General features: G+C 41.7%; 8 protein-coding genes and 1 long non-coding RNA gene across 18 annotated transcripts in view; 6 read left to right on the top strand and 3 right to left on the bottom strand.

Moving 5' to 3' along the window:
- The window catches only part of zgc:100829 (uncharacterized protein LOC445149 homolog), a 21,468-nt gene extending 2,001 nt beyond the window's left edge, over positions 1-19,467 (top strand). For 2 of the 3 annotated variants that reach the window (XM_058087669.1, XM_058087670.1), the window contains exons 3-8: positions 6,628-6,772; positions 6,872-6,971; positions 7,914-7,952; positions 8,054-8,098; positions 9,955-10,249; positions 18,611-19,467. In XM_058087669.1, coding sequence (XP_057943652.1) covers positions 6,628-6,772; positions 6,872-6,971; positions 7,914-7,952; positions 8,054-8,098; positions 9,955-10,249; positions 18,611-18,831 — 845 coding nt within the window. In that variant the 3' untranslated portion in view covers positions 18,832-19,467. The remainder of the gene's footprint in view (positions 1-6,627; positions 6,773-6,871; positions 6,972-7,913; positions 7,953-8,053; positions 8,099-9,954; positions 10,250-18,610) is intronic. The other variant, XM_058087671.1, reaches the window with a different exon arrangement.
- A 2,239-nt stretch (positions 19,468-21,706) lies between these two features.
- On the top strand, positions 21,707-29,857 carry LOC131138420 (uncharacterized). 2 transcript variants are annotated; one of them, XR_009132085.1, is made up of 4 exons: positions 21,707-21,945; positions 22,114-22,225; positions 23,270-23,337; positions 28,429-29,857. It is a non-coding gene; the product is annotated as an uncharacterized LOC131138420 (long non-coding RNA). The 2 variants fall into 2 exon arrangements; XR_009132084.1 differs by having other exon boundaries at positions 27,957-29,857.
- A 21,439-nt stretch (positions 29,858-51,296) lies between these two features.
- Positions 51,297-73,005, bottom strand: cxxc5a (CXXC finger protein 5a). 3 transcript variants are annotated; one of them, XM_058086524.1, is made up of 3 exons: positions 72,782-73,005; positions 62,443-63,446; positions 51,297-53,105 (listed from the first exon to the last, which is right to left on the bottom strand). In XM_058086524.1, the coding sequence occupies exons 2-3, from the start codon at positions 63,235-63,237 to the stop codon at positions 53,061-53,063; spliced, it is 840 nt and encodes a 279-aa protein (XP_057942507.1). In that variant the 5' UTR covers positions 63,238-63,446; positions 72,782-73,005; the 3' UTR covers positions 51,297-53,060. The 3 variants fall into 3 exon arrangements, with proteins under 3 accessions (XP_057942507.1, XP_057942506.1, XP_057942508.1); XM_058086523.1 differs by lacking the exon at positions 72,782-73,005 and adding an exon at positions 72,152-72,478; XM_058086525.1 differs by lacking the exon at positions 72,782-73,005 and adding an exon at positions 72,152-72,478 and having other exon boundaries at positions 51,299-53,102.
- Positions 56,312-109,959, top strand: ppp3ca (protein phosphatase 3, catalytic subunit, alpha isozyme). The gene is made up of 15 exons (XM_058086522.1): positions 56,312-56,384; positions 80,862-81,208; positions 85,451-85,651; positions 90,872-90,996; positions 91,086-91,197; positions 91,343-91,488; positions 91,555-91,694; positions 98,726-98,803; positions 100,167-100,261; positions 101,014-101,139; positions 101,258-101,335; positions 101,489-101,573; positions 103,011-103,108; positions 103,760-103,810; positions 105,697-109,959. Exons 2-15 carry the CDS (start codon positions 81,154-81,156, stop codon positions 105,873-105,875), a joined length of 1,569 nt encoding a protein of 522 aa, XP_057942505.1. The 5' UTR covers positions 56,312-56,384; positions 80,862-81,153; the 3' UTR covers positions 105,876-109,959.
- Positions 109,960-111,020: 1,061 nt separating this feature from the next.
- dnajc18 (DnaJ (Hsp40) homolog, subfamily C, member 18) lies at positions 111,021-117,125 on the top strand. Of its 2 annotated transcripts, none has more exons than XM_058087383.1 (8): positions 111,021-111,504; positions 111,989-112,157; positions 112,261-112,406; positions 112,548-112,754; positions 112,819-112,931; positions 113,620-113,729; positions 113,804-113,976; positions 115,399-117,125. In XM_058087383.1, the coding sequence occupies exons 1-8, from the start codon at positions 111,378-111,380 to the stop codon at positions 115,524-115,526; spliced, it is 1,173 nt and encodes a 390-aa protein (XP_057943366.1). In that variant the 5' UTR covers positions 111,021-111,377; the 3' UTR covers positions 115,527-117,125. The 2 variants fall into 2 exon arrangements, with proteins under 2 accessions (XP_057943366.1, XP_057943368.1); XM_058087385.1 differs by lacking the exon at positions 115,399-117,125 and adding an exon at positions 114,190-115,376.
- LOC131138459 (bromodomain-containing protein 8-like) lies at positions 116,276-126,744 on the bottom strand. 2 transcript variants are annotated; one of them, XM_058087381.1, is made up of 21 exons: positions 126,260-126,744; positions 126,118-126,168; positions 125,684-125,780; positions 124,138-124,207; positions 123,990-124,039; positions 123,775-123,897; positions 121,972-122,052; positions 121,833-121,897; positions 121,613-121,755; positions 121,306-121,488; positions 120,520-120,610; positions 120,267-120,401; positions 119,968-120,128; positions 119,429-119,861; positions 119,201-119,244; positions 118,847-119,136; positions 118,617-118,709; positions 118,318-118,386; positions 117,796-118,078; positions 117,496-117,540; positions 116,276-117,335 (listed from the first exon to the last, which is right to left on the bottom strand). In XM_058087381.1, the coding sequence occupies exons 2-21, from the start codon at positions 126,134-126,136 to the stop codon at positions 117,276-117,278; spliced, it is 2,535 nt and encodes an 844-aa protein (XP_057943364.1). In that variant the 5' UTR covers positions 126,137-126,168; positions 126,260-126,744; the 3' UTR covers positions 116,276-117,275. The 2 variants fall into 2 exon arrangements, with proteins under 2 accessions (XP_057943364.1, XP_057943365.1); XM_058087382.1 differs by having other exon boundaries at positions 126,118-126,165.
- Positions 117,277-129,998, top strand: gng8 (guanine nucleotide binding protein (G protein), gamma 8). Of its 3 annotated transcripts, XM_058087386.1 has the most exons (6): positions 117,277-121,533; positions 121,605-121,680; positions 122,001-122,058; positions 127,465-127,535; positions 129,141-129,242; positions 129,660-129,998. In XM_058087386.1, exons 5-6 carry the CDS (start codon positions 129,159-129,161, stop codon positions 129,786-129,788), a joined length of 213 nt encoding a protein of 70 aa, XP_057943369.1. In that variant the 5' UTR covers positions 117,277-121,533; positions 121,605-121,680; positions 122,001-122,058; positions 127,465-127,535; positions 129,141-129,158; the 3' UTR covers positions 129,789-129,998. The 3 variants fall into 3 exon arrangements, with proteins under 3 accessions (XP_057943369.1, XP_057943371.1, XP_057943370.1); XM_058087388.1 differs by lacking the exons at positions 117,277-121,533; positions 121,605-121,680; positions 122,001-122,058 and adding an exon at positions 125,761-126,220; XM_058087387.1 differs by lacking the exons at positions 117,277-121,533; positions 121,605-121,680; positions 122,001-122,058; positions 127,465-127,535 and adding an exon at positions 128,471-128,554.
- Positions 129,999-131,342: 1,344 nt separating this feature from the next.
- tmem45b (transmembrane protein 45B) lies at positions 131,343-135,221 on the top strand. The gene is made up of 6 exons (XM_058086210.1): positions 131,343-131,469; positions 131,856-132,067; positions 132,143-132,355; positions 133,010-133,194; positions 133,290-133,432; positions 134,321-135,221. Exons 2-6 carry the CDS (start codon positions 131,878-131,880, stop codon positions 134,430-134,432), a joined length of 843 nt encoding a protein of 280 aa, XP_057942193.1. The 5' UTR covers positions 131,343-131,469; positions 131,856-131,877; the 3' UTR covers positions 134,433-135,221.
- nfrkb (nuclear factor related to kappaB binding protein) lies at positions 134,180-142,790 on the bottom strand. The gene is made up of 26 exons (XM_058086209.1): positions 142,670-142,790; positions 142,232-142,369; positions 141,963-142,161; positions 141,757-141,884; positions 141,513-141,684; positions 141,314-141,418; positions 141,165-141,238; positions 141,013-141,094; positions 140,519-140,708; positions 140,344-140,455; positions 140,139-140,265; positions 139,935-140,012; positions 139,787-139,863; positions 139,656-139,702; positions 139,528-139,588; positions 139,262-139,436; positions 139,074-139,180; positions 138,875-138,998; positions 138,120-138,199; positions 137,848-138,044; positions 137,504-137,765; positions 137,226-137,405; positions 135,902-136,636; positions 135,246-135,352; positions 135,017-135,152; positions 134,180-134,922 (listed from the first exon to the last, which is right to left on the bottom strand). Exons 2-26 carry the CDS (start codon positions 142,355-142,357, stop codon positions 134,782-134,784), a joined length of 3,822 nt encoding a protein of 1,273 aa, XP_057942192.1. The 5' UTR covers positions 142,358-142,369; positions 142,670-142,790; the 3' UTR covers positions 134,180-134,781.
- Positions 142,791-143,418: the final 628 nt, after the last annotated feature.

Below are 143,418 nucleotides of genomic sequence, written 5' to 3'. Positions count from 1 at the left end.
GTTTTTGAGGAGGCATTTTTGTCATTGAAATATATTATCTACTCTTATGAGCGCATATTGTTTTGAGAATCCAAACTTAAGTAAACCTATTAACTCACTACGTTTCTCATCACTGGTCAAAGTGCCAGATAAGTCACTTTTCATGGACCTGCTGATGGGGATGTTATAGAACCTTTCCTTTAAGAAACATCAAGTGGTTACACATGTTGGGAAAGGAGTCAGATGAATGGAACTTATTTAATCTTACCCCTGCTCTATGTCTATTACGGATAATTCATTCATACCATAACTGGAAAAAAGGAAAACAACCTAGGTAAGAAACTGTTTTTAAAGTGAAATACAGTATAAACATATGTAAACCCACTAAAACCTACCCTGGACAGGGTTAAAGCAGAACCAATTCTTCCTGAAAACATCCGTGTGAGGTTTACAATCCACATAGTTCTCATGACAATGTTTACATAGTTGTTTTGAATCACCACTAATAGAAATCAGCCTATGAGCAATGGACATGCTTGCATCAGCCATGACAGGTTTAATGCATGGAGCTCATGGTCGCCGTCATCTCATGCAGCTGTTTGCCAACACAGACACAGCGTTTATCCCTCAGTCCATTTGGATGGTTTAAAGTTTCCTAAAAGACAGCCTTAGTTGAGCTTGATACACTCCAGCTGCTCTTTATTAAATGAGATAGGGCCGTCTCATTTGAGACATGGCCACGTTGGAAAGGATGAGGATCGTGACTGAAAATGACATGAAATAGTGTAGTAGTGTAGATGTACCACTTTTTGGTAGCCTTCTTTTCAACGCGTTGCTTTAGCATCAGAAATTACTTATGCATGTTTTCATTTTTTTGAACGCATGACGTAACTCCGCAGCCATAAAGCTCATAATGACATCAAAGCATCACATTGATACATTTCACTAAAATCAGCATCATTCATAATTTAATGGCTAATTAATTAAGTAAGCAAGAAAAAATAACCTTTTATTATCAATCATTTAGTACTTTATTATCCGAGGTTGTAAAAGTAAGGGTTTTTTTTGTGAGTCTTGGCTCGTCATCAAAATAAAATGAGGACGGTGTGCTCTGAAGTATTTTGAAGGACAGATGTGTCCGCCAATGTACATACCTTATAAAAACAAGCTGAAATCATCATGAAGTTGACTTTCAGGGTTGTCCCTAGACAGTGGAGGCACATTACGAGTGTAGGGTCAGCATCAAACATGGCACCTCTGTGAATATTATCTGACGGGTTTACCTCAAAGTGGTCAACATTTGGATATAGATTAAGCAATAACTATTGGTCATAATCTAGGTTATTATTCTAAATTGTTAGTTTACCTCAAGTTTTTTGTGAGTTGTTTTTTGTTGTAGTCAAGATGTATTTGTCCAGTTGATTGTCATCTTTGACAACAGGTATATTGGCTTCTGCTGGTCATTGATTTAACATGATGTCGATTTTGCAGATAGCACTTGACGTGCTGTGCTTTCTTGGTGTCATTCATTCATTCATTCATTTTCTACCACTTATCCTCACGAGGGTCACGGGGGTGCTGGAGCCTATCCCAGCTGTCTTTGGGCAAGAGAGGCGGGGTACACCTTGGACTGGTGGCCAGCCAATCACAGGGCACATGTAGACAAACAACCATTCACACTCACATTCATATCTATGAACAGTTTGGAGTCACAAATTAACCTAGTATGTTTTTGGAATGTGGGAGGAAGCCAGAGTACCCGGAAAGAACCATGCATGCACAGGGAGAAAGTGCAAACTCCACACAGAGATGGCCTAGGGTGGAATTGAACTTGGGTCTGCTTTTTGTCATTCGCCGCTCAATTGATTCTCTCCCTCAGATAAGACCTAAAGTAATGTAATGTGAAGCCCCATCACAATCACTTTGTTCATGCGTGTAGACTGTTCCAACTCATCATTCGTGATATCATGCAATCCTTGTCATCAGTTAGCATCTTTCAGGCCTCTACACTCTTCTCACCTAACCACAGCTTCACTTCATTAATGTGTTAAGTACTTACTTATTGTGCTGTTTTCTTTTATTACATTGCACCATGTTATGGAACCTGTCATCCTTGTCATTCATTGTTGTTGTTACTTTTTGGAGACCGGTTCTATTCCATGTCCTCATTATTTGCCCTTTTTACCTGCGATGGTGGTCAGCAATTATGATGTTTGAACAATAGCTGGAGTTAGTTGGTTCCGCCAGACAGTAATCAAGTCAGTAGTGTCAACAAGCAAATGTGTAATTATGGTCAAGATCTGTAGGTGGGAAAATCCCCCAAAAAGTTATACATGGTGTTGTTTTTATCACACACTCAATTCTAATGTAACATTCACAAGCACATTCCAGGCTTTCCTCACAGTATTCATGTTGTTTTTCTTGTCGCATATCTGATAATAATAATGACAAGGTGGGGAGGGGGGTATCCTGCAATCATAGTGAATGACGTCACCTGGAATTTTCTTTTCTCGACGCAACAGTCGCGGTGGAAAAGGCAGAAACCGACGAGGCTCCATGACTTGCTCTCAAACTGGTTTGACACACTGCAGAATCTCACCCGTCTGCTTTTTCTAAAATGTGTGGTGGTGTGACACTTGTACGCAAAGTGGAGCTTTGCACTCACAATGCATGTGGTTCAAATGCTCAAGTGGTGCATGAACTGTGACTGATACAGCAATGTGAGCTGTCTCTTTGGGGCCAATAACAAAGCGCTTCCTATCAGCTGTGAGAATAAAGAGGAGAGTTCATTTTTGTCTCTCTGTAATGGCTAATGTTGCTCTCAGCAGGCTGGATGAAAACTCCAGGCTATCATCAGATGAGGTTGTGCAAAATGTGGATGGTTCATTTTTCTGCCTAAAACAGGAAGTGAGTCAAACCTTGAAACAATTAGTAAGCGGCTAAACAGGAAGTAGCCAGGAAATGTATGTGTATGAACACGAAGAGTTAGATTTGATATGTGTGGCCTTGTGGGGGAGATGAGCGTGTTTTCTTTGCACAGAAAGAAACTGTCTGGTGTAGCCTTTCGCCCATTCTGGTCATGGGACTTGAGTACTGTCTAGGTTACTTGATGCAGGCCATGTTTGTGTCGTGCCCGCATGATCCACAAGTAGTGATGTTTTAAATGAAAAGCAGAATATTTCTCTGCTTTAGACTTACTGTCTGTTAAGTTATCAGCTACTTCCTGGTTCATAGAGGATGGTATGACGGCCAGACAGTGGCGCTCTGCTCGTGACTCAGACAGTACCTTTATCAGTATCTCCTGTCCAAAATGAAACAAACAATTTAAAGTATAGTTCTGCTATGAACAGCTCTTTGGATGTTGATAAACTGTTACAAACGATACTTGATGGTCACTTTCGTGCTCTCTGATTCGTGTTCACACTTGGATTTTTGTCAGTGGACTAAATAACACTCAATTCAGCATATGCATAAAGTTGAGAACCTCTGCACGATAATGCACTGCCGTCATGGTGATAGTGCTGTTTCCTTGGCAACTTGAGGACAGAGCCATACACAGCAGCTCTTACAGGATTCTTGGAAGATGTTCATTTTGACACTACAGTGTTCCCTCATTACCGTGGAGGATAGGTTCCCAGAATATCCCACGGTAACTGAAGTAGCCAACTATATTTTTGTACAATTATTATATATGTTAAAGGATGTAAAACCCAGTACCATACACTTAATACACTTTTCAGACAGGCATTCATTTTTATCATTTAACAATAACATTGTTTTTCTCTTGTTTAAACACTCTCAAAGTTCAAATTTTGTTTGATTTTCAATTATCAGCCAAACTGAATTCAAGAAAGGAAGTGACTCACACATTCACTGGTCTCATCATGGCTTCTCCTGCCACAGTTAATCTGTAGCGTTTTTGTATCTTTGTTAAAACATATTTCTCGTCCATCATTCATTAACTTTTGCCTTCATTCAACATGTACGATTGCTAACAGCTAGCGATCTTGCAACAGGAAAGGAAGTCATTTACAAACAAAATTGATTAACAATGGTCTACAGCCAATCAGAACTCAAAACACAATGGGAGAGTTCTCCCTCAGCCAATCAGGACTGTTGTGGCTCTATATTTAGATGGCTGAGATTAACCGGACACAGCTGGATACTTCTTCGACCCTCACTTGACTTTACAACACCCTCTACTGGTAACTTTAGATCACTCTAATACACCACAAGGACGCAACACACAATGCAGGTTCATACACTGTTAGAAGAAAACGTGCAAAATTGCGAAAGAGCAAATTGGTGAAAGGTGAACTGTGATATAGCAAGGGAACACTTTCACTTTCTTTGCCAGGATGGAAATTATTTGATACTAGTATTGTGAAAACTAAGTACCACATGTTTTGGTGTTGGGTGTGTGATCCAATGCTGGCAGTCGTCCATCCACATTTTGTTAATACACCTTTAATTAATAGCGAGATCCTTGATATTGGTTTTCTTATTGATATCTGATATTGGCCTGCATTCCATTTGTGATACTGATATCAAACAACACGTATATTGGCAGCAGCTTTTTCCTCAAACTAATGTTGAGTCACATGTTGTGTAATGAATGAGTGCATTATGCTTCTTTCACTGCGATGCCACTAGATGCATTTCACAAGTAAACACTGTGCAAAAAAGGAAAATACTGCAATATAAGTTAGGTTAATGAAAAAGTGCCATATTTATAATCTGTATAAAAACAAAGTAGTGCAAAGTATGAAACAATACAATCGGTGAAATTGTCAATTGGGTTTATTGGCAATTTATTGACAAGGCATGAGCGCAGCATGAACGAAGCATGTTGATTAGGCAACTTTATTAGTCAAACACATCATTGGAAAACTGTGGTGTCAAACCGGAGATTTACTGTACTGGAAAGACAAGACATTTTCCTTCCCCGTTTGCAGAAAGTTTCCCATGTTGGTAAATTGTTGTTTCAGTCATCAGCTATTAACCACTCGGCCAGTAAAAGTCAAACTTCCTGCATCGCTTCTTGTCAAAGGCATCATGTTTATAGCTGTATTGTGTGTGTCTTGTTTATCAAGCTTTGTGTTTTCATAGTACTCCTGGTATGCCTGACTGGAATGTGATCCACAGGCCAGGCTGGCCAAACCAGTTCACCATGATGTACTTCATTTATTTTGAAGCAAACCAACACTTAACCTTGTCAACCTGCGTCAGCTGCTTGTGTCACAAGTTCATGTCACTCACGCTATTAATGACGCCGACTTCAGCAGCGGGCTATGCAGATGCTTTTAAGCAACAGGAAGTGCAGCTATTTCTCTGTTAAGCCTTTTGTTTGTTTCATTTGGATTTTTCCTGGAAGTCACCATTTAGAGGATGTCGTAATGAAAGTTCCAAATCAGATAATACAGTAGTCAGTAGTAGAAGTATGTATTTCCCCCCCTCGTCAAGTCTTCTTGACTAGGTTCAAACAGGAGTTTTTTGTGTATTTTGAACATGAACATGAAGTTACATTGAGGAACATTACATTTTCACCCGCACCATTCAACATGTCTGAAAGGAGCAGGGAGAAGTAGAGTTTATCAATTATTTTTTCTGTCTTAGCAATTCTGACAACATGTACATTTTCCCATCAGAAATAATTTAAATGAAAAAAAGTGGTTATCACGCAGGCCTCGCAGCTAGGAGACCAGAGTTTGATTCCACCCTCTGGTATCTCTGTGTGAAGTTTGCATGTTCTCCCCGTGCATGCGTGGGTTTTCTCCGGGTACTCCGGTTTCCTCCCACATTCCAAAAACATGCTGGGTTAATTGGTGACTCCAAATTGTCCATAGGTATGAATGTGAGTGTGAATGGTTGTTTGTCTATATGTGCCCTGTGATTGGCTGGCGACCAATCCAGGGTGTAACCCCGTCTCTCGCCCAAAGACAGCTGGGATAGGCTCCAGCCCACCCTGCGAAACTTGTGAGGAGAAGCTGTAGAGAATCAGTGTTGTTCTGCTGCAGTTAACATTTAGCCTCTACATGCTAGCTCTGCCGATACTGTAGACATCAGCTACGCATTAAAGACTCCACATGAGTTCCATTTCGGTCTTTACTTATGAAAGTGAACACACAAAAATAAAACATGTCAATCATAACTTCAGAAAAATTATTTCTCTGTGACATTCAACATAAACCAAATGCTTGCTCGATGGTGAATTACATTGCAAATCCCATATATGTGCTACAGATTAGCATTAGCGATTTAAACACCTCCAAATATGCCAAATAATTAGGCACAAATAAACATACATTCGTAAAACTATTTCTGCGTGATTGAAAATAATTGACTTCCTGCGACGCATTTAGAAGCGAGCAATATAAATGACATCCCATTAAATTATCACTGTTGCTGTAATGTAAAGTAACAGTAATGAGGCACCACATACAATACTGTAGTCTTCCCTGCCTGAATGTGTGTTTTACGCTCCATGTCCTAGAATTACAACATAACATACAAATGTAGCATTAACAAAAACAATATTACCTAGTTCATGTTTTGGTTTAGCTACATGTGCAGTAGAGTTTTACAAGGACAATAATTACAAACATGTTCTGTGTAATTGTTTCTCACACGTGGTGTCTTTCCTGGCAGCCAACAGCAAGAATGTGAGCTGGCTGCTTGGCCGTGACGGAGACGTGGCTGTCATTGTGATCGGGGAAGTGGACGAACTGACTTCCAAATTCATCTGCTCAGGATTGGGAGAAAAGAAAGCGCCCAGTGGACACAACAACACAGTGTAATATATCATCATACATCATTTCACAGGCATTTACGGCATGCAAGGTTTTAGCAACTGTCTTGAGTTTGTTTGTTTTTCTTTATTTTTGTGCTGCAGAAATCAAACCATTTTGAAGAGCAAAATAAATGCAGAAGTCACGACTGAGAGAGAAAATGTGCCTTGTCAGACGCAACCTGAAATATCTCTGAATGTAAAGGTAGGCAAATAATCCAGTCTAGAGAGTTATCACACTATCGCAATACTTTTTTCCCTGGAAAAAAAACAGTTCTTACTCTTGAACTTAACCACATATCCTCATGTTCTCAATATAACATTCTCATTCCTAATATAACAATTTCTCTCTGACCTAATGTGCAAAAGTGTATATTTAGGCTTAACCAGGCTAAACCACTCAACCACAAGTACAAGTCACCCATACGTACAGTATGTAGTTCAAATAAGCACGTGGCCCTGTGATATTTTAAGGCACGTCATTTGTGGAGTTGCTGATTTTGGACTTGGAGGTGCCTCCTTTTTCACCATAACCAGGAAAAAAAGGGAGTTGTCATGACAACCTGTGAACACAAGCGGGCATGTGTTGATTCTGGCTCTCTACTACGACTACGACTACCAGTAACATTAGTCTGATTGTTAATAACAACAATAAGAAGACCTATTTCTTTATTATTATTTTAATTTTACTGTAATTCATCAATGAATGAATGTTTATTTTATTCTTTGTAAAATAATTGTGATGTTTAATTAGTAGTATTTGAACAGTACAGTACTAGTACAATGCAATAACAAATAATAGCACTCTGAACCAGTACTACAACAGTAATAACAAATAAGAAATTGCTATTACTATTGTACTACTACAACTGTAATGATCTACTACTACTTTTTTTAATCATAAATCACAATAATACATATATTTGTATTTATTTTTAGCACAATATAAACTACCGCTAATGCTGCTACTCAAAATAAATACAGTTAGGACTGTCAAAGGATTACTTTTGCATGATTAATTGCCATTAGAAATTATGCCTGAAGTATGCCTATTGTTACTGTCTTTAATGAACAGAAAGATAAATGACACTATAGGATAAGATATATTTGTATGTTTTAACTATTGTATTGTTTTGTCTCTTCCCAGCAGGCAAAATGTGAGGAGAGCACTTTACTCCCCCTACCGGTGAGTTGGCGTATGTACGTGATGTCATTGCCAGCCCAGTGCCTGGATTGCGTCACGGCTGCTCGCTAACTCTTCGTGTAATGTCTTTGTTGCACCCACAGGTGTCAGTGAGTGAGCACTCATCAGCATCCTCAGCTGCTCAGAAGGTACTTGAAGGCACCCTTTTTGATAAAATATGCACAATTTAAAGCTTTTTAGATGCACTTGTTATGTTTTATTTCTCATATATATTGGAAATACATTTTATTTGTCTCATATGCAGGAGATACATTTATAAAGGCTTTTTAGTGGGGAATTTTCAGGTCATTCCTACTTGCTAATGAGTAACAGGAAGCGGGTTTTCCCCTCACTCCCGCCACCTCTTTGCATATCATCGTTCTCACAACATTTGTTTGCATTTGTAGAGCCTCCATAGCTGCAAACGCAACCCCATTAAAGTCTGGGCTGGTTGTCTCTCACACGCCCTCATTTTTCTGTCTTACGTGCACGAATATGCGTGCAGGTGACAAACAGAGAGCCAAGAGAAACTGAACCGCAAGACTCAGGGTGGAATATGTAGGCCGCCCTCGAACAGATGGTTGATAAACTTGATCAGGGAATTAGAGGGACGTGTCATTCGCAGATGGATGGGATTGCGGGAACGTCTCCAGAGGTTTTGGGCAAGTCCAGCTCTTTGCTGTTCTCAGGCTTTTTGCCACAGAAGCAAACTCCCTCATTTGTTCCTTCCTACTGCAGCACATTTCCCAGCAACCCATGCTGCTATGAACACAAAAGACCCAAGATATTCTACTAATACAAGGGAAACTCTTAAGATCAAGCACTATCCATCCAAATTGTTCAAATTTCAAAACATTTCTCCCTAGAATCAATTTTAAATTAAATTTTTAATTGTCATATGAGTGAAAATATATTTCCCGCTCATCTGTCTTTAACTTGGCTTCATTTTATAGTAGAAGCCCTAATGTTGTGTCTACCAACCCTTTGTATTAAGTTGTGGTCTCCTATAGAGCAGCTACACACAATAACCCGCACAGAAAACCTTTTAGATTTTCCAGAATCTGCACCTATTCCAGCTGTATTTCCTTTGATTTGTGCTTCCTGCCAAAACAGTCTGTTTTAATTTGGTCACACGCCCAAAGTGCTATGAACCACACAAGGAAGCCCACCCCTTTGTGACATCACAAAGGGGCAGTTTTACCACGCCTTTTCAAACCGAGCGTTTTGAGCAATCACAAACTACTTTCAGGGCTCACTTCCAAATGCACAAACCTCATTATTTGAAAATTTGGCATAATTTAACATGAGAATACAACATTCTAACTACCTAAGTTAATGACTATGATGCACCGTATGAAACAAAATTACATTAAAACTACTCACTCTGATGATGGAGATGTTGTGATGAAGTGGAAAGTGAGACCTGCTTAAGGTGTGGCTTTTATTTTGTTGTGGCACACAACCACAATCAATTACAGTGTCTGGGAGGTTACGTTTATTATTCTAAGCCTAAAACTATCATTGCACAGCTGCCCATTTGTGGTTCTATATGGTTGTCATCTTTCAAAACAGCACAAAGGTTTCAATGAATTTTCTAATTGTGCAACATTTACAGCATAATGTTGAAATTTGCAGCTTCTATTGGAGAATGGGTTAGTTCCTGCAAAATAGTGGCTTGGCGCTGCCGTTGCAATGGCTTCTACAGCCTGCTCCGACCTGATTAAGAGAGACGAGGAAGCAAAACTGGGAGCCCATTGCTGATTAAGCTGGCACAAGATCAGCAAGGAAGATTAGCGAGCCAGCTTGATTTCCAAGTCTCCTTATAATTTTCTTCCCACACGTAATTAAATTCTTAATCAGTGGTCATTGGTCTGTTTGTGTGCTCACCGTGTGGCATCATTAGAGAAGGGCGATACGATGATGAGTCATGACAGTGGCCGTGTATGTAAATTAGCTGTCACCACTGATTGTCATCTTGTTTATTCACCCCCACACCCCTCTGCAGCAGGAGGAGGAGTCATCCAGCGAGATCGAGGAGAAGCCCGTCTCCCAGCCCTCCATCAACCCCAAGCTCCCCAGGAGAACCAACGCTGTCATTGTGAGGCCAGCCTCTGCAACCGTGGCGCCAGGCCCCATCAACGCAAGACAAGGGGGCGCAAATCTGAAGCAGGTCATCATGGCGCCAACTCTTCCCCTCCCCAGCGGCGTGGTCAAAGCAGACTGTGGGACAACGTCAGCTTCCAAAGGGGCCTTGCAGTCCCAAGGCCCTGCCAAGATGAAGGAGCCCCAGCAAGCCAAAGGTGAGTTGGCATTGCATCATGGGAAAGGGCACGAGGGTCACATCACATGGTGCTTTAGATATTACGTCATTTTCCATGGCTTGTCATGAAGAAAAACCAGTATTACACTTCATGAATGAAATTTGGATTTTACTGCAACCACTTCCACACAATTGTATTTTGTTAGATTAATTCCATATTTAATACTTATATATTAATATAGTAAGTTATATTCATATTTAACATGTAAATTAATATAATTTTTTTTATTACAAAAGTGACATTTAAATTAATATTTTTTGTTAACCAGCTTACAAGAAAATATTAATCAAAGTTAGTGTTAAATGTATTCAATTGTTTATATTTTATATATGTTTACATACATACATTTTAAATTAACAAGGTAATATGAAATTAATTAAATATGAACTGTTTTTGAGGAAAATTCTTTGTATTTAATTAAAGTATTTTTGTTGTTATTACATTTATTTGCTGATTGGTTCAGAGAGATCTGCCTTTTTGTGAGGAACTGTATGTGGCGGCCATTTTGGCTCAGGTTTATTAGCAATTATCGTCCCTTGTCCTATAAAGGCTGCATTGTCCGTCAGTACCATAAAATGAAATGTGTGGCATCCTGCTAATGATAGCAGATATGAGTTCTTTCTTCAAATTAGGATAGTCAAGACACATTTTCCAACATGTCTGCCTCAGCATAGTTTCATTCCATTCCTAATTAGACATCACATCGTGGCAAAAGACAAAACAGAAAACACAAAAGTGCATGAAAAGTGTGAACGTGTATACATGACATTACTCGCTTCGTTTCCACTGAAGCAACAATACGGCTCTGGCTTGAAAAAGTTTGGTTGTGCTGCAGCCGGAGAAGGATTTATTTCCTATTTTCCAGCTAATGTGCTGGCCAAACAGTACCTCAGTACCTCAGTCCACTGGAATCTTTATGGAGTGGCAAAATAAGAATGAGGCCAGCCTGGAGGGCGGAAAAACATGAATGCTACTGTGATTTGTGACATGTTTGGCTCTTTTGGTCATGGCTGCATATATTTTATTTACCACTGTGTGTGTGAGAATGCCCAAAAAATGCGAACTTTAAAGTTTGGTATTATGAAAAATATCTCAAGTTGGAACATCTGTGTAAATGGTTGATTGTCTTGATGTACCCCGCCTCTCGGGCAAAGTCAGTTGGGATAGGTGGCCCTAATGAGGACAAGCGATATAGAAAATGGATGATGTCATTGACCTCTTTACAAAAAAAACACAGGCTTCGCTACACATCTTCAAACAAAGCCTGAAACAATTTTCAAACTGTGGCATTTTATGCCATTTTTGGGTGCTTCTGGGGCCCCTGTTGAGTGTGTGTGAGGTTTCCACTGTGTTTTTGACCAGAAAAGTGCATTAGAAGCAAGTTGAAACAAAAAAAACTTTTCAACAAAAAAAATAATAAAACACAGGCTTCGCTACACATCTTCAAACAAAGCCTGGAGCTCTGCCAACTCTCCACCAGTCGGCTACAGACGTGGAAGTTGTAAGTTTGATCATTTTCTTCAGCAAACAGGCCATTGAAGTCCAACTGCAATATTAGCACAATAGCTCACATAGCTACGGTGCTGCTGCTAATATTTGTATCCTCCTGTCCCATTCCACAATGTGACATTGTTCTATGTGATATATGGCATCTATTATAATAGATGGGACACAGCTTTACAGTGATGTTGTATGTTTGAAATTAGCACCATCCAGTGGAAAACAGTGATACTGTAGGGGGGGGGGTGGTTCTCTCCAGTTGGAGAGAATGCCTCACTTTCCGTTAGATCCCTCTGCTGGAAGAATGCTTTTCCTGCAGCACATTCATGGAAAGTTTGATCAACAACAGAAGCACATTTGAACTGCAATCTAATTGATTACAGTTGTTTTTCCTCTAAAATACCTCATAAAAACAAAATTAGTGTTTGTCATGATGAGCTGAGCGTAAAAGCCTGCATCTTTCCTAGCACTTTAAAGGACATTTGGACAGGAAAAGAAATCAATCTTCAACGATTTCTCTCTCACACACTCTTGTCTGTGTGTGTGATTCACAGCGGCTTGGCTTTGCACGTCCGTCCAATATCAGGCACCTATAAAAACAATTCCTTGGAATATTTGTGATATTGACTCCACTGTGTCTGGCGGAACAGACGGCGCCATTGCCAATATTCTGTCAAGTACAGAGCGGATGTGAAGCACAGGAAAGATGAGCTTATAAGAGATGTGTCCGTGCCCACATTAGGGGAGCTCAATGAATAACAAGAGAGGAGCAGAACAGCTGCAGGACACATAGAGACGGATAAATGTGTCTCCAGTCCGGACAGGGAATACTGAGCGAGTGTCTGTCCTTGACAATGGCAGGAAGCTCGTTCCAAAGGGGAAGAGGTGGCCGACAAACGCTCGTGCCTCAGCTGTTTGCTTTTGCATGTGGGTCATGACAACCATTCCTGTTTCCCCTGAACAGGAAGTGTGACCTGTGACATGGGTCACTACTGCAACAGATGCACTTCAATGGTCCGTGACTAGCTAATAATACTTTTACAGAACCAGAGGGACGGAATAAACTCACAACATTGTGTTTTTAGCTACTATATAAGAACGTTTAGTGTTGAACGTGACAACAGTAAATTTTAGGTTCATCCTGAAATGTATCTGGAATATAATATATGCCGCTTATCACTAGAGTCGCATGGGTATGCTGGAGCCTATCCCAGCTGACATCGGGTGAGAGGCGGGGTACACCCTGGACTGGTCGCCAGCCAATCACAGGGCACATATAGACAAACAACCATTCACACTCACATTCATACCTATGGACAATTTGGAGTCGCCAATTAACCTAGCATGTTTTTGGAGTGTGGGAGGAAACCGGAGTCCCCGGAGAAAACCCACACATGCACAGGGAGAACATGCAGAGATGCCCAAGCGGAGAATCGACCCCGGTTCTTCCCGATCTCCTGACTGTGTGGCCTACATGCTAACCAGTGTACAGCTTGCAGAGCAATATAGAATGTCAGTACTCTGTACTAAAATAACTCCCACCCAGCCATGTTTAAATGGCTGGTTACACAAATGAGCATTTAGTGAGCAACATTGTTATCTAGCACTACCTTAATCCTCTCTGGCATGTAATTCACCAGAACTGCGCAGGTTGTTCCTAGAATCCGCTTCCATAATCACAACGCTTGTGTGGGTTAGACATCTTGTGCTCCTTCACCTTCCTTCCACTTGAGGATGCCCCACAAATGCTCGATTGGGTTCAGGTCCGGAGTAGACGGCCACTCCATCACCTTCAGCTTCCTCAGCACTGCACTTGTCATCTTGGAGGTGTAGTTTCCACAGGAAGGAGGATCATGCTGTGCACCCGTATTCCCATCAATGAACCGCAGCACCTCAGTGCCGGCAGCACTCTGTAGACAAGACACAATTATTTTGGTGTTGCATGCTATTTAGAAAATAATGGCTGTGTGTTTGTTTTCAGTGGATATTATAAATCCATACTGCTATACAAGTTGTGCAGTGACGACTCTAAGCTATATCCAAGTTTTATTTCTACTGTCTTATATACTGTAAGTGCCACGTCCAGCATCTGGATACCTTGGGGAGAAAACACGTTTCTATGTAAATTCTTGTATATCCAGGATATGTTAATTCCCAGCAGTCATCTTGACAGTTTTGGTTGCAAAGTGTAAAACGTGACATGATCCATATTTTAGTTTCTACAGCGTTAAGACTTTTCATATGGATGCAAACAGCAGATGTTCGGGAACAAATGGTTCAATTAAATGAGCGTGAAACCGAAGCGCGACATAATTCCAGGAACATCATCTGACAAAGGGCACATGCCAAAGCATACTTGTCTGCTTTTTCATCCTGTTCTGTGACCTTAAGTAACATTGAGAGCAAACATCTCCACCCAAGATTACTGGTACGTATTCAGCACTGTATAAAATGTCAACAGCGCAGCTTATTAGCGTGTGAACTGAAGCCTGCTTGGAGTCGTCTCTCAAATAAAAATGGGTGAAATTAGTCAAATACAGTGAAATGTCAGAGCCAGACACATCTGAAGTTGAACAATTTGGGTGAATTCAACCCAAAAAAGTTGGTGGACATGGCATCTTCTTGCATGGCTGGAGCATAGTAATATACCATGCTCGCTCTAATTTTGTTTGTTAATCAATCATTCAGTGTCGTGGTTGAATTTGGGCTATTATTAGTTGAAATAGATGCAAATGTTATATTCATTCATTTTGTACCGTTTATCCTCATGAGGGTCGTAGGGGGTGCTGGAGCCTATCCCAGCTGTCTTGAGGCGAGAGGCGGGGTACACCCTGGACTGGTCGCCAGCCAATCACAGGGCACATATAGACAAACAACCATTCACACTCACATTCATACCTATGGACAATTTGGAGTCGCCAATTAACCTAGCATGTTTTTGGAATGTGGGAGGAAACCCACGCATGCACGGGGAGAACATGCAAACTCCACACAGAGATGGCCGAGGGTGGAATCTTATAGCTTTGTGGCCTGCGCGCTAACCACTTGCACACCGTGCACCCACAAAATGAAGTAAAATACAAAAATAAGGCATTCAAATGTGCATTCAAAGATGTTGTAGTATTCCACACCAGTCACTAGGTGTCAGTAATTTTACTGTAATGTTTGGGGAGACATAAAATATCAGACTTACAGGCACAATAATCCCTAATAAAAATTCCCAATATAATCACAGGCTACTGTTGCATCCATAACCCATGGCAAGCTACCCCCACCCCCCATATTATAGATTATAGCTACTATATTAGATAATATGAATGTAACAGTGACAATAGAGGTGTCTAGGGGGCTCTAATAATATTGTATTCAGAAGGTTTTTATTATCTCAAATATTGTATATTTTAAAAAATGAATCCTACTTTGCATAAATTCACTTATCACAGTTGGGTCTGGAACCAATTAACCGTGATAAACAAAGCATTACCGTACCTGTTTTGGCCTTGTTTTGCTATTTTGTGAAAGGAGGAATGTGTGATGATAACCATAGAACCAGAAATTGAACTTGAACAATGTAGGAAAGCCGTACATGCGTCTTGTTAGCCCGTCTGCTCAGTACAATATGACTAAAGCGACAACCACAATAAAAAAGAATGAAATGCACACTGCAAAATGACTTGTGCTTGATGTGAAGAGACAGTAGCAGTAATCAATAAAGGTGATTACTACCATAGACTTTTAATGCTCGTATAACAATGTTCAATGTTGGACAGCATGGAAATTCCACTATATTTGTGTGGTGATCATACATTTTTTAAACTTGTGGAACATCTGTATGCATCTTGAGTAGTGTGTGTGTGTGTGTGTGTGTGTTTATAAACCTTTATCAGCGGGGTCGGCTTTCCTTCCATCTCTCCTCACCTTCAGAGGGAAAGGACGCACATTCCTGCGCCGCTTCCCGACTCTAGCCCTGGGCGACGCTCAGCCCCGTGCTGATAAGTGACAGGGGCCCCAGTTGCAAGCACGCACGCACACACACACACACCAACGCACACATACACACACCCTGCCCTTCTGTCCACAGACGTGCTGCTGCTCGGGAATTCTGCCCTCTGCCCCACTTCTGCCTCCCCCCAACTCCCTCCTTCTGTCCTCTCACTCTCTCTCTCTTGACGTGGGGTCTTTAAAGAGATAGATTGGTCTTTAATTTCAGCGCCAGTCTGGTCAGTGGCACTAAGAACCACTACCCAAGAACCACCACCCACCCCACACTACCATCCCTTGTCTCCCATGCATATTTTGAAACTGGAGGAGAATAATCAATATGGAATGATTTAACGCATTTATTGTGGTCCACTTTAATGCTTGTGTATTTGCCTTGCATGGTGACCGCCTTAAAGGCGTTTTTATTAGCTTTTTCTATCATTAGTTAACTAGCGTACTACGTTGTGCATACAGGATGTGTGTTTTTAATTATTTTGTCACCTTAGTTGAGGCCAAAAACACACACACACACACACACACACTGCTTCTGTCGCTCCCTCTCTCTCTCGGTCTTTATTAAGCATTCCACTCAGACCTGCACCAAGGCTCTGAGCACAGAAAACACACTCTGACCGCCACTCTGTGTGTGTGCGTGCGTGCATATCCGCGTGAGCGTCCGCCTTGGTGCGTGCCTGAATGTGTGTCAGCCTCAATCGCTGGAGCCTGCCCAAGGTTTCCGTGGTGACCGCACAACACAACGAGACAATCAGAGGCAGGCCCACGCAGCGCGGCGAGAGGACATTAACACAGGAACTGGGAGGGGGTCAAAGGTCAGAGGAAGGCAGGGGCGAGACGGATGGACACGTACGGGCGAGAAGGGGGGGGGGGGAGGGAAAAGCAGTGTAAACAACAATAAACAGGAAGGTTTTTGCCTGGCGTGGTTTTGGCTATGTGTGACGGCGAGATGTTAGTCAGATCGGTCACACACATAACCGAATCAGTGAGCGGGAGGGCCGTGTGAGAGTGCGTGTTGTTGTTGTGTAGCGTGAGAATGTGTCTCTTTAAATCCCCAACGATGGAGACGCATGCTTGTCGCTCTATTTTGTGTGCTCGCCACACACACACACACACACACACACACACACACACACACACACGCTCACATATCTGCATCCCCCGGGGATGACGCTAAAAATATGTGGCTCCTCAAGCCTTCTGGTGTCTGAGCAGCGTCTGTCTGCTCTCCATTGCCTCTCGCTTCCTCCCTCCCCGCTTTTCCTCCTCCATTCCTCCCTCAATTACACCCTCTCCCAAACACACTACCTCAGCGAGCACACACACATACACAAACTATGGCCAGCTGTGTCTTTGCTGCACTTCCATGGAGGATGACCTCTGCTTAGCCATAGTGCAATACTAAAAAAAAAACACAAGCGTGAGGAAAGATACATGGGAATTTTATGATAAGAGTTGCTGTAAGAATTATTGTTATAAGAACAGCCTGTGTGCATATTCACAAAAATATTTGATAGAGTAGTGTTAACCGACTTTTAATGTTCTATGCTGTTGCAGTTGTGTCAGTAAAAGTTGTTTTGTTTTGTGTAAATTACATTTGTGGCGCCCCCTATGGGTTGTGCTCTAAATGTTTTGGAAGACACGCTAGCATACATGTAATACAAATATCCTCAAAGGTTTATAGACAAATGGTCAATAAATGGACAATTACTTGTCCCAACCGCCTGTAAAAAAACAAATGTTTTGCTTGATGGCGGCCATTGGTATACAGAAAGATTGGTTTTTCAACCAATCTTTCTGTATACCAAATTTCAGGGTGATTTGACTTATGCACTGTAACTTTACGGTGTTATTTTGTAGAGCATTGAGTGGTGTGAGAATACAGTAGGAGTGTATGTTTTGACAATGTTTCCCCCTTTTTTGTACAGCAGTTCAGCGATAGAAATGTTAGCTTGAAATAGCAACTCCATGCAGTCTGACTGTATTACTTATCAGACTTTACCAAAACAAATGCTAACTAAATACTTTGTCCCTTAAGAAATCATGTAAATCCCATTAATCCATTACAGAGAGCCAAAAATGTTTTTAAAAACAGGTTTTTATGGTTTTACGATTCAAAGTGTAGATAAATACATACAAGTGATGAATGAAACTGATACATTTAAGGTTACTTTAACCTTCATTGAAGACGTGAGTCTTGAAGTGACTGTTCCCAAGGGCACAATGTGGCAGCGAGACAGCACACAGACACCACCTTCCTTTTTTGTCATGAGTCAGTTTTTGAATTCAATAGCGTTTCTCACTTCAGTAACCCAAAATGGAGCCCAAAAAAATTTGCAGGTGCCAGCGTTTTGATAAAGGAACATGAGAAACCCTATTGAATTCAAGAACTAACTCATGGGAAAACAGGGAGGTGGCATCCGTGTGGTGTCTCGCTGCCACATCATGTCTTTGGGAACAGTCATGACTTGAATGAAGGTAAAAGTAACCTTAAATGTTTAGATGCACTTAGAATGAATTTATGTATACCAACCAAGGAAAAATATCAGTGTAAATGTTGTGTGTTAACCGAATAACGCGGAAACTGGGCCGTGCGCTAAACGAGGTTCCACTGGATGTATACAAATGATTTCAGGCTCAGTAGCATTACCACCAATGAGTTGTCACGACTGGCCCACTATTCATTTTTGACATAGGGCTTGCAATTACAGGGATGCTATTTTTATTAAAAGCCAGATTGGCATCCAAATGACAGCATTCATAGTGCTATGCTATAGGTTTTTGTCGACGCCATGACATCACCAAGGGTCTTCATAAACAAAATATTGTCTTGTTTTTCTGCAGACGCTACGTCCAATATGCCCGGCAGGGCGACCTCACTGAAGGTGGTATCATCAGGGAGCACGCCATCCAACGCAGGGCGGGGCAGAGTAGCCCAACTGATGAAAACCTTCAGCATCGATAACCCTCCGACACCCACGCACACACCCTCACGTGGCGTCAAACCCCCTCTTCCCACTAAGCCTAGCCACTTGTGCGTAGCTAGCACTCCTTCTGTCAGGTAATCCAGCTGCTGAATATAAAGATTCTCAAAAGAAGCCACACTGGACAGTGGGCAGTGGACAGTTGGACGGACACCAGTGAAGATTGATATGTTGCTGTCACTCCAAAAGCACAACAATGGAAATGCTTGAATGTGTTATCTCTTAATTGACACCATGCAACAGTACTGTAAACATTCTCACTGGGAACAGAAATTTGGATTTGCCAACCAATGCCAATCGCATATTTACTTCCTGTTGATGGTATTATTTATATTGGCTCATGTGTGTCTTCTTATCATATCTGAGATGGAGCATGGGGTCAGGTGGAATAAGGTACGGAAGGACCCTTTGTTTAATGGTGTGTCACATGACCTTGCCTCAGTGCAACCTGTTGAGGACCAATGATGTTGCCAAATATTCCCACCTCTGTCTGTCCCAGTGGATCAAACCCTGGCAGGTTTGATGGTCATTGCCAAATAAACAGACATGCTCAGTGTTATGTCCCAGTTCCAGACTTGTACATGTTTTTTTTTGTTTTTTTTTTACTTATTTACAATATGTAATGGACCATTTTACAGCTTGTACAACAATACAGTACATTGGATGTCAAGATTGTGTGTTTGGATCAGAGGCAATAAAAAGATGTATTTATCTCCATTGGTCACAATTCAGTATAAATACATAACAATGTTGATGTAATATCAGCCTAATATGAATGTTGCATGGCACACCAACTAGTAATAATGGTATTACGGTAACTGTCATGGCAACCTCGGATCACGTGGTGGTGGTATATGATGTTAGTGGTCCAGCCAGGACACATCTGATGTTGCTGTAGTATTGCTCTAATGTTCACTATTCTGGAAGGTGTTCTTAATGAGGCCCCTTTAGCATGTAGTATTTATTGATGAACAATAGCTTCTATTACAGTGGGTTCTAAGGTACAGGACTGCACTGGAACACAGTTGTTCTTTATAGCAACTTTTTATAGACTATAAACCTAAGTTTATAGCTTGATCACAGACCAAATTGTGTGTCTTGTATTTGTCCATTCAACAATATGGACTTTTTCTGTAAATGTGAAAAGGTGACCTCAATGATGTCATGTGCTAATGTCACACCTTAGCTGTTCACGACAGCTAGGGACATATTGACTTGGATATTGCTGTTTTTTAAATCATGTTTTCAATATTAGTGAATATCATCTGAAAATTAGCATCATAATCATCCTGCGTTTCCAATTGGTTTCAGTGTCGCCTGGCTTCTGTTGTGTGTGAGTGCCAGGAAGAAAAGCTCACTTGAGAAGTCATTTGGAACCACTTGCATTGCATTTGCTGACACGGTGACAAAGCAATTGATTCATTCATCATTAAGATTGTGTGGATCGTTAAGTATTGTAATTGAGGAAACATGTGCACTACTTGACTGCAACCAACAGAGGCACTGTTGGTTCACTCTCAACTAGTTTGCTGTCCAGAAAAAGCTGTGGGAAGCAGACCTCCAATATTCTTAACAAAGGATGTAAACAGGAGTTCAGAACATTGTTCATCTCTCCCATAGTCCATTCCCTAGTCCACAGTAAACCCAGTACACATTATGCTCTTCTACAGCAGCTCAGCAGCATTGGAAAACTGCTCAAGTAACGGAGACACTGCGTCTGTCGCCAAACAATGGCGGTGGCTGTTCTCTGACGTGCAGAGAGACGCCATGGACTTACTTCCAGGAGATATCTGTGGCCGGTCCCTTGGCTGCCCTCCCTTCACATCCCTCCATCCCTTCTTCCCCACACACTAGCCCTCTTCATCCTGCACCGAGCCAGGCCGCTGCTGTCGTCAGGGCCCTCCGGAGGGAGATTAAAAAAAAAAAAGGACTGTTGTTGTCTCCTTGCAGGGGAGACCAACGTCTGTGTCTCCATTTTTCTTTTTCACACTCACAGATGGGGAGTGAAGGGAAGAAAAGAAGTGAGGGATGGAAGAGGGGATAAATAAAAAGCGAGCATGGCGGAGAAGTAGAAGCCTCACTGCGTGCCGTGGCGTTCCAGCACACCGTCAATAACCCCCCTCCACACCCCGCCTCCCCGCTCCTTCCCTTCCACCCCACCCCTGGGGGCAAGGGCCATGTGATACGGAGAGCATGCGGGCACAGCTTCACCCTGAGGCGGAACGAACGGGGGCCCTGCTGTGTTTCTCCTGCATGATTAATCTGGCTGAGGGGCAGGAGGACTGCCACAGCCCCTGCTGCATTAACTCCATGCTCACCAGGGCCGCATCAACACACATTCGCAGTGCACCCACGCTTTCACACGGGCTACATACATACTAATGCAAGGTGCTCCCGATGAGCCGCCACATTAACTGTATTTGTCTTTTGCCAAGGGCGGCGTCTCACATTTAGGCAGCATCGTGACTCTAATCCTCTGGAATGTCTCCCGAGTGCACCCCGACGTGAGGGTCAGTCCTTTCATGTGACCTCCGTCTTCCTTGTTATGGATGTGTGCGAGTGCCAGGCTGTCTTGTCGTTCATACACGGCAACGGACCGTCCAGGAAATGAGGCCGGCTTGGTCCTCAGCTTGGAATGTGACTGCCAAATGTTCAAATCATTGTGACAGATACTCTAGCTTGGACAGCAATGCTGACACATTATTTCACAAAAAGGCAGGCGTGCAGCTCATATATACTTTGGATATAAGTCCACTGAGATTCGCACCCACCTCCAGAGCAGACTATGACCTGAATGTAGCGCCTTACGCCACTTGGCCATCCTGACAATGCAATAGATATAAAACTGTACTGTCCTGAAAGCAACAAACCTAGTTGTCACTTACTGTGTCTTATTGTAAACCTTTATTGTAAACCATCCAATGCCTGTTGCTAAGCCACACCCCCCAAACACAGACTGGCCCTTCAAAGAGCAGCACTGAACAGGCCCTATCCATGCTTATAGGTTTCCTGGTTCCTAGTTTGTCATATAGTTCTGCTATTTTGAAAAATATATATGCCTGGGGAACCAGTGCAAGTGAAACATGTTATCCAGAGATGTAAAGCCAAAATGACAAAGCGGTCTTTCCAGATGAAGCTACTAGCAAGGTCTGGGGAATACTGGAAAACTCAACAAGCTCCTTTGTCAGCTCCAAAGTAAGTTATTTACTTAAAATCTATGAAATAATGCTGTTGTTGTTCAACTTGTGGCGCTAACCAGTAGAAAACTATGTTAGCTAGTCTTGGCTAGATAAATACAACATATAGTATAGGCTATTTGCTAGTTAGCTCATGCTAACAAACTAACCACTGCACTGTATGTAGCTTCACGGGCCTCGTGTAAAACCAAAATGATAAAGCAGTTTGTCCAGATGAAGCTACTAGCAAGGTCTGGGGAATACTGGAAAACTCAACAAGCTCCTTTGTCAACTCCAAAGTAAGTTATTTCCTTATCATCCATGAAATAATGCTGTTGTTGTTCAACTTGTGGCGCTAACCAGTGTAAAACTATTTTAGCTAGTCTTGGCTTGGTAGCTACAACATACAGTATAGGCTATTTGCTAGTTAGCTCATGCTAACAAACTAACCACTGCACTGTATGTAGCTTCACAGGCCTGATGTAAAACCAAAATGACAAAGCAGTCTGTCCAGATGAAGCTACTAGCTTCATCATCTGTCAGCTCCAAAAACTAAAACTATGTTAGCTAGTATTTGCTAGCGAGCTACAACATACAGTATAGCCTATTTGCTAGTTAGCTCATGCTAACAAGTTGATATAATATAATATGATATAGCTTCCCGCCCAGAGATCATGCCAATCCAGTTGCCATATCACGTTCGTTGCAAACTTTTTTAGGTAATGTGCCTCAAAGCTGGTTGCAACTCGACCAGGTACTGGATTGGATCGGTAAGCCTGCAAACAATATTGGATTGGAAGCCAAAAAAAGGGGATCGGGACATCCCTAATTACAGTTAGCTTTATTGCAAATGTTGCAAATGTTGATCTGAAATCAGCGGAGAACATCAATGCCAAGTTAGCAATGCCAAGCAGAAGAGAATAGACATTTTTGTGGGTGTCTCAATTACTCACAGTGTTTCCCCATTTGCTGGTAACCCCCGCAAAAGCAGGGATCGACTGTATACCTAATGAAGTGTCTGGTGGGTTTACATAAATGTGGATGCCATGTTAGAGATGTGTTCTTGGGTGATGAACAGCTGGAAAAGCAGGAAGTGATGCAAGGAGCAGCGCATCAATGGGAGGAGGCGTGCATCAAAAGGCAGGCGGAGGGTTAACATCCTGTGCTGGGCTCCACATTAACTGGAAAGGAATGAAGTGTCAAGCATGTTTGCGTCGCAGCGAGACGGTCAAAGCCCCACACCCTCTCCCCTGCATGCCTCCCCTTCCCATCAAGCTCCCACAGCCATGACCAAATGATTTCCTCCGCCTCCACCGTGAAATAACTCTTGTTTTTGTTTTTAGGCCTCTGTTACAATGTTTGCTGTGAGTGAAAACTTGTTAAAGAGGATGAACGCGGAGTCGCCATGCAGGTATGCTATTAGCACATGTGTTATTGTTTTGAAAGGGTGAATGGAAGCCATCAATGGATAAGGAGGAAGTGGTAGAATGAAGAGATACAGACAGAGAGAAGAGAGAGAAAATAAACCCCACCAGCGTGCAGGCCACGCAGCCCTGCCAAACTGCTTGGAAAAAAAGCCCCTCTGTTTTATTTATAGTGCGCTGTATCCATGGCAACCAGAGAGGTCAGGCAAGCTGGGCCCGCGCTTCACCCTGCTCTGGGGATTAGGATTTCACAGAGGTTCTCAGATGTGAGGAAGGTGGGCTAAAGCAGCTTGCCGCTCGCCAACGCAGCCCTGCCTTTTGGTGAAGTCTGGGCCCTGAGGGGGGGCGGAGGAGCGGGGCGGTGGGGGTGGGAGGGTGCAGCAGAGAGTCATGGGAATACTGTGGGAACAGGCGTTTGCGGGCGAGGGAAGCGGACGAGGAACAAACACGCGTGCAAGCAGTTGCGTTGCATGCAGAGGCGATGGCGGTGACGTACTTCTCTCACACACAAAGGCTTGTTAAAGACGTGCTATTGAGGGGGGACTTTTAACAAAAGGTCATGCGAGTTCATGGCCAATTATCCCACCAAATGAGTAAAAGTCGAACTTTCCTATTTATATTTTCACCATTCATTTCTAAGAATTGACTTTTTTCCCGGCCCCCCTCCCTCCTCTCACTTTGGTGAAATTTGCACACGTTCGTAAAGGCTCCTTCCAAAAACAGCTAAGCCAGCTGGAATGTAGCTGAGGTAGAGCGCGGGAGCCGGAGAGAGATGAGGGGGAGAAAAAAAAGCTGATTTCCCTCCAGGAAATGCATGGTGTGACTACAGCAGAGACCACCGAATTCCTCCTGGGGCAGAGGACGTGCGTTGCTAGGCGATGGGCCGGTGTTGCCATGCGTGGTGGATGTGGTTGCCTGCCATGCTCTGATGTGCACGAGGGACAATTCAATACTCTTCCAGGAAGCGAAAGAAACCAAAGAACCATGGGAGAGAGAGAAAAAAAGTTGTCCATCATCATCATCGTCATCATGTGGGACCAGTAATGACTTCCCCTGTCTCCAGGGGGCACCCTCAGCACCTGAGTCACAGGACATGCAGAGCCCCCTCTTACTCGACACACACACACACACACACAGAAGTGTGACCAATCAAACATGTGAGGTTGCCAGGAATAGACTACAAAGACACATGACCGTCGAGGCTGCCTGGGAGGTGCTGGGCAAGTGTGCTTCATCACGGGAGGGAGGAGGCCGCCTTGGAAGGAGGCGAGAGGGAAGAGGAGACACGTTCAAGTCACTATAAATTGTCTTGATGGGCTCGGCTGCTAAGGAGGGAAGCATACACAAGCCTCATCCGTCCCTTTCACACAATCACAGCATCAACACAGAGTCATCTGTGCACATACACAAATAAAAGTGTTGTTCTCGCCTATAGACATTCAGACTTAGAGTGAGAAATAACACTTTTACAGCCATTGTTTCATTCTATAATAGAACCAGTCAGGTGAGTTAAGGCCTTGGCGTGGAATCATTTCCCACTGGAACGACCCTCCATTTAGATTAATTACTCCCATTTTTATTGTTAAGCTTCAAGCTTTCGGTCGCACGGATCCCAAGCGTTAAAACAAAATAACATTTATTTTATTTTATTTCAATTTAATTTCATGCTTTGAGACTTTTTCCTGTGGCTCCGAAAAACATGAAACAAAATTCAATGTGTTATTTATTTACTAATATTATGGAAATTGAAATCAACTTAGATAAATTACTATCATTTTTGTTGTTCACTTTCATCTAAATGAATTGCAACCAATTCAACAAAATACAGTTATTATAGTCAGTAATTCATAAATGTATGTATTTATTTCATTCATTCATTCATTTTCTACCGCTTTTTCCTCACGAGGGTCGCGGGGGTGCTGGAGCCTATTCCAGCTGTCTTCGGGCGAGAGGCGGGGTACACCCTTGACTGGTCCCCAGCCAATCACAGGGCACATATAGACAAACAACCATTCACACTCACATTCATACCTATGGACAATTTGGAGACGCCAATTAACCTAGCATGTTTTTGGAATGTGGGAAGAAACCGGAGTACCCGGGGAAAACCCACGCATGCACAAGGAGCACACAAACATGCAAACTCCACACAGAGATGGCCAAGGGTGAATCGAACTCGGGTCTCCGAGGCCTGTGGCCTGTGGCCTGTACGCTAACTACATTATTTTCAGTCCAATTAAAAATAGATCTGATGTATTATGGTTTTAAGCCATTCTTCCATTATTTTTTATTTTATACATTTGTGAGTTTTGTGAGTCTAATTCCAAATCAGTAGGACGTTGTTGTCATTTTTTACAACACATTTTTTTACAACTTGATTCTCAAAATATGTGATTATTTTAGGACTCCATCCTACAGGCATTGCCCATTTTTCTTATAAATATACGACTTTTTTCTCATAAATTCTCTAATGATTTTATTCTTGTAAATTTATGACTTTATTCTCAAAATCTGAGATTTTTCTTTTCAATGTGGCCCGAATACTCGGTCGTAATCCTATCATTAACTCATTATTTATTTCATTTTTCATACATATTTAAATTGCAACAATGTTATTTCAAATACATTAATTACTAAATAAATGTTTTTTATTTAATTAATGAAGCGTTTGTTTTTCCTTTTACAAAGCACAATTAGGATGTGTGGTTAGCGCACAGGTCACCCAGCTAGGAGACCCGAGTTCGATTCCACCCTCAGCCATCTCTGTGTGGAGTTTGCATGTTCTCCTTGTGCATGCGTGGGTTTTCTCCGGGTACTCCGGTTTCTTCCCACATTCCAAAAAGTTTCATGCATGCTAGGTTAATTGGTGACTCCAAATTGTCCATAGGTATGAATGTGAGTGTGAATGGTTGTTTGTCTATATGTGCCCTGTGATTGGCTGGCGACCAGTCCAGGTTGTACCCCACCTCTCAAATATCAATTTCTCATACACATTTGAATCATTTACATTTAATTACATTTAATACATTTTATCTCATGTTATTTTCTTACATTTTTGTTTCAAACATGTAGCCTTTTTTAATCATAAAGTGATTAGTTTGTTCTCTACATTTTCTATGACAACCAAATGATCATTCAGTGGACTCCACATTAAAGTGGGTAGACATTTCTATCTGGAATTTGATATATCTGGTACAACGCGGGAATGATGAATATTTAAACAAATGTTTAGAGTTGGGGAATTATCAAAGATGACTACTATTTTAACCTACATTAGGAACCCAATTACTCCACTGCCTTTTATACTGACAGATACTGTACACCCAGCGGACACTTCATTGGGGGCATAAATTAATGTGGTCCAATTTGAGGTTTCTTTACTATATGAATGGGACAGAATATTAGAAACAGTTCTCAGTATGTATAGAAAATTATGATGTATTAGGCATGCTATGCTGTGTTTACTAATTGCAATCTTGGCACACATCGTGGTAATGTGGTCATTAAATGTTTTTTGGAGGACTACCCGTGTTTAAAAACGCTCGGATAGACCCACGGATTGTGGTGAAAAAGGCTATTAGCAACTCTAGACGTCATTAAGCTTATCATTTGCATGCATGCAGGTAAGACGCTCCCTGTATGCACACTCTATAATGCTACACAGTAAATGCAAAATAAACACAGAGCTAACATGGTGAAATTTTCTACAAAAGAGTCCTGCAGAGAGGGGAGGAGGCCAGGTGTATCCTTGCATGCCCGTATCAGGAAGTCTGGCCCCCTGTGAAGTCACAGAAAGTCATTGTTCGAAAAAAAGTATGAAACCAAGCGTTCAGAGCCATCCCAAACTTCTTTCAGGGCTATGTGCTCACCGTCGTCTGTGCTGCATCAACTGTAACACAACAGCTGACTCGACGATATTACTATCAATTAATGCCAGTATTAATACCAGTGATTGCTAAAAAAGGTTGGTGGTTTGAACAGTGAGCTCCAGGTGCAACAAGGTGACACACCCAATTACTGAATGATCTTTTCAATTATTTGCATTCTGTTCTTTATCTAATAATGTAAAATTCTTTTGAAGTGACTTAAAATGGATTCAAGTGTGAACAGAAAGTATGATTCTTTCAAACCCTGACTTATCATTGCACTTTTTTTTCCTGACAAAGATTCACTGAGTGAAATATTTATAGGGTAGAATAGGAATAGATATGCCGTATAACAAATGATTGCTGCGATGGAGACTTTAGGTGGCAAACTAATCAGCTGCATTAGTTTGTGCTGAATGAAGCACTTTTAATCTGCAGCCATGGACTGGCGAGATCACGTGACGTCATAGAGCGTGAACACTGAATACAGGGTAAAAGTGACCTTGTCATATGTTTGCACCCCAACGGAAGGGTAGCGAAAAGAGACTGGGTATGAATCCGATATGGGAAACAATGCATACCATAATGAACAGAAAATGCTTGTTGGAAACGGCTTGTAAGAGGACCTGTGGTTGCCTGTCTGTTTGCTGTCCATGCTTCTCCCTGGTGTTGTCCAGACATGTTGTTGATGTCTCTTTCTGTTTCTGCACTCATTTCGTCTTTTTCCTTTCCCACCTCAGGGGGGGGTGACTGGGGACTTCTCTGTGTTTTCGGCCGCGGCGGCCAGCTCTGTAAGGGGCTCAACTCGGTTCTGCTCTGGTTCTGATGCTGGCCGGCCAGCAGGCCCCCGCAGCTCAAGCCCAACTCCAGGACAGGCAGTAGTGGAACGAACAAAGGAGTTCATTCTCTAAGGGGGAGGGATGAAGGAGGCGTTTGGAGATGAGGAAAATGAGCGAGGGAGGGGCGGGTGTTGGCGAACCCAACGCACGGGGTCTTATCCTCGCGGCTCAAACACATGCCACCAGCTGCTTCCCCCCTTCCTGCGCTTTCATTAAAAAGCTTCACTGTTCTTCGCTGGGTAATCCTCATGCTTTGCAGATTGTGTGCGATGCAAACACTTTTACCATCTCTAGCCTGTCTATATTTTTGTCATACTGACCACTCCTGTGTGTGTGTGTGTGTGTGTCTACCTGCACCATTTGGAACTGTCAGTGTTTCCAGCTCAGAGCCAAGCTTTGCCAGAGGGAGCGCCTGCAATGTAGGGCGCCCAACCCAAGTATGCTGGACGCAGGCTGAATATCAACGCCACACGGCAGACACTCCTCCCTGCAGCCCACCTGCTGACTTGCGTGATCCAAACGCAAGGAGGAGGAGGAGGAGGGGGTGGATGCAAGGGTGTAGGGAGGGGATTACTGCAGGAAATTGCCAGGTAGTTTCCAGACCCCTTTCCCTGTGTTGCGCCCAATTAATCAGGACCACATCTGTGCTGAATGCACCTCTACATAAAGAGGAGGTGGGGGTGTTTGTCAGCATCTATACACATGTTTTACGTGTTTGTGCGCTTGCGAGTAGATTGTTGTCAAATGTGTTGGTATGACGTAACTGGTACCACGTTAGCATACATTTACTTAAACCACGGACTACCGGGCACTAATTTCTTGTTTTGAGCCAGGGCAGGTTGCGTGTCGGTCAATAATGAAATCATGGCCCAAAATGGCCAAAATATGAACATTGTTGTCTCTTAGCTCTGTATTCTCCTGTGCAGCAGGTCCTCGGTTTACAAGGTGCCGTATTTACGACACACTCTCATAAATTACTTCAAAACTTACTTTTGATCGAAGTGTTTTGGTTCATAAATACAAGACTCAATGAGAATTAGTCAAATGTGCATAGCGGAAAAATACCTAGCTTCACTTAGGAGGTTTTTTTCTTGCCTCTTTTAATTCCCACAAGCCTGTCTCTCCCTCCCTTGCAACACCCTTTCCACTGTGGAAGGCAGGGTTGCTAACACATTTTGAGCCTGCGAGTCCCAAAATTTACATATACTATAAAGCTAGAAAATACATATATTTACTATATATATTTTTTTTTTACAAAAGACCACGTCCGCAGTCAACAAGTGAACAGATAACTTTTGTTATAGATGTAATCATCTTACCTCCAAGTTAGTTTATCCGAATCAGAATAATAAAGTTGAAAGTTGCATCATAGCTCTTGCTACACTGGGGAGGTAGCAAGAGCGAATCAGTAAGGGAGCTTATTGTCAGCTGACTGATGTCATATGACAACGACAAAGTGATGTTTATGCAATCCACCCTAGGTGATCTACCGGTAGCTTGCAATCGATGTAATGAGCAACCCTGTTGAAAGTAACATTGTGAGTGACTTATAGTGGGCGGTAAAAGTCCAGACTAAGACAAAAAATCGACATACAGCAGGAATGGAGCTTGTTCATAAACCGAAGAACTCCTGTATGATACTCCACAGTCTCTACTTTGCCACAGTTCCCCGTTTTCTTGCTGCCCAAGGTCTCATCTCAAATAAAATACTCCTTACCACAACACGCAGACGCTCATCGTTGAATATTGCTGTTGTTTGTTAGCATGTGTGCAGTGTGTTGCTTCGCAGTTTCACCCCAAACTGGCCCTCGGACTTGAGTCCAGAACCACCACAAACACCCCGTTCTAACCCCCCACTATACCCCGTAATCTATCATGAGCACACACTCCTCCCCTACTTTGTTGGGCCTGGCGAGGACAAGATCATTTTTCAGCACCTGTGTCGCTCAGAGCCTTTATGTTTTGTTCCCGAAGCTCCAGGCACACCTGGACGCCAAACAGCCCGCTCTTTGCCTGGGCTCATTCACAGGAATAACTAATGAAATTGTGTAACGTGAAACCGGCAAGTGCGGAAGTCGAAAGAATCTACCCCATTATTCATATTTTTTATCCATCAAATTTATAAACCAGTGCTCGCTAACGGAAACAATATCAATGTAGGAAATAGCATCAATTCAGCAAGGCAATATTTGATACGGCTCTTGTATTGGCTCTTATTAGATTGTGTCAGTGTACTTAATGTTGTGGCCAGCGCTTGTATAATAAAAATTCACAGATCTTTCACTTGTTTGGAATCGCTGTGGTGTGGTAAGGATAAAACTTATGACCTTCACACCATCGAATCTAAGTCAATCATTGCTCCAGTGTCGCGGTGCGTGTTAATGTGAGGGTGTGTGTGTCGCTCAAGATCCAGTTTGGAGGCCTGGCGTAGTGTGGTGCAGTGCAGAGTTGGAGAGGAGAGACAGCTGCCCTGACAGATGCTGGGAGGCAGGACCCCACTGGGGAGCAGAGGGAGGGAGCTGGCAGCGTCTCACCCCAGCGGAAACACCACAGGCTGCAGAGGAAGTGGGCAGGGGGACAAACCGGGGGCTCAGTGTGTGTGTGTGTGTGTGTGTGCATGTGTTGGTGGGGGGTGGTAGTGTGTACGTGTTGGATACACTTTCATAGGACATTGGCTGATGGTCACATATGCATTTATTTACATGTAATGGACATACAATTTTAGTACAAGATGACAATCATGCTGTGATGCTCATTATGTATAATCTGTTTATCTGTTAATAAGCAGGCTGCGTCATTGTTCATGGAGGGTCACGTGACATGACCATTTAAAACAAAAAAAACTTCTGGTATACGTTTGTTTCTTTTGTCGATTTCTCTGCTAGCTTGCTACTACCTGGTTCATGGAGACTGACGTAAGACAAGAGGACCATACAATTTGTGGTTCTGGGAATGGAGGAGTGGTGCCATTGTAACGGTTACAAATAGAACTCAATTTGTTTGTTTTGTTAGTGAGCAGGCTACTTCCTGGTTCATGGACACCGATGTGAGGAAACACTTCATCCTTGAGTAAAACACAAAAAGAGAAAATAATTAGTGAAAAGTGGGGGGAAAAAAGGATAGCATTTGTGTTTGTTCACTTGTTTACAAGCATGCTTCTATCCTGGTCCAAGGCTGATGTGGTAACAAAGCAGGACTGAAACTAGATTTTCACCAACATTTAACATTCTAGTTGCTTGATGTGTTACGCTTGTGTTGCCCAAGTGTGCTCTCTTATTTTAAAATATGGATAACTATTTATAGCCAAAATAAAGTAGTTTCCTGGTGAAAACGGGGTTGTTGACAGGTATGTTTAACGGGTTAATTTGCGGAAATCAACGGTGTAGTTTTTGCTTAATCCTGCAAAGAGACAAACAAACGACATCCTAATAAAATGAGTCACGATGGAATAATTGAACAGGGAATTTCTGTGTCCGTGACAAGGGATGTTGATGGGTTTGGCATTGGGATGTCATTCTAACTGTGTTGTTAGGCAGTTGTGATCATCAGGCTGATTCAATCTCTCACTTTACAGGGAAACAGATCAAGCGTAGCCTCTGTGCTGCAATTAGCTTCGCATGCTAATGATCGGGAAAGGTCCATCGGCAGAGACATCCAGGTTTGTCTTAAAGGCACACTCGCACACTTTCATCGATGATACGTATCTTTTCCAGTGAAGTGTTTGAGTTATCTGCAAAAGCTCAAGAAAAAAAAACGTCTAACAATTTCCTTTGACACTGGTGTTTTGGTGGCCGAGCTCTACGGGGGAGGCTGCCGCATCCCCGCATCCATTTAGCTGGGACACATAAAAGCAATTGAATCTCTCAAGTGATGCAAAGTGCCTCAGTAACTGGCTCGCACCCAACGCTGCAAGTTTCCTCATGCGTAAAGGTCAAGACGGCTTATGGCCGCCACCATCGGCAAAGTGCAGCTGGGCTGTGTGAGCAGGTAATGGCGGAAGACGACCCACTGGGGGGGAGGCTTGGTGAGCAATACAACGATTGGTTGAGTGTTGAAAAATAGAGGCGTGTCACACTCTTTGACACGTGGCGTTATGAAAAAGTCAATGAAATATTAATATGAGCTGGACAAATATGCGCATGCCACATGTGTAAAAATCAATAACAAAATCCTACCATTGATAACAAGTGACGATGCAATAAGCAGGTTGCCAGTAGGTAGTTAGCTTAATTTTGACTTCAGTGTTTTGGCAGAGTATGGGTGGGACTTCATGGGATGCACATGATGCAAATGAAACGTTTTCAGAGCGAGTAATTGTTTGTATGTTTTCATCTTTTATCGAGTATTTTTTTGTAAAAATCTCGTGAATAATCCCTGACTTTTATGTCGGAAAATGAGTTTGCCATGTAGAGGCCTCGTGTGTTTGGATGTTGGGCTTGTGAAGATGTGTTGCCGAGACTTTTTGCAGGAGTGGACAGACTGCGGCAAAAGTAACATAGTGACACACAAATGCGCACACGCACACACATACATCTCTGCACTCCTGGGGGAGGATCCATTCCGGCCCAAACACGCACCATCGCCCGAGGGGCAGAGTGACCGCTCAAGCAGCGCCTCACACACATACACAACGCACCACACACACATTGCCAATTGATTAGAGAATACCAAATGGACTGAACGCCTCATGATTAGTAGTAAAGCCTTGCTGCTTTCCAAACAAAGAGCAGGAAACATTTTAAACTCAAACAGCCTTATTCAAAGTCATGTCGGTATAGCATAGCATAGCTGCTGTTAGAAGCATCATACTGTATGTACAGGCGTCGTCCCCCATCCTGCTGTTCATATCTCTGTCTTTAGTGCCCTTCTATCTGACATCGCCAAGGTGCGGGCCTTCTAGCGCCTGACACCTTCCCAACCCTTGGACATGCTCCACTTCATGTTACGAGCAATCACATGCCACCTCATCACATTATATGTGCGTGTGTGTTTTGCAGAGGAGTGTAAGTGTGAAGAATGAAGAAGAGCGCACAAGCAAGGAGGGAGAGTTTACGCATTTAGCCAGAGTTTGTTAATAATTTATGTGTCACAGGTTTGCAAAATTGCCTCACGCTCCCCTCTTCCTCTCTCCCTCTGGCTTTCCTCTCCATCTCTCCCCCTCCACCGCCACCACCACCACCGCCGCCGTCATCATCACCTCCCCCTTAGTGTGGGCTACCTCGCTGTCTCAATCTTTCCCCAAACGCAGCACTCAGTCTGCTGTTGTGTGCTTTTAGGGAAGATGAAATGCTACAATGCACACAGCACCACTACCCTTGCCTCTATGCCCACATGCCTCCATCATCATGACCACCAGCGTTGGCAGGCCCGGTGACAGCACGTTGCAATAACAGCAGGAGAACGTCACGCTTGTGGCGAAATTTGACACTGCCATCGTGAAAGCGCTATAAAAAAAAAGGAGCTTAGAAATGAGGAGATGCTAAAAAACTACCCCACCCGCCCCCTCCGCCATTACGAGCGACACTGTGGTCTCCGCCTGGCTCCATCTCGACGCCGCAGTGCCCGTCACGATGCCAGACGTGGAGCGCTTCAGGGTGCTGGACTGCGCAGGCGGCAGGTGACACGGATTTCAATAAAAGGGATTATAGATGCAGCGACGGCAGAGAGAAAACACAACACATTGGGGGCAAAAAGACGACAGGAAAACATGCCTCAATAACACAACTGCAACAAACTAGTACTTCACCATGAAATACATAATTGAAAAGGCCTGTGTGTGTCCGTATATTCGGCCGCGGTGTGCTTCTAGGGCCTAAACACTATCAGAAGCACTGACCTACATTTACATCCTAAATTCTCATATTTGTTCCCACCAGTCTATTATCTAAATTATGTAGATTGCCTCTTAGCTTTACTGATTCATGTATCTTTATGTTAGATTTTTTTTTTTGGCCAATCAGAATTCAGCTTGGGATGTGGCGTAGTGGACACAAGTGCAAGGAATCGCAAAGTTCCACTTTGTGAAATCAAAAAGCATACAAGGAGCAATCACTAGATTACAGCTGACTCACCATAAATGACAGATGATGACCAGATGAAGACAAGACACAAAACAGGGAACTAAACACACAGACTAATTACACAACAAAACACGCCTAGACACGAGAGGGAGGAGAGAGCTGACTGGAGGCGACACACGTATCAGGGAAAGACATAGGAGCAAATTATGGTATAAATAAGCACGTAGGACCAAAACACGGAAAAAAACCCACAACAGAATGTGACGCATGTGTTGCCGTGCCCAGTGACCCAAGGTGGGATCATGCCAGTAACGTTGGAAGCTGTCAGGATAATCAAGGTTACATTTTCTTTCCCCGTGTCTTGACGGACAGCCAACTGGAATCGAATCCTCCGCGATTTACAACATCTCAGAAGGAAATAGACTGTTTAATTCTGCATGCACAGATTCCTTTGACTTCTCTGCAATGATTTAAGGCAACTTTGTTTGGAACCGTACATGGGTCATCTCCAAAATATTGTGTAAATATGCCCCCAAGTAGCTTTGAATGGTATGGGGATGATCATGAGAGAAATTTGATTGAACGTTGCATTGGAAACTGCGGGGAAGACGGATATAGGCTTATGAAACCAGTGTAAACATGGCAATTTAGTGAATCTCTAGTGGCACTGCCATTGTTGTGTGACAAATAGCTTACCGTATCGTGGTAGTTTCCGTCACATGCAATAGTAGACCTTCACTATTTACTCATTATCTGAACTGGGCTTCAAAACACGTTGAGGCCAAGACACAACAGGATAAAAGATATGTGTGTTAAGTGTGTTTGTTGTATCTGTCTGCTGGCAGGTGCTGGACAGACGGCCATATTGTGACCTGCTCAAGACTACAGCGTTATAGTAGGACCAGAAAACAAGCATGTGTTGGATCCACAGAGAGATCCAGAACAAACCTCTTGGTTTCTCATTCATTCAGGTAGGACAGACTGGCTCAAATTTGACAAATTGGGGCTGAAAAATGGTCTTTTGTCTCCAAATATAACATTGGGTTTGTTGACACAGACACAGACTCCGAGTGTACGGTAGTGTGGACATTTGTTATAACTCAGTTGTCTATACTAACATTTGTGACAAAATGGACCCACCTGAAACGAGGCCACTCTGCATGTCAAGATTCATCCTATCCCCCAAAGTGTCGGTCAATGATAAATTATGTTGTGATACATGAGTGCTACTTCCTGCGAGGGGTGCTGAGAAGAGACTATAGGACAATAAAAGTGGTTGATGGTGTTGGCAGGAGCAACAAGGGAGAACCCTTGAATCTTTTCCTGTGTGAGTCAGTCAGTGTTGGCAGGCGGTTTCTGCAGCCTTGTTGAGCCGATTCTTGGCTCACTTGGGGGGATTACTTTTTATGTCCTCTCCTAAATGCATGCTTGATGATATCCATGAGCTTGTGTGGCTTTGTTCCATTCTATGACACCACAGTGATGAAATATAGTCTTTTTGTACCGTAATTTGTATTATTACATCCTTTTTTTAAGTTATGGCAAACAGTCTAGATTGTAGTCAAAAGTTGATTGTAACTCCCTCTTTCTGACTTTGACTCCCCATTCTAATAATCCTGCGGTGACCTAACCATTTTAACTGCCCAGCAGTGACCTTTTCCAAGGGTCATTCCAAGTGCCACGGATGGCTTCATGGCTATCCATCCCACTTCTGACACCATTTATCACATAACTATGAGGAATAATAGTACCTTCAACCTGGATTCATCTGGTTTTATTGGGTTGGAAAAACCTGTACGGTGGCCAAAAAGTGTCATCAACCACAGTGACAACACACTCCGGAGTTAGCTCCATGACCCTCAAAGATGCCCCATTCTACTAAATCTAGGGCTTTATTCATCCACTGGCTTGGTAGCCTCTCCCAAAGCCTTTTCCAGTTGGGCACCTTACAGATCTCAATTGTGTAGTACCCGCAGCCCAGACTTAACCCGGTCTAAGGCCCAAATTGTGTCCACACTACCTCCCTCGTTCTGAAGTGAGGTCATGTCCCACATATGAGCACCATTCTAGTCATCCGAGTACGTCATCAATCAGGTTTTACAACACAGGGGTCACCTCTCCCAACGGCCCTTCCGACTAGGCACACCACTGATCCCACTTCTAACACTATTTGTCATGAAACTCTGAGGAGGTGGAAAAACCTGTACAGTGACCACGGCACCAGTGAGCTCAGTTCTTTGTCATGGTAGCAACGCAGTCATCGTGACGCCATGCACCATTTTCACCTCCAGTGTCATGTTCCAAAGAGGTGCCTCCCAGTTCTGACAATAATTGATCCCAAATTCGGAACACTATGATTCTTAAAGCCAGATTTGAAACAGATACGTATATTTTTGTGATTTGGTTGTATAGTAGTTTTCACAAGTTCTTACATGTTTGTTTTGTGTGACATTGTAGCTACAGTGTATATAGTCATTGTAGCATTGCTAAAACAACACATTTGCTGCTTCTGTAGGTCATTCAATTTGGGAGGTGCTGGAGATGAGGGCAATGACCAAAGAAGTTAGATTTAGCCACACTGCGAGAGGAAAGCACAGCGTTGAGTGCAAGCTGAATGCAGCATCGCCTGGAGGTAAGTGTAGGTGTGTGTGTGTGCGCATGTGTGTGTGTGTGTTGGGGGGGTGTGACTGTGCCGAGCTTTACAATCCATTACGAGCGACCACAGGCAGCCAATGGACGGACGCTGAGGACGCAGCAAGCATCCATGTGTGTCGTCAGGCTGCTTCATGAAACGTGGCTATGGCTTTGCGGATCATCAACGTGTACACTTGCCTCAACATGCCGCGGATTTATCACATTTTCCATAAAACGCACTCAATGAGCCTTTGTTTTTACTTTTTTTTTTTTTTTTGCTTAACTACACCCACACTCCGAACTAAATGAGGGTGAAACTATGCTAACATTGTCTTCTTAGATCCACTGTTCTACCCTTCTAATAATTATCCATCTATTTTCTATGCCGCTTATCCTCACAAGTGTAGCAGCTATGCTGGAGCCTATCTTCAGAGGAGGAGGGGTACACCCTGGACTGGTCGCCAGCCAATCACAGGGCACATATAGACAAACAACCATTCACACTCACATTCATACCTATGGACAATTCGGAGTTGCCAATTAACCTAGCATGCATGAAACTGGAGTACCTGGAGAAACCCCCACACACGCACAGGGAGAACATGCTAACTCCACACAGAGATGGCCGAGCAGAGAATCACATCAGTTTTTCTTTCAGATGGATTATAATTAAAGTATATCAACAAATCAGAGCGTTGTTTCCTCACCAAAAGTCCTCCCGTTGTCCAGGTCACCACCCACCGGTGTGTTGAGCAGGAAGTGAACCACATACTTAGCTAGGATGTATTGTTACATGTTAGTTTTTGACTGAAATATTACACACACAATATGCAGCAATAACATTGCTACTAACATTTTCATCCGGTGTCAGCTCGTCAATGAAAAGTCACACAGGACTTGTCACGTTTAGTCATCAAAGAGCCATATTTAGCTCTTCACCATCTTGTTTTCGTCATGAAAAAAAGGTTAGTCAATGACATGAGGAGCAATCATCGAACGTTTTAGTTTAGTTTCACTGCAAAGCCAATTAAATACTGTACATTCACTTAACATGGAAACCAATCATTCATCCATCCATTTTTTATTCTGCTTGTCTTCAATATGGCCACATGGAAGCTGGAGCTCATCACAGCTGATTTTGAGCGAGAGGCGGCGTGCAAACAACTATTCACACTCACATTCACACCTATGAACAATTTACAGTGTCAAATTAACCTAACATTTATGTATTTTTTCATTTTTTGTAAACCATGTCTTAAAAAATAGTTTAGCATGCATTATTTACACCTGCACATTAATTACTTTTCATAGGATTTTAGACCAAAACTCACAAAAGCTGCACGTCTGTGCATCGTTCGTAACAACCTAGTTTTACATAGCGGCCACACTGGAGCAAAACGCTGCCTTTGCTGTGGTAATAAGAGCGCTAAAGGTGGAACAGAGGAAGCACGTCGAAGATGTGTGTCGTTGGGAGGAGGGGGGTGGTTTAGCGGGGCGTGAGGCTGCGTCAAAGCTCTGATTAGCGTCGACCACGCTCCGCTCTTATTGATTGGCACAGTGGAGACACTGGGCTGCCTTCCACCACGCTCTAATGAGAAGCCCTGACCTCCACGAGTCAGCAAGGTCACCAAAGCCTACTGTAATTGCACTTTCCCTAATGGCGTCAGTCACGCACGCACTCCAACCTCAGTAATGACAATTACCATAATGTCAGCGGGCTCCACAGGGGCCCTCCAATCATTCGTCACGTCGTGAGAAGAGATGTTAGTCAACTGCTATCGCTGGCTCAAAGGCTACAACACCAATTTGTCTATTACGAGTTCCAGATCCCATCCTGCTTTCTTGTTATTAAACTCCTAGAAAGACTACGCCACACGTATGCAATCGTTTGTGCTCCTTTTCTTGTCTTTTTTTTTTGGAGAAGGTGTCTGATGTGATAATGAGAGAGCTGATTTAATTGCTCTATGTTCATCACTAATCTTTGGCGAGCAAAACATCCACTTAGCTGAGCAATAAATGATACATTAAGTTCACCTGCACACTAATGAGATCCAATGCAAGACCTGCATCGAAAACTACCTTTGTGAAAATAACTAGCTCCGTATAGTGTACACGTACACTACGCTACCTCCTGGCTCGTGGAGGATAATGTAAGCGGACAAGGCCGTACCATTTATAACTATTGTGACTCAAACAATAATACGAGAAATCAAATAAATTAGAAAAACTAAATCTCTTTTTTCTCAATGGGGCCCGTCCATTTTGACTCAAACTGAAAATAACGGTAACAGAAATGAAAACACACAGCACCTATCTGTCTATCTTTGTCTGATCCTTTTTTTTAGTTAGCCGGCTACTTCCTGGTTCCCGGATAATGATGTAAGGTGAGAAGGCCTTACCATTTTGGATTCTGAGATAATAGGATTGCTCCCATTGTGGCTGAAATGGCAAAAAGAGACAAAAAATTTCACAGAAAATGTATTTGTGTTTGTTTGTTTGTGTCTTAGTTGGGAGGCGACTTCCTGGTTCATGGAAGATGCAATAATTATAGGTTATCACATACTATTTAATCATGAGCTTATTATCACGTACTATTTAATCAAAAGACCATTTTGTTTCCAGAAAATGTTCAGTTTATTACATGTATTATATCTAAACAGTGTAAACACAACAATTGCAAAAATATTTCAACAATAATATTTTATCAACAGTCTTATCTTATCAATGTCTGACAATTAAAGTTCCATTAATCAACTTTGGGTTTTTTGGTGACTGGAGAAGCACTAGGCACTAAGCACTCGTGTGCTGTTCTCTGATTGGTTGTTTCACGGGCACGATACCAGAGCAGCGCGCTCGGAGTGGACAGCTACGGGGGCTGATACTGGACATGGTTGAACTCTATATTTTATCAGTATCACTGCCCTGGGCTTTGACACAGTATCATTTCGGCCTTTTCCCGTATCATTCATGGGTGGTTTCTAGGGTACAGGGCCAATTAATACTGTAGTATGTGATAAGTAGTGATATGTAAATTGATATTGATATACTATTACCTGATTTTCATGCTCTAAAATTGATTCTCAAGTGAAAATATCAATACTTTGATACTTCAGTCATTTGAGGTAAAGTAAATCAGCCTATGGCCAATCGTAAACAGTGCCGTGTTTGAATTGTGAATTCGTTTTTACTCTTAGAGTGGTTATTAATATCCACTAAAATATCATATAAACATGTTTTATATGTTATTATCCTCTGATTTCTTTCTGTTGTTGCATATTAGCTTGGCTTCATTGTAAATCGGGACATAAATCATGACATGAGTTTCAAATAAATATTTACTCTGACATCTTTCATTTTTTTCTGGTATGAGCTATGCTATGATTTTGTGGATTTGCACAAAGTACTGAATTGGTATCTCCAATACCAGCCTAAATTTTACTCAAAATCAAATCAGAAAGGAAATCAGTGGCATCGTACATCACTAGCCATAAGACAGGACTGTAGAGACTCTCCCATTTGCATTTTGGGTCAGGGGATTAATAGCTCCATTGGGATTCTACCAACTAAAGGAGAAATTGATTCCACAATTAGCATTCCACTAAAGAGTGCCATGCATGTTTTTTTTTAAACATTTCCTCTATAAACAAATATTCGACCCGAACAGTCACATTTTCAATACCCTTTCATTTTTTGATTACTGGAAACTTGTTAGGCAATTGTTTGACAGTCTTACAAAATGCCATCTACAGCCAAAAAACACAAATTCCAAAGGAATAACATTAAAAATGATTCCAAAAACAGAATGATACAGGAATCTGAGGTCAAATACTTGTAACTGATTTTTGGAAGAAAATTGTGCCCTCTAAAGTCACAAGAACTTGTGCCGTCATTGTGCAGGACATCCCCAATATTACAAGACTTTGACTTGGCAACCCATGCATATGTTATGCTTTTTCTTTGGCTTTTTGCCCATGTAACATGTACTGTGGCTGGACACCCTTTCATTCATTCATTTTCTATTGCTTTTTCCTCACAAGGGTACTTCGGGCGAGAGGCGGGGTACACCCTGGACTGATCGCCAGCCAATCACAGGGCACATATAGACAAACAACCATTCACACTCACATTCATACCTATGGACAATTTGGAGACCCCAATTAACTGTCACTTCCAGGTTAAGTAAATACAAGCGTAACTGCCCTTCCTGTATCTTACCAGCCAAGAGAAGGTGCCTTAATGTGGGACATTGTCTTCTACCTTTATTTTACAAAGAATCAGTGCATCACCAACTTCATGCTTGATTTAGAAGACACATCAGTGAGGTTAAAAGCAGGTTCTAGAGCCAGTTTGGAATGGTCCCGCACAAACAACACGTTGAGCCGAAGGCGTCCTTGTGCGTTTAAAGCAGAATCAATGAGTGAGAAGGACGCGTGCAGCTGTATCGCCTCACAAATGCTGCCAGCAGCAGTAACAGCAGTGTGAATGGGATGCAGCTTTAGCTGTAGACTGCAGGTCTGTTGTCATTTGCATGCTCACATCGGTCACCTGGCAGCATGCATGACTCATTGTGTCATGCGATTAATTGGCCACTCTAAATTGTCCATAGGTATGAATGTGACTGTTGTTTGTCTATATGTGCCCTGTGATTGGCTGGTAAACAGTCCAGGGTGTAACCCCACCTCTCACCCAAAGTCTACTGGTATAGGCTCCAGCAGACCCGACCACCCTAATGAGGAAAAGTGGCATAGAAAATAGATGGGTCTAATCCTTTGTAAACGGGCCTTGAAGATGAATATGGCTTAGTCATGCAATAAAGAGGAAGAGGAAGGTACTTGCTGAGCGATACTGTTTCTGTCGAACACAAATACTGTTTTCTGTGTGTGTTTTACTGTTTAAGTAATCGGCTGTCTGTCTGAAATTGATTAATCGCTCATATTGAATAAAGCAGTCAGACACTTTCCATTCCATTTCCAGTTCTATAGTTATTATCGCACTTTTTCTTCTTGCTATCGCTGGTCCCCTTCTGCGGTGTAGTGATGTGCGGATCGATTGCAAAATATCGAAACTCATGCAATTTTGAACTTCATGCCCGAAAAATCCATTCTCAAATCCAAATATCAATACTGTGTGAAAATATTTGTTGAAATAATGACCGATAAATGACGCCAGATGGGAATTGTGAATAAAGTTAGCTGTTTTTAATAATTTATTTTATGTTATGGTTATATTATTTTGCTTATTTTCTTGTTTTCTTGTTTGCAGTGCCATTTTTACGTACTTTATGGTTTTGTTCTGTTTATTCTGCAGTATACTGGCTTGGCTACAACATACTACATCAACATACTTGAGGGTTTACCGGGTTTACTCATTATCGGATCGCAAATAAGATCTGCGGTGATGTCCTAAAAACTAATGGTCAAATACACTAGTGAGTTAATTCGTTACATTTTTGATGTTAGAGGTTCTACTGTATATAGAGACATATGACATATATCAGCCAAACTATAAATGCATTCACAATGAGGTGCCGTGGTTTATGCCCTTTGGTGGAAAACGTGGACTTTGCCCTTGTGATTTACCGCTGTGTCTCTAATTTCAGCAGGTCGGTGTATTTAAGTGAGAGTGCGGGTCATAAAAAACAGCGAGCAAGGAAGAAAAAGTAAGGAAGGGAAAAAAAAAAGGACGGTCTGGGTAGGTGGTAGCTAAATCAGTGTGCGCACAAAGAGGCAGGCGTCTGAGAGGTATTGACCCTCCATTGATCGCCAGAAGCTGCGTGGCCATATTGACCAGATAGAGGAGAGACCCGGGGAGGCAGCACACAGCTCCACGGCTGGTAGACGGAAGGGAAAAAAACGAGAAAAACAACCTTATACGCTGACCTTGTGGGCCATCGCTGTCCTCCAGCCCACACTGCTCTCCCCCCACCTCTCACGGCACATGGACATGTGTGTGTCTGTGTGTGTGTGTGAGAGAGAGAGAGAGAGAGAATGAAAGAGAGAGAGAGAGAGACCCCTGCAGAGAAGCACGCAGAAAGCTGGTTTTATCTCATCGAGACCATTTCCTATCGTGGCTTCACTGTAGCGCCAGTAAACACAGCAGTTAACAGCCCGAGAGGGCCTTGCAGCTTGTGTTGGCCACAAACACTCAAAGTAGGACGTTCTGGACCTCAAAAGCTCAGCGCTGTATTGTATAATTCTCAATTAGTTACACGTTCATTGTCAAAAAGTTGTGAAAGCCACCAAAATTACCTGTTTTCATCTTCGTGCAACACTTTTTGGCATAGCTGTATGGTACAAAACAGGAGTGTCTAAACTTTTTTGAGTAAGTGCCACATATAGCAAAGTGAAAGGATTTGGGGGACATTTTTTTATTTGTAAAAAGGTTAAAAAAATGTATGGATGACAAGGCAAAACTCGTATTTTATACTAATTAGTAGTATCACATTTCAGCCTTTTTCCATGACGTTACACCTCTTTTCTGTTTTTTCCCATTGTTCCTGTTGTTTATTTTCTTTAATTGGAATTCTACAATGTGCCGCAGGCCAATACAAAACAAGCCGCAGGCCGCACTTTGGACACCTCTGATGTAACGGAACTGACTCGCCTCCCAAGCACAAGCAGCCATCCTCACTGTGCAACTTTGTCATCGGGTCAGTCACTCAATATCAAAGGTAAAGGTCCCCTATTATTCAAAAATTGACTTTCTAGCAGTAGTACCATATAGTGTCATCATCTCACACAGAATAGTGTAAAAAATGTGTGTTACATACAAAGATTGTGGATGACGGCCAAAAATTTTGTGAAAAAAGTGTTAATACACAATTTATTGTTTTAATGTTTCATGATGAGGTTAATTTCTTCTCATTTCAATGCATTAGGCTTCTTTTTATTAACAGTACTTCTATCGCTTGTGTTACAGTGTGTGTATACAGTCGTACGCTCATGTCACCCCTGTATCCTTTGTCTCTGTGGCCACTCAGGTGAGGGAAATGGCCACGCCCCTTGATGTGCAGTAAGGTGCAAAAGGCTTTGGCCACTAAACTGGTTTTATCAAGCTACTACTTGGTTCATGGATGATAGTAAACACACAGCAGTGACCTCCTATATGCTTAACAGTTTTCCCTTTTTGGGCACTAATCTAATTCACTGTTGCCATTGTTTTTCCTACACTTAAGTCCACCAAACCTTACCTCCACACCCCAACCGTGACAAAATGGCAAGCTGAGTGGTGGCGTAACTTTTGCACAGCTCAGAACTTTTGTTCTAATTTAGTTGTACAATTGTCAGAATATGAATAAAATTGATTTCAAGGCCAAAACAGACGATAGGTTTCAGTTCAGTATTCAACCCCGGAGAATCATGGAGGCAAAAGGCAGGAGAGCAGAGGGGATCATTAGAGGAAGAATGTCACATGATAGCATAATAGCAGAGGACCAAACCTCTCTTCCTAGCCCTATCTTTCACTCACTATTAATTCAGATGGCACGTGCCAAGAGTGCAGAGACCGAGCACACATGCCACAGACCCGATCTCTCCTCAACAAATACACCAAAGACTTTGACCAATGTGAGCAAACTTCATCTCATTATCTTCACCTTGACTCATTTCAGGGAGGTCTTGCTATACTTGATGTCATGACACACCAGCACTTCAATTGTTGCTGTTGTCCAGACTTGTTCCAACTTTTTATGTCTGCTTTAACAAGAAATAGACAGGACAAGAACAGATTTAACAGATTGTGTGTGCTTAATATTCGGCTTATTGAGCTTTTAATACGACTTAAAGACAAAAAAAATCTAAAAAGTCGTGTTGACACATTACTCCTAACGTTCTGCAAACATTCCTGCAATGAGGGGAAAAAAAAAACATTGAGCTTCAACACATCAAACGTTATCAGTCACCAGAAATGCCATCGGTGCTGCAATGCCCGGGGTTTGTGCCTATCTCTACCTTATTTTAAAGTTTAAAAAAAAATGCCAGAGACGACTTGGGGGCTATAATTTCATCATGAAAATGGTGGTGCTGGGCAACCAGCTCTTTACCAATGATACCTTTACCATGAGATTGGCTTTTATCGGCCAGTAAACCCCTTAAAGCCACAGTAGCTCCTACAAAGTGGACTGGGTGGGTGTCTATGTGCAGAGCAGGCAGTCAGTGCAAGTGTATGATGGATGGAGAGATGGATGGATATGATGGAGAGACACAGAAGCCATCTTTATATGACAAAGTTTTACACAAAAGTGATCTTTAATCAGACATTTGAGTGTGTTTTACAGGGTTTTTTGGGCATTTTTGCTGTGTTGAGGATGTTGTCAGAGAAGTTAATGAGGGATGTTCAAACATTTGATATTCAAAGTTTTCATCTTAGGGGTTAGGACTATCATGTCAGGAGGAACAAGTTTTTTTCTACTTTCCCTCAGATGTGGAGCAAACAAGCGAGGGAGATGCTTGGTGGTCATAAACAGGTTATATGGACACATTTTATTGTAACACAGGGGTGTCAAAGTCAATCGCACAGGGGGCCAAAACTCAAAGCCGACTGTTGGTTCGGGGCAAAAATAGGACAAGGCCACCCCCCCACCCGCCACACCACCAAAACCCCTCAAAGCCCCCCTGCCGTAAGTATTAAAAACCTCTTTTAAACCTTCTTGTCCTTTTAACCAGCATAATTGGTGACTGTAGCATGATCAGTGGACACGCACAGATTCTAGTTTGATGTTTCCAACATGACATAATAGGACAGGACATGCCCCAATAATCCAGGCTCAAAAATAGCAGTTAGTATTGGTCAGATTTGTAGAAAATGTAACATGAGCACTGACAAATAGATAAGTAAGCGGCCTACATACTGTACCTTTTATCCCGGTTCCCCGCAGTGCAGGGATTGGAACTTTCCAATATAATGGACAGCTGTGATTGCGTTTTCAGACTGGGACAAAACAGTTGGTGATAGTTGCTGTTTTTATGTGGACATATATTTTGACATTACAGTAAAGGAAATACATTTTTCAAAATGTTTGTCTCCGTTCATTCGTGCTTGAAATGTAATACTTTCCAATCGTCAGGTGTCGCTGAGGCCTTGAATGTATCCTGTAGCCAGGGTATATGGCGGATATATGACTATAGTTGTTTGGTGTTGTTGATTGACCACTTTCTCGTCATCCAGTCAATGTCCACGCAAAAACTACAGTATTTCATATCAACACAAAAACATCACATATTATGCTCATTTTTGGTCCTTTGTATTGAGTTGTGGACTCCTATAGACAAGCTGTACGATAGCCTGCACAGAAAGCTTTCTTGATCTTCCAGAATCTTCACCTATTCCAGTTGTTATTCCAAAACGGTCTGTTTTAATTTATTCCATCCACAGCCCACCTCCGAGTGTGATTGGTTACACTGTCAAGTGCTCCCAAGGACTTCTGCACTATTGCCAAATCCCACTTTCTAATTTTGTTGGTATAGGAGTTGATATTAAATGAATATTTGGAGAGCAAGTGTAAACGAGGTTATCGTATGCGAGTGTGGCATGAAAACAAAGTTTAGTGACCACGGCGGTCTAGTGGTTAGCGCGCAGACCGCACAGCTAGGAGACTAGGGTTCAATTCCACCCTCGGCCACCTTTGTGTGGAGTTTGCATGTTCTCCCTGTGCATGCGTGGGTTTTCTCCGGGTACTCCGGTTTCCTCTCACATTCCAAAAACATGCTAGGTTAATTGGCGACATTCATAGGTATGAATGTGAGTGTGAATGGTTGTTTGTCTATATGTGCCCTGTGATTGGCTGGCGACCAGTCCAGGGTGTACCCCGCCTCACGCCCGAAGACAGCTGGGATAGGCTCCAGCACCCCCGAGACCCTCATGAGGAGAAAAGCGGTAGAAAATGAATGAATGAATGAATGAATGTTGTTGGTGCAGTTTATTTCTTAAGGCCATGATGGGGGGGCCACTGCAGGTGGGAGAATTGGGCAAAAGGCGTGGTTGAGTGTGAGTCATGTCCTGGTAAACAAAGCACGTAGCATGCAAAGTGCAGGAGAGAGTGTAGCTTGGGGCCAAGGAAGCCATCAATACCAGGGAAATTGATGTAATCAAACAAGTTACAGAGACTGAGCAGGGATTGGCCGACCACCATCTTTCCACCCCTCCCTCATTGTCTTTTCACTTTCACTAGCTTATCATTCCTGACTCCTGGTCCACACGTGCAAACTGTTTATTAACACAAATGACCGGAGAGTGAAGTTTGGCATGTCTTTATGGGATAAGGACATCCAAGTGTCTTCTGTGGCTCCATCACACGTCACATCTGAAGATCGTGGCCTACCTGGCAGCAAGGCTGCACTGTGGAAAAAAAACGCCAGCCCAATTATAACACAACAACTAGCCTTATGGTTTCCATGGCTGCACGATGCATTTACCCGTGGGACGCGCCGTAGAGAAAACGAGCGTCTTATCAAGCATCACCCTGGTAATAACACTCCCTCAAGCCTTTGCCGCATGTGTCAGACCTTAACGAGAACCCTGGGTGAAATCTCTCTCCCCGTCCAGCCACAGCGATTGATTTGGACTTAATCTCTTCCTGCGTGTGTGTGTTTGTGTCTTTTCACAGTTTTTTAAACAGTTTGTAACTTGGAGAAAAACAACAATGTTACTCTAAACATGTCAGTACATTTAAATGTGTTTATTTGCAAACATATTATTTAGTACTTTGGCAAACGATTGGCTTAAGGAGTAAGTTATACTGTACTGTGACAATATTTCACCAAAAGTTGCATACAATTTTATGGCACACCGCACTAGCAGTCCATTTGTGTTCCTCAAAGTACAAAACAGCTTATTATTGGAGTCCAAAGTAACTTTTAATGTCTTTTCCAAGTCCAAATAGGCACAAAAAAAGGTATAAAAGTAGAAACTTTGATGGTGACATGACAGTGACAAGCCCCTGGACTCATAGAAGTACTGCATGCATTCACAAAAAAATTAAATAATGTTATTTACTATTTTGTTAATATTCATTTAAAATTAATTTAATTAAACCTCATATTATTCCATATGTATAAAATATTATTTTATGATTCTATTTACTAATTATTAGAGCTGTCAAAAATAAGCGGTAACTAATTAATGTCATTAGTTACGTTAAAATTTCAAGTCTCTCTTTAATAACTTTATTTTGACCTGAAAACATCAACACAATATACTGGTATGTATCTCCAACTCACCAACACATCTCCAGTCAGCTCGTCTTGGGAATAACACTTCCTCATATTCGCTCGAGGGCAGTGAGGTGCATTCAGTGACACTCTGTAAATCATAAGAATGTTTTTCGTAGTGGTCTAAATAACAGACAGACAAAAATAAATTGTCGGTAGATATTCTTATCTCTCACAAACCAAACTTACTGCTAAAGTACTATTTACTAGACATGTGATTTACATTTTCAGTTCATTTGTAGCTGTTAGTACATACAAATACTGTAAAAATATCATGTCTTTCAGTTCATTAAATACAGCATATTTCACACATAGTTGCAAATGGTGATTAATTAATTTGAAAACTGATTAATTTAGTCATAATTTGACAGCCTAATTGATAATATATCATTATTATGCATTTTATTCATCACATTTTATTCATTCAGCAACACTCTTAAAAAAGAGTGATGAGCATAGTAGTGCTGTTTTTTTTAAATAAATTGTGATACTCGCTAGCAACAGAAAGCTGTGTTTGTTTTCTCTAGTTAAGTGTGTGTGTGTGTGTGTGTGTGGAGTGAGTTGCGTGGGTGGGCCAGCGCTCGTGGTTGGAAGGGTAAACATTGTCTTCATTCATACACAAAGTGCTGATTTTTGTTTTTTGTTTGGCTTTTCATATACTTGCCACTACATGGCGTTTTATCTCTGCTCTCCACAAGAAAAATCTGAATTGTGAGATGGCAAATATCCGGCCATGCACTACAGTATATAAACATACTGGACACAAGTACACTCATTAAGTACACTTGCACACTCTAATGGCAACCAATGCAAGAGCTACTGTATATCAACTGCGATGTCTTCTATTAAATCTGCCGTTACAAAGATACAGTATATTTTTTGTAGTCAGCTGCAGAGAGGGCCAGGCATTTATTTAAAGGGTGTGTCCATTTGGGAGGGAGGTTTTATTTGTATGAATGCCTATGTCAATAATGCAATGCTGTTGGAAACACAGTGAGAGTAAGCACTCGGGCCATGTTAACATTGCAGCACTGCTGTTTTATGCTTTAAATCATTTGTTTCTTTTTATGATTTAGGTTTGTCTTAGGAATTAAAGTCCTATCTTTTTAACCACACCAAGCCAAGGATGTGCGTGCGATATTGAAATGTTGTGTTGTGTTAATTTTTAAGTGGCTGAGGGCTCGCCTCCCTATTAAACTACTTTTCTCCGGGTACTCCGGTTTCCTCCCACATTCCAAAAACATGCTAGGTTAATTGGCGACTCCAAATTGTCCATAGGTATGAATGTGAGTGTGAATGGTTGTTTGTCTATATGTGCCCGGTGATTGGCTGGCGACCAGTCCAGGGTGTACTGCGCTTCTCCCCCAAAGACAGCTGGGATAGGTTCCAGCATACCATAGTGAGGATAAGCGGCATAGAAAATACATGGATGGAAGTCTGAGGGCTCCAACAATAGAATTATCCAAAACATTATTATAATTTGGTGTGAATGACAATATGGGGGGAACTATGGCGCTGGGCTGAGGTCTGCGCTGTCTGAGTGTTTCTCTAATTTAAGATGTGTAGCGAAGCTTTTTAAAAATAATAGTAACAAAGCAGTCCGGTTTCCTCCCACATTCCAAAAAACATGTTAGGTTAATTGGCGACTCCAAATTGTCCATAGGTATGAATGTGAGTGTGAATGGTTGTTTGTCTATATGTGCCCTGTGATTGACTGGCGACCAGTCCAGGGTGTACCCCGCCTCTCGCCCGAAGACAACTGGGATAGGCTCCAGCACCCCCGCGACCCTTGTGAGGAAAAGCGGTAGAAAATGAATGAATGAATGAGTAACGAAGCAGCTGCACGGCGGACAAGTGGTTAGCACACAGGCCACACAGCTAGGAGACCTGAGTTCGATTTCACCCTGCGGCATCTCTATGTGGAGTTTGCATGTTCTCCCCATGCGTGTGTGGCTTTTCTCCGGGTACTCCGGTTTCCTCCCACATTCCAAAAACATGCTAGGTTAATTGGCCACTCCAAATTGTCCATAGGTATGAATGTGAGTGTGAATGGTTGTTTGTCTATATGTGCCCTGTGATTAGCTGGCGACCAGTCCAGGGTGTACCCCGCCTCTTGCCTGAAGACAGCTGGGATAGGCTCCAGCACCCAGGCCCCCCACACTGGCCATGCATTGGAACAAAGGACCCTCATCATTCCTCCAACAGGTTTGAATCCTGCACTTTAAACACTGGAGTATTCCCCTTCTTCCATGTCACATTTTACAAGCCACATTCCTTCCTCCAACAACAATTGGACCGCATCGGTTCCTGCTATCTCCACAGTGAGACCGGGCTGGTGAGCGCGCCGCTGCGAGCTGGGGCCTGGCCCCCGCGCAGTGGGGGCCGTTGGATGGGGGGAAGGGCACGTCTGCTGGCAGTGAGGGCGAGTAGATCAGCGTGGCTCAGTGTCTGCGAGGCGCTGATAAGATTCCAGGATTTTCCCGGTGTGACAGGCGTGCTCACCCATCCGAACGCCCCCTTTGCACGGAGGCAGCCACAGCTATCACCGCCTGACCTACCCCCCTGCCCCCACACACATACACCCACCCAACCTCTGCTACACCTCAACAGGCAGGTGCAGCCACACCTAAAATCCTCCCCCAGCTTTAATTATTAATCTGATTTACATCTCCTGCCTGTGTTCCAAAAGTAAGTGGATTTCTACTTTAAAGTTGGATGCTTTTTCACCGTGCACACCGTCACGCTGCCTCTTTCTTTCAGACTCTCCTCTCATTCTTTATCTCAGCCCCCCCCCCCCCCCAACAACCCAGCCTCCCCCCACTCCTCTCTCCTTTGGATGGCAGGTCAGGCAGTGAGCTGTGCGGGCTCAGAGGAGGTAAGGACGCCGCGGTGCACATTAATAATGAAAGGCCTCAGCCACCCCCCCCCAGACACACACACACACACACGCACTCCCCTCATCGCCATGGCGATGGCACTAGCCCAGCACTGTCATCAGTGGAGGGGGGGGGGGGGGGCGAGAGGGGGAGGCGGGGGATGCAGCCACTCTCTCCAACTCTCTGCTCGCCAAGCTGATCACGAGCTCGTACGCCATACTGGGCCTTCCACCGTGGATGTGCGCTAATTAAAAACACTCAGCAGCACGGCTGCAGCAGAGCTCTGCATCACTACCTGGACGTGAGAGAAAGAGAGAGACTCTGGAGCTGTGAAAAAGAAGAAAAAAAAAAGACGGAAAAAAACAGCAAGAATCATCACTTAGCAGGAAATGGAAATTCACCCCGGCGTCACAGACCTGAGTCATTAGAATTAGAAATTACACTAAGACCCACTTAGATTGGCCACATGTTGAAGCTTTTTGCTTGCCCTTAGCCTAACTTTACTTCTTCCACTTGGCTAATGTATCACATGTGCACAACTCAAGGCAGACACCAAAGCCTTGATAACATTGTTAAAAAAAAAGTAGAGTGGAAGCTCTGAAGTCAAATGACATTGTACACTTGGGAAGCTGACGTCATGCAAATAGCAACGGATTAATAGCCCCCACTGGAAACCTACTGCACGTCACCTGGGGTAGATTCCAGCTGTTATTGAGCTATTGTTTTTGTGATTTCATTTCTTTTTACACACACTCCTTTACACTTGCACATCTGCATCACCTTCTCATTCTTTTCTAAAGCTTCTTTTAACAAAGTGAGGCAAATTGGCATCCCCTTCGCATTATGTTGGTGAAGCAAGTATGTGATTAACTTCTTTTTACACTTTTACAGGAACAGTGGGATGTCAGGAGAGCTTTGTCTTTGTCTTAAGTTTGTGTTTGAAAAACATTGTTAAATATTTGTACTCTTCCATCCATCCATTTTCTGTACCGTTTATCCTCACTAGGGTCTTGGGCATGCTGGAGCCTATCCCAGCTGTCTTCAGGCGAGAGGCGGGGTACACCCTGGACTGGTCCCCAACCAATCACAGGGCACATATAGACAAACAACCATTCACACTCACATTCATACCTATGGACAATTTGGAGTCACCAATTAACCTAGCATGTTTTTGGAATGTGGGAGGAAACCGGAGTACCCGGAGAAAACCCACGCATGCACGGGGAGAACATGCAAACTCCACACACAGAGGCCCCAGCGTAATAATCATAATATATACTTTTTGAAATGAAATGAGTGAGAAGTGGACAACCAGAATCAGAATTGTACATTTGACACAAATACATGCATTCCTCTTTATTCACAAAAAACAGTCCAATTTTCTAAACAAATACAAAGATCGGTTATTCTTAAGAGCTGCAGCTACCCGACAACATAACAAAAATCATGAAAATAGAACAAATAAACAAAGCAAATACAAAAAAAAGTCATCTTGTCTCAGTGCGTTCAGTAGGGTAGACTCAGAGCAAGTGCTGTCTCTTAGTGCTATCGGCCGGATAGCATGCTACAGAGCATGCTCAGTAGGGGCCAAAATAACAAATGTAAGGCTGCCAGTTGCACATAAAAAAAAAAAAAGTTTGAAAATGCAGACAAGGGCTGAAGATGGGCGACATTACCGCGGAGTGTCGGTTTTTGTTTCCTGTTTGGATGTGTTGGAAAAACCGTTTTGTTGTTTGTTCAAAACAGACAAAGGTTTCGGTAACGTAATAGTGAAGAATTACAAGCATGTTTGCCATTAGCCACTAGTTTTAAAATATATAGCTGTAAAAGTACATTCTCTACACAGGTACTGTATCTTTCCACACATGAACAACATTAACACCAAACACAGAAATTAGTTGATTGTCCACACTTGGGTCCGTCATTTCTGCTTCTGGCAATAAACCGATCCATGTTCAGGCGACATGGGAAAAAAAAGCTGCTGGAAAAAGGACAAAAAGGTACCAAAATGGAAACATAGAAAAGGGAATTAAAGTTTCCATAGATGCTTTTCTTCACACTTCATTTTTGGTTCAAGAAATAAGTAGGCGCATCCATTACCCCACAGATCTTTTTTTCTGCTTTGTTTCTGTTCTTTTTTTTTTTTTTTAAATAGTATTTTCTTGTTGTTGCTTGTTTATTTATTAGCCAGTGTCCGGAGACAATCCAAAGAGTTGGCATTGCACTTGATGGCAGAGCTTTGGGTAAGGGAGAGGAAGAGGAGAAGTCCTACTGGAACCACCGGAATGCCGCTCCTGTAGGAAGCATCACCTTCTTGGAAAAACACAGAAGAGGAGAAGGGGAAGGGAGAAGGGGGAAGAGAAGTTACTAATGAAAAGTAAGGCATCTTTTACAATATTGATTACAATACAACACATTTCCCCTTATTAATTAAAACTAGATTTCATAGATTTCTTTCTAATAATTTAATTTGTTTTGTGTTCAGCTTTCATGCAAAAAAAACACTTTTATTTAGATAATATTACCGTATTTTCCGCACTGTGAGGCTCACTTAAAAGTTTTTAATTTTCTCAAAAATCTACCATATGCTTTATACTCCAGTGCAAAGTAATGTAAAAATGTTGTTGTTCTACTTGACTGTCAGACCATTTCTTGCTGACACAGGGACGTAATACGTACGCTGGCAGCGATAAACCAATCAGAGAACGCCATGTAATACGTATAGTACGTATGCTTAACATCCGCCAAACAACATTGCCCCGGCATCATGGCTGAACAGCCACCTGACAACAAGACTGACTCCAACAATGACGAGAGGAAAGTTTGATGGAGAAATTGTCCATCTGTTCAACTCAGATACAGAAGATGAGGACTTTATGGGAGAAGATTCATTAAAGAGGACCTATTATGCTCATTTTTTAACCCTTAGTATTGAGTTGTGGTCTTCTACAGAGCAGTTACACACAATAACCCGCACAGAATCTGCTACTATTGCAGCTGTATTTCCTTTGATTTTTGCTTCCTGCCGAAACAGTCTGTTTTCATTAATTCCACCCATGCCCACTTCACTCTGATTGGTCTGTGTGCTTCCTAACTCCGAATACTGGGAAGTCCGACCCTCTGTGACATCACAAAGGGGCAGTTTTACCATGCCTTTTGAAAACTGCACCTTATAAAAAACACGGTATTTATCTGTTTAACTGCTTCAAATGTATTTATATTGCCCTTTTAGGATACAGTACTTAATTTTCTTTTTAGAAGTTAGTTTTGTAGTTTATACAGAGTATAAGGACCACATTGAAAAAAATAAAGAATTTGAGATTTCCAGAATATTCTCAAAATCCAAGATTATTTTAATCATCTGCATTGTCTCAGACAGTTTTGAAAGGAGAAGACTTGACCTTAAGGTAAATAAGGCTAAAGGTAATATTGTAACTTTTTCGTCTTGTAAATTTATGACTTTATTCTCAAGATCTTGTTTGTTTGTTTTTTTTTGTTCAATGTGACCCTAATAATATTTTTCTGACCCCCTCTGAAAATATAATCTTATTTGAATCTGACGGAGTAAAGTAAAGAGTTAAAGTAAATTTGAGAACACACAAGTTTTTACATGTGTGCAAACCCCTATTCAAATGGTAGTAAAACTATAAGTAATAGACTGATAGAAAGTAATAAATTATAAAATGCAGTGATTGTGATAATGAATATGACTTCCAAATTACAAGTACGTAAACTTTAGCTTGTTTCCTATTTTAGTTCCTAAATGACATGCCACTCAGCATGAGTGATGAAATGTGTATGAGCCATTAGACGCAGGAAAAGGCTTCACACAAAAACCGATAGGCCACATTTATTATTTAGCCACCACACGCGACGCTCTCCCACGCCATCCGTAATGATGATGCCACTCTACACCACCAACACCCCCCCGCCCACCCTCACTGTGGTTATCTGCACGCCAGAAGTGGCGCACATGGACACTGCTGCAAGGCTGCGAAGAGGCCCGGCAATCAGACACTATCAGCATGGCAGGCGTCCTGCAAAGTCCAATTGGAACATGCACGAAGGAGCCTGGAGTGAGGCAGGAAGAGCTCATGCACCCACACATGCTCTCACACCAAAACCAATATGTATTCAAGTACAGTCACACACCTCCACACGCACTGGCGCATACGCACACCTTCGAAATCGCACCCAACAGTAAGACAGTTAAACTGAAATTGTCATGCATGATACATTCAGGTTTTTATCAGCGCCCAACACGCATCACGCATGCATATATGATTAGCGTGTGGTTATTTATAAACCCAATATGTTTGATGTACATACAATTGATACATGCGCCATGTTAACCTGTACAGGTGAACAGCAACCTGAGCTGTTGCTAAATCAGACTGACCAAAGGTTAACACATCAAAATGGAAATTATCCTAGTGGTTAGCATGTTGGCCACAATCTGGAATATCTGGGTTCAAATATCCATTTGCCTTCACTGTGTGGAGTTTCATAGATGTGACTGTGAATGATTGTTTGTGTATATGTCCCCTGCGATTGACTATATGCCGCCTCTCGCCTGGAGTCAGCCAGGATAGGTGCTCACTTTGAAACTATACCGTCTTTTCAGCATTGGCATTTAAAAATATAAACACAAATGGGACAATGTGTTTTATGCTAACCTTTAGATTGAACATAAAACTCCAAATCTGTCCAGAAATAAATGACTATATTTTCACTCAGGCATCTACAAAGACAGCCTTTTCCTAGTGCTCTGGTCCTTTCTGCCAAACAAGGAGGAGCTAGCAGGTGAGGACATTTAGCAAAATAGTAAACTAAAAGATGAAAAACAGACACTTAGAATGTTGAGTCAAAGTATGTATCCCATTTGAACATGTTAGCAGGAAAAAGAGATGAATATATGTAATATGTCATTTCTAATATGTAAAAAGATGTTCATCTTGCGTTAGCCTAGCATGCTAGCTATGTTGCTAGCTAGCTAGTCCTTGTGTTTGTGGTCACTGTCTCTTTGAACCGGTTAAAATGTACTCTTAAACTAGCTCTGTTTTGTACAAAATGGTAACATTCTGGTAAGAAAGGCGATAGGAAAATAAATAGAGGATTATCAAAAAGTTAATGTTCCTGACTCCAGATTTTCAACACAGTGCAAATGGAAGCAGCAGTAATGCATTGGGGGATAGTTTTGCAAGTCTAGTGTGTTCTTACTACAACACAGTAAGTCTTGCTTATTTTTCTAAGCTTCTTATGAACAATTAGCCTATACTGTTTGTTGAAAGTTGTATAGCATGCTTAGTTTTTTTTCATGCTTCATTCAAGGTAGTTCACTTGTTAAGGCATGAATGAATGTGTTCCAAAGAATATGACATATATTTTCAGACAAACTACTTCTTAAGTGATAATAAATATGAACCATAAGGTGAGCGTCACAGGCAGCATATTGGCAGCATCATTTTATGGTCTGTGTTGTTAACCTCTCATCTGTATCTGTGACGACCTTTCTACAGGAGCACTTAGCTGTTGAGACAGCCAGGAGGACAGCAGCAACATCTGGCGCCGACACAGATGTCAAAAAACCCGGTAAGGTTTGGATTTACGGTGTCGTAATAGGTGGCGAGAGAAACACATTCATCAAATGAACTTTAACTGCTATATTTCCTCATTAAACATGTGCAATCAATAGAAAATGGCAGCAAATAGAAGAAAAAAAGAGTTTTTCCACTTGCACTGATACGGGTTCAAGCAGATGAGATCTGTGGGTCAGAAGTGGCCAATTACTAAAATCAATGCCCCCCTCAATAAGATGAGCACATTTGTCTTAGCATAGAACAAACTATTTGCCATATCATAAAACATAAAATTGGGGATAATTCTACATTATGTTACATAATGACCTCCACTCTCAGCTAATTCCTTGTAATGACGTGACTTGAAGTGCGGGTTGTTATGCATAGAAATTAATTTTAGCCAATTAAAGCAAGGATGAATAATTAACAACAATGAGAAGAAATTGTGAATATTAAAACAGACCAAAACACCAATAGACTACCAACTGTCGGCTGACCTTGCACACAGGCCACACATCAGCAACGTCTTCTGACATGAATATGATAATATGATTCTCTATTTACAAAAGACAATTCCACACACACTAAGTAAGTAAGTAAGTGAATGTTTTTTTAAACTCTTGTTTGCGCTGGTGTTGAAATTAATGAAAATATTACATAATCTCTCAGTATGATGCTATGCAATTCTACACAAAGTGTGGCCCGTGGCTGTTTTTTTTTTTAATTGGCTCGTAGCACATTCGAAAAATCACAGTTGTAATCTAACGAGAAAAAGTTGAATTTAAGTGACATCTCATTCTTAATCTAAATGGTAAATGGGTTTTCACTTCTATAGCGCTTTTCCACCACATAATTCTACGAAAATAGCGTAATATTATGAGATAAAATAACATTTTGGTAGAAACAATTTGAAATATAAAAAAAGACATTATTTTTTTTATGTAGTAGGAGAAACAAAAAACTATAACTAAAGTTGAACTTTTTGGAAAATTACATTCATTCATTCATGTTGTACCACTTATCCTCACAAGGGTCGCTCCATCCCAGCTGTCTTCAGGCGAGATGAAAAATTACATTGTGGAAAAAACACCAAAATATTATTGGAATAAAGTCAATTACAAGAAGAAAGTTGAAATAGTTAAATAAAATAGTTAGTTAAATGATTTTTTTAAATAAAAAGGCAGCAGAAATGAAAAAAAAGGATTTTATGAGAAGGAAAAAAGTTGCAATTTTACAAGATAAACTTCCATCCTCTCATTTTTTAGTATGTGGCCCTTGGTGGAAAAAGCTTAGACACCCCTGCTCTAGACGGAACAAATCAATATGTGGTTTGGTCTGCAATGTATCAGAAATGAGGCAAAAATGTCAATCACTATTTTCCAGAGTCAAAGCTGATGTGTGTGAATATCTTGCAGCTCTATTCTACACCCATACACACATGCTGTATAGTTAAATTAATACCTAATAAGATTTTTGACAAATCTGTTGCGTTATCTAGGTTAGACCAGAAACATCACAGGACTGCCAAGTTATATATATTTAGTTAATGTTAAAAATAGGGTTATATACACCTTTAACGGTCAACTGCCTGAGGGTCCTTTAAAAATGATTATTAAAACATTGGTATGGAAAATATGCCTCTAAAGTTAATGATGTAGGCTGTCTGTTAACTTCTTTTTACACTTGTGTAAAAAAAATATCCCATTACACCATTCATCGTTCTATGTGTTTTATTGAAAATTAACATGGTTAATGGATTTTTATTCTTGCATGACCAGTTAAAGGTTTTATAATGGCAATAGTTTGACCCTGGAATGCATGATGGTATTTCTCTTATTTCCGATGGGCATACCGGAGGTCTACCAGCATCTCAAAGCAGATTTTGTTGGAACTTGGTTTAGGTGTCTCAATTGTGCATTAAAGTAGTAATGTAAACACATCAAGCATATGGGTTCTCTAAGTAAATATTCATACTTGGATAAAGTGTTTTTCTACTGCTGTTGCTTTCAGTAATAAATGTTGTTGCTCTTCCTCACAGCCATCTTTCTCCTCCTGTCTTCCCGTTGCAACTTGTCCCTCAGTCTGCCCTTACGTCCACTTGTCCCACATGTGTCTTGGTGCCAGCCAGCACGCTTGTCACATTGCATGAGCCTCTGCTGCCGAAGGTTTTGCAGGGAGGAAAGTTGATGAGGGCTACAACCATTTTGGTCCGCCTGTTTTAGGCAAATAGACTCTGAACAGCAACAACTCGTCAACGCGTCAAACAGTTTTATTATTAAGTGCCGATGCAACTCATAGTTAAACAGCACTACAGAGCCTGACACCATTGGAGGCTTTTTCCATGCACACACCCCAGCAGAACGGCTCTTCCTTCGCACATTTCTCTATCAAACGTCACATTCTCAGAATAAATCCAGACGTTTTCCGCCAGTGAGCCGCGCTGTGGCAAAGGCCTCTGCATGCAAACTCCCCCTCACTTGCCGATTTTACGCTCCTCTTTGAGCCGCCATGAGCCGTCAACACCCTTAAAATAGGCACCCGCTCGCTGGACTGCGCTGGTGTATTGACGTGAATGCTGGGAGAGGGCTCTGAGAGGCGTGCTCAAATAACCTTTCAATGCAAATGCTGTAAAAAGGAGGCCTGGAAGTTTTATGCAACCCATGTATGTAAACAGGGTCAAGAATCAAAACTGACTGACAGCAATGTACATCCAACTTGTTTCTTACTGTTAAGTTCAATTAAGAATCTCAGGGCCTGGCGACCACTCTGTAACACTGATTCCGTACTACACTGATGTAACAGATGCATGCCAATTCATCAGGTACATCATTTTAATCAATATGAGAACAGAGCGTTTTGGCACTACACTACTAAAAGATCATGGGTTATACTTATGCTGACAGGTTCCTAATATATTATTGACATGTTCACATATTAAAAGTACATTAGCTCTCCTTCAAACAAGGTTGTACAATAAGTACAACCCTTGAATTAAGATAGGTAATTCTTTGAGAACCTTTGTTGACTGCTAGTTGCTACATGCTAATTTGCATCATCCACACTATTTTAATGATAACATGCTGTCAGCATCCACCCTCGGCCATCTCTGTGTGGAGTTTGCATGTTCTCCCTGTGCATGCGTGGGTTTTCTCCGGGTACTCCGGTTTCCTCCCACATTCCAAAAACATGCTAGGTTAATTGGCGAATCCAAATTGTCCATAGGTATGAATGTGAGTGTGAATGGTTGTTGGATGAATGGATGTGCCCTGTGATTGGCTGGCGACCAGTCCAGGGTGTACCAACAGCTGGGATAGGCTTCAGCACCTCCCGCGACCCTCGTGAGGAAAAGCGGTAGTGAATGAATTAATGAATGCTGTCAGCATCATCCTTTCATCATCCCAAACAGGAAACAAATTCACTGTTATCAATCGAGGGAAGCATCATGTACTGTATGTACCTAAATAGACACAATATAGGCACAATAATAATAATAATAATAATAGGCACAATATATTTTTTTCTCGCCAACAACGATACCGGTAACTTCCTGCTTCTCAAGACCAGTACCGATTACCATGAATGTTTTATAATATTTATATTATAGTATTTTTTTAATTCAAATGTAATTTGTAGACACCTGGATGTACAATAAATGACTCAAAGTTGGATTTCACAAAGTAGCTCTAGATTTGGCCTGAGCAAATATCATGACATCACAACAATTAATAGAACACCAAAAAATCGTGGCAATTCATAAGTACAAACAAGGGGTTTACTAGCCAACAAAGTCAGTACTATCCAACACTATCACGTAAGCTACGGGATCACTGTAGGGACATAAAGGACTGCCCCCATTTATTGAGCTAACTAGCCTCCAGTTTATTTTTTATAAACTCATAAAAGTGTTTCAAGTGGGAAAGAAAGACAAAAGAAGATGGCTTATGGCTTGGGATTAATACGTGGCAGGAACCAAAGTTTACGTGTATATGTCCCCTGAGATGCAGCAAAGTGCAGCACTTTTCTATTCACGTGAAGCTACATTTTTGTGTATGTGATTTCTTGGACTGTATCTGTAGCGTGTTTGGAATATCCCTGGGTATTGGCAGATGTGATGTCATTGTTTCCCTTTGACTTGTTTCTATTCTTTCACACAGCAATCTTCACTCCTGTGACCGCTGTACCTTTGTGCTCTTTCACAATTCAATTCAGCTTTATGTTGACTCTGGTGTCAGGCATCTATACTTAACCCCAATTACTTGCAACAACTACATTGTTTTTACAACATCAACGCAGATGCAAGTGAGAAGTGCAGCCCTGAAACACTGTGGTGTTTTTGCTCTGGCATTACTAGAGGATTATACCACAGCATAATCCTTTTTAATAACATTCATTATATTATTGCTATGCTAAACGTGGCTAATTAAATTACAATGCAACATAGAGGAACACGGACTTCACACATTTCCTAAATACAATGACAAATAACATTTATCTCGAGTAATTAATGAATTAGCACCAAAGCATCAGCCAGTCAAACTACTATTACACACGGTACGTTTATTGTATAATTAAGTCTATTTCATATAATTGCAGATGCGGCCGACTGTGACGTTGCAGGCTATGTGATGACCCATATCAACATCAGCTTTCATGAATATTCAAGCCCTTTTGGGTTTGGCATCACTGCTGTGCACATCAGGTTAATTAACAGGACACCATCAATTTCAAATCATCAATTAAGACTTAAATCCCCTTTGGTTACAGTAGTGGTGTATAACAGTACACTGGAACAATGTGCAGCTTAGGTGTTTGATGATGCCACCAAATCAACAACAACCATTATCTCAGGGCATGTCCCATATACTCATTATACAAAACAGAAATACTATTAAGACAAAGGTCCTGGGACACATCACCTAATTGATAAATCAATCAGGGGTTTTTATTGAATCTCAGGCGGCTTTTTGAATAATTTAATTGTTCCATCTGAGTGGGAATACTTTGAGGAGGTCTGTCTACTAGAAATGTGATTCTCTGAACAGCAGATAAAGAAAGTTGATTTTCGTTTCAGATTGGAACATCTGCCAAAAATAATTTCACGATCAGTCAGTCTGTCACCGCAGCCGCGCTTGGTTAGGCTACAGAGAGTGACGGAGGTAAAGGGCAGGACTTTTTTTTTTATTTTCAAGGCCATTTAGATGAGCAAGACTGTCACCGTAGAGAAGGACAGGGGGCAGCGAAAGAGGGGGGAAGGAGGGGGCACGTGTGCCACACTGACACCTGGTGCTCCAGATGACAGCTCCAAGGCCAGATGGACCATATTACATGCACACACACGTACTTACGCACACGTGTACGCTTACTCACAAACACATACTTTACACAATTACCGTCACTTTGCCAAATAACTCTACTATTTTTTTAACTGTTATTTTAGCCAAAATATTTGCATACATGTGTAAGCAGGACGTGACCAAACTGAAAATGCTTCAGTTAAGGTAAGGTTGAGAATGACTGAACATGAATTGCTAATAACTGAATAGCGAGCGATGGTGACATCATGTCTTCCCCTCATTCACGCCACACCACCTGTCACCTCCTACTTGCTCCACCCTCTCATCATTACTACCGTAACCAAATAGACTGTGGGATGCATTTACACACAAAGTTTAAAGTGGTATAGGTTATGGTCAGGAAATGCTGAAAACAAGTAACGATGTCAAGTCTAAGCATGTATGCCACATTTAAAACAACAATGGTGGAACACAGTGCTGTAGTAGAGTTGGTGTTTTTAACTTTTTCCACTGCTGTGCTGAGTTAGGTTGAATTAAACGCTAAAGCATTCACACTTTGGTCTGCCAGACTTCCTAGGTTGTATAACTATACCCTGATCATGCCTCCAAATTTAAGTATATTGCAAAGGTGATTTCTTTGTTCCCCTAATACCGTATTGTAGTGTGTATTAGTATTTTTTGTTGGCCTCCATTTCATTGCGTTGTTGGACTTTTGGATTAAAAGCACTTTTCGAGAGACCTCGAAGCAATTACATAATAGGAACCACTGCTTCTTACCTCCAGAGCAGCAGAGGGCTTCTTCTTCAGTTCCTCGCATTTGCGAAACTTGCAGATCTGATGCCCTGTCTTGCGATTCCGGCAGCTGCTGCACTGCTCACAGTTAATCCGCCGCCGGCAAGGTGGACACATGCCGCAACGTTTTCGCTTCTTTTTACCGGAGTTGATGGCAGAGGCCAACTCGTTCTGTGCCGGGTACTCGGTCAGGCCGGCCATGTGCAGCGCGCTGTCCGCCAGAAACACTCCAGCCGGCGTCATAATGAAAAGCCCCGGGTTGAAGGGGAAGCCGCCTCCTACTCCATATGGAAAGTCAACAGGACCACCTACGGCGTCCGTGACAGACGTACCCTCCAAGTCGCTAGCCCCCGAGCCTGTATCTCCTCCGCCAACTCCCACTCCCATGCCCCCAGGAAGAAGCATGTGCTCCATACCGGCCCGCTTTAAAAGTGCTGCTGCCTGGGCAAAGTGCAGCAGGCCATTCTGTCCCTCCAGAACCTGTTCTAGGGTTCGGTCCAACTTGGCTGCTGTCAGTGCAGAGACAGTGGGCTGGGGCGGTGTAGGTGGTTGAGGCTTGGCCGAGTGGCTCTTTGTCTCACTATTGTCTTTGTGTCCATTGCTGTTGGCGGAGGAGACCGCTGTGTACTGTGAGAGAGTGCGGGAGTTCTTAAGGCTCTTGTTTAGTGGTGCACTGATGATGCCACTGCGATTCCTGCGTTCTATAACAGGAGAGTCCTGTTTGCAGCTACTCCGTTCCAGGTCCTCAGTCCGGCCCGCGTGGGACAGCCCGCCAGACATGGTCCAGAGCGTATGTGCCGCCTGGGTTGGGGATAAGGGTGGAAAGGGGGCAGGGATAAGTGTGGAAAACCTTTTCCGGGTCCGTTCTGTTCCCTGGTGAGAGTGATGCCGGTCCTTGATGGACTAATCAGTCCACTGACAACAGACAGGCCTTCTGCCTGCTCTACAGCAAAGCCCTCATCCACGTTCTTCCATGGGCCATCTGGAACCTTGACACACGGAGAGAAGAGAGCGGCATGTTTAATTAATCAAAAACATAAACATCACTTTTTCAATTTCCACAACAATTCCACAAAGTGAGTGGACAATTTACATGACTAGCAGGAATACCTCAAATATTTGATCTATTTTTCATGTCACTAACTGCATATGATTTCCCACATTAAAGTATTAAAGATAATTTGGTGGTGTATTGGCTATGAGGATGAAGACAATTCCCCAGACAGGTCTCGCACAGGTAGTGCAAGACTCCCAACTGGACAGAGATGCAATAATGCACTGGGCTTGAGATTCCTGTGACTGCTCATCTATGAAAAGGCAAGCCATGCCGATGTTCTCCTGACCTGTCCGTGTTCACAAACAAGCACACCACCTCCCACAGAAAAGCCGAGGAAATGGCCGGGCCGTTCCTTATATGGGAAACAAAGGGAAAAGGAGGGGAAGAGGACAGCGGGCGGGGGGTGTCTGTGCAGTGTGTGGAAATTGGAAGGCCAGAATTAGTGGGAGGTAAAGCTTCAAAGGCAAGAGCACAGCCCCCACATTCTCACCAGCTCAAGGGGATGTGGCGCCAGTGAACCAGAGCCAGCTCCACAGCCCCTCGGCCCCATAGTTTCAGTTTCTCCCACTACGGCACTGACCAGGGTCCGGTTTCCCCTAAGCATCTCAGCACTAATTGCATCTCGCTGCAGTTGCGGGTGAACGCATAAAAGCGTTGCGAGTCATCACTGAGCGATTATGTGTGGGTTTTATATAACACTGGACAAGAAGAATTACGTGTTTAGCGGTCATTTTTGAATACTTTCATGTAGTTAAAAGTAGCTAAGTGGTTATTGATAGACATTTGAATTTCACACACTCTTGCGTTGCGCTCTGGCAGCTGTGCATCTGCAGAAGTAAATCGGGCGAGCTTGGGCCTTTGCCCAGCACTATTTCTTGATTAATCAAGGCCTGGGAGAATATCCAGTTCTGATCCAGGCGCTTCATCAATGTTCCAAATACTGTAAACGTGCTAAAAGCTTTGAGTGTTCCACAAGATTAATGAATTGGCATATAATCAATCACTAGAACAAATGAGTTCTCAAGTCATCTACAAAGTGACAAAACTGGCAGGGACGACTCATGAAACACTTTCAAGAAAAAAAATCTCTGATCTACTGTAATGGTTTAATTCAGCTGGGACACGTCAATCCCTCCAGTAACGCAACCCATCCTAAGATGACGCCATACTTTTGTCATAAGATGACATGTATTGTCACTGCGGTTGTTTCACTGCGTTAATTGATAGTGCGGATGTGACGCAGCACTTTGGATACTGCTGACTTGCTCTGCGACAGTGCAGGCAACACCTTCTGACTGATAACAAGTAGTAACACATTGCCTCACTTCTTCCAAAGACTAGCAGTGATTTCATAAATGGCTGGGATTTTTGAATCTTTACTGACTCTGTAGACAGAGTAGACAAACCTGACTGGTATGAACAGTGAAGTGGATTACATCTTCATTGTTTTTAATGACCCCATATTTACTGCCACATTCTAATTATCCTAATGAGTTTATGACCTCCAGTGCTCTCTTTAAGTCGTTTCCAATGTAGAAGGATGTTCCCTCTATATATTGTAATGACTTTACGGTAGACGATTTAAAAGAGGTTGTGTTTGGTAGTTTGTTACCCCGATGACCTGTCAGTTGACAGTTGTTTGAGTCTGTGGTTTGGGGGCCTGAAGATGCTAAGTTGTATAAACAATCTCCTGGTTTACTCCAATTCCGTTATGGGGTTTGTATTTTCGGGAGAAGCAACATGGCGGACTATCACGTTAAGTTTGTCGGACTAAACCGTCCATAGTGACCCCCTTCTAAAAAATCCACCCATTGATGCCTAAACAGACAGCACGGCGGTCTAGTGGTTAGCGCGCAGACCTCACAGTTAGGGGACGAGGGTTCAATTCCACCCTCGGCCATCTCTGTGTGGAGTTTGCATGTTCTCCCCGTGCATGTGTGGGTTTTCTCCGGGTACTCCGGTTTCCTCCCACATTCCAAAAACATGCTAGGTTAATTGGTGACTCCAAATTGTCCATAGGTATGAATGTGAGTGTGAATGGTTGTTTGTCTATATGTGTCCTGTGATTGGCTGGCGAGCAGTCCAGGGTGTACTCCGCCTCCAGCACCCCCGCGACCCTTGTGAGGAAAAGCGGTAGAAAATGAATGAATGAATGAATGATGCCTAAACTAAACTGAAATGCTAACAGGTTTATATCAGCATTGCAGTCAGGCTGAAACCAAGAGAAGTACACCACACCCCTGGTGTCTGTTTGCTCTTCTGTAATGTATTCCGTTGTATTTTGTCAGAGCATCACACCCTCTCGTCAACGGGGCACCTTGCATCATTCGCATCAGTCACAATCATCACCACCATCAACCTTGAACGTGCTGCAGTCTTCGGCTAAACAAGCCAGCACCATGATTCTTTAGATTCTCTCATCACATCACTTACAGAAAGCTTTGCTGTCCTGACTCGAACCGTCACTTAAACCACAATCGTTGTCATTCCTCAGCTTCTGAGAGTGCCAAATGCAATGCAGCTGAAAGATAATTTAGTGTTGCTTTGTACTTGAGGGACTTTTACTCAATTTCCTGTGTCACAGACGTGATAGTGGTTCATGCTTGAAGCTTTACACCTCTGGTTGGTGTAAGTTGACAGTGTAGTCGTTAGCAGTCAAAAGTTACATACAGCAAATACATACACCGCTCTTTGTGACATTTTCCTTCATGTTTTTTAGCATCTGAATACAGTAGGATTAGCAAAAAGGTATTCAGGTCTGGATACAAACAGTTTACATAATCAATAGAGTTCAATGACACATCCGTGACTTCACAACCGGGTGTGGCTTTAGAAATATGACTTGGAATAAAAGTGTCACAAAAATAGCTGGTGGGCCCGTGCTCGAGTCACTTCAGCATCACAATATTGTTTTAAGGCTTCGGTAAACTCCAGCGTCACAATGCCAGCGTAAGTGACACCGACTGGCTCCTCCCTACCAAGGGCTCTGGCGGAGCCTGACATACGTCAGCGGCGGCTCAGACCAAACAGCTGTCACTAGGCAGCTTTTATTTTTAGTTTTTTGTACATCAGTTATAGTTTTTCTTTTCTTGGGAAAGTGCAAATGTCAGATCTTCCTTGACTTGTTCCAGGTCGCACATCCCACCTTCACAAACGTCCTGGTAATTTGCTTATCGGTACAACATCTACAATAAATGGACTGTTTTTTAAAAAAGAACAGTTCCAGCTCCAACAACGATGTGGATGTCACCATTGTTTACTCGTACTATGCAGGAAGCTGAACAACTACTCAATGAGAGTGCTGGCTTACTCTCAGGAAAGAACTGAAAGTCACGCGCTCACCTCACTCCGAACAGCATAACAGGATCAAGACGACATCAAGAGTACTGGCGTCGTGACTACGCCGTAGCATAATGAGAGTCTCAATGTGAGGCATGTTCCATGCTTCCTGTAACTGGGATATTTGAATTCAGTGTCAGGCAATTTGATTTCGGGGCTATCCACACTGAAACTTTTTCACGTTTCAAGTATTTATCGTTTCAGCCTCGCCGTCCTTCGTGTTCTGGGTGACCTCCTATTTTGTTGTCATAATGACTCGCAGAATTAATTCCACTTCTCATAAGTCTTGAAAAGCAGAAGACGACGAATATTTGCGCATGCGTTCTTTCTTCTTGTATGGTTTGGTGTTCCACCTGCATGTTTGTTCACAACCCCACACGTAGGTGTGCCTTCGGTATGACATTGTTTTCACTCAGTGATTCGTTCCCGCCTGGATGCAACTCTCTACTAATTTGGTACAGTATGGAAGCAGCTTTTTTTTTTAAACGCGCAAAAAAAATAATCTCAGAAATGTTCCCATGTGAACAGGGTTTCAAACGTTGATGCATTTGCCAGAATTTTAGGGTGATGTTTGATGATGATTAACCACCAGCAGCAGACTCTATATACTGTGTGTGTCTATATATATATATATATATATATATATATATATATATATATATATATATATATATATATATATATATATATATATAAATTTTCGTTCTTAGTATATTTCTTTATGTCTCCCAAATGAAGTCTTCCCCTTGTTCCATGCATATCTACGCACTTATCAGCTACTATTGCTTACTTTGCGCTAACTCTGAAAAAGAGGGAATAAACAACTAATGTAGATCTATGTCGGAATTGTGACGTGCACCGACAAACGCCTTGAAAACCTACTAATTAACATCTTGCCTCAATTATTCAATCCGCACAAGAACCTAAGGAGTAAAACGTCAATTTATTGTTTACGATTCGGTCCTGCCAAGCCATTTCAGTTGCCAGGCAACCAGTGAAGGCTCTACAAAGTTACTGGGCCAAGAAATACTCAGGTACATAACCCTTTTGTGAATTAACTGCCAGCTCCTGGCAATGGCATCATACTTAGCTTGCAGCCACATGCGAGTGCTATCAATCCCATCAATCTTTTGGCAGTAAAATTAATAAGTGTGTATGCCAATGTGCTTAGCCTTTCCTTTTGAGATATATGGCACAGATAACGTGTATATGCGGTCTATATACCAAAGCCTAATACATTGTTAAAGCACTAAGTCAAATGTCAAGATGCCACAAAAATGACTAGCAATGGAACTAAAGATAAAAGTTAGGTGCTAGTATTGAGTATTAACTTCCTGAATCAGGAACGGCTGTCATCATTATGACAGTTAAGACCTTACTGACTTAATATATATAACATGACACCTTTTCAACATTTGCGTCCTCAGATGCCTCACCTCATACTGTGTGTGTGTTTGTGCTCTGTGCAGTAGTAATACACATCCTCATACCAATCCTCCCTATAGTGACAACACGGCTGATAGATGGGTGGGTGGTTCAGTCGATGACATGGTTGACTGATCAATAGGCGATGGATAAAAGCATTGTAAGGTTTGGGGGTGCTTATTTTTTTATTCTTGTGTGGAGCAAGGGTCATAATGATATCAATTCATTCAAGACAAAACAGTAAATCCACATAGTAGAGTAGAGTAGAGTAAATCCACATAAAACTGCTGGTGATATGTTGTTGCTCTCCAAAACTTATTACTTTTAATTGCCTTAAGAGTCACATAATCAATTCTTTGCAATGATAACTATGCAACTCTCACAACAGCTATTAATGACAATCACTATCTTTCATCTAGAATGAAAGATACATTTCCAACCAGCAACGGAAAAGTCTCAGAATTTGAAAGACCCCTAAACATCACAGCATATCATAGCATTCTACCATACAATTCTGCCCCTTTTATGACTAATGCTTTGGGATTGTAAAAACTCAACTCAAACAAGCCACCAATTTTGTACTCTAAGTGACGCTGTTGGGAAATGCTGATGATATCACACATTATTTAACAAAGAGAATAATGACAATGCAGTTCCTTCAGAAATCGACAATGAAAAATGAGAAATGCTGTCATTAAGATGAAAGGACCATAAAGTAAAAAATGGAGTACCACGTACTAGGGATGTCGGATAATATCGTCCGACTGATATCAATCAACATTGGCATAAAATTGAGTTATCTGTTCATATTGGGATGCTTTTTCTGCCAATAACAATATTGATATACTCCACACAGCAACAAGCGTGCTAGCTCAGTATGTCCGCACTCTGAAATGTTTCACCATTGGATTGCAAATATACAGTTTGCAATGAAACACTATTTATGAGAGGGGGAGAGTAAGGCATCTTCCTTTTAATACTTCTAGTCTGGTCTGTTTCATTCATACTGCATTCAATTGTAACATGCTGATAGCTTCACTGACTGTATCAGTCCAGAGTTTCAGACTTGGCGCTGTACTTTGTTCTGATATGGATGTTTATCCCATATAGGAATGTAAATGTATTAAGTCTAACCTGTCTTATTTGTTGATAGAACATGTTATTTTAGTTGACGATTGGTCACAATTGATTGTTTTTTCAACTTTTGTTCAGACAAAATGTATAAAATAAATATGGCACTTTATAACTTATATTGCAGTACAGTGGAACCTTGATTAGCATCATTAACTCCTTCCAGAATCCATCCATCCTTTTTCTATGCGCTTATCCTCACTAGAGTTGCGTGGGTATGCTGGAGCCTATTCCAGATGACTTCGGGCAGAAGGCGAGGTACACCCTGAACTGGTGGCTAGAAACAATGTGTCCAATAAAAAATAATGTAAGTAATGTAAACATTTTGGAGAACTTGTAATACTTTTAGCACCCACATACAGAAAACAATTCTAAATACATATAAATACATAGAATTAATGAAATGGATACATTATGAAAATGTAAGCTTACTTTTACCTTCACTGAAGACGTGGTTCTTGACGACTGTCCTCAAAGACATCAACCACCACCACCATCAGCCTGTTTTGTTGTTTCTTGAATTCACTAGTGTTCCTTATCTCAATACTTTAACCCAAATGGAGCCAAAGAAAGTTGCTAGTCCCAGCATTTTGATAAAGAAGATGGGAAACACAATTGAATTCAAGAAATCACTCAAAACAAAACAGGAAGGTGGTGTCTGTGTGGTGTCTCGCTGCCACATAGTGTCTTTGGGAACAGTAAAAGTAACCTTCAGTAGTCATTTTGACCTTTCATTTGTCAGTTATATGCATTTAGAGTTGTTAATACATGTAAAACTATAATTATAAAAATGTGTAACATTTTTGAGCCAATCTTTGATGACATCATAGATGGGTTTTCTGATTGAAAAAAATATATATATTAAGAACACAGATGGGCTCATGCAGGGTACTAATAACACATCCTCCCACCATATTGTTTGGAGAAAGCACGCAAAACGAGGCAAAGTTGTGGCGTAAATTTTTGGCGTTAACCAAAAAAACCTGCTAACTGGAGCCGACTCCAATAGGGGTTCTACTAAATCTGTTTTTTTCCAAACACTGTTTATTTGTGTAATGCATTCAGTGGCACCACATAAGAAGCATAAAGTGTTCATTCATTACACAAGATGTGACCTGACATTAGTTTGAGGTAGCAGCTGCAGCCATTATTGGTATTGATATTGGCTGATATTGGTATCAGTCATGATGTGCTGGCAATGTTGGTATATCCAATAGCGGTAAGCTTGCTAATACATGCAAACAGGAAACTGAGTCAGCTCTGTTGACCGTCTATAATGATGTCATCAGCGGTTGAGTCTGTAGTTCTATGCTAACTAACACAGTTACGCTACAAGTCTCTGCTTTTCTTTTGAGCATGGCAGCAAAATAAGTCGCAATGAAGCCAGAGAAAGTTGAATTCTTGAATTCAAGAAAGAAGACACTGCGCATTAGTCTTACAGTGCAGTATAATTTGTTTTGAAATAGCATAATATGGTTATTTATGTACCTTCAAGGAAGAGTAAGGCATATAATAATCATTATGTGAAATATTTATCCAAACAATTGTGAATGGAGCGAAAAGTCACTCCTAAGTGGTTGTTTGTAGGACAAGATGGCCCAGTATTTCTGATCATTAATATTGTAATAATAATATTTTCTTGGAAGAAAATTTTCAATATGCTAGAATGGATACTTTTTTTCAGAAATTGTAGACATTGGCATGCAATCATATCAGTATGATTGTTAAACTTTCTCAGTAGTCATCCAAGTAGACAATACACCTCTCCCATGCTGTCTCTCGTTAAGCTGGAGGAACTGACGTCACTGCAGGCGCAGGTGGTGAGTTATCGCAGTCAGCGTTCAAAAAACAAACAAGGTTTTTTTCCCCCCCAGTTTTGTTGTTCCTGCACGTTGATGCTCATTTAGACCACCCCCTAACTCTTGTGTAAGTGCTTCAACTTGTAGAGACGCTGGAATACTTTATGCATGAGTGCAACGCAAGTGATGGACATAATGCGACCCCCCACCAACCGAACCCTCCCTTCTCCACCTCGCCTCCTCCTTCCTCTGACACCCCCACCCCCCGTAGACGAGCGTCACATTTTCAATTCCTCCCACCTCCTACACACACACACACACTCACACACACAGGAAGTTAAAAAGCATGCTGACAACGATTAGACTACAAACACACACAGCCTCCATCCGGTGCACATTTATGCAAAGTTGGAGACCTACACGCTAATGCTGCACCTCGTGGTGCGTTAAAGGACACCTGAGAACTTGCTCATCCTAGGACAAAAGCACACTGAGCCGTATATAAGAGAAGAGGTGGCATCTGGAACGGGACGAAGCAAACATCCTGGCCCTTTTTACGCACCATTAATACTGCTTGTTTGTGTTTGGAGGGGCACGGCAGCGGAAGAAGTCACTAATCCGACGAGTCACACGCACACACAGGAATGGTTTAAGTTTTCACGCCGCGCGCATCCGTGTCAGCGCCGCCACTCGGAAATAAAGGCGAGATTGTTGGTGCCAAAGTGGGAGCAGCATCTTTACGCACAGACAACCAGCGCGCTTTTGTCTGGTGCACGGAAGCCCATCTGCGGCACCGGCTCCCGCAGTGACACCACAGTCGAACGTTTGGCTTTCTGGAAATGACATCCCAACTTTTTGGACTTACTTTAGCAAAGTATTGTCCTCCGCTCCACCTTTCATTCAATGTTATTTGTAAACACAGACCCGTATTATTGGCACCTACCGGAACAGATCCGAGCTGAGGGGGGGCTCCCACAGTCCAAGAGCTCAGTCTCTCAAGCCTTGTTGTGCGCAATGGTGACACACAAAAAAAACACCCAAAAGCGGGAAGGAAGGACAAGCTTATCACCACTCCTCTCTTTCCACAAGTAGCCTACAGTGCGTCCGTATGCTGAGAACAAACGAGGAGAAAAATCAACAACAGCCACTCGTCAGTTGTTTGGCAAAGGCGGACTTTCCATGGGGCTCGGACGCGTGGGTTCCCCCCAGCCTGCCTTCTCCCGTCCTGGCGATCCCACCTCTACAACCCCACTCGCTGAGAGGAACATGCAAACACATTTCATAGATTTTTGGAGCTCAGAGGAAAAACCGAAGTGGATTTCTAGTGCTGGGGGGGCATTTGCACAGGGACACACTTTGGTGACATTTCAGCAGCATGTACGAATTCCACTAAAATGTGGTCCACATTAGCAGTATCATCGTACAATCTGATCAGGGCGCTTTAAGTCGTTAATACATTTTACAATACAATACTAATAATAAATCATATAATATTTTTTATAATCGCTGCTCAGATGTATATCCAGGAAATTATTGGCCTAAAACCGCTAATTTGATGCATTACAGAACTCACTTCAGCCATCAATGCGCTCCAGAGATCCACTTCCCCGGTCCGTCCTCCCCTCTCCCGGAATCCACTCCGTCTCTTCGGAGCAGCCCCGGTGCTTGGCAGGCGTTCAGCCCAAGAGTGTGGACATGACACCGCTTGGGCGGCAGAGATTTTCCTTCATTTCTATCCTTCCCGATCGCAGACCGGCTGACATTGGCTAGAAAGTGGAGCAGCTCGTCAGGGACAATCAATGCGAATCGATCGAGCCGCGCGGTGGAGGCTCCAGAGCGAGAACATAGAGAGAGAGAGAGAAATAGAGAGAGAGAGAGAGAGAACAGCTGAGGGAGAACGGGTGTGTGTGGGGAGGGGGTGTACCAACCGTGACAGCGTCCAACCGCCCTCCCTGCAAACAAATATTCTCTGTGGCTCGTAAACATGACACTCACTTGGCAAATACTAAAGTCAAAGGCCACCGAGTGCGTAATTACGCACAGGCGTCGCCTTCCAAACAGCAGCTCACACAATAAATGCACACACACTCCGAATAACTTATTGAACGTGTTAGTGAGTCTAAAGTGATGCAGAATAATTAGCTCTAATATTTTTACAAAAGGGCTCTTTCACCGTTTTCCAAGTCAATGAAACTGTAAGTACACAATATAAGATACACTATGCATGTGTAATAATAATAATAAGAGCTGTTCCGAATATATACCCACCAGTATAGGGCTGCAACTAATGATCATTTTAATATAACTGAATAATCAGTCGATTATTTTTTCTGATTAATCAAATTTAAAAAATGAACAATTTCAATTTCTGCTTCTTTATTCAAATTTTCAGAATAATTTGAACTGACAGAACAAATACTGTAAGTACACAAACACCAAGTTGCTGCTTGAATATTTTATTTAAATGTTTATTCATTCATTTTCTACTGCTTATCCTCACAAGGGTTGCGGGCATGCTGGAGCCTATCCCAGCTGTCATTGGGTGAGAAGTGGGGTACACCCTGGACTGGTCGCCAGCCAATCACAGGGCACATATAGACAAACAACCATTCACACTCACATTCATACCTGTGGACAATTTGGAGTCGCTAATTAACCTAGCATGTCTTTGGAATGTGGGAGGAATTGGCAGAGGGTGGAATTGAACTCGGGTCTCCCATCTGTTTGGCCTGCACGCTTGTTTCAATAATCAGTGATCGGTTAAGCCCATAGATAGACCAGCAGTTAGTGGTTGAAACCGCGACACAGTGGTATGAAAAAGTTTGGGCACCCTCGATAATTTTCAAGATTTTCCTTTATAAATCAGTAGTTGTTGGGATCAGCAAGACTTTGAGCTGTGTTTACAGACATTTGTTGGAAGTATCCAGCCCAGGTGCAACTTCAACTTTGTCACTGATTCTTGAGCATCATTAGCAAGAATCTGCCCATACTGACTGATTGAATCCATGCAACCTTCAACTTTAACAAGATTTCCAGTACCTGCATTGACCACGCATCCCCACAGCATGATGGAACCAACACCAAATGTTACTGTGGCAAGTGTGTTGTCTTGCCGCCACTTGTTATGTCCAAATAACTCATTTCATCAGTCCACAGCGCCTTATTCCAAAATGAAGCTAGCTTGTCCAAATTTGCTTTAGCACCTCAGTCTGTGGCATGTGCCACCTGACTTTCCCATACCCTTGTGTAAAGTGCACTGAATAGTTGAATGATGCACACTGACACCATCTGCACCAACATCATGTTGTAGGTCTTTAGAGGTGGTCTGTGGGTTGAGTTTGACTGTTCTCACCATCCTTCACCTCTGCTTATCTGAGATTTTTCTTGGCCGGAGGCTCCGGGCCTTAACTAGAACTGTTCCTGTGTTCCTCAGAGTGGAACCTGACAGCTGGAATCTCTGAGCTAGCTTTTTGTATCCTTCCCCTAAACCATGATGTTGAACAATCTTTGCTTTCAAGCCATCTGTTGTTTTGAGGCTACCATGTTGCTACTCGACGCAACTTATAATTGGCTACCTTAAATATCCTTTCTCATGACTGGGTTCACTTGTGTATGCAGGTCAAGGGTCAATGAGCTTACTAAACAAATTTGTGTTCCAGTAATTAGTGGTGAAGGAATTCAAATCAATAAAACAACAAGAGTGCCCAAATTTGTGCACCTGCCTACGTTTGTTTAAATAATTATTGCACACGTTCTGTAAATCCTATAAATGTCTTTTCACTTCTCATACATCAGCGTGTTTGTCTGCTATATGATATATTTAACTGAAATTGCTGATGCAAACAACCTGTGATTTATAAAGGAACATCTGGAAAATTACCAGTGGTGCCCAAACTTTTTCATACCACAGTATCAGAGGCAAAAATGCCCATCACTACTTTACAAAGTCAAAGCTGATATGTGTAGATATCTTGTTTTGGCTAGATAATAGGTCTGCTTCATGGGTGACTGAAATTTTATAAAATATTCATATATGAGGGTCTGAAATCAGCGGTTATTTGAGCCAAAAGATGGTTAATCAATTACCAGTGCAGTATTATGGTATTTTATCATACCATTTTAGGTAAGTCTCAGAGGTTCCACGATAGTGTATTGCCCAAAGTCTAGACTGGATGCTGGAATTTAGCCAATTAAAAGCACTCTTAGTAAGTCCTACTGGAAATGCACCGTTTTATGTGTGTGTGTAGGTTTCATACCAATGAGTTGTGTTTGTCCAGTCTGTCACTAAAGAAACCTGTTCGGCACTTGGATTTTCATAGTCAAATCCAATTCATTAGATGTTTTGAATTGCAATTGAATGATTGATTTGAATGTTTTTTTTGGTTTAAATTTACTTTTTTTTTGGTTTAAAATTTCTTAAAAACAGAGCAATCTCGACAAATGAACAGATCTCATTTGCGACTTTCCTAGAAAATGGACTTGAAAAACAATAGCGTGCCGAAACACAATTTCTTGCCTTAAAATGTTAGTCGGGATATAAATGAAATTGCCGTAATGGCCTTAAGTGTACGTGTAAGTCTTCCGCGAAATACACACATCATTTATAACAAAAACAAAGACATTCTTTGGAAAAATGTAAGCTCATCAGCAACCGTGGCTACACCCCTTGTAAGCCAAATGGTAGAATCTTAATCGCATGGCATTTTAATATAATTTGACAGTAAAATTAATAGTCAAATCAGACTCCTCCAAATCGAACAGTCAAAAAGTCAACTATTCTAAGACACCCGTACTGCACTTTATCCACACATTACATATACACGGTAACACAGCAATTGTATGAAAAATAGATGCCATCATCATGCCAACGTCATGCTAGGTTAGCTCATTCGCCGAAGAAAAACAATATGATCAAACGTAGAGCTCTGTAGCTGACTGATGGATAGCTGGCAGATATTTTCAGATGTGTAGACTGTATTTTTACAAATCTGGGTGTACTGTACATACAGGATGGGAGTCATCTAGCTAGGGTCAGGCCAGAGGAGGTAGCATGTCCTTTTTTTTGTGAAGGAGACGATAGATTTTTTAATCACATTTGGTGGTCATAAACAGGCTCTAGGGACAGACATTATTGTTATAACAGCATTAAAAAGTCAATTTTGCCTCACAGGGGACCTTTAATCACTCTGTCATACTTCATACTTCAACTAGGTGGCCAAACCTGGTTGAGATATTGTTTGTGCGCCTTTTCAGAACAAACTGACAATCCCTAACTTTCTGTTCCATTCTTTGAAACCCATGTCAGCATCTCGTAGTGTTCATATGCAAGTTATAGTATGTGTCCTTCGATTGACTTTCCCAAGTCCCTCTTTCCTGTTGTGGAAAAGAAGAATATGACATCGTTAAGGCAGCAGGCAAGGAGGACAGTCATGCGTGGATAGACAGGTATGAGCAGCTAGCCATGACTCTTGGACGTGTTGTGGTGGGTGCAGTGAACCACCGCGGGCTGCAGCCACACTCGGCTCTTTGTTGTTTTGGTTGTGCGCAGCGAGGCACGGTACTTTCCTGAGCCGGGAAATGCAAGATCACTGTTGCGTGGCCTCCATCCCCAGCTGCACACATGACCGGCGCCGTAGGAAAGCCCCTGACGGCAGCCCAAAAGGAGGTCCAGAAAGGATGAAGGGAGCAGGGAATGTTGTCGGTCCTTCATTTTGGGTTTTTTTTTTGTTGTTTTTTTTTTAGACATCAGCTTCTTGTCTTGTCATTCTGTTTGATTCTACAACATTTCTATTCGCTTTTCACAACACAAACAACTTCCTGTCATTTCTTGACCTCTAACCTTCTAACATTCATAACCTCTGACCCGCAAACATTCCTTTACCTTTGACCCTCGAGCACTTTGAATTATACACAGGTCCCCATTTAGTCTTGGGATGCAAGAGATATTTTCCCAACAATAAAAGCAATATAACAAGAAATACATTTTGCGTAAAAAGCACATTGTCTGTACATGGGGGGGTATATACTGCAAAGGTGGTTCAACAAACCTGGGCTTTGTGCTCAAGATGAGATCAACAAGTCCCCAAACAGAGTTAAACGGTACTGCAACAGTGGTTCTCAACTGCTTTGTGCGAAGCTCGCGTTGACATACATAATTGGAGGTGTTTGATGTCATAGTATTCTACTTCCACTCAAACATGTAGCTGTCCCAGCTGGTGTGTTTTGCAAGTTAACACAGATTATTATAAGAACTACCCCACCAAGGTACCATGGGACACTCCATCCACAACGTTGACATCAGCAAACCGTTCACCCACAACATCATACACATTGCCTGCCATCTGCCCTGAACAGTGAAAACTGTGATTAGACAAAAAAAAACAGAAACAAACACCTCTCAAAAGTGCCATATGATATGCAATGTGAGCATTTGCCCGTTTCAGTTGGCTATGACGAGAAATTGCAGTCAGTTCGAGACCCCGATGAGGGCAACGGGCAATCAGATGATCTTCCCTGAGATGGTTTCTGGCAGTTTGTGCAGGAATCTTTTGGTTATGCAAACAAATTGTTGCAGCTGCTGTCCAGATAATCTTGGAGGTGAAGATGCTGGAAGTGGAGGTTCTGGGATGGTGTGGTTACAGATGGTCTGTTGTGAGTTGTGAGGCCAGTTGGATGTTACGGCTGAATTTTCTGAAAGGCCTTCAGAGATGGCTTATGGTAGAGAAATGAACATTGAATTCACAGGCAAACGCCCTGGTGGACATTCCTGCAGTCAGCATACCTATTGTACATGCTGCCTCAACACTTACCACATCTGTGGCATTGTGCTGTGTGATAAAACTGCACATTTTGGAGTGGCCTTTTATTGTCTAAGACGTGTGCAATAATCCTGCTGTCTCAGTAGCATCTTGATATGCCACATTTGTGAGTTTGGATGGTTTATCTCAGCTAAGGAGAAGTGCTCATTAACCCAAATTTTGACAAATTTGTGAACAATATAGGCATTTTGTGTACATAAAAAAGATGTTGAGTGTATAGATTACAAGTCAAATTTATGCAATAGAATATAGAAGTGTCCCAAAGTAAGCTCTGCCTTCTTGGCTCTGTCACTCCGGGGGTTGGCTTGCATTGCGGAGGGGTTTATGCAGCTTTCAGACTGGCACTACTTACAGTATATACAGTATCTTGGGTACATAGTGTCCGGTGGATGCTTCAAGCAATAAACAATTTCTGACTTTTAATGCGCACCCTTTCATGTTAAATTTAGCGAACATGTGGCTAAATTGTCAACAAGGCTCTCTTCTACGTATGAAGTGTTTTATGAAGTAGAACAGGTGATCCCTGGTGTTTTTAGAATGCACTCAGCCAAACACAACAAGCGTAAATAGAACCGCTTGGTGATTAAGGGTGCAGACAAGTCTGAAAAGCTACATGTTTTGACCAATCTTAAGTAACTTTGATAAAATGTAGAATGATTACAGCTTCAGCTTGGTGACAGCTGCTCAACTCAGACGGAAGAAACAGCCACTGCGAGCACCGAGATAGGTTGGATTGCAAGGTTTATAGTGTTTACATTACTTAATGTGCAGTTCTGATAATTCCTTGCACCTTGCCACTGCCATATTACTTTTATTATCATTCATAGCAGCAATGCCATAGTTAGTAATCTGTGAAACAACTTTTCTCCAAATGAGAAATCTCATTCAGGCCATTTATGTTTTTCAATATACAGTATGTACATTCATCATATAAACTAGTTGTTTTAGCCTGTTTAATAATAATAATACTAATATACGTATATATCAAAATGGCCTCCAATCTTGTCTTTTTTTTAAATTTTGCATGGAAAATATTGGGCACATCCGCTGTAATGTATCATACGTATATGCATTATTATTACATGTGCAGTAAGCAAGGCTCATTAACTTGTTCGCTAACAATGCGTCACTTACATCACCTAGTAATGGAAAGGCTAAGACCATAAAACTAGTTATTAATTTAGAGACTATTTGTAATCAGGCACCAAAACCCCACTAATCCAATTCCCAGAACCCCAGGCAATATGTTAGATTCAACAAAATATATGTTAATCATTGATGACTTGACTCAGCCGTGCAATTGCATAAACCGAGACACTCTGTCTGTGCGTGCAGCCTGCTCTAGAGTCAATGACGGCGGCGGCCCTCTCAATGCACCATTAACTCCTACGACATTGCCAGCGCACCAATGCCAGTAACAACAACGTCAACAAATGTGCCTGCCAGTCATTCAGAAAAGCTTCGTTCTCGGTCGTTCATTTGACTTGCCAGTTGCTCATTAGTTGGCCCTTTTTACTTCTAATGCACATAAACTACAGTACAAACACAAGGGGTTCATTTAGTGTCAATGCTGACTATGACAAAAGCACGAAGACATCATCCATCTTGGTCACACACACACACACCCTCCTTTCATCACTACCTTTGGGTTCATCAGTCCAAGCTCGTATTGGCACCTTCAAGGACACACCACATTCACCCAGGATGGTGTATTGGACATGGTGCTATGTTAAGTCCCCTGAGCAGCAACATGGATTGTGTGAGTCTTTGCAGTCAAGCTGTCCCATTGGAAGACAAGGGTGTGGGGGGGTATGACTTAGAGGACTTCAGCACTTCTGAAGAATGCACTTCATGATAAAGGTAATTATGTTATTTAATGATGAACACCAATTAGCAAACTCTGACATGAGCCTCATTTATTCACAGTGAGACAAAGAGTCACGGCGCCATCTAGTGGCGAGTTCACTACTAACCCTCTGTTTACAGTACATTGCAAGGAGATTAGTAAAATCCTGTCACTCTTCAGATTTTAGGTTCTCTTTTTACGCACAAATAAATCCACCACAAACAAATCGGGCCTTTAAATAGATCTATTATAATATATTCACTTCTGGATTTGTTATTTTTCCATCCAATAGTGCATATATCCATGTTCAAAGTCTTCACTATCATCATGTATGCGTATTATTTTATTAAATTTTTTTGTGGTTATAAACATGTTCGTGTTTGTGTTGTCTTCAGGTGTATGTCTTCTTTTGTGGTGGCAAAAGAAAAATAACATAGTCCTTTTACATGGGAGCCTTTAGTGGACAAAAGATGGAACTACAACAAGGGCGGAGCTATATCCGGGTCAATTCAGTCTTAAAGATACAGTCAACACTGCATGTGCATTTTCTATTTTTTTTTGTGTACAGTGGCTGCTAATTTATGTTTTAGAAGAGGCATGCTAGGTAGGCATAAGTGCAGTTAAAGATTTTAAATGGCTGGAGGTGTACCGCTTAATTATATTTTTAAAACTTTCCTAATTACACTTCATCATATGAGTGATAATTTATGCTCAATTGCATTGTGTAAGGTGATGTTGCTCTACTCTTATCCATATACTTCATTACAGTATTCAGGATTTTGTACCACATATTACATTTTTGCTTTAAAAAAATCCAGAACAACAGAACACTCCGTGCTGTGCGTGTGTGGGGGGGCTGCCCCTTCTTGAGGCTGCATTAAGCAGGCAGTCCCCTGAAAATTTTTGCGTGGGAGTTCCCTTCAACCCCCCCTCCTTCCATCTCTTGCTCTCTCAATCTCCCTCCCTCTCTCCTGCATCCTCCCCCACAGCAGCAGCAGCAGCAGCTTAGCCCTGCATCCAGTTTCCTCCAGCATCCAGCAACCATCATCCATCCGTCCCTGGGAAGCAGCATCAGGTCCTTCCCGGGAAGAGTACCGACCCACGGCGGAGGAGGAACAAGAAGAAGAAGAAGAGGAGGGGAGGGGACGCATCCTCACCATCCGAGTGATGCCACAGCACCAACTGCATTTGGAGCAGCAGCCCTGAGAGTTGATCTGTTTGAGCGGGTTCTGGTTCAGGAGAGGACGCGTTTCCAGCCTCGAAGACAGCAGCAACCTGCCCATGAAGATGTCCAACGCTGACATCGTCCTAAACGCCGCCGATCGGGTGGTCAAATGTGAGTAATAACCTCCCCCCCCCCAACACACACACACAGTCATGTTGCCTTTAGATATTACATAACATCTTCTTGTGCCATGGTCGTTAACGTGGCCTCTTCTTCCCCCTCCATGTTGTGCATCCATGGTGCATTCGCGGCGAAGTTCCTTTTTTTATGTTGACAAACAATCCTATTTTCCAGGCAGCCCACACGAACTACACGAGAACAATACCGCACGGGGAGATATGGGGGGGTATAAATTTTAAAACCGTGATCATGTATTTTTTATGTTTGTTCTCAGCTGTCAGTATTTGAATGTGTCTTAGCGCTGGCTGGGGAGCGGGGGGGTGGGGGTGGTGGTGGTGGGGGGGGGTGCATGAGAGGAAAGAGACAGCTAAATGCTGAGCTCCTGCAAGAAGATGGGGCAGTGATGCAGCAGGATTTTCAACAAGGAGAAGGCACGGAATTATGAACATGTATTGTCTTCTATGTTTGTTGATATAAGGACTCCTAAAAGATGCATGAGTGCATGCTAGCTCAGTGCATCACCGTGGAAACAAAGTATGATGATCAATATAAGATGATGAAGGGCTCACACAGTTGTGCCATAACTCATTTAGCCCCGGCTCATTTTTGTCTATGGAGAAGCTCAGTGTGTGCAAATGTATTCACCAGCGTTATTAGAGCAATGGCTGTGCAGGTCACTCAGCAGCGGCAACTTTTGCACTTGAGGTGACAGACTTGTACAAAGAGTGATCTGCACATTGGGCAGCACTGTAGATCACTTGCTTCTAATGTGTACTATGTCCCTCTCCTTTTGCAATATAAGCTAACCAATACACACTATGGAAGACATCGCTCAGTATGATGCAGTGCAGGTCGACACCATTGCAACCGCCAACCACAATAATAAACATTTTGATGCTATTATTTTTTTTCTTAGATTTTATATCAGCCCTGCATACTAAATTCTGTCTTGCACACTTTGCGACTCTGCTGCTGACACATCATTATATTTGCGCTCCTGGCTCATGATTCATGTGTGTAAAATCCCCTCAATTTGATGTTTTACAGAAGCACGCCTCATTACGTCTTCTATTTCATCCAACTGCTGATCTCTGTTGCTTGTTGAACCCCATATATAATATCCAAAATTCTGTCTTTTTAAAGAGAAGAGTGCGAGATGCTGATTTAACAATATGTTTATTACTGTGGTTGTGTTTGGAAGTGGTGTACAGCTGCACTGCATCATCCCGGGGACTGTTAATATAACATTTCATCTCTCTCTTGTAGCTAAATAAGGCAACCTATGCTTACCTGTTTTCAATCGACATTATTTGCTTATTTGCAGACCATCATTTAGAAAAAGTAGTTCAGCCGAAAGGAGATGCAAAGAAACCCACTATTGTGTCGCTGAGGTGATAAAAGCAGATGATTGTGATGAGTGGAGACAGAGTCGTCGTATGTGGCCCGTGTAGCTAACTACTGAGGACAAGCGAGTTATTTTTATCCCCCGACAAGTGAAACTACTACAAGTTCACAGCATCTCTTATTTCTCTTGTACCGTCCTAACAGGCAGAAGAAACGCAATGCAAATGGATAATCTGTCGGCCCGTGCAGTTTGTTTGGCAAGGGGACTGTCATCATTGTGTTGTGGTGGAAGCGAGAGGCATATTGGGGGCAGCTACTAAGGGAGGAGGTCCATAGGAGCATCTCATGTGTGGGTATAAAGGGAGCTGTTTTGTACTATATGTTGAATTATTAAAATAGGTCAAGTGGGTTGGCAGGCATTGCATTAAAATTAAGTAAAAAAAATATGTACATTGAGGGCCACATGTGAGCTGGAGCCTATCCCAGCCTGACACTGAGCAGACCTCCGAATCACATTGGAAAAATAGAAAATAAAACAACTGTCAAAATTCAACACAAAGTTTCATTGTTGCGTGCACCATCAATACTCCAAATTCAGTGATGACATCAACCCATCTCAGTTACACTCATGATACTTCAAATGTAGCTGCTGTCATCTTGTGGATTTAGGAAGTTGCCTACAGCCACAGCTGTTGGTACTAGTGTGTTTTTGACCCAGCAGCAGCAGTTATTTGCTGTTGAAGACCATGCATCCAACGACTGTATCTACTGCATTTAAATAGTAAGTAGACGTCACTTGCAGTATAAATTTACTAGCCCATCATGATCGTGACTATGATGCAGTAATACTCTGATTTGGCAACATGGGACAGTATATTTCCTTCCTCCTGCACGCATCACTTAAATACGTAGACATCACTTGCAGTATAAATTTACTAGCCCATCATGATCGTGACTATGATGCAGTAATACTCTGATTCGGCAACATGGGACAGTATATTTCCTTCCTCCTGCACGCATCACTTAAATACGTAGACATCACTTGCAGTATAAATTTACTAGCCCATCATGATCGTGACTATGATGCAGTAATACTCTGATTCGGCAACATGGGACAGTATATTTCCTTCCTCCTGCACGCATCACGTACAGTACAAATACATTATGATGATGGTACCAAGAGTCTTGTGTGCTTTTGTTAGTTGAACCTCCCGTAAACACACACCGCCTCGTTTAGCTAACTGAGGAACCATGGAGCATTTCCTGACTGAACTCAAGGTTGCTAATTAGCAACACAACGCATGTAGTTTTCATTGTTGACAGTGGAGTTTGTCGAAACTCCTCAAGATGAAATTGGATGTACATTTTCCGTGTTTACGAGAAGGCCAAATGCAGTTTTCTGCATCGGCACTGGCTCGACTCCAACAGTCAGCTGCTGCTTGCTGCCGCCGCCGCCGCCGCTGCTGCAGCAGTTGCCCAGCAACATACAGTATTTCATAGTTTGACTCTGCTGCTTGGGAGCTGAGCTGGAGTCAGCTTCTTTCATCTCTCCACTGTACATCAGCCTATGTGCGTGTGCATGTGTTTGTGTGTTGAACACCATTTGTATCTGAGCTATTTTATACGTACATATCTCCATGAACCTGCGTACATTTGTCGTTTACTTCTGTGATACATTTGAAGCAAACAAAACAATCAACACTCCACATTCAGTGATGACATCAACCCATCTCAAATTTCCAACACTTGTGTGTGTGTGTGTGTTGACAGTGCAGAATGTGTACTGCTAATGTGTCAAAACGCACGTTGCCATCACAGATACACACTGCACTCTGTGAACACCCCCCCCCCCCCACTCGCTCCCCCCGTTCCTCCAATTAAAAACACTTGCTGGCGCTTGCCTCATTATCCCGGGAGCAGCGACTTTGAGAGTTCTCTAGCCAAGCATTCATTATTAAAGAGCATGTTGATCGTGTTCACTTTAAGCTTTGAGACACGTTCCTTTTTCTTCCCTCTGCTTGGCACCGCCGAGGGCCCATGCTCGCCTATGCAGGGCGAAAATCTGGCAGGCGTGCTGTACTGCTGACTTGCTAAATGTGCACTGCTGTGTGCATGCAGAGGTATTTGCAACTTCACGATCATCTGTCTTATTTCTCCCGTTAATCTGAATTATTTACAGCGCCCTCGTGTATAAAGAGTCCCTCCCTTAAGCCAGATGATCTATAGATTAACGTCAATACACGAAGCCTGAAAGCTTGTCATCACAGCACACAGGGATCAGCTCCACATCTAATAAATAACCTTTCCTGACACAGAAATAATGATCTCTTTTTCACAGTTTCCTAGCCAGTCTGTTGGTGACTGGTGCGTTTTAATGGCCACAGGCTTCTGCAATCCAGGGAGAGTGCTGGATGAATTGAGGGCATGTACATGCTAAGGTTGTGTTCATTTGCTACCAACACAAACACATTTGTTTCATCATTCTTAGTCCTTTATGTTTGCACCTTTTATGAGTAATATATTCAATGGACGTTACACTTTAGATCAATTCTGATGAACAATATGTTAATTATTGTAGTTTGAAAACAAATCTTATGCCTATTCTGGAAGATTAATGGTGTCAGACTTACTTTTGAATAATTTACTGTTTGAGTCTGCAAATGGATTTATTGTCCTTGTGCATATTTTTAGACTATGTTGTACGTATACAGCCAAGATGGATGCGGCAGCTGTGTTACCTTTAGGCAATACATGGCTTCCCAAATGGGATTTCACAGTCATCCATCTAGCTCCTTCAAGTTTGCAACTCTTCTCACTTTGTTTTTGTTTTTTTTTGATCACACTCGGTGTCCACAATCCATTTAACTTGTGTTTGTGCTTTATCCACAGCGGTCCCCTTCCCCCTAAGCCACCGTCTTACCATGAAGGAAGTGTTCGACTGTGAAGGGAAGCCTCGAGTGGATCTCCTGAAGGCCCACCTCACCAAGGAGGGCCGTGTGGAGGAAGCCGTGGCGTTGCGAATCATCAATGAAGGGGCGGCTATCTTGCGCCAGGAGAAAACTATACTCGACATCGAGGCGCCAGTCACAGGTAGTTGAAACACTTCTAAAGTACACTTGGAGGAAGCAGGATCAACATATTTTGCTTGGGGAAAAAAAAAACCTAAAATGTAAAGAAAGAGAAGCTACACAAACAGGATCGGAATAACAAATTGCAGAACTGAATATTGGGATGTAATTATCATCATCTAATCATGCAGATGAGACACAGTGGGGTAGAACACGAGGGCAAGAAGGTAGCTGATTGGTGAGAAAATATACAAGACGAGGAGAAAAACACTAACCCAATAAAAGTAACAAAAAAGGTGTCTTAAAGCAAATGAGCTGTAGCTTATATGTTACTTCACTGCACTGTTACTTCACTAAATAAGAAATATGGTTCCTTCCTGTAATCCACACTTGGGAGGTATACTGCACAGTGAGTTTAGTGGGTTAACAAGGTGTGTTGAATGTAAAGCCAGGCTTGTCTGTACAACGCAGCGGCTATATCACCATGGTGACTTGGGCTAAACTTATAACCTGGTCCTGGCCAGTCTAGTATCCCTGTATCTCTAACCATGAAATCAAAACCATCAATCAAAAAAAAAAAAACATTGAATCATGCATCCTTCATTCATTTTCTACCGCTTATCCTAACGAGGATCGCGGGGGTGCTGGAGCCTATCCCAGCTGTCTTTGGGCGAGAGGTGGGGTACACCCTGGCACACAGAAAAACAACCATTCACACTCACATTCCTATGGGCAATTTGGAGTCACCAATTAACCTAGCATGTTTTTGGAATGTGGGAGGAAACCGGAGTACCCGGAGAAAACCCACGCATGCACGGGGAGAACATGCAAACTCCACACAGAGATGGCAGAGGGTGGGATTGAACTCGGGTCTCCTAGCTGTGAGGTCTGCGCGCTAACCACTCGATCGCCGTGCAGCTGAATCATGTATCAAAACGGAATAATTCTTGAAAAAAACTCTGGCGCCCAAAGGGAAATTTCAATGTGCAATTTGCTACATTTAAGTATTCTGGAAATTATACTGAAAAAAATTAATTTACCTTAAATTACGTTATGTCAGTGAACACAATCAATTTCTCGTAAAAAAGTGTGATTCAAATGTTCTAGTACTATTAAAGAGATGAGTGTTAGACAAATAGACGTCTGTGGTGTATTTTAATTTGATTGACATATTCAGTTCATTTGGAGCTCTTAATCTTAATACAGACAAATATAGATTATCATGCATCTGTCTATTCATTAAATGCAGCACAAATTGACATATTTCAAATGTAGTTGATAATGGCGATTATCACGGTTAATTAGTTAAAAATCTGTGATTAATCTGATTAAAGTTTCAAATCATTTGTCAGCCCTAGTGTTAAAATGTCTAAGAAGTCATGCAGTGTTGATGAATGAAAAGACTAGTAGGGTATAGATAGTATAATAATCAGTGTTAACTTACACATTTACACGCTCAGCATTATTCTGCCAGCGGTCCTCCCTCGCTCTGTTGGCTGTTGCTTTTGGCAGTAATAATCTTTTTGAACTGCTCATAACGCTCCATAATAATCCATTGATTATCTTGTGTAATACACTGGCTGGGATCACTTCTCTTTTGAGCAGAGGTAGAATAATATGACATCAAACGCCCACTTTTATGTAAACACACACAAAGCCGTGAACCAGACTTGACCAAAGTAAGTTGATAACCAGCGTTGCAGTACCATTTAACTTGGTTTGGGGAAATTTGATTTTGTTTCTCTCCCCCTTGGCATCACCATCCCCAGCATTCTTGTACCAATATAATCACAATACCTCCTCCTCACATGGCCTAACCATCTCAGTCCCGCCTCTCTGACCTTGTCTCCCAGACGTCTAATGTGGGCTGTTCCTCTGATGTACTTGTTTCTAATTCTGTCCATCCTCATCACTCCCGACTATATATATTGTATATAGGTGTGTGTGTATATATATCTAATATGGTTCTCATAAGGCATGCAATTTCTGACCAAATTGCACGAAATGCCACGCTCCTGCACAACTGATTTACTGTAAGTCAAGTACTGTTTAGAATAAGGAAAGCACAGACAGTGTGGGTGAGGGAATAGATGACTAGAAGACATCACTTTGGGCATTATGATCAGTTTTTTTTTCTAGATAGAACTACCACAACTGTTCGGGGGCTATGGACGGCAAGCATGTTGCTATGACGAAGCCATGCAAACTTCACACCTATTTACGACCAATTTACTTATTTGCACGCAAAATTGTGTACTGTGGCTATAAAATTCTTGCAAGTGTCAAGGGGGCTTTACGATGTCTAAGTAGATGTTACTATATGATCTTTATTTGTATTAGTGGTCACGGCAGTCGGGTGTTGAGACCAAATGTCTGTCCAAAATTGGCGGATGTTTCTCCTCCGAGCTTTTTAAGAGTTCTTGAGTGAGTCTCCTGTGTACGAATCAATGGTACGTTCGTTACTGCAGAAGTGGTAAGACGGACCACCTGCATACTGTATTTGAAAATAGCTCGGGATAGACCTGGGTTCGATTCTCAGGGCGTAGTTTGCATGTTCTCCCTGTGCATGCGTGGGTGTTAGGTTAATTGGCGACTCCAAATTGTCCATAGGTATGAATGTGAGTGTGAATGGTTGTTTGTCTATATGTGCCCTGTGATTGGCTGATGACCAGTCCAGGTTGTACCCCGCCTCTCGCTCAAAACAGCTGGGATAGGTTCCAGCATACCCCTGCGACCCTAATAAAGATAAGCGGTACAGAAAATGAATGTATAGTTCTGTTATTATATCATTATCATCAACATAAGTGTATCTATTTGGTCTACTGTATTCAGAAGACAATTTTATGTCATGTGACAATGAACTATCAATTTGGAGCAAAAAAAAAAAAACATCTCTGTTGTAAAATATGACTGTTATTGTGCTAAATTCTAAACAGAAAATGTGGGACCGCGGTAAAACTGCGACACATCCAAATGTTGGCTGAGTCTGAACCTGCCAATGTGTCTCCCTCTGATCAACCTAAGTTGTGGCCTAGTTTTATTCCGAGCCGAACATGCCAGGAAGCCATTTTTATTCTGGGTGTACAGCCATCAAGGGATACATTTCCTCAAGCTGCGATTTTTGCAGCTTCAAAGCCTGACCAATATATTTAGCCACTCACTGTGTGAGTTCATTAGCAAAGAGGGGGAGAGTCATAGACGTATCACATCTCATTGGTTTGGGGATCAAATTCGCTCATTTGTCCATCTCTAATATGACATGGGAGCCTTTTGATAGTGTGGCTGCTTTTTTTAAACAGTGTAATTTGTACAAACAAGGAATTGATTTGTGTGTTAGTTTCAGTCACACACCGTACCCATGACACAACAGGCACATTCATACAGTATTTTAGTCACCCGTCATATTAATTATAGCTATTTGAAAGCAGCTAGGTTGTTTCTTTTGAAACGGTAGAAGCCTTATGAAATATTAATAATGGACTGACCGTCATATATGTGTTTTGAGTGTGAAGATCTGTGTTATATTACCTTGAACTTGAATTGTGTGTGTTTGTGCGCACAATGAGACATTTGTGCGCTTGCAAAATCATAACTTGCACAGGCGTGTGGTTGTTGGTGTATGTGCATGTTACGTGGTCGTGTGTGTGTGTTTGATTGCTCTAGTCACACAAGCGGTCTCCCACTCACATCGCTCTAAGCTTTGAGTGGGCGAAGGCCAGTGCGGAGCTGATAGGGGAGACGGGAAAGGAGGAGAATGGAGGGTGAGTAGGAGAGAGGAGGGGGACAGAGAGAGATGATAATGAAAAATTGAAGGCCGTGAGGAAATGAGATGTTGGTTTGCCATGCGAAGTCATACAATGTTCAGTGAAAAAAAAAAAAAAAAAAAGTGTGTGTCTCGCTCACGAAAAGTGTCTTACTTCACTTTGGAGGATGACAGCCTTTCAGCCAAAGAACATAAATATCTAATTTTATGACCCTGAAGACAGCGTGCTTCTCTACTATTGTTCTCTTGTCCATTTTAATTATTTTGAACTGAATACGCATCTTCCATTGTACATCCTGTTATTCATTAATCTATAGCATGGTATTGTCTACCAAGGGGTGGTCAGTAGGTGAATATATGCTCAGTCATCTTTGCTTTGTGCGACAAAGCAAATAAGTATTAAATATTAAAAATTACGTTATAATGAATATAGCTAGCATATGTGGTTTAAATTAAACTGCATTAAAATAGGCACTTCAAATGGGGCCAAATAAGATGATCAGTGTCCGTAGCTGTCACCATGGCTGTCTCCTACGCTAGTACATATCCATAATGCCTCTGCATGTTTTTGTTACCATATGCTATACAGGTCAATGAACCTTAGTAGCTAAACTTTGCAAAATTGACATCATTTGCTGACTTCAAAGTTCACTAAAGTGTTGGCGCCAGAAGAGAGCAAATGTTAGCGCCCTCTCGACACTCGCTTAACATTGCAAACAGTCGCTTTAATAATGTATGAATTTTATGCCTGTGAATATTCTCATTCGGGTCATTGTTTTCCCAGGGCATTGAATAGATCATGCCTAATTAATTTTAGTTTTGGCACATGCCAACATAAACATAAATGACCCCCGGGCCTCACTTTGTACACCTCTGTTTTATAGTGACCCTTTTGTTACAATTAATTAGTTAATGTACACTTAATGTAGACTCAGTCAGTGTACATACATTCATCCATTTTCTATACTGCTTATCCTCATGAGGGTCGTGGGGGTATGCTGGAGCCTATCCCAGCTGTCTTCGGGCGAGAGGCGGGGTGCAACCTGGACTGGTCGCCAGCCAATCACAGGGCACATATAGACAATCATTCACATTCACACCTATGGACAATTTGGAGTCGCCAATTACATTAACTGCACACCCAGGAATCGAACGCAGGTCTTTCCGATATCCTGACTGTGTGGCCTACATGCTAACCACTCTCCACCGTTCGGCAGTTATCAGAATCAGAAAAGGTTTATTGCCAGGTATGATCAACACATACTAGGAATTTCTTTTGGTGAGGTTGGTGCAGACACATCTATTAAAAAAAGAATGAAAAATACAAAATATACAGAATACACAGTATAAATATATGTACACAGTCTGTTTTTTGTTTTTTTTATTTTTGTACATAAATGTTAATGTACATAAAAGCACAAAACAAATGAAAATAGTTTTTGAGACTGTAATATCTGGTGTCCTTGGGTTGATTTCCAGTATGCGGGGACATCCACGGGCAGTTTTTTGACCTGATGAAGCTTTTCGAAGTGGGAGGATCACCAGCCACAACACGCTACCTGTTCCTGGGGGACTATGTCGACCGTGGCTACTTCAGTATTGAGGTGCAACCATCACATAGGAAATGACTATACTGTACTATACTGTCTTATTGCACTGAAATAACATCTCCTTTTCACTTTTGTCTTAATAGTGTGTTTTATATCTTTGGTCACTGAAAATCCTCTATCCAAAGACACTATTTTTACTGCGTGGAAATCATGAATGTAGACATTTGACAGAATATTTCACCTTCAAACAAGAATGTGAGTACCCCTTATTGTCTATTATGTACTGTACATTGCTATCTTGCTAATGAATGTTTGTTTTCTTTTCATATTCATATTGACTGTCACAGTAGTTTTGATGATATGTCAGCAGTATAACCCAGTTCCTCCCTTTGCCTGGCAGGTAAAATCAAATATTCGGAGCAGGTGTACGACTCGTGTATGGATGCGTTTGACTGCCTTCCTCTGGCTGCGCTCATGAACCAACAGTTTCTGTGTGTCCATGGTGGACTCTCACCTGAAATACACACCTTAGACGATATTAAAAAGGTAATACTCTGCCGGTGGAGTGATTTTGTCTTGTTATGAACTGTGTGTATGTTCTTCCTTGTTCAGTTGGATCGGTTTAAGGAGCCGCCGGCTTTTGGGCCCATGTGCGACCTGCTTTGGTCGGATCCTCTGGAGGACTTTGGTAATGAGAAAACCCAGGAATATTTCAGCCACAACACAGTGCGAGGGTGCTCCTACTTTTACAGGTGAGCATCAGGAAATAGGTGCACATTCAGAGTCCATCCCTGTCCCTCATAGCCACTAATGTACTTTATATTGGACACCTGCGTAACATTTAGTACGTTTTCCATTGAACAAAGGTTTCCGCTGACCATTTCCATCCTGGCTATTCCAAAAACTACTCTCAGCAAGTCTCCCTGAACAGAAATCAGCAAAGCAATCCAATAAAAAAAAATGCAGGGATTTAATGATAGAAAGGAAACCAATGTAAATGAACTCATTATGCAGCTATTAAGCAGAGCATGTTATAAAGAGGAAGTGAGAGCTAATCTACTATTGTTATAAGATGTAAGAGAGCTGTACGAGAGGGTGGTGATGAGGACAAGTGATTAGATGCTAGTGGGGGTGAGGGTTTTCTTAATGGAGGTTCTGTTCTGCTCCTAATGGCAGTATGGGAAGAATAAATCCAAATTCATATTAGAGACTTAGTCTTTACCGTCAGTTAAATGATGAACAGTCACAATGAAATAGCTTTGCTGAAGGGCTACGTGTTGTTATTTCCCTTCACAACACAGTGCCATGGTTGTTGTGGTTGATGACTGTACAAGAATTTAGTAGAAAACCAAAGTTGGCCAAAAAATACTTTACAACTGGACTATTTTTAGCAACATGTTTGCTTCACTGTCCCTCTGCAAGGTCCAGTTATATTTGGCCACAAAACAGTACCTTCCATATTGAAATGCATTTTGGTAAGGATTGCTTTCATAACATAGCAATTAAATAAAGACAGTAGAACTGTCTGTAATCTGTAATGGGACACTGGTCCACATCCTATTTCTTCAGATTCAGTAGAAAATAGTAGAAATAAACTGCGTATATTATAAAAGCACGGTATCGATATCGGCCGATGCTTTATAACACAGATCCCTTCCGCCGTTCAGGTTCGTCCCCAGTTCAGCATCCACAACAACCATGTCTGCTGTGTTTTGCACCCTGCAAAAAACATACACACAAAAAATAGTAGCACTTTAAAAAGCTTTAGATTGATGTAGCATTTGGGGGGGGGGGGCGAGCACTTGTACTGTATAAATGTGTGGCGATCTGACATTTTATTGTTGTTTTTTTATTACATCATTATGGTGATGTCGGCAATAGGATTACTATCAGTTATTTTGAGTCTTACGTTATTATGGTTAATATTATTACTTCATTATTACTATTACCAGTCGTGTAACTGTATCAATCCAGTATTATCACTATGGCTATTGATACTATTTTGTTATTTCTTTTATGGACTGTATGGCTGTCATAGACATTTGCTGATGTAGTCCTGTTGTTTGTTTCTGTTGTTCTTTTGTTGTTGCTGTTGCCTCTCTCTGTATTGTACTCCTCCTGTCCCCACACACACACAAGAGTATCTTACAATCTTTCCTGGCAGAGCAAATCAATGTAGCATGTCAGGGCATTTAGATTAGCAATACTATTTGCCCCATTGGCTGCACAGGGCAAGGGAGAAACAAACAAACATATATACTGTATACTGGTCGGGAGTTGTCACTCCCTCTCTCCCTGGACGCGGTCTATCGTCAACAAAGCATGTCGTGTTGTGGCGTTGATGCTGACCAAAATGTTTCTGATTGTGGGTTGGGAACAGCCCATACACTATAGCTATATCACTGTAGCTCCAACCGGCCTCCACCGTACTCTACGTTGTTCATTTGATAGACGTGGCATGATGCCGTTCACTGGACTAACAATGCTGGCCTTCTTTGGGCCTGAATGCCGGATGGTGCATGCCAGTTTCTGTCAGTTTCTGTCAATATAATGTTTGCTGAAACATTTATTATACAGCACTTTTCATAGCCCATATACTGTATTTAATGTAAGTGACATTATTATTCTTGCTAATCGTACAATAAAATACAGAAAAATGTCATATGCAGAGGCACTGCAGTACTCCACTTTATCGTGAAGGGGAGTGGGCGTGCGTTAGCTGGAACATGATTTTTGCTGCCGTCCTACCATAGAGAGGTAAAGCCAGTGTTTTTGTTTTTTTTTTGTTGTTTTTTTACAGAAGCACCATCTGGAGCTAGCTACCAAGTCAAATACTTTAAATATATTTTAATGCCCTGATGAATTAATGAATAAATTTGACTACCAAGTACTACTGTACTGGGATATCCAAGCTCAGCAGGGGGTGATCGGACCTTTACAACAAAGTATCAGAGCATGAAAGCATGTGTTAAAATAAGTTAGCCACTGATACTAGGAACATACTAAAAAAGTTACTGTAAACCACTCCACACGCTCACCTTGCTCCAAGAATACTTTCATCTAAAAGTCTGTTTTGTATTAATTATTCTGTGTTTTTTGGGTTTTTTTTTAATACAGAATCCTGTGGTACTGTCTTGGTGCTTGTAGTAGTCCTTGGCATACACTGTGCATCACTTTAATAAACCACAGATACTAATAATAACATGTGAATTTGTGAAGTTATCTCTACCTTCAGAGTCTGTGTGACGAAGGAGAGCTTTTCAGTAAGAGGATTCTGCTATTTACAGTAATAGTCATTTATCCCCCGTGACCTTTTCCTATTGTCACTGTCCGTTACTTACCTCACCATCATTAGTACTCAAGAAGCACCGCTCCCTAGGGCTCACTGGCCAATAATGCAAGATAATCGCTGTCTAAAATACAAGGTGCTCTTTATGAAGTCGAAGGCTACATGAAAATCCTGTCAATTCTAATATAGTATTGATCTCACCGTGGCCAAACCAGTTCACAGAGTGGGACGACATGAAAGTTACAAACCAAGCACTGATTGCGGCATTATAGGGCTTACAAGAATTAAATTTTCAAATAGCCGTAACACATAACCACCATACCTTGGTAATTACAGTGTTTCCTCATTTATCATGGACGATAGGTTTCCAAAATAGCCCACAACAAGTGAAATCTGAACTTTATTTGTTTACAGTTATGTTTTAAGGTTGTAAATCCCATCACAATACACTCTATACACGTTTCTCAGGCAGGCATAACATTTTCTTGCATCTGATTTTTGTTTTAATTTTAATGATCAAAGTACTAGATTGGACACAATAAGTTAAGTGGCTCAGCATATTCACGTGCTTCATCCTGGCACCATTCGACGTCGGTCCATCAGTTGGTTCAGCTTCTTCCTCTTCTATTGTTTATTGACAGTTAGCAAGCATCTCAAGCAGTTTGATAGCGGCGGTGGCAGATCATTGTCAATCAGTGAGGATCCAGTACACAATGGGCAGGTTCTCCCGTCAATAAGGACTGCTGTGGCTCTATATTTGACCTTTGTCTGCTGAGGGTTCCTAATTGCTAGTACAGCCACATAAACAAACAGACTAAATGGAATTGCACGTCTTCAACATTAGTATACAACACCTTCTACTGGTAGCAGTAGTAAATACAAAAACACACATACACAAAAGCAAAGATATATCGCTCTAATACACGACAAGGACGCAGAACACAATGTATGTTCAAAACAGTAAATCTGCAACAACAAAAAAAGGTGAACCGTGATGTAGCGAGGGAACACTGTACCACATGTGTCATATTTGGCCATCGCTGTCAACTTCCTGGAATTAATGTCATCTGTTAAGTACACCATTTGGACTAAGTTTGCTTTTTCACACTTTGTTCTGCTAATCAATGAAGTGCAACCAGGATTTAGTGGAACCTCTGTTTTTGCTAAATTAAATTGATTTTTTTCCAGGGCTTAGGAATAGATTTAATAGAAAATGCCACATTTTTATTAACAACGCTCAAGTTTCACTGCGCTTCTGTAAGAACCCCTCAGACATTTGCCCACAACACACTCCTTATACATGGCACCCATGGCGTTTAAAAGGCTATATTTTGTCACATTTGTATCCCATTTCATCCTTGAAAACACTATAGTTGTACTACAATGAGGGTTCAAGTCAGGGCAGTAGATGGAGATGATTATACGCAATGACCAGCGGCCTGGCAGATTGGTTTTATGAGGGCGGAAATGTTTTCACGTTCTCAACACAGAACTTCCATCTCCGTCTCTCTCGCTCATTCTCACTTGTCAGATTTCTCACTTGCTCTCTCTCTCTCTCTGTTTCGCTTTCTTTCACTCTCAGGCTCACCGACACATACTGTAATTTCACAAAGGAAAGAAGAAATGTGAGCCTCAGGCAGGCAGTGTGTGTCTGCGTGTTTGTGTGTGCGTGCCTGTGTGTGTTTTCTCTGACTAATCAATAGAAGCCGTTGGAGTGGACAGAAAATAATCCAGTACATGTTGTGCTTAGGGATCTTTGTTTCCAGCTTTAATAGACAGCCTTTATGCAAGAACAAACAACGATATTTTATCAACAAAATGCACCAAAATGACTCCCTTTTAACTCTTATATAACAGTTGTTGAATCCAACGTTATGCCTTGTCTTGTCAGTGCATGCTGCCAGCCGTGAGGAGAGAATGTATCCAGTGCAGTGCCTATTCCTGTCATTTTATATGTGGGCCACCTTGGGAGCGTTCACCATTGTGACCCACATACACGCAGGGATGGGATGGCACAGTTTCGCCAGGTGCTCAGGGCACAGCGGCCTCCTTGTTGTCCTACCGGCACAAACCTTGAGCGTTTAAATATTTCAAACACTTGTGAAAGTTTAATGGCTGTGTGGATGGTGGGGAGGAAGTGCTCGAGGAGAGGAGGATGATGGGAAGCATGTGTCCCGCATGCTTTGTTAGGACAGAAAGTGACTTTAATAGTGTTTTCACAATTGATCAAAACTTAATTAGAAGGAAGAATTTATCATTTTGTCTAATTTCAAAACCCTTCCCAAAATGTTAAAATAAAAAATCTGTTCCAGGATTACTCCGTCCCTATTATACAACAAGAATGTATAGGTGTATAGGCAGTGTGTTTAATAACATGTGGAGTACATGTGTGTGAATGAGAGGGACCCAAGTGGAAGAGTGAGGTTACAGGGAGAAGAGATACAGAAGGTGGAGAATTTTAAGTACCTGGGGTCAAAAGTCCAGAACAATGGCGATTGTGAAAAGGAGGCGAAGAAGCGTGTGCAGGCAGAATGGAAAAAGTGGAAAAAGTTTCAGGCGTGATGTGTGATAGAAGAGTTTCAGCTAAAATGAAAGCAAAGGTATACAAAACTGTGGTGAGACCGGCCATGTTGTTTGGTCTAGAGACAGTGCCACTGAGGAAAAGACAGGAAGCAGAACTGGAGGTAGCAGAGATGAGGATGCTGAGGTTCTCATTGGGAGTGACCAGGATGGATAGGATCAGGAACGAGTCCATCAGAGGGACATTACATGTTAGAAGTTAGAGATGATTGGGACATGTCCAGAGGAGACATAGTGAATACATTGTTGGAAGGATGCAGCGTTTAGAGCTGCCAGGTAGGAGGCGAAGAGGAAGCCCAAAGAGGAGGTTTATGGATGTAGTGAAGGAGGACATGAGGGTAGTTGGTGTGAGAGAGACAGATACAGGAGACAGGGTTGAATGGAGGCGGTGGATTTGCTGTGGCGACCCCCGAAGGGAAAAGCTGAAAGAGAAAGAAGAAGTTTAATAACATGTACATTCATATCTCTCATTCAAGTACACTGATATACTAACTGCTCTAAAATCAAAACAAAATAAAGTAGAACTACTAACCCTTTTGAAGATGCTTATACAGTATACAGTATAGGTATATCTGGAATGAAAGCCCCATTGTATGTCATATGTTGACAGGCAGCATATATAAGAGAGCATCTTCAGCTGTGTAGTCTGTGTAATCACATACGTTGCTTGTGACATACTGTAGAAAACAGCTACATGCTATATACATTAGCGTCTGCTTGGTGAGATATACTGGTGTATGATGTTTGCATTATGTATTGCTCATACAGTATAGTACTGACATTGCGGCCCCTCCCTCCAAACATAAGGCCCCCACGATCCATGTCCACATTTTGCATGGGGGGGGGGGGGTGTATTCTCGGCAAATACATAAAGGATGTGCAGTATATATATGTGCAGTGTATGTAATATATGCAATTATGCAGCTTTTAATGAAGTGTATAGGAGTCAAAACACTAAATTGAAAACATTGGTATGCTTTTTGATATGATGCACTGCCACAAGATGTTGTTATTATAATGTATTTAAATCACATAACGTCTTTCTTGATTTTAATAGGTGACGATATGTCTTTTGTTTGTGATATGATTTGATGAAAGGTGTGTTGAGAGCTGCTTCACGGTGCTTTATATTCCTGTACACGCCCTGCCCCTAAATACCCACCTGATATCCCATAATGATACAATGCTTTTTTTTCCCTGAATTACCTCACTTTCAATCTGGCCCAATTTATGGACTAATATACATGCGGTAACCAATTTGCACAAAAGTATCACTACTGGCACCAGATGTAGCTTTGTGACTCAACCAATCTCCTATGTCCTCCTTCATGTTGAGGCAATATGTGAAGCTTTGTATGCAGTACAGGCTTTCTATATGTTGTATGCGATTGAAGCGGCTCATTTCCTCTCAGGTTAAAGCTGGAGGGCAGGAAGATGTGACTGTTGCTTGCTGGGCTAGTTTGTTTTGCTCGGGCGGCTGCTTTTTTCTTTTTTTTTTTCACGTGCTTGCATCATCCTTGGCAAGTCTTTCATTAATATATTTATGAGTGATAAATCTTCTTGCATCCACTGCTGAGGGAAATTGGATGGATAATCACTAACCTGACATTCTGTTGCGTGATGGATGGAACAACACATTTTCACGTCAGCTGAGGGTTGGATTATGTGCCTAATTGATGAATTTGTCACTTTCTCACACTGACTACTTTGCGATATATTCAAAGCATGCGGTGATGATTATTAAAGCAAACAGTCCTATGTAGTTTTCATGTTGATGGCCTTGCCTGGACACTTTGCATTGTCTTATTACAGACAATGACGCTAATATTACTGTTTTTGTGTTTAACATTTATTGTCAACATTGGTCAGCTTTGCAACAAATGCAAATAACATTTCTGATATGTTCTTTTGCAGTTATCCAGCTGTGTGTGAGTTCCTACAGAGCAATAACCTATTATCAATAATCCGAGCACACGAGGCACAAGATGCAGGGTAAGTTATCATAGCATTCAGCATATCAGAACAGTATACATTATCAAAAATATATCATATATTGGGACTGGGCTGCATGGCGGATTGGTGGTTAGCCACACAGCTAGGACACCCGAGTTCAATTCCATCGTTGGCCATCTATGTGTGGAGTTTGCATGTTATCCCCACGCATGTCTTGTTTTTCTCCGGGTACTCCGGTTTCCTCCCACATTCCAAAAACATGTTAGGTTAATTGGCGACTCCAAATTGTCCATAGGTATGAATGTGAGTGTGAATGGTTGTTTGTCTATATGTGCCCTGTGATTGGTTGGTGACCAGTCCAGGGTGTACCCCGCTGACAGCTGGGATAGGCTCCAGCACCCCCGCGACCCTCGTGAGGATAAGTGGTAGAAAATGAATGAATGAACATTGCGACTGTCAATCCATCAAAATATCTAATCATGATTAATTGTATTTTGTACATAGTTAACTCACTTTTAATTGCAATTCATCACAGATCGAAATACGTTTGTATCTATAATAAGAACGGAATTATTCGATACAGTTTGCAAACAGTGCGATTCCTTTTGATAAAATTCAACAGTTCACCTTACATTGCAAAATAAATAAGCTATTTCTTAAAGTGGCATTCTTATAGTATTTTCAAAAGTGTGGATGATGGGTCTGTTTTCATTTAGTGCTTTGGATTTTATGTTGTTCCTGTCTTAGTTTTACACAATATATGACAAGAAAAATCAATTAGATCGCTATAATGTACATATGTTCCCGGTGACAAATGCTAGCGCTGGTAATGCTATGTAGATCCATTCTTGCCTTCAGTCACGATCACATTGACACAAGCGCCCCCCAAATAGCTTGCAGTCCTAAGCAAAAAATAATAATATTGTATCTAAAAAACACTTGGGAGTTGGGACACTCGTAAAAAAAAAATAATAATAAATACCTGCAGTGAAACTTCTCTCCTCTCCCTGGCTTTTGAGAGACAACATCCTCTGTGACCACTCAACTCACAGTGACTGTAGATACAAATAACTTTGGTCTTGTTGAGAGAGCCATCTGCCAGGGCTTTGAAGCTAAAATTACCATTCAAAATAACTTTTTCTTGGTCCATTTCTGCTCAATATTGGTTCCTACTTGTGGCTCCTCAAACTGAGGTGTGAGCCAAGGGTCAAACATGATATGCGTCCGTCAATCGCGCATCAAAAAATAATGCCGTTAAAGGAAATTGGCCCTCTATATATATATATATTATACATGTGCATGTGTGTATACTGTAAACATATCTACCTAATGTACGTACTGTATGTGTGCGTACCTTTTTAAACTGCTATTTCAATGTAATGTACTGTATCTTCACCTCCAGTTACCGGATGTATCGTAAAAGTCAGACCACTGGATTCCCATCCCTCATCACTATCTTCTCTGCGCCAAACTACTTGGATGTTTACAACAACAAAGGTCAGGAAATGGGTTAATTTCACTTTGTCTTTATTTACCTCTTTGACAGAATGCCTTTACACTTTCTAGCAGGGTTGTCTACCTTGTAGGAGATTAAAATGTGACAAAACTGTATTTTCATAATAAATAACTTGGTGTAGTCTGATTTTTTTCCCATATTTTGTGATCCATGACATTCCCAGGAATTAATGCCCCTTGGCCACATGATTTGGTCCAATCCAACACAATGCACTGTATCACTGAGCCCATTAGGAAGCATTCGGCACATCTCTGTTGTTGTTGTTTGCAGTTAGAGAGCTTGTATTATTTTACCCAACATAGTTAGAAACCTGGATGTCACTGGGTCAATGTTAGGGTGGCTTGAGCCCTCCTAAAAATATAAGAATTGGATTATGTGCATGTTCTTAATGTTGTGGCTGTATGCAGCAACATAACTAGCTTGTGAACAAGGCATTGGAATACATCAGGAAGCCCCCATGTGTGTTGGTGCAGATCTTGTGTCTTGCTTGCCATTGGCTGCGGGAGATGGGGAGTGTGGGAGGGACTGTCGGCAGGCTGACTTATCTCCATGTGGCTTTATGCCTCTCTTTTTGATGTATGGGTGTCAGCGGCCTCAGATGTGCCACCTACTGGTTGGCATGTATGTACACATGGACAAAGGACAGGTTTGCTGTGACATCGCAGTACAGATAATTGCTTAAACACAGACTGTTTGCAATTCTTTAACATACTTCCTTCTGCGTCTACCTCAGCTGCCGTGCTCAAATATGAAAACAATGTCATGAACATCCGACAGTTCAACTGCTCTCCTCATCCTTATTGGCTGCCCAACTTCATGGACGTCTTCACCTGGTCACTGCCGTTTGTTGGAGAGAAAGGTATGACGTGTGCTTGGTGCAGGCTGTTTTATTATACAAGCCTTATGTAATGAACTCTCCATGGATCGTTGCTCGATTACCAAACCACTTACGCCTGCCTTTCTTTTCCCCACCTCAGTCACAGAGATGCTGGTGAATGTGTTGAGTATATGCTCCGACGACGAGCTAATGAATGATGAGGATGAGATATTCGACGGTGAGATCTTTCAGCCATCAAATGTAGCACTCGGTTGGAAATCTGACATGTCGTGTTTTCTAATGCACTGTGACGCACACGCTGTAATGATGTTAGCTTTCAGTCGGGATGCAAATTACAGCCGCTCATACATGCACATGTATTTCTTTACAGCCAATGCAGCTGCAGCACGCAAGGAGGTGATCCGAAACAAGATCCGTGCTATTGGGAAAATGGCCAAAATGTTCTCGGTTCTCAGGTAACATAAAAATAATGACACAGAACTTGAGCAGTTACAGAGTGCACAGTAGTCTGCAGATGTTTGGCCAAGAGTGGATTACTAACTCAAACCTGTATACCCCATGAATGACATCACGTTCAAATCCAACTTCCACCAGTTGCCAGAGAGAAGTTCTATCAAAAGAAGACACTTTCTTAGATACCTTAGATCAGGGGTCTCAAACTCAATTTACTTGGGGGCCACTGGAGCTCGGGTCTGGGTGAGACTGGGCCACATCAGGTTTTCCAAAAAAAAACAAAACGCATTTTTTAAAAACAAAAAAATTAAAAAAAACTTCGCTTTGGTTCCAATTTTTCTACAAGAAAAGCTCTGATAAAACATTCCACTGTTCTCAAATATCTTACTTTTTATTTTTCTACACAAAATAAGATGAAAAATAAATAAACAAATCAAGAATAAAGAAAATCAATCAATCAGTAATAAATAAATAAATAAATATAATAATAATAAAACGGCAAATAATAAAAATTTAAGAAACCACATATAGTTGGTGGGTAGACAAATTATTTTTTCAGATTAAAATTAACAAAGCATTATTAGAGCCTTGTAGACATGACAAAACACGACTATGGTCACATTTATACTCTTTTTATTTACAACATATTGCGCAACTGCAGGGTCTTGAGACACATGCTAACTCGCAAACTAGAGAGCTAGCGACCTAAACGGTAGCCTTCAAGTTATTTCCTTTAAAATTAAATAGCCAAAAACTTACCACTTCCACACGGATAGGGAGGATAACTATTAACAGTTATTTAACCTTTAACATGAACATTAATCAAACGTAATAATTTTTTTCTGGGTACATGATACCATACAGCATCCATATCAAACTTGCGCGGGCCGCACTAACATTAAACTTTCATATCAAGGCGGGGGCCTCAAACTAGTGTCCTGCGGGCCACATTTGGCCCGCGGGGCCGCATGTTTGAGACCCCTGCCTTAGATACTTGTTGTCAGGACCCCCTACTGGTTCTTACTAGCGCACAGCATTGAATGAGAATACCTGATCAAACAATGCTAATATGCTTGTCACACCTATGGTGCATGCACATTACATGAAATGACATGTAACGTGCATAAAATAATACGGTCATGTGACCTTGATTATACCAGTAAATTATGAATGTTTCCATCATGACACTGTCATGGAGGTGTTACATCTTCATCGTTGTGACTACAGTTTGCAAGTGGTGTTGCATCATACAGAAAGCTGCCAGTCAAAAGGCATATTAGATGTCTTGTGATGTATCTCATCTGCTGCAAATGTAAAGGCAGCTAAGTAGTACACACTATTTATACCGCATGTGTACATAATGTGTGTTAAAGGAAGGGCATCACTATTTTTCGCTGACTTTGACGGGGTTCATATGATGTGATCTGTGATTCCTGCAGAGAGGAGAGTGAAAATGTGTTGACACTGAAGGGCCTAACACCCACTGGCATGCTGCCAAGCGGGGTTCTCTCTGGGGGCAAACAGACGCTGCAGAGTGGTGAGTACAAGACTGGGGATGAGACTCCTTTTCGTCCCTTTTTTCCCCCTCCATTTTTTCTTCATTCTTCCTTCTGAAAAATGTCTCCCTATTTCGTAGCTTCAGTAAATGACATTTTCATTTTATATATACGGTATATATACAGTATAGGTTGAAATCTGTTCTTCTGACTTTTTTGTCTGGGTTTGGCCAATCCACTCTAAAGAATGTGCGTGGATTTTACAGTCAGCCTTTTACTTTAGTGGAATTGGTCTGGAATTGTTGATATCCACATTGAAGCGAGTGAGACGTGTTAATCAAACATGTTAGCTACTCTACTGTATGCCGACCACAATTCTAATAGATCACAGCATATCATAACAATCAGACATTTGGGATGGCGTGTTATGTTCCATATCTGTGTGCCTCGATCACGCTCCCTTTGTTTTTGCTACATGAATTATTTGACTTCTGACCTCTATTCAACTCTCTCCAAGTCAATGCATGGCGTCCCACCAAGTTTGGCTCCATTGCTACCGGACATGTGAATTGCATCCTAACATTGAATCCTAACATTGAGCTGCCTTTTCAAGCGGGGGGGCTGCTGCCTTTTTGACATTTGCATGGCTTTATCCGGAGTAACCTGCTTCCCTCCTCCTCCTCCTCCCCCAGCCACCATTGAGGCCATTGAAGCCATCGAGACTCATGATGAGGACAGAGAAGGTAAACCTGTGTGAGACCCATGCCCTCCACCCCCCCTCACCCTTGATCCCTCCCTCCCAAAATGGTCCCAGCATATGGGTTTCCTCCTTCCATCTTACTGGTCTTCCAGCTCACTTACATATGCATTATCTCACACACATCATTATTATTCTACATTGCTTTCTAACGGGTGCATGTATCGCAAAAGGGGAAAAACATGTGAAGGGGGGCAACATGTTGAATACTCTATGAAACACACTGGATTACTGACATGCAGTAGAGAAATATCCATGACAATTTCCTTGGCAGCTTGATGCTGGAATGCCCATTTTGTTGCCGTATTTTTTTAGATAATACAAAAGGTAGAATTTATCTGTGAGTAAACAACTAAAACTCAAAACCACGGGTCTCAAACTCAGTTGACCTGGGGAACGCTTGAGTGTAGGTGAGGCTGGGCTGGATCAAAAAAAAGGGGTTTCAAATATTTGTTTAAAAATACATAAAATAAATATATAAATAGAATATATTGTAGGATCTCTGGGAGTGCTTCTGGCTTCCTGGCATGCCTCGGGGCACTTGTTTTGTAAACAGTTGCTGTAGTAGTACTACTAGTATTAGTAGTAGTAGTAGTCTTATGTGTGTTCACTTACCCGTTACATGTTGTGCTGTCTTTTTTTTTTTTGTTTAGTGATTGTAGCGAGTGTTCTGTCTCGTGACCACCCTGTGTTAATTTCACTGTGTGACAATCTCACTTGCTGATCTGGTTCGCAAAATGCACATTAATGATAATAATAATACATCATATGTACTAGGCCTACTATATACAGTACTGTATAAGATCATTATAAAATAATTGAGATGTAAAATGCAAATAAAGCAAAAGTAAATTTTAAATTGGACAGTGTTGAAATAATCCTAATAAAATGGTAATATTATACACATTTATTGTTCAGCCCATATCTGTCTGATATTTTACTTTTGTTGAATTACTTTAAATTTTTTAATGCTACTGGACTAAAGAGTGTTTTCAATGCATTATTTTGAGGTGTGGTTACACTTCACATAATGTATTTATAGATAAATTAAGTTTTGTTTCTCTCACTTCAAGGAAATTATTATTTTTTTTAATTAGGTGAACATAAAAAATTAGTTAGTAGAACTAAGTGTTAAGTTGTGGCCAGTGATTGAAGTAGTGTTAAATTCGTTCCAATCAGTGCAGACGAAACAAAAAAATGAAGTTATCACAAAAATTATAACTTTTGTTAAGTTGCATGAATGTAACAAAATATGTAAGTTAAGTATTGCACACTGAAAATAATGAAGTTGTCTTTACTCGTCATATTTAAGTCAAATTTATTAAAATTTATGAGGCAAAGAGTTTGCATACTTTTTTTAAGTGAAGTCAACTTATGTTTTACAGTGTAGCTTGTAGGTACTCAACTATGTTATTTGTTAATATTTAGTCATCATTTTTAATAATATGAAAAAGTATCTGTGGTATTGCTATTTGTGCAGAGAGAATAAAATGTAGTATAAGCCATACATGAAGTGTCCATAGTGAGTCCATAATGAACTTCACATCAGTGGTCTCCAAAGAGCCGCATACCGAATCGACATTATTGACAATATTTCAGCCTTTTCTCTTTGCATTCTGCCTTTGCTGTATTCTCCCTAATGTATCTGCTCTTTTTTTTGTACCAATAAAGGAGCCGCACTGGCCCTGGGCCACACTTTGAACACCTAAGCTTTAGTATACTTAGTGGACGTTTAAAAAATCCAATGTAGTGTTTTTAAATTACTTATATATAGAGCTACAGTAACAGTAAACAATATTTAGCAATAATGACTGGTGCAGAATATCCAACTGTGAGACTGATCTCCACCTTTGTGTCTCTCCTTTTCCTCAGCCATCCGTGGCTTCTCCCCCCAGCACAAGATCACCAGTTTCGAGGAAGCCAAGGGCCTGGACCGCATCAACGAACGCATGCCTCCTCGGAAGGACGGCATCAACCACGTGGGTCACTCCATGGGAAAGATGAATATGTCCGAGGCAAACGGCACGGATGACAACAGCAACATCCAGTGAGCCTCGGTTGGTGGTGGTTGTGGTGGAGGTAGGGGGGGCAGCAGCGACCTTTACAGGTGTTGCCCGTGCAGTGAGACATTGCCAAATGGGAAATTCAGGCCTCAGAACATAGAAACACAAACAGGCCCACAGCAGATAGGCAGACAGAAGGTGAAATCTGCAGCTATTGTAAAACGAGCTAAACGGTCATTTGTTTGGTGACAGTATGTCATTGCACAGGTAGGGGAGAGTTGTTGTTTCCTCCCTCTGCTCTATTCCAGACTCAGTTGGACGATGACGGAAGACATGATTGCAGTATCTATGCCATGCTGATTATTTTACTCTTTTATAAAAGTGTTTATAACATGTCACTCACAAAAGTCACCGCTTGAGGATATTAAACTTGCTTTGAGAGTATTAAAACAAACTTTGGGGTGAAAAGAAAGCAAAAAATGTGTTCACGGAATCCTATTTGGTTTCTTCAAATCGGATTTCTCACTACGAGGCAGTAGAACCTTGTCAATTCACCCAGCATATCAATGAAGGAAAAGAATGGTTAACAGTCATGGACACTTTAGAAATACTACATGCAGTGTGGGTTTAGTGTTTTATTTAGCACAGAACCCAATTTGGTTACTTCTGAATGGACCTCCCATCCCTCACCCAGCTAATCAACAAAGAAAACAAATTATACATAATGATGGGCTTAGCACTTTATCTGGCAAGGAAACTAATTTAATGACTTCCAAATGAGACCATAGAAATTGGTTGGGAGAATTCACATATCAGTTAAAAACCCAACAAAAATTATGTCTAAACTGACGTTGTAGCGCTTTATCCGGCATGGAACCAAATTTGGTTACTTCAAAATGGACCCACTCTCAATGAGACCGTAGAACCATGTGGATTCTTCAGTCAATCAGCACAATTAAAACAATTAAAAATAATTCTAATACCATACATAAATAATAACCCACAGTTGTAAAGCTTTATCTGGCCTGGAACCATATTTGGTTACTTCAGAATGGAGGTACTTTTGATGAGACTGTAGAAGTCAGTGAATTCACCAAGCCATTCAACAAAGAAAAGGAATGACATAAAAATAGAAACCGTTTGAAAGGTGTTTGCAGTGTGGGTTCAGTGCTTTATGTGGCATGGAACCAAATTTGGTTACTTCAAAATGGACCCACTCTCAATGAGACAGTAGAACCATGTGGATTCTTCAGTGAATCAGTACAAAAACTAATTTTAATACCATACATAAATAATAACCCACAGTTGTAAAGCTTTATCTGGCCAGGGAACCATATTTGGTTACTTCATAATGGAGGTACTTTCGATGAGACTGTAGAAGTCAGTGAATTCACCTAGCCATTCAACAAAGAAAAGGAATGACATAAAAATAGAAACCGTTTGAAAGGTGTTTGCAGTGTGGGTTCAGTGCTTTATGTGGCATGGAACCAAATTTGGTTACTTCAAAATGGACCCACTCTCAATGACACAGTAGAACCATGTGGATTTTTCAGTCAATCAGCACAAAAACTAATTCTAATACCATACATAAATAATAAACCACAGTTGTAAAGCTTTATCTGGCCTGGAACCATATTTGGTTACTTCAGAATGGAGGTACTTTCGATGACTGTAGAAGTCAGTGAATTCATCCAACAAAGAACAGGAATGACATAAAAATATTATTTTACTATTTGAAAGGTGTTTGCAGTGTGGGTTCAGTGCTTTATGTGGCAAGGAACCAAATTTGGTTACTTCAAAATAAACCGCTCTCACAGGAGAACCATAAACCACAGAATTAAAAAAATTTAAAAACACAATCTTCCAAATAATGTCTAAAGCGTGGTTGAAAATGAAACAAGTCAGTAAATCCATTTGATCTTATTGATATTTTCTTCAAAGATGAGCTCTAAAAAAGCCACTGCAGTGTGAGATTAAACCTCCACATGACTCGCCGCCAGTCATCTCCTAGCATTTTGGAGGAGTTGAGGGCAGAAAAGAGGGGAGTTGGGAGATTTAATCTTCTCAACATCTATCTTAATATGTGAATGTTAAAAGGCTTCCATTTTTATTCCAAGCGATATTATTATTTGTGATCACGTTGGCAAAGCATGACTTACCTCGAACAACCTCACTTTCTGGGAAAAAAATAATAATAATTTGAGCTTTCTCCTCCTTTGCTGAAGATGCTTCAGCAATCACATCTGTGTTGCTATAGGACCGGGTCACAGAGGCCAAGACAAGAAGAGATTTTAGAATTTTTGTAATAATAATAATAATAATATATCCTGCTTGTCCAGCACTGCCTGGTTTCTTACCTGTTTGTCTCTGAAGGCAAAGACGAGATGTGTGCTGTCACTCAGGTGTGCATTAGCGCCCCTTTTGTTTGTGTTTTTGCACATTTCAGAGATTTCATGTGTAAAATCTACACAGAGAACTTAACAATTCTACATACAAATAGGCAGCAACCCTAACATTTATTTTAATTATTTGAAAATCAGTTTCTTTAACGGCAAATCTCACCATGGAGCGTGACTGAGCTGAGCGTCCACACTGTGATCCAAATTGTAAAGATTTTCTTACGTAACAAATGTAACAAAAAGCATCCGTCTGCTTGTCTTGAAGTTGAATTTGGAAGAGCCCTAACTTTAAAGGAACACCGCAGTGATCAGATGTACATGATAGAAGACACCATACGATTTATAAACGGGATATTCAAATCCATTTCATATTTAGAGAAATTTCAAGACTCTGGAGAATTCAATGAAAAATGGCATGAACGTAGCCTCATTCTTTGGAAGCTGTTCCTTCCCGTTTTTATTTTATTTTTGTTACTTATCCTCACGAGGCTCGTGGGTATGCTGGAGCCTATCCCGGCTGTCTTCGGGTGAGAAGCGGGCTACACCCTGGACTGGTCGCCAGCCAATCACAGGGCACATATAGACAAACAACCATTCACACTCACATTCATACCTATGGACAATTTGGAGTCACCAATTAACCTAGCATGTTTTTGGAATGTTAGAGGAAACCGGAATAAACCTATGCCTGCACAGGGAGAACATGCTAACTCCAGAGATGCCTAAGGTGGAATCGAACTCGGGTCTCCTAGCTGTGTGGCCTGCACACTAACCACTCTGGTGCATCTCTTCAAAAACACTAAAAAAAACCACTAAAATGATTTTAATATCACATTTATAAATGAACTGGTCTTCTATCATATTGTCTGAACACCGTGTGTTCCCTTCAAGAAACACACACTTCTGGATTTTCCTTTCCTTTTTTTTTTTTCACTCAATCTTTCTATAAAACGCTAAAGGTACAGTATGTGATTTAAAGACGGACGAAACAGTGATTTTTTAAACACAGCATCTATGATATGGAACGCATCAATGCATGCAGTTAAGTTCCTAATTGTAATGTGAGATTATAATTGTGATACTGTAGTTGTGTTTCGAATAGTAAACTTGAATTCTTTTACGATTACATTCTATTTGTTGGTTCATTTGTCTTGTTTTATAACATTTTATATATAGGCTTCCTTTTTTGGGTTTGTGTCCATTTTTGTTTGTTATTTATTACCACTGCTTTTAATTTTATATTGGTTCATTGTATGCAGGGATGCCCTTCAAAGTGTTTATTTTTCTGTTGTACTGATGTACAGTTGTTTAATAGTGTGAATGAATATAATCTCAGTGAAAGCTACTTTCAGGCTGCCAAAGCATGATAGCATGGTTTTCAGATGTAAATGAATTGGACACCAAAAGAATCATGTGTCACACTTGCGTTTGAACAAAGAAACATTGTACTGGTTCTATTTACTGCTGATATTACTATTATTGTTACAATTTAAGCTTTATGGTTATTTTCCTTTCCTCTTGTTCTGGTTCTCGTATGGTCTACATGCATATTTCAACAAACATATAATGGATTTTATCTTGCAACATGTTTTTTTTAATATCTCTGCAAATATTATGTTTTTTGTTTGTTTTTTCATTTGACTTCCTAAATGATACACACATTGTAAGCATGCCCTATGGGACAAATCTCATTTTTTTTTACTCTTGAATAAAATATGCATGAACAAACTCCAGAGTCGTTTTTTTTTTTTTTTTTATTAAATTGATTATACTTATTTTGCATCCCCATACAAACACCACATCCTGCCCACAGCAGATAATTTCATATCTGTAAGGAAAATTCTACCTTTAAAAAGATAAGACTCAGTCTTGTCAGATTGCTTCATTACTTGGAGGTGTTCTTTAAAATTGTCATGTGTAGGTTTCTTGTCAGTATTTATTCTTTGAACACTGAAAATATATGACAAGAAAAAAATGGTAATATGTAAACATTAGAAACACAACAAAAGTGAAAATTAAATTAGATAAGAATTAGTCTTCCTATAATCCATTCTGGTCATGTTGAATTGTGTTAACATGATGTTCCTTAATGTAACATATTCAAAATAAACTACACATTACCATAGAGGTTAAAAATAGCCTTGAAATTGTCTGTGTGGAAATAAAGAGTTGTTCTGATAGCAATTCTCAGATACCGTTCCCCATAAAGTACAGTGGAACCTTGTTTAGTGTACTTTTTTTCAGGCAACATTGAAAATGTATGCCAGCAAGTCCAACTGTGTTCTTAATGTTTTTTTTAGCTTCTTAAAAAATGGCAACTAAAACTGGACGTAGATATGTTACATCCCTTACCAGTCTATAATGCCATCAGCAGTTAACACAAAACACATTTTTTGTATGTATTTATATGCATTTCCAGTTTCTGCATGTAAAGCTATAATTGCAAAACCTATTTTTGGAACTGACTAATTGAATTTATTATTTTTATTGATTATTTCTTTTAGGAGACATTTATTCAGTTAACGTCTGCTTCGGGTTGAGTCGGATCTGCTGGAATTAATTAATGACGCCAACCAAGGTTCCACTGTAACTGAGACGTTCTGAACTATGCTATGGTAATACCGCGAAAACTTAAATAGAGGGTTTTTTTTAGTATTTAGTTTTGTAGAAATTCAGATGTTTAATCAATACATTATATTATTTTTATTCAGATGTTTTTCATTTAGAAGATTAATTTTTAAATAACGGTGCTGTGTTTCCGTTTTTCCAGCAGAGGATGTGACGTCACGAAGGTCTTGCCTTACACCCCCTGTCAGTTCAAGCTAGCTGTCAGGTGGGAGCCGTCTGAATTGTTTGGCCCTTCAAGTATCATTTAAAGTGTGCAATATTGTGTTCATATCTTTACTCGAACAAAAAAAATGTAACTTGACTGAAAGAGCAACCGCTGTTGCTGGTTTAACGTCAAGTCAGTGCGAGCTGGAAGCTCACAAGCTAGCCAGTCAGCTAGCTAGCTAGCCAACGTTACGCAGCTGTCAGTCAGCGAAGCTAAGTTGCTAACAAGCTAGCGGCTCGGGCTGCACCACCACTGTTGTGACGCTTACAGCCAGAAGCAGTCCTCTACCGGACACGTAAGATCAGAATATTTTCTAAAATGGACAAAGACGAAGCCGACCGGTTGATAGAAAAGGCGAAGCTGTTGTTACGGTCAGGACGCAAGGACCGAGCGCTACAGCTGCTCTACGAAGCCCAGAATATCTATCCCAGCACCCGGGCCAGAGGTAACATTAGCAGTCACACATTCTGCCAAGTTAAGGTTAATGTTCGTCTACTACGTGAATGTCATCCTAATACTTTATATGTCAACGGCGTTTAGCTAGGACTGCTAATTCCATTGGGAAAAGAACTGAAATGCAATCATCCTAACTTCTGTGCAGGCCCCCTTCTATGCAGTTTCCATTGCACTGTGCATGACTCTAACTAATAGTATGTCATATTTAGCTATGCTCATGTAACTTAGTAAAATTAATATGAGAAACACCTGTCTGTGTTAATGGTCATCCAGGTCATGTTAATCCGCTAAAGTTGCATCAAGAAAACGGTACTCCTCTGGCTTCTTCATTTCTAAAATTCTAGGTGTGGAGTTGTACTGTTTAAGTCCTTGGTGGTTGGGTGCCTCTATTGTGACCCCCACCAGCAACATAAATAAGGATGTATATGTCCAATTGATATGATCATCATGCAAGGTTTCCCTCGTCTCTGTAGTGCTGATTGATGCCATAGTTAAAAATGGAAGCAACGCTGCTCCGGAAGCAAACCACGTACCCCCACCAAAAGGCTGGAGAGACGAGGACTGTGGAAACACTGAGAAAAGTCACGTGAGTGGTGATGACAAGAAGAGCTACACAGAAGAGCAGCGGCAGGGTGTTCTCAGGTCCTTGACTTGTCCTCATGAGATTAAATGCAACATAAAACAGCGTGTTAGAAAGGGGAGATGTTGTTCTGTTGTATTTGAACATCCACCATTTTCACCACAGGATTAAGAATTGCAAGGACTTTTATGAGATCCTTGGTGTTCCCAAGAATTCCAGTGATGAGGATCTGAAGAAGGCATACAGAAAGTTGGCGCTCAAGTTTCACCCTGACAAGAACTTTGCACCAGGAGCCACAGATGCATTCAAAGGTAGGGAGCTGAAATGAGCACATTAGAAGATATACTGTAAAAGGAGGTTAAGAAGGTGAATCCTATGGAATCTATTCTGGAATCTGTCACACTCACTAATGTGTGTCCACACAGTATCATCACTACTCTCTCCTCCTGCAGCAATAGGCAACGCATACGCAGTGCTGAGCAATCCAGAGAAGAGGCAGCAGTATGATCAGTATGGAGATCAATCGGCAGCAGAGAGCGCATCACAACACACCACCCACCATCGCCATGGACACTACCGAAGCTTCCACAGAGACTTTGAGGCTGATATTTCCCCTGAGGAGCTCTTCAACATTTTCTTTGGAGGACGCTTCCCCACAGGTGAGTGTCCTCACATAGCAACAGTATAGCCATTCTCGTCTACCTGTGTCTTTGTCTCCCTCAGGAAACATTCACGTCTATACCAACCAGGGAGCCTCCTACTCTCAGTTCTACCAGCCTCGTCGACGACGCGCTTATGAGAGACGCGAGGAGGTGGTGGAGGATAACCAGAGTCAAGTCAGTAACTCATACGCCTTCTTTTGGATACCACACATTTGTCATGGTCTTGCTGAGAATGTAAATTCACCAGACTTTAATTTAAAGTACACTTGCACACTCTATTGAGACACAGTAATATAGTACTAAACTGCATCAAATTAAGTGTTGGTTGTGTTCATTGTCATACAGTAGTTTGCAATGAAGTGTGACAAGCGCATTAGAAAGTGCAGATGACCTCATCAAGTACACGGTCTCTCTGTCTTGTGGGCACCAGGCCAGGGATGATAATAACCTCGGCATATTTGTTCAATAGAACAACGACATGAATGGAGGGAGCCCTTGTGTCAGTCATAAGGTTCCTTTGGGTCAGTGGAAGCAAGCCCATTAGCCCATCTTGCCAGGTCACTGGTGTGTGTGTGTGTGTGTGTGTGTGAGTAACAGGAAGTTTAGTTTGCATCTATAAATCTGAAGACATTTTTTCTAGGAAACAAATGCCATCTTTTAGTAGGATCAATATGGTAGTATCTATCACTTCAGAGTGTACCCGGTTGAGTAAAGTAAGTATCAACAGCCCTTGTGGTATTTAACATGTTTGCAGCTGATTGCGTGTGTTGACTGTTTGGGTAGAAAATGCTGAGCTGAGCGCTGCAGTAAGTGCGTGCCGACTCACTGTGTTGAACTGTGCATGGATGTGATCTGCATACAGAACACCTTCACGGCTCTGCTGCAGCTGCTCCCTGTCCTTGTGCTGATCCTCATCTCGGTGTTCACTCAGATGATGGCCACCAACCCGCCCTACAGCCTTTTCTACAAGCCGTGAGTTTCTAGGAAAGACATTGTGAGCAATCATCTCAATCGACATTGATCGCATGCAAGTTGTGCGGTTGCAGGTCCATGGGGCTGGTGGTCTCCCGGGAAACGCAACACATGGGTGTCCCGTACTACGTGGATAAAAGTTTTGAAAAGGAGTACCGTGGCGCTGCTCTGGATGAGCTTGAGAAGACGATAGAGAGTGACTACATTGAACACTTGCAGAGCAGCTGCTGGAAGGAAAAGCAGCAGAGTAAGCAAAACATCAATAGTGTTACCTGATGTTTTCCATGGGTGGATGGATGGATGGATGGATAGATTGATGGATTGATCTGAGAATAATGAAAGCAAATAAGCAATTCCATAATTAATTTACATGATACTAGGGCTGCAACTAACAATTATTTTCGTAGTTGATTAATCTGAAGCTTCCTGTTTCGATTAATCCAGGTCATTGTATTCTCAGGGCATTGAATCCACCGGAACTGGACTGTTCAGGTTGTTTTACAAGACGTTTCACCTCTCATCCTAGCAGGCTTCATCACTTCATGCTCAATGACTAGGTGGGACAAACACTAGTCTGACTAGGTAGGACAGCCATAATCAGATACAAAGATAGTAGGGTCAGCTTCCATGGATGACAAAGGAAAGTAAATATTGTCAGGCTGAGATCGTAGGCTGTATGGGGGGGGGGCAATCAAATTGCTGCAGCTCTAATGATAGACTTTTTTTGAGTCTGGATAAAGTATGGAATTTTGAAATCTGAACTCCATAGGAACCCTGAGTCTGAGGCCCTGTCCAGACGTAGGTGGGTATCTCACAAAACATCCACACAAGCCCGCAGATATCAGGCATTAAAATCAAAGGTTTTCAAAACCTCCGGCCAAAGTGTAGATTTTATGTTTTTTATTTTACATTTCCAAACGTCACTACCTGTGACAAAGTATGCTGTGATGTAACACGCAATGTATTTCACGAGAAACAACATGGCTACCCTCAGAACTGTTGGTCGAAGCTATTGTTCAAGTGCTTTTTGCTTGCTTGTTTTTGCAAGCCCAAATACTGCTTCACGTTAAAGAGCGGAGGTGAAGAAACACTTTCCTTCAAATAACCATTGTGCATCCAGCGCCGACGCTGGTTCGACCAGGACACACTGCCAGCTGGTGGTAGAACTTTGAGATGGAAGTCGTCTTCCCAAAGGAACGGCGCAACAATTTCCCAGTGTTACAGTCGTCAATATCGTTGTTGTCAGTGTTAGTAGCATTTATATGGTTACGTCTGGATGCATTTTTTCTTTTTTTTTTTTAAATATGAAGTTGTGTGGACACCAATTTTTCCTAAATGTAGAGGGAGATATATGGGGTTTTATAAATACCCTGCTATGTGTGGACAAGGCCTGAGGTGGGACCTCTCTGTTGCATGTTTCGTTTCCTCCAGGTACTCTACCGAGTTCAGTTAATCGGAGACCCTAAATTGTCCATAGGTATGAATGATTGGTTGTGTATATGTGCCCTGTGATTGACTGGTGACCAGTCCAGGGTCAACACCGCATCACACTCCAAGTCAGCTGGAATAGGCTTCAGCTCGCCTATGACCGTGAGCAGGATAAGCAGTTAATTACTGAATGAATATTTGCTTGATGTGAGACCTTACTGTCCCTTCCTCTCTTGGTCAGAGTCAGACCTGGCCAACCTTGGGCAGCTGTACCGAGACGAGCGTCTAAAGCAGAAAGCAGAGTCCATGCGGCTGGACAACTGTGAAAAGCTGCATAGACTGGTGGGACGTCAGAGAGGCAGCAAGTGAGGATGGTCTGCTGAAGAGGACACTTTCTTTCTGTGTGCAGTCACAATCCGGTACATTATTCTAACATTTATTATTTGAGGTCATTTCTCTACTCGAGCCACACTGGAAGGAATCAGGTGCAGCAGAGTTGGAAACAATGTGCCTTCTCTCCTCCGGGATGGTAGGATATCAAAGTTGCATGTCAGCTGCTTTGGTGGTCACAGCACTGTCAGTGTTGTACTAAGGCTCCACTCCTGTTCTACTTTAAAAAAACAAGAACATATATACTGTATAAATGGTCTCCGTATGAGGTCACGGTATTAAGCTATGTTTGTGTCCACACATTTTATTTGTCTATTTATTTTCTTGACTGTTTAGTATCCTTGCCAAACATGAGTATTTAATTAATCACTACAGAGACGTTAATAATGATTCTTTGAAATCACAGTGCTTCTGTACTGTGAAGTGATGGAGCACCTTTTAATTTATTATATATTTATCAGAAAATAGGAAGGACTGATATTTACACCGTGCTTGATCACATGCACATGTCACAATGGAGATCTTCCATTGCTGCTTCCGTATTGGACGTTTGGAAGCAACAGATGAGACTTTCGCTGTCAACTCAGGCTGATGGTTTGTATTTTTCTGAACCATAACACAACTGAATTAACGATCTGGGATTCATGTTACAGTGGATAAATACTGCTACCTTTAGTTGTTGTCAAACTTCATCTCAAGCACTTTTATTATCATTTAACGACACAGGATTTAACATTTTGTTCCTGTTGCATGCACCCTAGTAAAGAGTGTTTTTATGACATACCTATTTTAGCAAGAAGTTTTAAATCAATGAAACACACTGGTTTACCTCCACAGAAGAGGTAAGATAAGGACATTTGTCAGTCAGAAAATTAAAAAAGGTATGTGGGTTGTTTTATTTGTGTTTCTTTGGGTCATCTGAATGAATGAGACAATCGTGTCCACCAGGGTCACTACCGTATGTAACTGTATGTCGAAATTGAAATTCTTTAGCTGGCAATAGTTTGATATTATAGCACCTAATGACAAGCCTGAAACACGTGACTACAAGCCAAATATGAGTTTATTGTTTAAAAGTAAAGATTTCATTATTGTCACAACCACAAACCACAGTTAACAGAGTGAGAAGGTATCCACAATACTGTTCCACTTAAAACACAGTTAGGTGGGGTCAAAACAACCACAAAATATACATCATTTAAAATTATTTCAAGATTGTTAAAATTAGGAAACAAAAATATTTGATCTTCCACTCTGAGCAAGATTTTTTTTTAAACTCAGACTACCAAAAGGTTAAGGAAATCAAACTCTTTGGCGCCTGGTTTCACACATCATTGTCATGACAGTAGTGCATTTATCACAGCCCACCACTCTACATGTGGCCTTTCCTGGTTTAGGATTAATTGACTTTGAGGCTTGGAGACACTTTTTATGTTCATTTCTACAACCTGATGTATTTGCCTGTTAGAAGGCTATGAGTGATGAGCAGCTATCGCAAGCTTATGACCTACTCTTCTGGAATCCCCTTTTGTAATCTGGGATTACGTGTAATCCATTTCTGCAAGATAGGAGCTTCCCCACATCACAGTGTTGCTGCTGCTCATTGGAATACAGAGAGCACATTGAGGATTATGCTGCACATATGACGCAGAGGGGGAATCTTTACAGTTCATTTTTTTGGAAGTATAAACACTTTTCATTTAAGGAAATTATTCAACCTGTTTTTGTTCACTTCTTCATTTTGAGGTCAGCTTCAATGGCACACCGGCGCCCTCTGGTGCCTCCATCCTAGAGGAACAAATATAGAAATGTGTACTGTGTACCACACGCAACTGCAGATTATTTATAAGACTTGTATCATTTCTATTTACACTGGACAGGTTTCCCCAATGATTGTTCCCCGCAATGTGTATTTTTGTGTTTTACAGGTTTAGAGGTATGTACTTACAAAGAGAGACAGCAGAAAAGCAGGGGAGGACATGGAGAATGCATCCTGTGAAAAGCAGATGTACATCAGTACTGGGATTTTAAGATAATGTTCCAAAGAGTACAAGAGTTGGTAGAAGAAGGCATTGTATTGTACAGTGAAAGCTTTGTATATGCTACTGTGTGGCCATTTTTAATCTTACTATTCCTATTACTATTACTATTAACACTGCTGATTCCAACTGTTTGCTGCTCAGGCGCAGTAAATAAACGTTGCAGATATCATGTTCTAATTGCTTCTGTCAAAATCTTAGTGTTCTACCTTGTCAGTGGAGTCCTGTCGCCGCAGACCCTCACGACCTCTCAAATTCTTGGCGCTGATACCGGACTCTGAGGTTTCCATGATGAGCTGGGTGGCCAAAAACTGCTGGATCTGCTCCAGGACATCTCGCTGCATCTCCACGGCCATGTGGTACACATCGTGATCCAAGCTGTTGTACATGACAGCGTTCTGAAACATCAGCATGATGTCCCGCTGGAACTCGGCTGTGGTTCGCATAGAACCGCTCTCGATGTTCTTCTTGATGGTGGCCAGATCCATGGGCCTGCACAACAAAAGAACCTGTGAGCTGAGCAACGCATTTTGCCAACACCCAACACCAAGCATTACAGGCCAGTATGTTATGCAATGTTTTTTTCATTTTTTTTCATTTTATGAATTATTTCTGTTATTACATAGGTGATGTCGCTATTACCATCCCGTCTACAAAACAGCAGAAATACAAGCCTGTTTACTGTTCGAAATCATAAACCCAAGAAGAGCTGTAGTAGAAGTTGCACTTACCTGTGCACAATACCATGATATCCTGGTGCAATTTCTTCTGTCACTGGCTGCAGGAAGACATTTGCATACCTGCGTGGCGAATGAAACAGATGAAAGAAATGTAGGCACAAAAGAATCACGTTTCAGACATTTTCGCTTCGAAAAAAATTGTGACTTGATGAAAGGAGGACAGTCTTATTTAGTTCTGCATTGACGCATCAGTACAACATTAGTGCAACCTGATGCTCCTTCAAATTCAATTTATACTTTTAATCTGAGTACCGAGCAGCCACATCATGATCAGTCATCAGTTTTCTGACCTGTGATTGGCTGCTGCCCTCCAAACCAACATGATGGCCTTTTTCCAGATCTTGTGAGCCTGTAGAGCTTCCAGGTCCTCACTGCACAAAGAGCTGCAAACACAATACAGTTACTATGTCAGAATGGAAACACCTAACGTGCATGGTGTACCCATGTGACGAGCTGGTAATGAAAAATAACATGCTACAATCGTGTGTGCATGTGTGTGCATGTGTTTGCTGCAACTCACAACTGTGATGAGGCAGGGCTGCTGGGGATGGAGTCGGCCGTGGTGTGGAGCTGCAGTGATGATGATGCAGTGTGGAGGCTGCACGCATCTTCGCTCTCGCTGGCCGCACGCTCCATCTCCATCTCGCCATCAGCTTCTGATGAGAACCCGTCCACCCCGTCTCCATCTTCTTCTTCCTCCTCATCATCTTCATCTTCTTCATCCTCTGGCCCGTTAACCTCATTATCCACATTAGTCCCTGAGGCGTTTTCTTTGCTGGCGACGCTTCTTCCACTCTCTTCCTTTATGTCCTGCAAAGATAGATGATGAGTCTCAAACAACAAGACAGCAGATGAGTGATGTGGTGACCCATACCTTCTCATGCCTTTCTGTCACTGGGCAATCTTTTAACAGTGATTCTGCAAAAATAGTACACCATTCATTAGGTACACCTGCACTTTTAAATGAGATTAAATACAAGCGCTTGTCAAAAATGTGATTTGATTTGATCATGGATTACAATATGCAGTGCCATAGCGTCAAATCAGTCATAGCATGGCACAAGGCAGTTGAACACACTCAGTGTTGCATGCATTTGCATACCTTCACAGGGGTTATCAGACCTTTGCTGAGCCCACTTCTCTTCTAAAGAAATGTGGCTTTTATGGTGCACCATCTCTGCTGTGTCTCTCACAGCCTTGGGCTGTTCAGTTGCTTCACTGTGGCAGCGCGCCGAACCCCTGGAATTGGATGAGGAGGTGGGCGGAAGGCCACTCAGTACCTCTGGGGTTTCTGCTTCACAGTTATCCTGACTACTGTACACAGAAGCTGAAGTTTCGCCCTCAATGTCCAAATTTTCAGCATTCTCTGTCAGGCTACAGAGAGATGAGGATGATGGGGCCGCTGTGGGCTCCAAGCAGTGAGCCTCTTGGGTGTGCAAGGACTCAGTCTGCCAGGCGCCAGGCAGCGTGTGGCCATTCTCTTCACATAGGAAGAGAGCAGCCTCCACTGCAGCTGCATCTAGAGCATCTGCAGCCTGGAGAAGAGGGCACACGTCACTCTTGCAATCCTACATTCAACCGCTAATTACCTTGATGTTGTGAAAATACATAATATGTGCACTGGTTGTCATATTTTAGCACCTTGTCCTCAATGATGGCAATGATGTCCCCCACCGTCTTCAGGTCAAGTTCATCTCCCATGTAGGAAACTGTCACATCCTCCTCGCTCAGCTCTGAAAGTTTAACACCTGTAGTAGGCGGCTGGCACCCATGGGACGCAGTTGGCACCATCACATCCACATCTGCATATGATTGACACCAACAATATTATATAATGGAAATCACACATTTGCCAGTTTTAAAGAAAAAGAGCGTCTGAAATGGAAAAATAAAGTGTCACTGAAGATGAAGATAAGGATTGTTGTGAATGCGGGTGAGACCTGAACATGCTGAGGCAACAGTCTTCACAGGAGCTGGGGTGGTGATGGAGGTAGGATCAGTGTTGACCATGAAGCCTAACTGGGTCGAGAACTGTGTGGGACCCGCTTCCAGGAGACGAGACAACATGGGAGCACCTGCCATGAAGGTAACATCATCAAGTGTGTCAACTTGTGTTGGATTTCTATACACACAATATGAAATCATTGTCTATGCTGGTATACCTAAACAAATGTCCGGTGAGTGTATTTGTACCTGATGCAGGAGAGAAGGGTTGACAGGGTAGAGCCAGCTGTAAGTCATGTGCTGCTGTCATATTACCAGTGGACACGTCACGCTCTCCCGTCTGTAAACATTTTAAACAACATTTTTTTTCTTTATATAGTGATGACATATTTGTAAATACAGTGGAACCTCTGTTTTTGTTATTAATCCATTTCGCTCATTCAATTAAGGTAAAATCGTTGCCTTGTTTTCTACATGTAAAACTTCATGAATAGTACGTTTCGGTTTTATTTTTTTTCCTCCCCATACAAAAATCACGCAAATCCAAATACAGTAATACGTTCTCGACACCGAAAAACACATTTTATGGAGAAAAATGAAAGTCATCACGGAACTAAACAAAGCGGAGTTAGCATACTCTTCATATTCAATGTTCATCATTAATATTGTTGTTGAAGCCGGACTATGCTTGACTATATAATGCCTTGCCGGCATTTGAAAATAACAGTTTTAAGTTACGTGTTTTATTTAGCACTTCATTGTTGATTTACTGTATGTGATGCGTTAATTTGCTGTGGATGTGTTGTTTTTGTGTGGCCATCCCTGGTCTATAGTGTCCTAAGTCTAAAAGAACCACTATACATTCTTCACATAAACTGAGTCACTAAGAGTGGATGCAAACAAAATAGTTAGGTACACAGTTTGGCTGTACTGAGACAGTGTACAAAACCAAGACATATTTATGGCATTAATTTTTGTGCAAAAACTTAAACAACCCTTTAATATAAATTTTAACATTGTCGTTCCTCCGCCTACCAGTCTAGACGTTGTAGCCAAGATATTGCCTTTCTTCAGTAGCTCAGAGAGCAGTGGAGACGGAGGCGGGGTGCCTCTCTGGGACAAGAGCTTCTTTTGGGTGGGGTCATCCACTAGGGTGGGGTTCTCGTTACCAGAGCCAGAAGAGTCTGCAAATGACATCAACCTGGAGGATCCTGAGGCCTAAAGACAGACAGAGCGAGAGCGTGGGAGAAGAATAAATGTCGGGTAGGATGACACGATACAAATCCTATGATGCTTTAAAATGATAATCTGAAAGTGGCAACTTGTCATCGCAGGGACTTACATCTTTTGTGGAGGAAAAATCTGGAGTCAAGCATGGGAGAGGATCACCTGATGGAAACTCCACGCTCGGTGAGTTACAACCAGAGGGTGAATGCATGGTGGCACCTGCCACACGTCGAGGTGTGTTCTTTGCTACCTGTCTGGCTGAAAGAAATATTTCTTTCTTAGATAAACATAAATACAATAGATACCATAGATATAGTTTGAAGTAAAGGTGATACCCTGATAGGCAGCATCTGTGCATTTCTTTTTCAACTCTGCTTCTTCCTCTTCCAGCTTCTGTTTCCTAAAACACAGAAATGTTTGACAGTGATTGTGCAGGGGTACCTAATGTTGTGATTGCAATTTTCTGTATCTTACCGCTGAATTTCCTTCCATAACTCTTCCAGTTTGGAGTCCAGATGACCAGCTTGAATGAGTTCTGACTCTCTCTTCAGCGTCCTGCAGGTTGGAAACATGTTACAAATGCAGTGCAATTCTGTCTTACGCACCATTGTCATTTTAACAGTGCTAGAATTAGCGCATATACATAATATACAGTGAAGAAAATAAGTATTTGAACACCCTGCTATTTTGCTATTTCTCCCACTTAGAAATCATGGAGGGGTCTGAAATTTTCATCGTAGGTGCATGTCCACTGTGAGAGAGATAAACTAAAAAGAAAAATCCAGAAATCACAATGCATGATTTTTTTAACAATTTATTTGTGTGATACAGCTGCTAATAAGTATTTGAACACCTGAGAAAATGAATGTTAATATTTGGTACAGTAGCCTTTGTTTGCTATTACAGAGGTCAAACGTTTCCTGTAGTTTTTCACCAGGTTTGCACACACTGCAGGAGGGATCTTGGCCCACTCCTCCACACAGATCTTCTCTAGATCAGTCAGGTTTCTGGGCTGTCGCTGAGAAACACGGAGTTTGAGCTCCCTCCAAAGATTTTCGATTGGGTTCAGGTCTGGAGACTGGCTGGGCCATGCTAGAACCTTGATATGCTTCTTACGGAGCCACTCCTTGGTTTTCCTGGCTGTGTGCTTCGGGTCGTTGTCGTGTTGGAAGACCCAGCCACGACCCATCTTCAATGCTCTGACAGAGGGAAGGAGGTTGTTCCCCAAAATCTCACAATACACGGCCCCAGTCATCCTCTCTTTAATGCAGTGCACTCGTCCTGTCCCATGTGCAGAAAAACACCCCCAAAGCATGATGCTACCACCCCCATGCTTCACAGTAGGGATGGTGTTCTTCGGATTGTACTCTTCATTCTTCTTCCTCCAAACACGCTTACTGGAATTATGACCAAAAAGTTCTATTTTGGTCTCATCTGACCATAAAACTTTCTCCCATGACTCCTCTGTATCATCCAAATGGTCATATGCAAACTTAAGACGGGCCTTGACATGTGCTGGTTTAAGCAGGGGAACCTTTCGTGCCATGCATGATTTCACATCATGACGTCTTAGTGTATTACCTACAGTAACCTTGGAAACGGTGGTCCCAGCTCTTTTCAGGTCATTGACCAAGTCCTGTCGTGTAGTTCTGGGCTGATTCCTCACCTTTCTTAGAATCATTGAGACCCCACGAGGTGATATCTTGCATGGGGCTCCACTCCGGTTGAGATTGACCGTCATGTTTAGCTTCTTCCATTTTCTAATGATAGCTCCAACAGTGGACCTTTTTTCACCAAGCTGCTTGGTAATTGCTCCGTAGCCCTTTCCAGCCTTGTGGAGGTGTACAATTTTGTCTCTGGTGTCTTTGGACAGCTCTTTGGTCTTCGCCATGTTACAAGTTAAAGTCTTACTGATTGTATGGGGTGGACAGGTGTCTTTATGCAGCTAACGACCTCAAACAGGTGCATCTGATTCAGGATGATACATGGCGTGCAGGTGGACTTCTAATGGGCAGACTAACAGGTCTTTCAGGGTCAGAATTCTAGATGATACACAGGTGTTCAAATACTTATTTGCAGCTGTATCACACAAATAAATTGTTAAAAAATCATGCATTGTGATTTCTGGATTTTTCTTTTTAGTTTATCTCTCTCACAGTGGACATGCACCTACGATGAAAATTTCAGACCCCTCCATGATTTCTAAGTGGGAGAAATAGCAAAATAGCAGGGTGTTCAAATACTTATTTTCTTCACTGTATATACAGAACATTATACCTGTGCTCCTCTTGGGTTTGCTTAATCAACTTTTTCAATTCGTCAATCCTCTCAGCTGTCAGCTTGCGCACGATCACGTCCCCCACCGTCTCCACCACCTCCCCCCTTTCACCTCGCTTCCTCCTGAAATAACATGCAAACCTTGTTGTGTAGGGAAATAGGCCAGATGAAGGTGTCAAACAACTTAAGCCCTTGCTTGGTTTCATTTCACTCACTTTGGGGCTTCAGTGTTTTCCAGAAGCTCAGAGTATTTGGAGGCACAATGCTGTGAACAGGCGAGTTCAGTCAATTATAACACATGGAAATGGTGCAAAAGATGATAGAATTGTTTTTCTGTATTGAAGGAAATTTTTTCGCCTTTGCCTTTTGAGAGAACCAGTCAGGTGGTCGCCCAAGTTCTGCAAATGGTTTGATGGCCCGGCTGACAGAGACCCTGCAAAGTTAAATGTGGGCAAAGTTACGAGTTCATACTCTTTAAATTAAAACTCAATGACATTTAGACTTAGGTTTATGTCAATTCATGTTTCTTATGTTTGTCACACTTAAATGTTCCAAATCATAAAACAAATGTTAGTTAATAGCAACACAAGTGAACACAAAATGCAGATTCTAAATGAAACTTTATTATTAAGGGAGAAAAAAAATCCAAACCTACATGGTCCTGTGTGAAAAATGACTGCCCCTTAATCCTAATAACTGCAAACAAGCTTTTGCGATAACTTTCAGTGAGTCACTTACAGCACTGTAGAGGAAGTTTGGCCCACTCATCTTTGCAGAATTGTTGTAATTCAGCCACATTAGAGGATTTTCCAACATGAAGTGCCTTTTTAAGGTCATGCCACAGCATCTCAATAGGAGTCAGGTCAGGATTTTAACTAGGCCACTCCAAAGTCTTAATTTTGGTTTTCTGTAGCCATTCAGAGGATGACTTGCTGGTGTGTTTTAGATCAGCTAAACAGCCCCAGACCATCAAACTACCACCACCATATTTTACTATTGGTATGATGTTGTTTTTCTAAAATACGGCATTATTTTTACGCCAGATGTAATGTGACACACACCTTCCAAAAAGTTCAACGTTTGTCTCAATAGACCACAGAGTGTTTTACCAAAGGTCTTGGGGATCAAGGTGTTGTCTGGCAAAATTGAGACGAGTATTAATGTTCTTGTTGGGTCTTTTGTGATAAGCAGTCGCTCCACTCTTGGGGTCCTTTTGGTCGGCCGGCCACTCCTGGGAAGGTTCACCGCTGTTCCATGTTTACACAATTTGTAGATAATGGCTCTCACTGTGGTTCGCTGGAGTCCCAAAGCTTTAGAAACGGATTTATAACCTTTTTTAGACTGATAGATCTCAATTAATCTCAGTTATATGTCTCAGTTCTGTCACTTTTTCGCACAGGGCCATGTAGGTTCAGATTTTTTTGTCACCCTTAATAGTAAAAAGTTTTTTGCATTTTGTGTTCAGTTGTGTTGTGATTGTTTGATGATCTGAAACATTTAAGTGTGACAAACACGCCAACTCGTTAAAATTACTTAATTACACTATAATTCCAACTATTAATTTAGATTAATTTTTCTCAAATACATACAACCTTATATTACAAATATTTTTAAAAACACAATCATACTAATGTTTTTCACTATATTACTCTCGTATCCTGCCAACATTTTTCTTCATTAGCTTTATTGTAAGCATAATTTTCAGCTATACAAAAGTAGGTGCATGTCAATAAATCTCAAATTGCAAAAGTAAAAATATGTTGAACTCCGGAAATCAAATAGCGTTTGCATAATATGCTAATTGATTCAGCTGCACCAATATATACATTATATGAAGCATACTATTTAGAATTCCTTCATCCCAGCATGCAGTGGGTTACATGGTGATGGGACATAAAAGAAAGAGTACCAGTTCTGGTCTCCACTCTTCATCACCGATGTGGCCAAACACAGCTTCTCCCTCACTGACCATGGTTCTGTCGGTCCAATGACAAGCAGCTTGTGTTCTGCATATGGGGGGGGGGGGAGTTGTCATAGCAGCTAACGATAGACATAAAAACAAGCATGGCTATTCATTTAAAAGTGATACCATTACTGGGCCTTGCATTCATAATCTTTCTTGCATGCTAACTCGCAACCTGCAGTCTTTCCACTCGCATGAGTGCTGCACACACACACACACACACACACACACGATGAGTGACCAGCTGGAGTTACAACCGGGTGTATAAAAACAGAGAGAGGTGTCAGCCTTGAAGACTTGCAGTGTTGTGCAGCCGCGCAACTTGGCCGCTAGCACACAGCAACATCACATCATCATGTCAGTGCACCGACATTACTCACTCCCAACGCCGTTTGCCATCTTCCTGTCATCCCGACACGCCGCACATCCTGCTGGATGGAAAGCCGCCAGTTAACATGAGCCCGAACTACACAGAGATGATGCGTGAATTTCATTTCTATTATATATATCCGTGGAGTTTACCTTTTTAAAATGCCAACACTGCCGATGTTTATCTCTTTGGCGTTAGCTCGCTCGCTCCATCGTATTGTGCCTTTGAGCTAACTTAAATATCTACTCACTCCCCTAAAAAAATGCTGCATTTGCTTTTGCGTCGGAGAGGTTTTAGGGGGAGTTGTTTCAAACGCGGACGCCGTCCACGTTAGGGTAAAGAGTCAGAAGCAGCAACGAGATACACGAGTACTAGTCACCATGGTCGTTTGTCATTTCTAACTAGCTAGCTACATGCTGTGCACGCCCACCGTACGGCACTCAATGATGGTGTCTGCCGCTATGCTAGCTCACGAGCTCACTTTTACCCCCTATCGATCTACTTCATTTATTAGCGTGACAGCGATAAACATCCAGGTGACAGTTATTACACCCATATAACAGCTGTGACTAAGTAACTAAATGCAGATTTCCATAACCAGGGAATGGAAAAGCTGCACTTAAATAATAGCAGTGGGCGGATCGATACAAATATCGATACCAAGGGTTGTATCAGTATTTGATTGACATTAGCTTGATGCGATTGCTATTTTTGCCTGTTCTTCTGTTTATTTTTACAAATATCTGTTTTTGTTGTGTTGTTCATATTGTTACTGTGTTGGCATTATTATATTGTTTACAAACACAGGGAATAAGTTATTGGACATAGGAAGGCTTTGGGGCAAAAAGCCAAATAATTTGAATGAGAAGCAGTATTTGTTAGGGAATACTCATATTCTTACATTGCCTTGTATTTGTTTTTGAATGTAATGTCATAATGATTGATTTTTAATGTTTTTTGTATTCCCCAAAGATCTTTGTCTGTGGTTTATATAATCATCACTCAACAAAAATATGAATGCAAGGCTTTTGTTTTTGTTCCCATCATTCATTAGCTGAACTCAACTCAGCATCTTCCATGTACAGCTTCTTCTCAAATATTGTTCACAAATCTGTCTAAATCTGTGATAGCAAGCACTTTCCATTTAATCCATCCACCTCACAGGTATGGCATAGATGCTTATTGTTAGACAGCACAATTATTGCACAGGTGTGCCTTCGGTTGGCCACAATAAAAGGCTATTCCACAATGTGCCGTTTATCGGAAAAGAAGAACCAAAATTCTTGCACGATATTGCCACTTTTTGTACCTTTAGATGCAGATTTTTCCTTAAAATGCTGATCATATTTCATTACAGAGGACATGCTTTGGAGTGGCTGTATCATCTCAACTTGGACTGGGCATAATCATCTATGAATCAATCATTATGTAAGTATTACGACATGCAAATATCTCCAGTTACTCAAATACATAAAACATTGGTTGCAAAATTTATTTAAGATTATTCATGATTAATTTGAAAACTATGATTAATCTAAATCGAAAGTTTAGTCATTTGACAACCATTGTTAAAATACAACATCTTCTTTTTTGTTGTTGTTATTTTGGGGCCCTCAGACAGGATTGAAACAGCTTTCTTTCTTCATTTACTGCTCCACCATAAATCGTCCACAGAGAGAGACCAATTAATAGTGGGAAACAAATGTTAATGAGGCACCTGACATTTAAACTCCACAACACTGCCACTTTGCCCCCTGGTGCTGCGTGTAATAACTGTCAGCCCTATACGGCAAAGACTGCATCACACAATATCATCATTGCAACCCTCCATTGTCACATACTTGCACATGGTAACACACACCATGCATATAGTCCTAGTTTTGATGAAGTGTCCTCAAGTTGTAATGGTTTACAGTGCTAAACCAGTCCAAAACCCAGTCAAATGAACATTTTGAAATCAACTTTAACTTAAGAGTGAGTCATTCAGTATGTACTATTTATTGTGGTTGTAGTTTGTAATATTTTGACCTGCTTTCATACAGCAAACTACATGATAATAGGCACCACTCTGTGCTGTACCGGATATTAATTGTGGTGCAAAGCCACAATAATAAGCCTTTTGTGAAATTATTGCTGTGCACTCTCATTCAAAACAAAACAATAATGAAATATTGTGATTAACGGTCAATGTCACATAGCTAGGTGTTTTTTTTCAATCTGTGTACACTGTACTCCAGTATGTTTTATGTCATATGTCAATAAGATTACCGCGGCATGTTGCCTCACACCCACGCTGCACTGAGCCCATCCTGGGGGCAGAACCAGCACTAATTAATTGAAGTAGGGGGTGGGGGGGGGACCTGTTGAGGCTTCCCTGCTCATCTTTCTCATTAATCTCGCTGCATTTTATACTGCAAGTTGACTTCACAACACAGGAGTGTCTCACGGTGAGTGATTCATTTGAGCTATTTTTAAAATGTAACAAGTTTTAAATTTAAGTCTGTAGCTGGTTATATTTATTGTTGTATTTGTAGAATATTTTTAAATATTACATATATTTTTACAGTGTCTATAATATAGATGATTTAGTATTCACATTATTTTCCATTGATAGTGTTGGAGAATAAATTCTCCGCACCAACAATAGAAAATGGAGTTCATATTATTATTATTGTTATAACTCTTTCAACTTAGCAAGGTATGTTGTTTTCTAAAATGTAACTGTGCTACTTGCATTGATAAATAGCAAGCCTATGCTGTTATCTGCAGCATATTAATGTTACTGGGTGTATTTACAGTCTCAGTTATAGCGGCCCCCCCAGGGAGCCTCCTCCCCTTTGCCCTCCTCCTCGGAGACCCTCGCTGCGCCACTTGCAGCTGAGACCCAGGGCGAAGAATTAATGAGCAAACTGAAACAGACTATGTTTTAGACTATGTTACTCCTGCCCCAGATACTTTAAATGACCTGTCACTTGATGTGTTTATGTGGCATTGTCTAAAAACTCAACACTTCTCCATGTGTGTTTGCTGCAGGCTGGCGGTCTTGACAGGATGTCTAACAACATGGCCAAGATTGCGGATGCTCGAAAGACGGTAGAGCAGTTAAAGCTGGAGGTCAACATAGAGAGGATGATGGTATGTGCACGCTGTGGCAATACAAAGCAAAAATAACAAACAACTGAATTAGGCCTGCTACCTGTTGCTCACCTGTAGTTTAGCATTTATGTCAGCCCCTGAAAATGTTTTGCACATACAGCATACAGTCATCCTTTGCCATATGAAATTGTGCGGCTTCACCCTATAACTGTTTTTCAAAAATATATTGATTAATGAATCATGCTGTTTTGTGGTTGAAAATGGCCTATTACCGCATTACAACAGTCAAAACATATGCATTTTTACGCAAATGTTTTATATATTTTGGCCCAATTAAGCATTTTCAATCATAAAAATGGCTACATGAACTGAACTAACAAATACAAGGCATTAAGAAGACACAGTGAAATTATGATGTGTTGTATTCTACACTGATAATATTTAATATTTGACCAGGTGTCCAAAGCAGCAGCGGAACTGATGGCCTACTGTGAAGCCCATGCCAAAGAGGACCCTCTGGTTACACCTGTACCTTCCTCAGAGAACCCTTTCAGAGAGAAGAAGCTATTCTGTGAGATACTTTAAAGCTTATACAAAATATTTGTAGATTCTCTTTGTCGTTTATGTATGCATTTTACATCTGGTGACTGTGTGTTTGGTTCCTGTAACTCACTCATATGTTTGAAGATGATAATGGCAATAAATACTTTTTTTTCTGCAAACGGAGTGCAAAGTTCATTTAAATAAGCAGCGGCGGCCTTGCCATGTGTTCACACAGTGCCACTTGAGCTTATACATTAACTCAATGTGGCTTCTCTTGCTCCTTCTCAACCTACATTAAGGTGATTCCGGATCATTGTCACATCACATTAAAGGCATTGCCACCATTTGTTACCTGCAAGCCACAATGTTTGCACAGTAAAACAAGCGGTCTTGGGAGCATATTTACATAGTTATGGATATGTATTATTTACCAGTTTAAGTCTTTTATTAAATTTTAATAATTTTATGATGTTATTTATTTTTTATCTGTGGTGTATTGGAGGTTTATAGTTATATAAACACACTTCCCTGTGTCCTTATAGTTATATAAAATAGATAGATAGCTTTATTCATCTCCAAGAGAAAATCATGGTATATGATAAATAATATGTCTTTATAATGTATTTCCCTTTTTGCTGCAAAGTGACTACTGTACTGTTGTTTTCATGCCATCTATTCCAATCCCAGCCACTTGGTGGCCGCCATATTGGTGGTTACTGACAACATTTTTCAAAATGTTTAATTTGAAACACAAATGAAGGTTCTTAAAGAAAGAAATCACAGCGTTGAATTAACTTAATTATTATGACTTTTCCAAAAGCTTGTAAATTCATAACATGAAGTCGCTCCACACTCTGTCACTGTCTTCTGTCACCCGCTGCAGCAGGACTGGTACGTCATGTCACTTGTAGGAGCGTCTGTCATCACCATGTAACCGCTCCGCCCAGCAGAAACTCCGCTGCATTTAAAATGTAGAAATGTAGCTTGTGTGTAGTCTATGGCGTTATTTGTGGAAAACAGCGACGTTGCGATCACAACACTGTATTGGAGCAAAGTCAGCGAAACTGGCATTGGTCCTACACAGTACATTGTACAATGACTCTGGCAATCCAACAAAGAGCTTGCCAACTCCAGTCAAAAATCATAACTTAACAATACGACTATTTACCTTTCTTTGGTCATGAGGGGGGAGGGGGGGGGGGGGGGGGGGGTCGATCAACAATGAAATATTCTTTGTCGTCTTTTAGTGCACTTTTCTTGTTTCCGGGGCTGTACTGTCTCCATGCGGCAAATAGGTAGAGAAAGCGGGATGGGTAATACCAAGTATTAAGGGGGGTGTTATATTACCGGAGATCAAACATGCTACTATTTCGCTGGCAAATGATATAAGTAAAGAAAGGCAACAAGATATTATCGTAAGACAATACATATATGTATAAATCGGAATTATGTGATTATATTCGGGGGGGTTATATTGGCTGGATCTGTTTTTTGCGGGAAAATTGACGCCCCCCCCCCATCCTCTATGCAAATTACGCCCTTGTCCTGGAGGATGTGTCTCAGGAGGAAGTGCGCCAACAAAATTGGCAAAGCAAATGTTGGGTGGGGCCAATACGTCATGCGTGCACACACATACCACATTCATACCGTGTGACAGATGGCAAGGTCCGGACACCTGCAAGAAATCTAGAACTTTCTTTCGGAATCGGTGGCAGAAGTTAAGGTATGCCTTGTGTTAATTGTGCCAAATATCACAATATCATCAGCATTTTTCTCGTCCTGTACGAGAAAAACTGGTCTGACGTGTATTTTAGTCACCTGTGCGTGTCCTGATGGCAAACACAGACAACAGGGAGGAACAAAAGGACTTCTGTAAAATCAACTTACTATGGGTTTCAAATGTGGAAACAGATTGGTTTATTAACACCTGTAGAAGTTTATTTGACTTATGCCCCATTTTATTGTATATTCTGGTTTTGTGGTAAATGTAGTTTTCACACATGCTTTCCTTATCAATATCTCAAGATGGAGTTCTCAGCCTGTACTTTAAACTGTCCATCCACTCAACAGATAAAAGTGCTAACCAACATTTCTTGTGTATTATTTCAGGGAGAATATTGTTGGCCAAACTATGGCTAACTTTGGAGGACACGCCATCCCCGGCTCTTTCTTCTTGCTCTTTGGATTTTGGCTGACGGTGAAACACACTCTCCGGCACTACTGGAGGACAACTCATCCCAAAAGCAGAGCTGCTTTGCCTCCTTTCTTTAAACGGATGGACTACATTGAAGGAAGCGTCCAAATCTTTGCCTCATTCGTTGGTCAGTCTTTCTTCTAAATGTGTCATTGAAATTCCGACTTCAAAACGACTCTAACTTTATGTGCTCCCGTCTCAGGCATCATGGTGGAGCAATTTGTGGTGGATGGACCGCATGCTCATCTTTACAACACGCAGAACGATTCATGGGTTAAGCTGATGAACTGGCAGCACAGCACCATGTATCTCTTTTTTGGCATTTGTGGAATAGCGTTGGTTGTGAGCACTAAGTCCAAACTGGTGCCTGTTGGTGTGGACCGCTTTTCCCTCTCTTTGGCTCTTTTTGTAGAAGGTAAGAGGAAACAACACAGTCAACAATTTGTGGACATGAAACGCAAACTGACCAATCACAGAGCAGCACAAACAGGCTCACAAATCAATATTACTTGTTCCATTTTCTTACCTTTTTTTGCTATTCAAAAGTTATTTGCCACAAGTCACTTTTTCATAGTTTTACATGCATAAAACAATTCTAAATGCATATGATGAATGAAAGAGATAAATCAACAATTGAAAGACACAAAGTGGCAGCAAAGTTAACAGAAACCACCTTTGTGTTTTGGCAGTTATTTTCTGAAATCAGTCGTTTCACACTATCTTTATCAAAATGCTGCAGCTTTCTTTGGCTCCACTTTGGGTTATATTTGAGCTGTGATCAAAATACATTTCAGAAAGAACATAATATTGACAGTAAAATATGGTGGTGGTAGTGTGATGGCCTGGGGCTTTTTTGCTGCATCAGGACCTGGCAGACTAGATGACTTTGATGTGGAAGAACCTGAACCTTGACCTCAACTCCATTGGGCTGAACGAGTTTAGTGGTCGATACCATCTTATAGTTTCACTTCTGTAACAGCCAGTTGTCCCAATACTTTTGCCTATGTAGTGTATCCATCAACATCTGTCAGCACCCGTGTTGCTACTTAGCTAGCATGTTTCTTTGCAGGCTTTCTGTTCTACTACCATGTGCACAGTCGCCCCCAACTGGACGCTCACATCCACTCCCTGCTCCTGGTGGCGGTGTTCAGTGGGTCAGCCAGCACCATGATGGAGGTGTTCATGAGAGACCACATTATTCTGGAGCTGCTGAGAGCCCTCTTGTTCATCCTGCAGGGTTCATGGTTCTACCAGGTTATATACGACACAAGTCACCAGACATGTTATTCGGAATACTTCCACAGAGCCGATATAAGAGCTGTATCGAATAATGGATGTTGTCATTACAGATTGGTTTTGTACTCTACCCACCCAGTGGACCAAAGTGGGATTTGACTTCGCATAACAACGTCATGTTTGTCACAATGTGCTTCTGCTGGCATTTGGCTGTGGCCATGTTGGTCGTCACCTGCACCTCTGCTGCCGTTTGGATGTGAGTATAGTCTCCTGTCTTTGTACTGCCTCGGGCTTACATGCTCTGTGCATTCTGAGTTCGCAGAGATTGTGCTCCCTTGTGTATAATAGGGACACCCATTTATAGTCGAACCCTGCATGTTTTCTGCATGCAGAAAACTACTCAATATTGATTCCAATTGACAAAAATGTAATGGAGAGGGAACAACAATACAGTAGGTATTGCTGGAATCAGAAAACATAATATGGTCAGGGCTACTCCCTGAAAAAACGATTTTAAGTATTTTTCTGGCATTTAGTGCTGACCCCAGGAACAAAAATCATGTATTTTTTCTGTTGATATAGCTGAACTTGGGAGGTCTGGAAAAGAAAACATCACACTGTGTATAAATGTATTTTGTTACTTATTTTCTTGGTAACATAAATTTGCTCTTCCACTGAGCAGTTAAGACGCTTCCCTGTGTCCTCGAGTGCCAGTTATGGTTCTATGGTTATCGTTATCTTTATCTTCAGTAGTGACATCATCAAATAAAACTTTGCATAGGGCCTCAATTTGGCCACATGCAAACTCAAAGGTTGTATTTGATCTTTTTGGAGTATTTTTATTCAATTCCAAATAACACCACTTTTGGGGTTTCCACTGTAAAATGCACCTAAACCTGTAATTTTTTGCTGATGTTTTCTGAACATCCATCTGAAAACTCCCCTGTCAGGTTTGTGACTCAAGAAGCAGTTTTATTTACATAAAATATGCCTCACTTGTATTATAAGGGCTGCTTAAGGCTGGCAAAGTACATGGCTTTCATATCAACGAGTAGTACTAGTAGACAGTACTAGTAATATCTAATTATCAGTGCCTATCACAACATGTTTAACCTGAATTTTATCTTTTTTTCCCTTCCAAAAGCACCATGAGGAGATTCTCCAAAGGACGACAAGACATTGAGATAGTGCTGCGAAATACGTCACACAACAGAAGTTCAGAGAAAGCTTTACTTGAAGAGTCAGAGGAGGAATAATGACTGAAAATGTAGTTTTGTCATGTTCAAAATTATTATTATCACAGTATAACTAAAAATCTGACTGATATGAGAAACCTTGAGTTGAAATCTCATCTTAATATGGTCCAAAATGCATACATGCAAACACCTAAGACGTAAGGAATAGACATACATCTTATACAGAGTGAAGGTGTGAGCTTTAAGCAGCGATATTGTTTATAATTCAACATTCTGCTGTAATAAGTAAATTAAATGTACTTTCATTGAAGGTAATGTCTGACACTGATAACGAATAACTACATACAGAAATGTTACAGGAACACAAATAACTACTAACTAATAGTTAACTGAAGATGGCTTGCTGAAATCATTGAGGTGGTGCAGGTGGAAGATCAGGCGGACATTTTAGTGATGGAGCCGTTGTGACGACGACTGTGGAGACAGATTTAGGGGAAGCCGTTGCCATGTGTTGCTGAAGCTGTTGGGCCTGAACTGTCTGGATGCGAACCTGAATGGGAGAGAGTTGTGAAGGCAAGGTGTCCGCAAAATCACATGACTGATTATTCATGATATTCATGCAGTGGGTTTGCATTGAAGCCAACCTGCGTGGCCTGTCCTTGCTGCTGTAGCTGCTGGAACTGCTGTGCCGTGACAAAGCTAACTGGTTTGTTCCCAGCGATCAGCTTGGCGCCTGCAGGCATGGTGGTCAGTATGATGTTCCTCCCCAAGCTGCTGATACTGCATGGATAACACAAGAAGATGTAAGTGTGCACCACTAACAGGAAAAAATGGTCCCAATATGTTAAATAAAGGGCATATGTTCAAACTTACTTTGTGTTGAGACTTCCCTTCACAATAGGTGTAGTCACCACACTTTTACTTTTGAGTGGTTGGTTGAGGACAGAAAGAGGCACTGTGATCCGTGCAGGTAGCTTCCCCTATGGCAAGTTGAATCAAACAAAAATATATCATCAAAATACACAGTCATTTGATTCCTGAAGGATTTAGCTTGGGGAAAAAAAATGAATCTGATGACCACTGAAGTAATTTGTCACTTGACTAATTTGAACCTTCGGGGTATTTACAAAACACAAAGGTCAGGTGAGGTTATTTTTTGCACTAGGGCTCCCTCTACAGTTGTAAAGTGGAAGTAAACTAAACACTGCTTTTCACTGAGGGCCATATTGCAATTATGGCTGCCCTCAAAATGCCACTTATAACCTTATGATATTACAATTACCCATGCATTTGATTATTATGGTTACTACCAAATTGATAACGCAGTACAAATTTTCTGTCAAAATGAAAACAAATACATTCAGAAGGAAAAAGGCAAATTCCACAAATTGTTTTTAGATTACGGGTTGCCATAATGGTCTTAGTTGTGGAAGAACTATATCATTTTGTATTGTCAGTAAAGGGTTAGAAATTAATGAACAGATGCAATGTAATCAATATATGATATAGGAAATAATAAATCCTCTTACTGTTTGTGTGTTGACCACAGTGGCAGGGACCTGGCGCACAGTGGCGGTGGCTGCTCCCAGCTTGAGAGGAGAAGTGGAGGCTCCAGAGGCCACCGTGATGCCCTTAGCACCAGCTACCACGTTGGCGGACATGGTCATGACGTTGGCACAAGTGGACACTGTGGGTGGCTTGCTGCCACTTGTGGAGGCCATAGTGATGGTCTGACCCTGTTTCTGTGGGATCACCCCAAGGCCTGGCATGATACGGATGGTGGTGCCGCTCTTGTCTGGGGACGTGACTGTGGAGAAAGTGCGAGATTTCTGTTCCGCCACAGTGACAGCCAGCGTGGGCATGAGACGTATGGCTGTGTCTCCTGTGGCTTTCAACAGGGTGGAAGCCATGGGTGCAGCTTTAGTGGTGGGGGCCTCCCCTGTGCAGGATACAGCAGCGGTGACGGCGGAGGCTGACGGGTGCGGGGGTGTGACGTGGAGAGTGGCTGATATGCTCTTGTTGCCGCCCCCTGTGGCGGTGCCCAGGAAGTCTGGAGTCAGTTTGACTGTAGTGACTGGAGACTTGGTGAGAGTCGCCATCATGTCTGGGGTGATCCGGAGCACCGTTTGACCTTTGGCATCTGTGGTGATGGACGAAGGCGGAAGACGCAAGACATCTTTACCCTGGATGCGAAGGTTTGTGGCAGTGAGCGGAATTCCTGCTGCTCCTGGAGCTTTCACTCCTAACTGGCCAGTGATGGACACCTACAATACAATAGATGGACATTGACATCTTAATCCACGTTACTTGCCTGCTTTTAATTGCTTTAATGACTTACAATCATATTGACTTGTGTTCACCTCACTGAACGTTTGAGGCTGGAAAGACTATCAAAGCTAGTGCTTTAGTTAGCCAACCCACAACTATGGTGCGTTTAAGGACCACCGAACAATGTGCTACATCTTAACATTATCAGTGAAGCATAAGGACAAATTTTACCACATGCTTGCTATTCATTTTACCTCTATTATTACACATTTATAAATAATTAGACTTACTGTTTTCTGCACAAAAACAGCCAATTTTCAGAGATTCCCCCAATAATTTTATGATAAAAATTATATTCATTTAAAATTCAATTTAATTACATATAGAAGCATATCATAGGATTGAGAGCTTTTTAAGGGTGCGTTTCTAAGTGCTTGTAGTTACAGTTTGCGCTGTCACACAGCAGGGTTTCTCAATATAATGCTACAGAGTTAGCATGGCCACCACTGCAAGCTATAAGCTACCATAAAAATGAACATATTGTTAAATGACTGCCTCTCTTACAGTGACAATCAACCTGTGTACCTGTTTGATGTTGGGGCTGGCCACTCCTTGCAGCACAGCAGGCGTTGTAGTTGGATTGCTGACTGGGCTACCGGGTGAGCCAGTCTGAGGTTTGGCCACGGTTACTGTGGAGACCGATAGAGTGCTCGGCATCTGGACTGGACTGCCAGACTGGCCCCTCAGAGGCACCGACATCACTGCCTGTTATGTACATGATACAGACACAAGGAGGTAATTCTATGTTTTGTATAGACAATAGCCAGAAAAAATCCAACACATGAACTAATTTGCTCTTTTACCTGAGGGATGCCCTTGGCCGCCACTGACACCGGCATCCTGATCTGATGAGGGCTCTGATGGACCAATGCAGCCTGCTGATTTACTGCTGGAGAGCCCAGTCCAGGTTGAGCAGAGACAACCCTCACCTGAGGGAGGGAGCTTGCTGCCAGGTGACTCACTATCCGTGCCGTGTGTTGGGAAGTGACAGGCTGTGATGCAGCTTGACTGTTGGGCAAGATGGACCCCAGTTGAGACAAGGAAGGAGGAGACATGAGGAGGACGCTGCAGGAGAGACAATTGATTTCAAGGTAAATGAATTGCAAAGGGTGTGTTGCAACACAGACAAGACAAAGTAAAAACAAACCCAGTGCTGGTTTTAATTGCATCAGGGACAGCAGTCTTTATTGGTGTGGACACTGTGCAGGGTAAGGGTGACTTTGGGGTCCCGGGTGTGTTTAGGTTAGGCGTAGAGGGGGTTGGTGACATGGGACTGGAACCTATATCCTGCCCTGCTTCCAAAGATCCAGAGGTTTTACTACCTCCATCTTTGCTTCCAGATTTCTGAAAACAGAGAAGGATTTGAAATTTGGTACTTCTAAGTAAGACATCATAAAATGAATGAGGTAGTTATCTCACAGGCTTGGATGCAGGTTTAGGCTTCTGCTGCAGAGCTTTTCTTGCTTTTGCAGCAGCAGCTTGAGCTTGGTGGATCCTCTCTGGGTGGGTTAAAAGAAAACTAATAATAGCACAACAAAGAAATTATTGTAGCATTGGTGGACACTTTATGATGTACTGTGATTGAACCCCTTAGCCATACAGCAGTGTGGCTAATTGAATTACAAGCTATAAAGGGAACTCGCATAGGCTTCTCAAGCCATCAGAGATCCCAAGAGGTGATTACTCAATATATGGTAACATTCTGACTCTTGGTGTCATCTTGGAAAAAATGCTAAAATCATCACACAGCAACTCAAGAGGCTCCCTCTGGTGGACACAGGCAGGGCCCTGGTACAGCCAATTAAATGTTTTGGTTGGAAGAAATACATGATGGGAAACTGTTGAAATGTTTTTTTTCTATACTCAATAGTACTTGTATATTCCTTACCTACCTTTTTAGTGTTAAGTTACTGTGTGATGATTTTAGCACAAGCTCCTGCAATTTCCGATGGGTTGGCAAGCTTGTTGTGAGTTTTCTCGTAGATTGGCTAATGAAGAGCTGCCTGGTCCTCACGGACTATTTTCATCAGGTACAAATTTGTTTTCCTCTCTAAGTTTAGCGGGTGCGGTTTAAACACTGGTACGTCTTATACACTGGAAATTACTGAAACTCTTTGCGGTACTGCAGTGCAGTACTACATTTTAAGTGTTAGTGTATGTGTATTGCCGCTTACCAAACTCTTCCTGACTACGACTGCGGTGAAGATAGATCCACAGTTTGCGTCCGATATCGTACTTCACACAGGGATCTTTCTCATAGTGTAGTCTATCCAGAGCCCCACTGACAACGGTGTTCACCTACATGGCATAAGCAAAATCCTCTTTAATGCCGATGTCATCAAAAAAGACAAAGTGGTATAAGTGAATCTTGACCTGTGCACTTGTGACATCTGGGGCAAGAAACTGCGAGTCCTTGAGCAGTTCACAGATCTCTGCACGAGTTCCCTCTCCATTGGGTAGCCGGGCTGCTGCGTCCCTCACTAAAAAGAACAAAAATGGGTCAAAATGTAGCAGTTTGCTTGAAACACACACTTGAAGCCACAGCAAGGAGAAGCTCTGACCTAGAGAGAGGATCGTGACATATGGTGGGCGGTTCGAGCGGAGCAGGGTGTGTTCCCGGGCTTTGTTGAGAGACATCTCCTTATCAAACACTCCCTTAACAGGCCCCACCACAGATTCAAAGCCGTGCATCCGAAACGTGAAGGCTCTGTGAGGTTGATTGTACCGCTGCTGCTCCTAATCAGCACAAACCAATGAAATGTCAGCTTATGTAGACATCTACAAAAAAACAACAAAAAAACAAGGCGCACGAAATAAAGTAAGATACCTGAATTTGGAACAGCTGTCTCTCATCTCCTGTGCTGGGTCTCACCACATAATCAGTTGACCTGTTAAAAAAATACATTCACTCTCATAATAATTCTTTGCGGTACATTTGCGTAGATTGAGACCTACACTCGTGGCATTGGGGGTGTCATCTCTAAGAGCTCTTCACTTTCTGTCTGTGGGTGACATCAATATTGTTTAACATCAACACAGATACAATATGTGCAACATCATCTGTGCGTGTACACTGTATAGAATACCTTGACAACCAAATCTTTGGAGTCCAGCCACAGTTGACAAAGTGCAATGAGGTCCTTCTCTGCATCGTGAGTGGGGCCTGAAATAAGTATCATCACGGATGTGTATCACAGCATCCATCAGGACTTTCACTCTATTTATCCGTCTTACCGATCCACCTCCACTGCTGCGTTTCATCAACAAATTCCACAAATGGCAGGAAACCACTGGGGAGAGCCATTACACCTTCTGGAAAATATATTAGAGAGAGGAAAACAATGATTAAATCTTTAGTGGATGTACAGCAATTTTTCCACCAAAGGTTCCATTTGGTTTCTCTTTTGATCATCATCATCACATCACAAGTTTACATACCTTTACTTTCTCCTGCAAGAAACTGCAGCGCATGGAGGACCAATTCAGACCAACAGGAGGCAGAAGAAAACCAGGAGTTGAGCGAACTGGCAGGAGATAACTGCCACATTTGGACTTTTTCCTCCAACTGAAAGCAGATCAACACAAATGTTGGTGGTTTCACACACAGACTAACAAGGAAGCGAGATGAATTCATACACTGTACCACTGAAGTGCTGGCAAGATGCTCGGCCCTCAAGATGGTCTCCAACAAGCTGAAGAAACTGACAGCAAGTTCTTCAACTACAACCGGGCTGCTTTGAGGTTCCTCCAAGATTCTGCAAGAATGACAGTTATTTGCTTGTAGCCTTAAGACAGGATCAGGTCTACGGTATACATACTCCTCCTTGATGTTGGCCAGTGGTATCGATGGAGTGTCTGGCAGGGAGTTCATGTTTGCCACAGGGACTGATGAGTTTTCCGAAGTAAGAGCATCACAAGGATCCTCGGCTTCCACTTTGACCGTCTTAATTTTCTTCTTCCTTCTCTCATCTTTAATCTTTTTCTTGGGTAGAGACAGGTCAAAGAGTGCTGGTAGAAAAACAAGAGATGTGTCAGTAAAACAAGGTGTCACATGTGCACCAGCCTCACCAGTGATGTCATCATCACAATGTGCAGCTCTGATGAATTCCATGCCCAAGAGGATTAAGGTCATGCTAGATAAGAGTAGCTCTCACGCTAATATTTACCCTTTTTTGACATGTGGGCTCATTTGTATTGCCAGTTATGTGTTGACTTATCTTCAGGGCATTGTAAATCGATACAAAGATGGTTGCTAAATTATGAGGCGTGTACACCCTTGTGTGTAATGTCGCTTTTGAATGAATCAACTCACATAATGCTGCTTTGCGACCAATATTAGCCCTGGAGAGAATGTCACAGAGGTGGATGTCTGAGGTCATCAAGTCTGGATGGTCCTGAGGAGAAGAATGATTGGTGAGTAACTGAACACTAAATCTACTTTAATCCCATCAAGAAATAATTTACTGGTTGTCGTTTCCTCTTTTCCCGATGGTGCTGGAGCATGGCCTTCAAGTCCTGTTCTCCAAGCTGGATTTTTTCTGCCACAAATGACATTTTTTCTTAAGAAAACATTCCAGTGGAGTGAATAGATACCACAACTAAATTATTCTTACCAGTCGTCTTCATATCTTGTGTGGAAAGGCTGGGCAGAACTCTGAGTGAGACGGTGGGTGTCGGGGAGGAGGGCGATTGTGGCGCCGGTGTCCACAAGGATAGATCTATAAACATGTGGGTTAAAAAAAAAAGTAATAATGTATGTAATTCACTCTGCTGAGTTAAAACTCAGAGTGCAACCGAAGAAAACAGACTGACCATCTTCGTCAGATGAAGCATTACTGTCGCAGCACTCCATTTTAACCTCCTTTAAGATGCGTCTTAGTCTTCTTTTAACCTTTTGCTCACGTATTTCAGCGTGACTCCTTGTCTGTTGCTTTCTTTTCGGTGGAAAGTCCAGACCGTTGTGAACTGCAAAATCCAGCAACTCCTACAGCAAGAACAGAAATATTAAAATCAAACTGATGCATGAGATTGCAGCTGCAAATTCCGCAACAAATACCTTCCGGGAGACGAGGATTTGTTTCAGCAGTCTGTGGTAGTACTGCTGGAGAGAGTGCAACTGTCGTCTTTGCTGAGACTTGGCACACAACTGTCTGTACTTGACCACTTCAGGGTTGAAGTAGCCATCTGGGTTCATTGAGGTAATGAGCAAAAACATCACCAATATGTTATGTTTATGAGTTGATTGATCAGTCTGTTAATTACCTCGGAATAACTTTTGTGCAAGATGAAGGGGGTTTCCAAAATGAAAGTTTCTATTGTTGAAGAGGTCGTTAATTGTGCTGCTCTGCTCTTTGTCGTTGTCAGGGAACTGTGGTAAAAACTGACTGAGGTGTTGCTTCTGGGAGTCTGACAGTACTTCATTCCAGGTGCTTTCACTCATCACAGAGAAGAAGATTTCAGGCTGATGACAAAACATTGGGACATTTTAACAACGCAATGTCAAACGAGGAATTGAATTGCACATCACTCACGTCTTCAAGTAGTTCCTCTGGGAGGCTGACCCTGCAGTTACCCAGCATGCACTCCTCAGTGATCTGACCGTCTTCTTCCTCTTTTGGCTCAAGAGGGTCTGTTAGAATGTGAGTGAGGACATCCATTCTCCTCCTCTTCTGCTGACACACAGTAACCCACAACAAATTTATTAAAAATGCAGAATGACACCATCGCAAATATCGCTTCTAAAAAGTAACCCAACAAACAACTAGCATGTCTTTATTGCCAAACAAGGGCGTTTGTTTGTAGCATAACTTTAGCACACAGCTATTTGGCATGTTCCTCGACTTTGTAACGTATTAAGCCTTATATACTGGCAAAAATATAATACAGGTACACTGTTGGTATATTGACATACTTGCACGCCCAGAGTGAATTTTTTTTGTTTGTCAAAACGGTCTAAAGTTAGCGCTTACCTCTGTTTTGAGGTTTTGAGAGCCTGTCGAGGGACTGTTTTAACGACGGACGGTTCTCTTCCTCTATTCTAATAGGATGTCATGGATTGACGCTCTCAGCTTGCTACCCCCCTCCACAGGCAATGGCGTGAACTACGGTAATACGTGTATTTACTATCTTATTAAGTTGTCGTGCAACTGTGATGTCTTTGTTTCTCAAATAGAACTTGACATTGCTTAACATTATTTTGATAAGACTTAACAAGTCAGAAAAGGCACTACTTTAGCTCTGACTGTACACAGATATTAAATACAACCCATAAGATAATGTTAGCATCGATGATGCACCGTATAGCCTAACAAATATCCAATACTTTTAGAATTAAAAATTAAAACTTAAAATTAAAATGTCTAAAAAAATAATAGAAAAATAAAACATGTATTTTTGGGCTTTTAAGAGCCTCTCTCTGCAAAGTCTTTAAATCTAAATCATGGAATTGATCTACTGGTCTGGCCACGTAATTGACAAGATCTTCTCAACGAGAAGCTCGGGTTCAGGGGAACCTTTCTGCCCTGACGGAACCGTATATGATGGACATCATCATTAAAATACCAAATTTAATGTGCTTGCAATCTTTAGTGAGTGTTAAGGTTAAGGTGACCAAAAACGTGATGAAACATGTGTAATAATAATAACCATAGTTTGCAAGGTTATTGCTTGGTACTCAGGCCCTAATAATAATAATCATAATGATATAAATACAATAATA

This window comes from Doryrhamphus excisus, chromosome 11 (assembly GCF_030265055.1).
Source record: "Doryrhamphus excisus isolate RoL2022-K1 chromosome 11, RoL_Dexc_1.0, whole genome shotgun sequence".
Classification (NCBI taxonomy): Eukaryota; Metazoa; Chordata; class Actinopteri; order Syngnathiformes; family Syngnathidae; genus Doryrhamphus; species Doryrhamphus excisus.
Note: the sequence above shows the minus strand (reverse complement) of the source record. Positions and strands in the feature narration are given on the sequence as shown.

What these genes read in the sequence shown, in the direction of transcription:
- ppp3ca (XM_058086522.1), top strand. Translation starts at nt 81,154, where the DNA reads ATGAAGATGTCCAACGCTGACATCGTCCTAAACGCCGCCGATCGGGTG. An exon ending in CGCCGATCGGGTGGTCAAAT is followed by an intron (nt 81,209 to 85,450) that starts GTGAGTAATAAC and finishes CTTTATCCACAG; the next exon opens with CGGTCCCCTTCCCCCTAAGC. An exon ending in CATCGAGGCGCCAGTCACAG is followed by an intron (nt 85,652 to 90,871) that starts GTAGTTGAAACA and finishes GTTGATTTCCAG; the next exon opens with TATGCGGGGACATCCACGGG.
- gng8 (XM_058087386.1), top strand. Translation starts at nt 129,159, where the DNA reads ATGTCTAACAACATGGCCAAGATTGCGGATGCTCGAAAGACGGTAGAG. An exon ending in TCAACATAGAGAGGATGATG is followed by an intron (nt 129,243 to 129,659) that starts GTATGTGCACGC and finishes ATATTTGACCAG; the next exon opens with GTGTCCAAAGCAGCAGCGGA.
- LOC131138459 (XM_058087381.1), bottom strand. An exon ending in CACAGATGCTGCCTATCAGG is followed by an intron (nt 121,756 to 121,832) that starts GTATCACCTTTA and finishes TATTTCTTTCAG; the next exon opens with CCAGACAGGTAGCAAAGAAC. An exon ending in TGTTGCCTCAGCATGTTCAG is followed by an intron (nt 120,129 to 120,266) that starts GTCTCACCCGCA and finishes AATCATATGCAG; the next exon opens with ATGTGGATGTGATGGTGCCA.
- dnajc18 (XM_058087383.1), top strand. Translation starts at nt 111,378, where the DNA reads ATGGACAAAGACGAAGCCGACCGGTTGATAGAAAAGGCGAAGCTGTTG. An exon ending in CAGCGGCAGGGTGTTCTCAG is followed by an intron (nt 112,158 to 112,260) that starts GTCCTTGACTTG and finishes TTTTCACCACAG; the next exon opens with GATTAAGAATTGCAAGGACT. An exon ending in AGCCACAGATGCATTCAAAG is followed by an intron (nt 112,407 to 112,547) that starts GTAGGGAGCTGA and finishes CTCCTCCTGCAG; the next exon opens with CAATAGGCAACGCATACGCA.
- nfrkb (XM_058086209.1), bottom strand. Translation starts at nt 142,357, where the DNA reads ATGGATGTCCTCACTCACATTCTAACAGACCCTCTTGAGCCAAAAGAG. An exon ending in TGCACAAAAGTTATTCCGAG is followed by an intron (nt 141,885 to 141,962) that starts GTAATTAACAGA and finishes CAATGAACCCAG; the next exon opens with ATGGCTACTTCAACCCTGAA. An exon ending in AAATCCTCGTCTCCCGGAAG is followed by an intron (nt 141,685 to 141,756) that starts GTATTTGTTGCG and finishes TTCTTGCTGTAG; the next exon opens with GAGTTGCTGGATTTTGCAGT.
- tmem45b (XM_058086210.1), top strand. Translation starts at nt 131,878, where the DNA reads ATGGCTAACTTTGGAGGACACGCCATCCCCGGCTCTTTCTTCTTGCTC. An exon ending in AATCTTTGCCTCATTCGTTG is followed by an intron (nt 132,068 to 132,142) that starts GTCAGTCTTTCT and finishes CTCCCGTCTCAG; the next exon opens with GCATCATGGTGGAGCAATTT. An exon ending in ACCTCTGCTGCCGTTTGGAT is followed by an intron (nt 133,433 to 134,320) that starts GTGAGTATAGTC and finishes CCCTTCCAAAAG; the next exon opens with CACCATGAGGAGATTCTCCA.
- cxxc5a (XM_058086524.1), bottom strand. Translation starts at nt 63,237, where the DNA reads ATGTCTGGCGGGCTGTCCCACGCGGGCCGGACTGAGGACCTGGAACGG. An exon ending in AGCCCTCTGCTGCTCTGGAG is followed by an intron (nt 53,106 to 62,442) that starts GTAAGAAGCAGT and finishes TGTTTTTCCAAG; the next exon opens with AAGGTGATGCTTCCTACAGG.